The sequence below is a fragment of the Pseudorca crassidens genome, chromosome 1 (assembly GCF_039906515.1).
Source record: "Pseudorca crassidens isolate mPseCra1 chromosome 1, mPseCra1.hap1, whole genome shotgun sequence".
NCBI lineage: Eukaryota > Metazoa > Chordata > Mammalia > Artiodactyla > Delphinidae > Pseudorca > Pseudorca crassidens.
The window spans coordinates 121,310,508-121,450,003 of NC_090296.1; the positions used below are offsets into that span (position 1 = coordinate 121,310,508).

Here is a 139,496-nt window from a genome sequence, read left to right on the forward strand (position 1 = left end):
TCACTGAGTCTGTGCTGGCATGGGGTGAGTGCTGCGGCTCTGCCCCTCTCCATCTGGAGCCGGGTTGCAGGACTGAGAAGGGGTGGGGGCAGAAGCCTGTCATCCAGAGGTCCCCGTTCTGCTGCACCCTGTACCCATGTGTGCCTCAGAGGTGCTGTCCTGATTCCAGCCCCACCTCTCTCCTTTCTAGGTGCCCCCAGGAGGGAAGGGGAGGGCTGAGACAAGGTCCCCAAATTCCAGACTGTCTACCTAGGAGGTAGGGTCAAAAGTCCCCAGTTCCCAGGTCAGAAAGCTGAGGCCTAGAATGGGAGCCTATCCCACTGAGGCCACAGGCGTCAGCAGATGCTCAAGGGAGGCTCCTGGGGAGGCACAGGGCTCTTGGTTCGGGGAGGAGGTGCTCTGGCTCTGGAAGGGCTAGAGGGTGAGGATGAGCGAGACCACAGCAGGAGGAACAGAAGGGGAGGAGAAGCAGACCACCTTCGTGCCTGAACCAAAAAAGGGTTGTTCCTTGGAAGCCGTATTCCAAGAAAACAGTACGGGGCTTTCCTGGGCGGCGGGGGGCTGGGTGCCAAAGAGGCTCTCTCTTGGTCCACGGCAGTGCCTGTGCGCCCAGCCCCTCCCCTCTGCGCTGGAGGTCCCTCAGCCTGCTTCCACGGCCCCTGCAGCGGCCCCACACCTGATGCCCACCCCTTGGGCCAGCCTCCTGAGGAAGGTTCCTGCTTGCCCTGCTGAATCAGGCTGAGTGAGCTTAACAACATCCGCCCTTCCAGCTTGGGGCAGGGGGATCACTCCCCAGCTCCCACCGGGCATCTCCCCTCCATGGTCAAGATACCAAGGCCGTCCTCCAAAGCCTCTGCTGGTCATGCCCAGGGATGGGGCCTCCCCAGCTGCTCCGCACTGTGGCTGCATCAGGTACACACCCAACCACAGCATTTGTTGGGAAGCCCTGCGCGCCTCCCCACCAACCCCTGCCATCCCCCAGAGTTAGTCTTACAGGCAGTGTCTGCGGGCAGGGCTGGCACCAGCTGGCCAAGGAGAATGAGAGGCAGTGCCCACACCCTGGAAACCTCACTGAAGTCCGGGGATTTGGGTGAGGAGAGCAGCCAGAACCGGGGACCCAAGGGTGCACCTGACACACATCACCCTGGAAATAGCAGTAGAACTTTCTAAGAGTGAGAAAGTCCTGAAAAAGCTTTAACAAAGAAACTCAGGTATGGAAGGCAGGGGAAGCAGGCATGGATTTTGGTTCCCATACGCCCTGGCTATGTGAAATCACTTAGTTAAAAAAAATTTCTAAGTGAAATTTAATCCACTTTGAGCCACTGGCTACCAGGTGGGAAATTCAATGTGCTGAGTAATTTTACTCCCACCCTGGAGGCCTCAAAAGGCCCAGAACATCAGAGAGGTGCCCTGCGGTCTTCGGTCCCATCTAGTCACTGCATGCAGGCTTGTTGACTGAACCCCCGAGGGCGGGTGTCTCCACTTCCTGCAAAGCTTGGGCACAAGGACACCCAAGCAGCGTGTCCCTCAAGGTTCATACCTGCTCAGGGCACGACCAGGAGCAGGACACCCTCCTTGCTACTAGCAGAGCCATGGCCCCCATGTCCCAAGTCTGGGGGAAGCTGTCTCGACCTCCTTCCTCTGCCTGCTTCCACCACAACCTCCCTAACTCCTCACTCCTTTCCTCCTCCTAGTTGGGGCAACCTTCCATCACCCCACAGTGTGCCTTGGCTCACCAAAGCCACCTCAGATCTGGCCCTTGGCGTGGGGAAGCACAAGTACGTCCTGGGGGTGGAGGGAGAAAAAGAGCCAGCAGGAGATACCACTAATGATGATGATGAGGACGCTTAACTTCCTGAACAGTTAGCCATGTGCCAGGCTCTGCCCTAAATGCTATACAAAGGTTATCCTATTTAATCCTCACAGTGACCCTACGAGGAAGGCACTGTTATTATTCCCATTTTGCAGATGGGGAAGCTGAGGCATAGAGAGTCATGTAACTTGCCCCAGGTCCCTCAGCTAAGTTAAATAGGAGAGCCAGGGTTCAAACGCAGGCAAATTTCTGGAGACAGGGGCGTGGCTTCCACCAGATCCCCAAAGGCATCAGAAACCAAACAAAAAGCCACATGCCGGTGCCTTGAAGCACAGCCAGGTCACTGTTCAAACTTTCATCTCCTTCCTCCTCAGCTCTCTGGATTCATGACTCCTGGAAACAGCAGCTCAAAAAGTGGCTGGGCAAGGAGAAGCATAATTCCTCCTAGAAGTAGTGGAATTCATATTCAGAGTGTTCTTTATGGGAAGAAGCAAATTAAAATAGACAACCCATCAACTGGTCTAATCAAGAAAAATACTACAAAATGTAAGGTTAAAAAGGAAATATTAACACAGCTGTGGAGATGACTTTTGTTAATGCACTTTTTAAAAAATATTTATTTATTTGGCTGCGTCGGGTCTTAGTTGCAGCACGCGGGATCTTATTTGCCCCGCGGCATGTGGGATCTTAGTTCCCCGACCAGGGATCGAACCCGTGTTCCCTGCATTGGAAGATGGATTCTTAACCACTGGATCACCAGGGAAGTCCCTGACTTTTGAACTTTAAGAGAATAGTACATACATTCTCCATGCTTATTAATCAGTGTTTCAACATTAAATAAAAATATTCTAGGAATATATTTGTAAATTGCCAAAATTGACTCAGTGAGTGAAACACCTATAACTACAGAAGAAATTTTACAGGTCATCTCTAAAATAGATCCGAGATGCAGAGAGTATTCGCATGAATTCTTTCAAACTGGAAAAACAGGTCATTTCTACTTCTCTATTTAAATTTTTCCCAAGCATATGGAGGAAATGATAGATGGATTTTATGCTTCCGAATTGATTTTACGAAGCTCACGTAATCCTGACACTCAAATCTGACAAAGATAAGCATGCTACCCTACCCACCTTCGTGTTGATAACCACAGACCAGTTTTACTTTGGCAATGGATACAAAACCCTGGATAAAAGGCCAGCAAATGGAACCCTGTGTTATGGCGTTGCCTAATGCAGTCAGCGTTGCCCACAATTGTCCAGCACCCAGTGTTTGGCACGCTTCCCCGTGCCCCAGATCTGTGCTGGGGCAAAACTGGACCCGATATTTGGATCCAGGCAATTTGGACACAACATTCCCTTTTTATGGTCCTAGGTGCCCCTCTCAGGAAGCAGAGAAAATAAAATGGAGCAGGTGTGCAAAGCTTGCAAAAATACAAAAAGGCTACAGCTTGAATACTTGCCACTTGTTGGAAACTTGCGGTCAGCTAGAATACTCTGTTAGGTTGATCATTTGTCATTTCTTTTCCTTTTTGAGAAGTTCTTAAGTGTTTGTTTGTTTTTAAATGTTACATTCTCTGCTTTCTCCCTGCTGGGCTTGGCAACGTCTGATTAAATAGTTAAGTCCTGGCGGAATTCCCTCTTGGCTGTATCAATATGCATCCCCCCAAAAAACTTGGGGACATTGACTGTGGGGACCTGGGCAACAGAACCCTGGGCCCAAGGGGCTTGATCCAGCTGGCAGCGCACCCCTGGCAGACAAGAGAGGTGGGTCCTTGGCCTCTGTCTGGGGTCCCAGTAGCCTGGGAGTTTCTCAGCCAGCAAATAGGACTGCCACTGCCCCTGGAGGCCACCAGATAGCACAGGACTCTATTTCCAGAATATGTGACATCAAAGGCCATCTTATTTCTTTTTTTTTTAGAAATATTTCTTTAGGATAATTTTTTTCAATTACTTTATTTATTCATTTATTTTTGGCTGCGTTGGGTCTTTGTTGCTGCACGCGGGCTTTCTCTAGTTGCGACGAGCAGGGGCTACTCTTCGTTGCGCTGCGCGGGCTTCTCACTGCAGTGGCTTCTCTTGTCGTGGAGCACGGGCTCTAGGTGCACGGGCTTCAGCAGTTGTGGCTCGCGGGCTCTAGAGCACAGGCTCAGTAGTTGTGGCACAGGGGCTTAGTTGCTCCATGGTATGTGGGATCTTCTCGGACCAGGGATCGAACCCGCGTCCCCTGCTTTGGCAGGCAGATTCTTAACCACTGCGCCACCAGGGAAGCCCCAGGCCATCTTATTTCTGATTCACAGCTATTGTCTCTTTCACTTTTGCAATATAATTCAGGCATTTTAAGGAATAATCCGCATCCAGTAAAATTCACCCATTTTAGGCATACATTTTGACGGGTTTTGACAAGTATGTGCACTTGTAGAAAACACCCCACAATCAAGATGTAAAATATTCCATCACCTGTTTTCTTATGCCTCTTTGTAGTCAATTTTCTCCCCTCACCCACCATCCCCTGGCAACCATTAATCTGCTCTCTGTCCCTACAGTTTTGTCTTTTCCAGCATCTCATATAAATGGAATCATTCAGTATGTGGCCTTTTGCATCTGTCTTTTTTTCTTAACATAATGCTTTTGAAACTCCTCCATGTTGTTGTATGTACCAATAGTTTGTTCCTTTTTATTGCTAAGTAGTATTCCACTGTGTGGACCACAATTTGTTTTTCCATTTATCAGAAGATATGTCTTTGGGTTGTTTCCGGTTTGGGGCCATTATGAAAAAAAAAAACTGCTGTCAACATTCACCTACAGGTCTTTGAGTGGACATACATTTTCATTTTTCTTGGGTAACTATCTAGGAATTAGGTTCTTAGTCACATAAGTGTTATGTTTAACTGTACAAAAAACCGCCAAAAACTGTTTTCCAAAGTGGCTATTGCTCCACGAAGTGGCTGTTGCCAGCACTTCGCATCCTGTGTGTGTTTTCTAAACCATTCTACTAAGTATGTAGTGGTATTTCATTGTGGTTTTAATTTTCATTTCCCTAATGACTAATCATGTTAAGCATCTGTTCACATACATATTTTCCATCGTATCTCATGCTTGATTTAGTTTCTGTTCAAATCCTTTGCCCATTTTTAATTGACTTGTCTGTCATCATAGAGTTGGAAGAGTTATCTATTCCGGATACAAATCCTTTATCAGTTACATGTTTTGCAAATAGTTTTTCCCAATCTGTGGTTTGTATTTTCATTTTCTTACCAGTACCTTTGGAAGAGCAAAAGTTTTTGATTTTGGTGAAAGCCAATATAATCATGTTTTTTATTTCTTTTATGGACTGTACTGTTTACCTTATCTAAGAAATCTCTACCTGAACAGTCATATTCTCTTCTATTTTCTAATATAAAGCATGTAACGCTATAATTTCCCTCTAAGTGCTGCTTTAACTTTTGATATGTTGTGTTTTCACTTTAATTAAAATGTTTCTAATTACTCTCATGGTTTTTTCTTCTTTGAATCATGAGTTATTTAAAAATGTGTTGTTTAATTTGCAACTATTTGGGGTTTTTCCAGATATCTTTCGGTTATTGATTTATAGTTTAATTTTATTATGGTGAGAGAACAAACTTGCGTGATTTTAATTATTTTTAATTTGTTGAGACTTGTTTTATGGCTCAGCATATGGTCTGACTTGGTGCAGTTCCATATGCCTTGAAAAGAATGTGTATCCTCCTGTTGTTGGGTGGAGTCAATCCTATAAATGTCATTCGGATTAAGCTGGTTAATAGTGTTATTCAAGTTATCCATAGCCAGGCTGATTTTCTGTTTAGTCACTCATTCTAACAAATATTGAGAGACAAGTGGATTTGCCTATTTCTCCTTTGAGTTCTATCAGTCGTACTTGTATGTGTCCTGATGGTCTGTTCTCCAGTGCATATACTTTGACGTTGTTTTTCTTCTTGATGAACTTGACCTCTTTATCATTATGTACTGCCCCTCTTGATTCCTGGAAATATTCTCTGTTCCGTAGTCTACTTTGTCTCGTGTTAATATGGACACTTGAGCTTTGGATCAGTGCACGTCTTTTCTTCATTCTTTTACTTTTAACTAGTTCTTTATATTTAACATGGGTTTCTTGCAGACAGCCTTGGGGTCTGGAGGGTTTTTCCCCCGCTGTTTGCCTGCAGAGGTCCCTGCCTGCCTCCACCTCGGAGCGGGTCCCTCTAGATGCTCTTCCTCGCCCCTTGGTGGTAGACTGCTGTTGCTGTCTCTCGGTCCTCCTGGCCCAGCCTCACTGAGCCTGTGCACCTGGGGCTCAGAGGGTGGGCCTTGGCAGTGTCCTGACCGTCGTCTGTGGGTCTTGGACAGGAGAACCTTTCCTGCCCCTCCCACAGGGACAAGTGGGTGCGTTGACTTACCCTTCCCCCAGAAGTAGTGGATCTTAGTTTCTGCCTCTCTTTCAGCAGCCCTGGGACCAAGTCTGCTGCGGCCTGCCCTCGCCCCCCTCTCACACAGTGGCTTTGGGAGAACTTCCTTCAGGAAGAAAGTGAGGTTGTGAGCCTGCCCTCCAGCAGCAGCCAGTCACCTCTTGCACGTCTGTGCCACCAAGGGGGTCTCTTCCCTCTCCTACTACTGCTCTGCCTCCAATCCTCCTCCTGGGAAAGAGCTGGGAGGTGGGGAAAACTCCCCACCCCCATACGTGCTCTCCCCAAGGCAAAACCCTGGGGCTCTTTGGAATTCAGTTCTCTTGGTTGTCTGTGACAACCTCAGTTCTCTGATGGGTTTAAAAAATTTTGCAAATTACCTGTCTTCTTCTTCTTCTTCTTGTCAGAATGGGAGTAACATTTTCTTGTGGCTTTCGACATCCTAAGAGGAAGCGAAACTCCTCTCTTTCACTTCTACGTGCAAATAATCAAAGGGGTTTCTGTACACTAAGTGCCCTCTGAGTGATTCCTAACGCTTTCTCGGGCGACATTTGTGGCGTATATCTCATGAGTTTTTTTATTTCCCCACGGTTTGGGTTGTATTTGCTGTCACTTGTGTAGCTGACTGACATTTACTGAGCCCTTACTATGTTCCAGCACTAAGTGCATTAGCCCATTTCAAACCACCCCTCTCTTTTTCTCTCACGCCCACATCCAATCTATCAGGCGATCCTTTGGCTCTATCCTTAAAATATACCCAGTTCAAAACTAAAAACAGACTTAACAAGGGCCCAGCCATATGCCAGAGAAATGAAGACTTATTTTCATGGAGGAACTTGTACACAATTGTTCACAGCAGCTTTACCTGTAATAGTCCAAACCTGGAAATTACCCAGACGTCCTTCAGAGGGGCAAAGGTGAAACCAACTGTGGTGCATCCACACCACAGAATAGCACTCGGCAATAAAGGAGTGAACTGCTGACACAGGCAACACCTAGGATGCATCTCCAGGGAATTGTGCTGAGTGAAAAAGCCAACCTCAAAAGAATACATACCGCGTGATGCCATTTATGCAACAATCCTGAGTAACATAATCACAGAGATAGAGTGCAGATTAGTGGCTGCCAGGGTTAGGAACAGGAAGGAGGGGTGTGGCTATAAAGGGGTGACACCAGGGATCTCATGGTGATGGTACCATCGAGCATCTTGATTGCTGTGGTGGTTATTCCAGGCTACACACGTGACAAAATTGTGTAGAGCTACACACACACACACACACACAAATAAATGCACGTATAACCAGTGAAATCTGAGTAAACTCGATTGATTATGCCAATGTCAGTTCCTTGGTTTTGATGCGGTTCTGTGGTTATATGAGATGCTAGGATGGCTGGGAGTGGGGCACATGGGACTTCTCTGTGCATTTCTTTGCAACTGCTAGTGAATCTATAATTTCAAAAGAAAAATAATAAAATATGCATAACTATAATCCAACCCCTTCTAATCGCCTGCCCTACTGCCAGCCTGGTCCAAGCCACTATCATCTCTTGCCTGGATTATTACAACGGCCTCTTAATGGGTCTCTATTTTTTCAGAGCTTGCAAGGGAGTCAGCCACTATGGCTCTGTTTTGGCAGAGACTCAAAGACAGGCAGAGAAGTGGAAAGCTCTATAGTGGAAAACAGGGAAGGCTTCGGGTGTGCCCTGACCGGGGGGCTGCGAGCCCCAGGAGCTGGAGGCGGGCTGACCAGAAGGGGGCAGCCTATGTGATTGGTTAGGGATGCATATTTGGCTTTCTCTGGTTGGTCCCAAGTTGGAAGCAGGGACAAAAATTAGTGAAGCTGTGAGTTATTAATCGAGTCCTGACCACTGGGGGCTGATTGTTACGGAAGTTATTGTTTTGCTTCCTGGATCGTCACTCGAGATAGCAGGCTGGCTTCCTGCGAGTCTGACTTCCGGCAGGCTGGCTTTCGGGGCTGACTGTTGCATATGAGGGGTTGGTTTCCTGGCAGGTTGCTGCAGGTTGAGGATCAGAGTTGTTTTTATATGTGGTCTGGCCCTTGTCTGTTTGTACAGTCAGTTCCTCTCCTAGAACTCTCCAGCAGCATCCCACTGCACAGAGTCCTTACAATGGCTACAAGGCTCCACATGAACTGGCCCCATTTTCACCTGTAGCCTCATCTCCCACTCTCCCCCGCTCTCCACTCCAGGCACACTGGCCTCCGTGCTGTTCCAAAACATGCCAGGCCCTCTCTCAAGGCACCAGTGGCCTTCTAACATACTGTATGACTTTTTTTTTAAAATAATGTATATTTAGGCGAAGGGGCAGTGATCAGGGGAGCTGGTATCAACATAAGCTGCCCTGTGAAACCTTCATCCTCTGTGCCTGAGTCGCAGACTCGGTTTTTAAGGTGCCAAAGCTGAGTTTGGATAATCGAGGCTGTTTGCAGTTCTTCCCAGCCCAGTATCCCGATCAGCATGGGTGTAAAAATCCGTTCCGGATGAGCAGGCCCTCATGCGGTACCCATGTCCTTTCTTATTCTTAATGCTTGTTGTTCATGTCTGGCTCTCCAAACTAGAATGTAAATTCCACAAGGATAGGCATCTTAGTTTATTCATTCACTACCATTCCAACACCTATGACATTGCCTTGTCCAGCACAGAGTGAGTGCCCAATACAACTTTTTAGAATGAATGATTAAAAGAATAGGGGATTATGCGTGTGTGCAGATACATTGAATGACATCTGCTAATTCTTATTGGGTGCTTGGAGTTTACTGGGCATTGTGCTTAATGCTTTCATATATTATCCCATTGTTATTCTTTATAGCTCTCCTACAGGGTAGGTATTATCAGGGCCACTTAATTGTTCAGGTAAGGTAGTCCCAAGGGACACAGTGCCCAGAGTTCCAGAGCTTCTCAGGAACCTACATAAATGATTAAAACCTGAGAAAAGTCTGACTCCAAAATACAAAAACTACAGAATAACCCAAATGAATAAATGTTTAATCAAATGTCTACAAACTGTCATCAATTGTTAATTTATGTCATTAATTCTGTGCCAATTTCTTTAATCATTAAATGTAGTGTTCATAAGAATTTCATTCTATTTGAAACTAATTTGTAGATTAGATTTTTTAAAACTCTGCAAGGACTTCCAGAATGCAAACGAATGCCCACGGAGTGCTGAGAACTTGCAGATAATTATACTGTGAATGAATTACTCTTAGCCAAATAATTTCCAAGGCAAACTTACGAAAATCACTTCATATTATTTTACAGTAATATATTTAATGTAGCAATTCTGTGCATTTTAATAATTGATTTGGGGGAGGAACCTCCAAAACTAATAGCACCTTACCCTAGGAAGGTCTTAAAATGGCCTTTGATATAATTAGCCCCATTTTGCAGATTTAGCTCCATGATCTGCAGTTTCCTGGTTACTCTGGTCAACCTCCCCCAATTCTCCTGGCCAAATTCTCGCACTTGCCTGTCCCTCACCCCATCACCGCTCAGCCCGCTCTGGGCCTGGGTGCACACAGGGATGTGTGTATGTGTATGGGAACCAGCAGGCAAGGTGAGCATCTCCTAGGCCTGCACCTCAGGCTCTGGTTCTGCTCTGCACTTTTTCTCCACAGTGGCAACTCCTCTGTCCCCAAGATCCTTCCCAGCCCTTGAAAGCACATCTGGAAAGAGAAAACCAGCCATCTCCCAAACTGCCACAAGATGGTGCCACAAGCACATGACTGGGCTTCTGTGGGCTCCCTTCAAGGAGCGGAGACTCAGACCAGGAGGACGAGCGCCCGGGAGACCACTTGAGTGTCCTCCTCACAAGCATCTTCTGCTCCTCAGGGGTGACTCTCAGGGCCCTGTTCTGGGCCCTGTGCCAGGCACAGTGGTTTGGCTCCTACTTCCTCTTGCTGTCCCTGTCTCCCTGTTGTTTTGTCTCTCCTTGTTCATCTTCCAGCCTCCCTCTGTCTGTCTCTATCTTTCCCTCTCCCTCCGTCTCTCCCTCCATCTCTCCCTCCGTCTCTCCTCTCTCCCTATCCCCACCTGTCTCCCTCTGTCCTCTATCTGTCTCTCTCTACCTCCATCTTCCTCGGTAAATCTAATGCTGCTTCATCTTATTCAACAAGTCCATTTTAAAAACCAGCTGCTGGGACTTCCCTGGTCATCCAGTGGTTAAGAATCTGCCTTCCAATGCAGGAGACTCAGTTCAATCCCTGGTCGGGGAACTAAGATCTCACCTGCTGCGGGGCAACTAAGCCCAGGCGCGGCAACTACTGACTGAGCCCGCAGGCCGCAATCTACAGCGCCCTGGAGCCTGTGTGCCACAACTGGAGAGAGAAAACCCACGCGCCACAACTAAAGAGTAGCCCATGCGCCACAGCGAAGAGCCCGCGCCACAACGAAAGATCACACGTGCCTCAACTAAGACCCGATGCGCAAAAAAAATTAAAGGAAAAAAAGAGAAATAACTATTAAGAAATAAAAACCAGTTGCTGGTGCCCATTATATGGCAGACACTGTGCCAGGCTCTGGAAAGTCAATGACAGCACAGTCCAGGGGAAGAGGCTCCCAGCAGAGGACTGTGGTGGGCAGGTCCCTTTTATCCTCAGCCTCCTCCCTCTCCTTGCCCCTCCCTTTCCTCTCTGTTCTTTCCCGTCTTCTCTCCTTTCCTCTTTCTCTTTCCAGCCTCTCTCCTGGCTGAGTGGCAGAGAATCTGGGGCAGCAGATGGGGAACGTGCCCCTCTCTGTCTACCCCTACACAGTCCACACCCATCCCCATACAGTGGAGTAGGGCTTAGCAGAGCAACACAAAGCCCCAGGATCTTGACACCCCCTTTATTCTAAGCCATTCCCACTGCACCATGGGCCCCACTGACGTAGAGGAAGAGTCATGGGCTAGGAGGTATGAGACATAGGTTCTGGGCCCAGCCATGCCACAATCCCTCTGCGAAGGCTTTCTCTGGGCCTTGGTCTTCCCATCTGTGGACCAATCATCTCCTGCTCCCTTCCAGCTCTGCACCCTAGTTCTACAGGACTGTCCTTACCTGGCCACCTTCTAGGATCACCTCGCACTCCCAGTTTCTCTTTGTCAGTCTTGAAGACATTGGCCTGTGGCCATCACTAAACGACTTGCTGTTCTGGCTGGGGAGCTGGACTCCACTTGGCCTAGGATGGGAATCAAGAACCACTCACCACGATGAGCCAGAAAACTTCTCCTTCCAGCTACCCCTCCAACACGCAAATCTCCCCAAGTCCCCCTCAACACTCTCATTTCATGGTTTTTGGCTTGGAGGCCCCACCGAAAGGCTAACCCTGCGAGGCCTGTGTGAATTACCCAATGACTAAGATTTTACCACTAGCACTTCTTTCCCTTGAAATTGTTACAGTTAATAAACATCCCAGAGCCGCACCCCTACCCCACCCCGTCCCCATGTGCTAGGCTGTGCGTGGGGGGAGGGGTGGGGTTTGCCCCCATCCTTATTTCCTCCCTTCTTTCTCCAGGGTTGAGGGAGGTGTCAGTCTTCGTCCACAGCTAATCCCTCCATCAGGGCTCAGGATACCATTCCCGTCTCTTCCTCTAGAGTCTCCCTTTCTCTCTCCCTACTGGATCTTTCCCCTCAGCATAATACCCTCTCACTTCCACCTTAAAATTACCCACCTCTGTGCTAACCAATGCAATTACACAAGAGAAAGCATTTTAAAGCACTGAAATGAGGCGACGTTTGCAGGTGATTGTATACTGAAGATGAAGTACTATGAATAACAATACAGCTGGTAAGGTAAGAATTAAGTTAGTACCATACAGAATTCCTACAGAGCAGTAAATTGCATTCTGATCAGATAATATAATGAAAGGAAAGACCTTATTTATAGTAATAGTATCAGAAAAGGTAAAGTACCTGGGAATAAGCTTGATAAGAAATGTTCAAGACCAATATGAACACTGTAAAACTTCTGAAGAACATTTAAAAAAAGACATAAAAACATGCCAAGTTCACAGATAGGAAGAGTCAGTGTCATAAAGATTGCAATTTTCTGAGTTACTTCACACATTTAACATGATCTCAATAAAGATATAAACAATTTATTTTAACTAGACTGGGTAATTCTAAAGTTTATTTTTAAAAAAACAAAAGAAGAAGAAGAACAGGCAGGAAGAATTTTTTTTTTCTTTTTCTTCTCTTTTCTTCTTTAATTTGGCCGGGCTGCGCGGCTTGCAGGATCTTACTTCCCCTACCAAGGATTGAACCCACGCACTCTGCAGTGAAAGCACAGAGTCCTAAACACTGGACCACCAGGGAATTCCCAGGAAGAATTTCTTAAGAAGTATTAAAAAGAATTAATCTTACAGATATTAAACATTTTATGAAGCCTCAATCATTAAAACCATGTGGCCCCAGTGCATGAAAAAACATTAGTCCAGTGGAACACAACAGAAAACCCAGATAGGGACCCCAAGACAAACAGAAATACATGACATTGAAAAAAAAATGTGGTTCTATATTTTATGCTCATTTAAATCCCGAGTGGGTCAAACAGCTACATGTAAAAAATAAAATAATGGGAGTACATGGAATTCCTTTATGATCTCAGAATGGAAGTTCTTCTTATGACTTAAAACCTAAAAGCCATAAAATAAAATATATGTCATTTCAAATACATTTGTCAAATTTCATGGAAAAGTATAAGCAAAGTCAAAATACAAACAACAAATTGGGTTAAAAAATTTTTACAACTCATATAAAAAACAGCTAATCTCCCTAGCATTTAAAGAGCTCCCAGGTGTAAAAACAAAACTAGAAACAACCAACACTAAAAAAATGGACAAAGTAGATGAAATAACAGTTCACAGAAAAAGAAACACAATGGCTCTTAAACATATTACAAAATATTCAACTTCACACAAAATAAAAGAAATGAAAAAGTTTAAGTTTTGAGGTAATTCAATGGGGAAAATATATCTTTTCAACAAGAAGTGCTAGAATAATTGGATACCCATGGGGGGGAGGGCGGGGGGGGGGAACACCTCAGCCTTTTATCTCATACCATACACAAAAAGTAACTCAAAATGGATCACAAGCCTAAAAGTAATAGCTGAATCTATAAACTTTTAGACTTTAGAAGAAAACATAGGGGAAAATCTTCAAGACCGTGAGCAAAGATGAGCAAAGACATCCAGGAAATGACACAAAACGTCTAACCATTGAAAAGTTATAGGGCTTCCCTGGTGGCGCAGTGGTTAAGAATCCGCCTGCCAATGCAGGGGACACAGGTTCGAGCCCTGGTCTGGGAAGATCTCACATGCCGCAGAGCAACTAAGCCCGTGTGCCACAACTACTGAGCCTGCAATCTAGAGCCTGCGAGCCACAGCTACTGAAGCTTGCGCACCTAGAGCCCGTGCACTGCAACAAGAGAAGCCCCCACTCGCCGCAACGAGAGAGAGCCCACGCGCACCAATGAAGACCCAACGCAGCCAAAAATAAATAAAATAAATAAATTTAGGGAAAAAAACTGGATAAAAAAAAAGTTGTAGACTGGACTTTATCAAAATTAAAATCTACTGCTTTTCAAGATAAAGCACTAAGAAGTTAGAAAGGCAAGCTACAGACTGAGAGAAAATATTCCAAATATGTGCTAAAAAACATGTATCCAGGATTTACTAGGAAGTCTTAAAGCTAATACGAATCTATACTGATAAGATAAATAAGCCATTTTTTAAAGTGAGAAAAAATATTGGACAGACACTTCACAAAAGAAGACATATGCCTAATAAGCACAAAGGAGGCTCAAAGTCATCAGTCACACCCAGTGAAAAAGACTGACAGCACCAAGTGTTGGCACGACTATCTTGGAATTGGTTTGTTAGTTTCTTGACCCAGAAATTCTACTCCTGAGTATTTACCCAAATGAAAACATATATCCGTACGAAGACTTGTACACAGACAGATGTTCAGAGGAGGTCTGATAATCAAAACTGAAAACTACTCAAATGTCCATGAACAGATGAATATATAAATTGTACACATCTATCCATACAACAGAATATCACTAAAAATAAAAAAGAACAAACTACAAATACACATGATAACACAGATGATTCAAAAACACTAGAGGGAAAGAAGCTAGACAGAGAAGGGTACACACGGTATAGTTTCACTTGTATGAAACTCTAGAAAAATGAAATTTAATCAGAGTTACAGAAAGCAGACCAGTGGTGACCTGGACCTGGGGGGGGGGCGGGGGCGGGGACAGCGAGGCTTGAATGGGAAGGGACACAAGGGAGCTACGTGAGTTGATCGAAATGTTCTATATCTTGATTGCGGTGGCTGGTGGTTACACGGTGTTCACATTTGTCAAAACACATCAAGCACATTTAAAACGGGTGCATTTTTATCATATCATACTTTAAAAAGTAAACGCTGGAGAAAGCCAGCAAAAACCCTTTGCTTTTGCTGGGACTGAAAATCCAAGTCTTAAAAAGCAATAAGCAATTGAACAACTTTAAAAAATTATACTGAGATGCAATTTTTCACTTACTAGACTGTCAAAAAATCCAAAAGTTTAAAAACACGTTGTGTTGGCATGGCTATGAGGAAAAACAGACTCTCACTCACTGATAATGGGAGCGTAAATTAGAATAACCCCCAGAGAAGGCATTTGGGCAATATTAAATTAGAAATGCTTTGACCTAGCAATTTCCTTTCTAGGACTTTATCCCACAGATGAACTTCAACCACAGGTGAAATAGCGTATGTGAAAGATTATTACTGCAAGATTGTTTGAAATAGCAAAACACACACAAAAAATCTGAATGTCCATCAATGCAAACCAGGTTAAATAAACTATGATACGCCCGTTCAATGGAATCCTATGTAACTACAAAACTGAATAGGGAAAATCTAGGTGTGCTAATATGGAAAGCTCCTCAACTGTAAGGTTAAGGGAACAAATCAACATTGTATTTGCTATGCTGCCATTTCTGTAAAAAAAACAAAAAACAAGCAACCCCCGTCCAGAGAATAATATATTTGGATTTTCTTGTAAATGTATTTTTTTTAAACCTCAACTTCTGGAAGAATAACCAAGAAACTAATACCATGGGATACCTGTTTGAAAATATGTGGATGGAATCAGGAGTGTGAGGGACAATTTTCATAGCATGCCTTTTTAAAACTCTCTATTCAAAATTAAATACTTATTTTAAAATAACATCAGAATAATACATTATATATCAATATAGCATAATAATATAACTCTTTATCACTATTCATCAGGTTATCTTGAGGAAAACAAATATAGGAAGTGCCCGTGCAGTACAGGGGCATACCTGGCACAGCGTCAGTCCCCCCAAAATCCCTGCATACATCCCCCTTCAGACTTTAGGTTCCAGTTTCCCAAATCGGAGGTGCCCACTACCTCTTCCTGTGCTCTCACAGGGACTTTCCCCCTCTACCGAATGTCTTTCCCCCCATTTCCTTTCTTCTCTCATCTCCATGTAGCTGTGAGTCTCAGGCAACATCTCCTCAGGAAGCCTTCTTTGATGGACACCCTTCTCCCTCCCTCCCCACACCCTGGCCCCATTAGGTGCCCCTCGTCCACCCACTGGGGACTACAAAGTCTGCTGGGTCCTCCGAAACTCAGAGGCCTTGAACCTGTGGGCTCCCTTTCCTGGAGTGCTGGCCTCCCCAAGGAATGAGTTCCCCTGGACAGGAGGGTATTAACGGCTGGCAGCAGGCTTTGCTCTCCACCCACACAGACATCTAGAAAAGTTTGTTTCCCCTGTGATGCTGATCCTCCAACAGCCACAAAGAAGATCTGAGTTTTGGTTTCCCTTAAGCTTTCATGAGGAAGATGCGTGGGGTTTCCCCTCTTCCCCCTGGGGCACTGTGTGCAGTAACAATGGAGGGAACAGTGATGGATGGCTCGGGCATGTAGCTCATGGTCCAGCAGGGAGGGCAGGCACTTACACAAGAACAGTGACAGACACAGTGGGGAATAGGCACAACGACAGCGCCAAAGTAGAGGGGGAGCCCAGGCCAAGCAGAGAAGATCATGCCCCACCAGGGCTCACGGGCAGCGGGAGTGTGGCCGGTGGGGATTGGAGGGAAGGCTTTTGAACAGGCAGCCCTGGCTGGGCGGCCTCCAGGAGTGCAGAGAGGGACAGAGCAGGGGCAGCAACCTGGGGCTCTGGCCCTCCAGGAAGGGGCCCTGGGGCTGAAACCTGAACCCAATGGTGGTTTGGTCTACGCTGGTCTACCTCTACAAGAGGCCAAGGCGGGCACTGGCAGGAACAAAAGGGCAAACTGGATGGAGCCTGGTGCCAAGGCAGCTGGAGAGGGCCCTGAGGGGGAAGGCCTGGTGCCAGATCGCAGCCAGAGGCTGCGCCTCAAAGAGGAGCCTCAAATTTCTGTGTTTTTTTTGTTTTTTTTTAACAAGTCTCTCCAGGATGTGAGATTCATCATTTCTCAGAACCTGAGATGTCTAAGGCCCCCCTTCTCTGGGGTCCCTGAGGTTTGGGCCAGAACAGTAGGGAAACAGTGACCAGGGGTATAACAGGAGGGGCAGCTGATAGCAGCTCCTACCCCTCTCTTGAATGTGATACGAGCCCCCAGCCCTGCCTTCATTAGGTTGTTTGCCAGACCAGCTCTGTCACACCCACACCCCCTCTTTCCTGCCAAACCTCTACCCTGACTATAAAGGGAAACAGAGTGCCCTGCTGCTGCCTGCTTTGAGGCCCTTGGCAGGAAGTGGAACTGTGGGTGATTGAAGAGCACTGTCAGGGCTTGTGTCACCCTTCAGGGCCTGGGCCCCGGTCCGGCAGCAGGGGCATCACCTCAGAGACCCTCCGACCCACCTCCATTACCCCTATTTCTCTCCAAATACATTGTAAACATCACATTTATTTGAGGTTTTCAAACCTCCGGAAAGCAAAGCAACAGCAGGGCTCTCCTTCATGCTGCCCCGGGCTCCAGTCTGTCAGGCATGCAAGACAGAGCTGGGAGACGAGTCAAGACAGACGTCTTCAAGAGCAGAGCCGGGGAGCAGCCAGCCCCACTCTTTCCTGTCCCCATCCCCCCAGCCTGGGCCTGGACTGCAATCAGCAGGGCAGACCCAGCAGATCCCCAGACCCCTCCCACCGCAGGGGCCTCTTCTCGGGGGCCGCCGCCCCTCTCCCTCCTCCAGCCTCTCTGAGCCGCTTCTGGAGCTTGGAGCCCGAGCTACACGCATTGCTCCCTCACACTGGGACCAAGCCAGCTGCTATCAGGCTGTTTCTGTCAGCCCTGGCTCTCCAGTCAGGCAGGCAGCACAGCACAGCAGGCCTGGCTCTCCTGTCATCGCGCTGTGCACCCAGCTCAGACCGGGTACGCGGCAGGGGACCAGGATCAGCAAAGGCTTGTCCAGAGAACCACTGTGGATGAGAAGGGCAGGGCCGCCTGACTCGGCCTTTCCCAGTCTCCAGGGTCTCCCAGCCTCCACTCCTTGGCTCTTGCTGGGCCTGAAACTTCTCAGGGCCTCAACAATCCAAGGTGCAGTGTCAATGACTCCTCCTCCAAGATGCCCCCCTGGCTTGGTGCCAGGCTCGGGGCTGGGCTATGGACAGTCAGCCAAACCTGCTACTTCAGGGCCCTGAGGACAGCCTCCAGCTTCATGGCCACGGCCAGGTCGCCCTTCACCTTCAGCCGCCCGCTCATGTAGGCCCCCAGGGGCCGCAGCTCCCTGCACAACAGGGCCTGCAGGTCCTCCTCGGCCATCTCCACCACCACATCAGGGATGGCATCAGGCACCCCATGCCCCACCCTCCCTTGCCCTGTGGGGAGAAAGAAAACTGAGCATTAGTAGGGGGACGACTATGCTGCAGGGGGTAGAAGAGGTTAGCATGTCCCACTGGGAGGGGTGGAAAGAGTGGTTAAGCGTTCAAATTCTAATACCCTGGGTTCAAGTCCCATTGGCTGTGTGACCGCTCAGAGCCTCAGTTTCCAAACTGGTGAAATGGGGATGACGAGGATAATCCCTAAATCACACGCTGATGATGAGAAGTAGGTGGGATAACGCACAAAACATGCTCCGCGCTGAGCCTGCCGTGAACAGGACCACAACGTGTGTGGGGCGCCTGGCACAGGAAGCTCGGCCATCTGAGTTGTCCTGCTGACGAGGACAGGGCAGGGAGACCGAGGCCTGGGTAGTCACTGTCTGCAAATGGCATCGGAGCCCCTGACTGCTATGGGTTTGCCCTAAACTGGGGGCAGGAGCAGGGCCCAGTCTGAAAAAGGACCGTGGGTGGTCGGGGCTACGAGCAACCCAGGTGGAAGGAAGACAGCAGGGAGGGCAGCTGCACCTGTAGTGAGGTCCAAGAAGTAGATGCTCTGGGTGCCACTGGGCAGGGCGACATTGAACTGGTAGCAGGCCCCGACCTGGCTGACCAGGGCCTCAGACAGGAAGGGCTTCAGAGCCATCAGCAGCCCCTCGGCCACAGGCTGCTTGGGGCTGGACCCGGCACCACCATGAGGGGCAGACGGCTCAACCTCGTTCACCATATCCAAGGTATCTGCTGGGGGCGGCCGAAGGGATTGGGGAGGGAGGCAGAGAGAAGGAGGTCAACGTGCTGCCAAGGTCAACGTGTGGCCTCCGTACCTTCGCGGCAGTTCCGTCTTACACCCTCTTCAGGCCCACGTTCAGTTTCCTCCTCAGTTTCCTAAGAAGCTGCCCTTGAGATTTGAGCCATAACCCCAAATGCCATTTCTAAGCTACTCTGGCCTTGAATCCAAAACTCTTTGCTGGATGCTGTTGCTTCCTCCCATGGAGGCTCCCAAAGGCCTCCACACACTCAGACACCTGGACTCTTCTCACTGCCTTAGCTCTGGTCAGCTCTAGAATCGGGGTGGCCTGAACAGCTGGGCGGGGTGTGCACTGCACAAGCTGCTTGGTTAAGGGAACAAGTAGCAAAGTTCAGTCTGTGCTGGACACCAAGCTGAGCGCCCCGGGGACCACCCTCACTCTTTCCCCGAGGCTCCTTACCTGGCTCGGGGAGTGGGGCACCTCCTGCCACTGAAGACATGCCTCCTCCCAGGAAGTGGAGGGCCAGCTGCTGCAGGGTGCTGTCCAGGCTGGGCCCAGCTGGACTGTCCTGGGGCAGCTGGAGCACGGCCTCCACTGCCAGCTCCACGCGGTCCACCTCCAGCCCCCAGGCCCTGGTCACGTCGTTGATCTCCAGCTGCAGGATGGTGTGGGGAGAAATGGCACTCATTCAACAAACCTTTCCAGAGCACGTTCTTTAGGCAGGCTGGTATGGCCATGGTGGCACATGAGGCACCAGGCCTGCCCTTGAGAAGTTCCCAGCCTGGGACGGAGGCAGAGGGCAATTACAACCCAGCTGTGGGCAGCTGGTAGTGAGCAATCAGGAGAGGGTGTGGGGCAGGGAGGAGGGGGTGATGCCAGGAGGAGGAGGAATCATCCAGGTGAAGGGGCATCAAAGGAGGGCCCTTCCAGGCAATGGGAAGAGCAGGTGCAAAAATGCAGAAAGGAGCACCTCGAATGCTCGGGGAACCGTGAGGAACCACAGTTCCATTTAGCTGGACCCTCAGTTGTGGCCTGGGACACCAGAGACAGCCGAGGGCTCAGAGGAGGCTGCTCCCGCTCACTTGGATCTATTCTGAGGCACAAGGAGTCCCGGAGATGAGTTTAGCAGGCAAGGGACAGAGCAGTCTTGCTTGTTGCAAAGATTCTCTTGGCTGCCGTGTGGACACTGGATTGGAGGGGCTAAGAGTAGAGGCATGGAGACCAGCTAGGACATTGTTTCAAACCGCAGGCAAAAGTGATGCAGATGCGGTGTCAGGCAGAGAGGCGGCTGTGAGCCAAGACACACCAGGGGAGGGGCACAACTCTGTAAACTCTATTAAGCTACAGAAGGACACTAGAGAAATAGAACCGCTGGACTTATCGGCTGCCCGGATGTGCGAAAACAAGGAGGGCGGTGAGGAGCCACGTTTCTAGTATGGCTGCCTGCACGGATCAGGAACGCGGGCGTTTATCCAGAGAGCATACACAGAGGAAGACACAGATTTGGGGGTGGGTAGGGAAGGAATGGTGACTTTTTAAACACGTTAAGCTTGAGGTGTCTACGGGACGGCCAACCGCAATTGGATAAGTGGGGCCAGGAAGCAGGGCAGAGTGGGACTGGATCGGAGTGTTGAGAATAATTAGTGTCTAGAGTTAGCAGAAAGCCCCAGGTGGGTAAGCTCTCCTGGGAGGTCACAGGTGAGAAGAGACCACTGAGGGAAACCTGGAAAAAGAAGGGCAGAAGAACAGGGAGTAACCAGGAGTGTGGAATAATGGAAGCAGAGGATCCAAGAATAATGGAAGGATGGGTCCATGGAGTCAAAGGCTGCCTCCAGGTGAAGTAAGGGAAGGACTGAGAAGTGCCCCTGTGCTAGCAAGAGGGAGGTCACCATGAGGTCGGCAGTGACGTCAGTCTTAGGAGCGTGGGGGGAGCCTAGATGAAGGACAGGAGGGGAGGAAGGAAAGGGGAGAGAGGGGTTAAGAGCTAGAGGGGGTCTGGGACAAAGGGAAAATATGTGTCCTCACAAAAAGGCAAGAAGAGGCTGAATTGAGGGAGGGAGCCGAGTCCTGAGCCCAGAGCACTGCCCGGTGCAGAGGAAGCAGATGCTTCCAGTGAGACAGGGAAACAGCACAGATGTAGATGAGTTTGAAGGGGTGATGCTGGAGGAAGCTGAAAGAGTTCTCACCCTAGAGTGTTTTCTACTGAGGATTAAGAGGCGAGGCCTGTGGCAGAGGGACGGGTGGGGTGGCAATGGGGGAGGCTGGGCTGGGGCAGTGAGGGGTGAAGTGGCTGGCCTGGAGCAGCTAAGGAGGGCCCAGCAAGTGAGAGGTGGGGAGCGTGCAATCCCTCTAGAGGAAAAGTACGCAGAAGCAGGGGCGCGGTGAGAATGAGAAACGTATGCCTGAAACGGGCCTTAGGGAGGTGTGCTGGATTTCCGGAGATTTCATTTTAGCCAGGCAATGACCCCACTTTACCAGGAGCCAACTCAATCTGGGCAATGGCCCTACATGACTCTAATGTCCTGGTATGGGACTCACTCCCTCAGATGGCCTCTCTTGGCTTTGCTGCACCAAAGCCATGTGCAACAAGGCCGACAGCAATTTTCTCTTCCTAAAGGTAGATCAAAACGGAATGTGGTTTCATGAAAAAAAATTATCAAATTGTGATCTGAGTTGTATAGGACTGAGCACTGGATTGGGGGCTGGGGGGAGGTGACCTGGCTCTGGTCCAGCTCTGCCCTGACCACAGGTCTAAGGGGCAAGTCAAATAATTTCTGAGCCTTAGTTTCCTTCCTCCAAAATAAAACAATAATACCAGCCTTTGCAGCAAAATGTAAAGCAGAGATACACCGAGCCAGGCAAAATGCTATGCATGTGAGAGCTCCTCTTGGGAATTTCACCCAGTTGATTTATTTCCTGAAGGGACTGCGACCTCCAGGACTGGCATTACCCCACTCCCCTTCCTGTCCTCTAACCCTGGGGAAAGCAGATCTTAGGGGAACGAGGGGAAACTTCACCCACGGTCCCCTGCCAGGACATGGGAGAAAGCACAAGGTGAACGTGAGGAGCAGGGGACACGCCTTCACACATGTATTTCAACCCCATCTTGTCACAGGAGGGATCTGAGGTGAATTCCAGGGTAACTGCTCACACTCAGAGAAGAGGCAGGAAAAAGGCCCAAATGCCCTCATGTCCCTTTGTTCTCTTCAGAACAAAGAACACAAACCCACAAAAATGCACATGCTGCCTCGGGGAGCATCGAATTCCCCTGAAGGTGACTAGGCCAGGAAGGCCCCTGCTCCTTTCACCCACCTGCCTGCCCCATGAGGGGCTGAGTGCCCCTGAGGCCCAGTGTTGTCATGGCAATGCCTGCAGAGCAGTGAAGAGTGAAACCTCAGGCAGTCGGGGCAGGACCCAAGAATTTCTGTCAGGCCACTCCCCTGTCCCAGCCCCTTCACCTCTCAGGGATAGATTTGCCTAAGATCGCTACGGTGCCATCTTCTGTTCCTCGACTCACAGTCCCACCCAGACCACTGACTCTTCAAAAGTTGTTACACTCTTGGGACATAAGGCAAACTGAGGCCCAGAGCGATCTGGTGCTCTGCTAAAGTGCCCTGGCAGGCAGAGCTGGGCTGAGATGCCAGCCCCGAACCCTGCCCTGTGTGGAGCTGCCTACCAGGAGCTGGTCGCTGATCTTGGGCTTCTCCATCTGGATCTCCCGCAGAGGCCTCTTGAGCAGAGCCTTGGTCATGGCGTTCTGGGCCGTCATGCGTGTGGCTGTGTTCAGGTCCTTCACTGTCATCACCGACAGTACCGGGTCCCAGATGCGGAACTGGACGTCAGCCCCCACAGACAGCACAGCCCCATCCATAGAGGCCAACTGTTGGGGGAGGCCATGAAAGAGGGGCTGGGGGCGCAGGGAGGCCAGGCCCACTGAGACCACCCAACCTGACCCACTCGCCTGGTCACTAGCTCCTCAGGAGCAAAATGGTATCCCCAAGTGCGTGGGCTTAGGTATATGGATCAAGGCTGTCCTCCCAGCCCCCTCCCCCTTTTTCTGGTATCTTCCTCATTCCTCACCCCTAATGGCTACTGACAGGCCAATACACCCAGCATAAGCCCCCACTCCCTCTGTCCACAGGAGCCAAGAAGCCCCTCACCTTGCAAGGAGGGACACTGAAGGCTCGTGTCCTCAGATCCACCCTCTGAAAGGAGTCAATGAAGGGCAGGAGCAGAACCATACCGGGTCCTTGAGGGGTGCGGATCCGGCCCAGTCGAAACACGACCATGCGCTCATAGGTGGGCACGATCTGTCCACAGCAGCAAGGAAAAGGCTTGAAAGCACTGAGCTGCTGCTGGCAATGATGTCTCCCCAGGTCCCTCCCTCTCCTCTCTCCCTCTGGCCTTGTTCAGTGTCAGGTATCCTGAGCTCTGTCTTCCGATGAAAAAAACAAAGCTCTGAGAGGTTAACTGACGTGCTCAAAAATCACAAAGCCCCCAAGTGAAACACACGAGATCTGAACGCAGTTCTGAATGACTCCAAAAGCCACGCCCTCAACTGCCATACTGTATTGACTTGATCCTCAGTGAAACCTTTCACCTGTGTGATCTGAAGCTAGACATGACTCAAACCAGGAAACTGTCTGCCCTGTCTTAGTTAAGGGAAAAGCTGGGCTGCTCTAATAGCAGCCCTGAGCAAAGGGCTTTGCCAACTTCAGGTTCCTGGAATCCTCAAACAAGGAAATATGTCCAAATTGAGAAATGAAGTCTTAGAGAGGCAGTGACTTGCCCAAGGTCACATAATACTTGTTTCAGTGGCAGTTTGGGGACTAGGATTTAGGACCTTCTAAGGACTCCCTTCGAGATCACACCAAACCCCAAGCTTTCTAGAGACACTGGCTGTTGCCTGGGGCCACACGAGGGTAGGCTTCCACCTTCACTGCAGCTTTTAGGTGCAATCCTCAACTCTAGTTCATCCTTTCCCATCTGCACCATCCCTTGTTGAAAACGAGGCCTGAAATTCCTATTACTCATCACCTGCTGGGCCAGGTTGAGTGTTTTTCATTTCTAATTTAGCCTAACCCAAAGGGAGGAAGATATTTGTGTGCACCTTAAAGCCAGTGTTCAGACCCCCAAACTTGGGAGTTTGGGAAGACTTGTTTCTGCCACTTACTGGCTCCCAGTATGACTTTGGACAAGTCTGAGCTTCAGTTTCCTCATCTGAAAGGTGAGAATGAACAATTATTTTCCAGCCCATTTCACAGAGCTGTGATATTTGAGGGAAGGGGGCAGAGGATGGGGAATTCACCCACCAATGCCAAAGCTCTCCACATGGCCCAACCATTCTGGGGGCTGATCCAGCCAGCCTTACCTTCAGGGCAAACCAACCAGAAATGGGGAAGGTGATCAGCAGCAGCAAGAACCCCAGGAAACTGATGAGGCCATGGCAGAGGCAGGAAGGCCAGCTCTGAGGTGCATCTGGGGACAAGAGAGCAGAGGTAGTCAAGGAATGCCGACTGGGTCTGGCAGGACAGCTGCTGGCTGGGTGAACTCAGTCAAGTGTACCTTTTGCCCACCTCCCCTTTCAGTGGCTCCTTCCTTTTCAGGGCTAAGATGTTCTTTCCAAGCTCACAGTTCTTCACTCCACTTTAGTGCCGTGCCCTAAGAACCTAATACTACTCCCATATCTTTGGGCAGGTGCTAGTTAAGGACTGTTCCTTCCTCCCATACACCAAAACAAATCTGTCCCAAGTCCCACCCTCACAAGGCCTATTCTCTGCGAGACAGTAGTCATTGGAATTGAGAAGCCGATCACATGATGCTCTCCTCACTGGGCTGAGCAGGAGTCAATCCTTTTGTCTGATTTATATTGCCTCCCATAGCTGGCAAAGCCAGGAGTACCTGGGCATCTGTAAGCACATGCTGGGTTGAACTGAATGCTGCTGGCATAACACCTCCTCTACTATCAGCCCCAGCAGTGTGCTTTCAAGGAGTCCTTTTGGAGACAGCCTAAGGCTATCTGGTGAGGGTGGCATCACTGGACCTTAGCTTAAAGGGATAAAGCATCAATTGCTCTTCAACAGATGCCAGAGATGAGGGCAAAGATGTTCTTTCCTAGTTCACAATTCTTCACCCCCCTTTAATGCCCTCTGGGCCATGCCTCGCTTGAAGCAGCTTCAGGTGAGAGGTGGGGGACGGAGAGCTAGGAAAATGAGATTCATTTGAACCACAGGTCCCTTCCCCCGTGAACCAGAAGCCCAGAATGGGAGTGAAAGCTGAGAAAACCCCAGAATCTGGGAGAGGTTATTTTCTGCTCTCTTTCCTCTCCCAACCCTGAACAGAGAGCAGACAGGAGCCTCGGCTCCACACTTCCAGGAACCCTGTACTTCCGGGCTCTCTGGGCCCCAGAATGCTAAATCTCCTTTCCTGCCTCGTTCTGACCCATGTGGCCCCTGCAGGAAAGGAACCCTTGGATAGGGGCATCTGTCATTAGAGGAGGATCACATAGGGGCCACATCCTCTGGGGTTTTGGTTGTTAGGCTGTGGCATGTGGGATCTGGCCTATGGGCCAAGGGAATTACTCAAGGATTTGGAGCAAGACAGGGCCCGGAAGACATGACAGGCACCTGAGGGCCTGCACATCTCCACCAGGGAACAGGGACATGCTCAAGCTTAGGGAGTCTAGAGGTGCCCCCTGAGGTGAAGATTCTGCCATTTCTCTGCAGCCAAGTGCCCTTGGCATGCTGGTGACCTCCTATGCCTAGACCTTAGTTTCTTTCTAGGCAAAATGGAAACCTGAAATCTCTGGGCTGATAAAAGCCGAGGAGAAACGAGGTGGGGCGACGCTTCTTGGAAGATGAGAGACCTGTGGTGCTGCAGCCCCGTGGCCCTAGGAGGGCTGGATTAGCAGTAGCATCCCAGCGCCTGATGCAAGCCCTTCTCCACATTGTGGAGACCCCCTCTCGGTCCCTCCTGTAAGGATGTGAGCGCGCAAGACCGGCTGACTCCCGAGAGGCAGAGGGTTCGGGCCCAGGATTGCCAGCCGATCTCTCCCAGGTCCGCTGTGCTGGGCGGCCACTCACCGGCCCCAGGCCCCACGCCGCCCGGCTCCGGGGACAAGCAGCCCTTCTGCGAGCCCAGGAAGCCGAAGCTCGACTGCTGGAAACGGTCAAAGTCCCCCAAGGGCAGCGCTCGGTACCCAGACCTGCCGAGCATGACTCCTAACGGGGGTACGCCCCGCGCCCCAGCACTGTACGCAGCCTGACCAGCCGGCCGCTACACCGCCCCACCCCTGCTGGTCGCCGTTCCCGGTTTCGCCTGCGCGGCCATGGGCGGTGGCCCTGGCGCAGAAGGAGGAGGCAGGACGGGCTCGGCTCTCACCGTCGCACAGCGCCCCCTGCGCTGGGAGGACCGAAATGCGGCCGCGGGGCAGGGAGGGAGGGTAGTCTGTGTTCCTGGAAGCCCGCAGGAGTCTGTCCTCCTACACCCTGCTCCCACTAGGCCTTAGAAAAGGAGCAGGAAGAGAAGTTGAGCTTTCTAAGGGGCTCAACTTTGTAAGATTCAGGAGCTGAATCTTCTCCAGAAGCAAGGAAATGCTACCAGCCTTCTCAGCACGAACTCAAAAACTAGGGACGGATTTTGGGAAGGTTGCCCTTATATGGAATTAGGTTTTCTCCAAGGCATGATAAACAAATTATTCCTGTTTGTGTCCCCTCAGCCCAGCAAGCAGGGCCTGGCAAAGAGTGGATCTCAGTGCTTATCTGTTGAATGAAGGAGTAGCCAGATCATTGTGGGTCAAGGTGGGGCAGGAGGGCCTGAACTTGGGCACAAAAAGAAAGAAATTTCATGTGCAAACCTCAGGGAGCATGGCAGAGTAAGGAAGGAGGGGATTGCACAGTGCTAACCCAGGGCAGCCCTCCAGAGCATCACAGAGGTGAGATCCTCAGTCTTGCAGTTGCAGAAGCAGCATGCCCCTTGATCCAGGTACCCAGAGGTAACTTGTCTCTCCATGGCTTGAGAAAACCCAAATGCAAATGGTGAATTTACTCTGAGAAGCATTCATTTCCAACAAGGTGTTTGGCAGGCTGTCTTCCAAAGCGGGCAAAGAAATTAATAAAGCTTTCCTTGTCTCACACATGCCAGCCCTCAGGCGCCTCAGTCCACTTCCAGGTCCCTTCTGCAGATGGCTGCTTACCATCTTTGGCTTTTACTGGTTTGATGGCCTGATTCTAAACCTCTGGAGGCACTGATCAAGCTGCAGGGTAGGGTAGGCCCCTGAGGCTTTGCACTGTCCCTGGGAAGTTAGTTCTCCCCGCATCCCCCCACCCCCACCCCAGACTATAAACTTTACAAGAGATAGGCCCCATCACCATCCCTCTAGTCTGTCCCGGACTGGAACTGAGCACAAAATGGGTACACGGGAGTCAGCACAATGACTGGGATGCTTTGAAGTTTGAAGACAGGGGTATTGGCCCAGTGATGCCACCTGGAGTTGTGCTTTCTCCCCTCACCAGCTTGGAGCTGGGCTTCTCCTTTGGCCAAGAGCTAACTTGCTCTCTCATTTTTTTTCTTTTAATAAATATATTTATTTATTTATTTTTGGCTGCGTTGGGTCTTTGTTGCTGTGCACGGGCTTTCTCTAGTTGCGGTGAGTGGGGGCTACTCTTCGTTGCAGTGCGCCAGCTTCTCATTGCGGTGGCTTCTCTTGTTCCAGAGCACAGGCTCTAGGCGCGGGCTTTAGTAGTTGTGGCACATGGGCTTAGCTGCTCCGTGGCATGTGGGATCTTCCCAGACCAGGGCTCGAACCCCTGTCCCCTGCATTGGCAGGAGGATTCTTAACCTCTGCGTCTCTCCTCACTCTTCTCATACCTGCCCACCAGCTCTTCCCATTCCCTCCCCACTCCCTACTGCCTCAGATTCACCAGCCCTTCCAACTGTCACACAAGGCATCGTCTTGTTCCCCTCATCTCCACTCAGTGTCCTCCTAGTGTCTCTGACACTGGTCTCTCCCCACATCCCACGGCCACTATCCTAGACCAGGCCATCTGCCCCTAGGTTGTCAGAATGACTGTCCCAATATACACTACAGATCATGTTGTTCCTCGTTTCCAAACCCTTCACCGACTGTCGCCCACAGTACTTGTCCATCTGCTTAGCTATCACCTTGCCCCAGCGCACTCCTGGGTCAACATTACTCATGGGTCCCCTCTTAAATCTGAAAATAACCAAAACTGAAACTGAAAACTAGTTGTTTTTTCTCAAAACTAGTTTCTAAACAACCTCTCCTGTTTCAAACCTCCATGCCTTTGCATGTGCTGTTCCCTCTGCTTAAAGTGTCCCTCCAATTTCTGAATCCCTGGCGAATTCCCACCATTCCTTCATGTCCCAGCTGAGGGATCTCCTTTCCAGCCAGTCTCAATACTGTGTGAAAATCTCCTTTTGGCGGCCTGCTCCTCCATTAGATCTGGGGTTCTTCCAAAGTAGGAGCCACGTGTGGCTCACCTCTGCGTCTCCGGCTCCCAGCTGAGGGCTGGCACAAAGCTATGCCAGTGTGAGATGAATGAATGTTTCAAAACCGAGGGCGGGGGCTGCCTCCTTCCCGGTCAGCTCTGACACTGTCCAGCTGTGCGTCTACCCCTCTCCTCCCTCTCCCTCCTCCCTGCTCGAGGCGAGTCTTCAGAACCCACAGTCTACTTCTCCGCCCCTAGAACCGCCCACAGCTAGTGTCTCACTTCCTCTCGGGAGGCGGACGCTTGGGGGCCCCTCCCCTTTCGGACGCTTCGGGAGCTCAGACGTCAGCCGCAAGCCTCTGGTTCAGCTTCTCCCGCCCTTCAGCATCAAAACCGAGAATCGAAACTGCGCTGGATTCCATGCAGCAGGAGCCTAAACTCGCCGGATCTCCGGGGCCCCAGCAGGACCCCGCACTGCCCCACGCCCCCACCATGCCTCCCCCGGAGTCCCTCTCCGAAGGCCACGAGCACAGCCACAGCCCCACAGAGGTACTAGTACTGCGTTTGGGGAGATGGGGTTCAGGCTTTGTTGATTTTGGTTGGGGGAGATGTGGGGAGGGACAGGGGAACTTGGGCAAGCACCTTAAAGAGTGACACAAAGAAGGAAGACCAGGCATGAGGTCCTGACCTTCTCGGTTTGGGGTAGCGGTCACGGAAAGTAGAAAATGGGATGAGGATAAGTAAGTGGGGGGGCCTCTCTGGGCTGCGATTCTCCACGAGCAGGGGGGTAAGATGCTGAGGGTCAGTGGCACCCCGGACCGGACTCTTCCGCCCCCACGCTGGGACCTGCCTCTTATCCCCTGCCTCAGACGTCCCCTGCCTCAGACGAAGGACCACCTGTTAGGGAGAGTAGTAGCCATATTGCACCGGCCTGGGAACCCCCAACATGTCCCAGGTGTGGAAAAACAAGAACCCTAGTTCCCAGATCAGAAAGTGGGAGAGAGGTGTCTTGCCTTGGCTAAGGCCTCAGAGTTCCTGTGGCCTCTCCTTTAGGAAACTTCTTGGATCCTTTTCTTGGAGCACCCTGCTCCCCTAACCCCCATCCCCAAGGGGTTTATTAGTCTTCTCCTGCACAAACTCCCTAGCCACCCCCGACCCCCAAAGGAACTACTTAGATCAGTTGCTCTATGTTCTTCCAGGCCCTTTTTACTGTCCTTCATGAAAGTACAAATAACACCATATTGCAGTAACTTTCATTATTTGCATTTACACCTCAGAATAATATTAACAATACTAGTTAAGATTTGTGAATATTTCTCATGGGCCAGGTACTGTATTAAGCACTTTTCTTGTGGTAAAATGTTATCAAATATATATATTATGTATGTTTTCTCCATTTCTAAGTGTACACAATTCCGTGGCATTAAATACATTCACAATGTTGTATAGCCCTCACCACTGTCTATTTACAGAATTTTTTTATCCAAACAAAGTCTGTACCCTTTAAGCAATAGCTCGTCATTCCCCTCTTCCCCCAGTGGCTGGTAACCTCTAATCTACTTTCTCTGTGAATTTGCCTAGTCTAGATATTTCCTATAAGTGGATTCCTACAATATTTGCCCCTTTGTCTCTGCATGATCTTACTTAGCATAATGTCTTCAAGGTTCATTCATGTTGTAGCATGTGTCAGAATTTCCTTTTTAAGGCTGAATAATATTCCATTGTGTGTATATACCACATTTTGTTTATCCATTCATCTGTTGATGGACACTTGGGTCGTTTCCACCTTTTGGCTATTGTGAATAATGCTGTGTACAGAATAATGAGTGTAGAAGGATCTGGGTACTTGTTTTCAGTTCTTTTGGGTATATATCTAGGTGTGGAATTGTTGGATCATATGGTAGTTCTATGTTTAACTTTCTGAGGAAATATCAAAGTGTATTAAGCACTTTATGTGCGGTTATGTGATATACACTTAATGAATCTCATTTTTAAACTTAAGTTCCTTGAAGGCAGGGATTTGTCCTATACATCCTTTTATCTCAGGGCCTAGTACTGTGTCTTAGGAGAAGTAGATGCTCAGTAAATTGTGGAGTGAGAGTGGGAAGGCCTGAGTAAGTGGAGGATTGGGGTACTGATAAGCCTGGGTTTTGCATCATCCAATGACAGCCTGGTATGGCATTGGAAGTCCCACTCTCAGCCTCCAGCCATAGGGGTGGGTGTCCATTGGGTGGGGACTCCTGGGACTTCAGATCTCACCTCCCTCTCTGATCCCCCAGCAAGCCACGGAGGAAGAGTTCCAGTTCTTGCACTGCCAGGGCTGCCGGGCAGAAGCCAAGTGCCCCAAGCTGCTGCCTTGTCTGCACACGCTGTGTTCAGGATGCCTGGAGGAGCCTGGCGGGCAGTGCCCCATCTGCCAGGCGCCCTGGCCCCCAGGCCATGATGTGCAGGCCTTGGACAACGTCTTCTTCCGAAGCTTGCAGCGGCGCCTGCATGTGTACCGGCAAATCGTGGACGCGCAGGCCCTTTGCACCCGCTGCAAAGAGCTGGCCGACTACTGGTGCTTCGAGTGCGAGCAGCTCCTCTGTGCCAAGTGCATCGAGGCGCACCAGTGGTTCCTCAAGCACGAGGCCCGGCCACTGGCGGAACTCCGCAGCCAGTCGGCGCGGGAGTTTCTGGATGACACGCGCAAATCCAACAACATCTTCTGTTCCAACCCTAACCACCGCGACCCTACGCTGACCAGGTAAGCAGGCCTGCCCAGGGTGGGGTGAAGCTTCTAAGAGCGAGGTAGAGGCTGCGGGGAGCAGAGATCCAAAGTCTCACAGCCGGGAACGTGGGTCAAGGAGCTTCTAACGTCTTGCAACTCAAAATAAGGTCCACAGACCAGCAGCATCGATAGCGATGACCGCAATTTATGCTGTCCCGTGCGAATGGATGGATAGCAGTAGTTTCCAATTTCCCCTTATAAGAAATAATGCTGCAGAAACATCTTTTCACCCATATCCAGTCATTTCTTCAGGATAAATTTTTAGAAATGCCATTTCTAGGTGAAGGGTTATGAAAGTTTTACATTTCGATACATGTTGCCAAACTGCCCTTTAGAAAGTCTTATCGTGGAATTTTCCAGAAGCATTGCCATGGAGTCTCAGTATAGCTGGATTCTAGAATGAGATGTGGGTAGTTAGTTTCTGTCTGAAAAGTCAAAACCGGAACAATGCACTTCCTGGGAGTGTCTGTATGAGAAAAAAAAAAGTCATGTCCAATATTAATGATTTTTACTAAACAGTACAGGATTTTAATTCAGGATTTTTTGGATAGATAATACATTTATATGGTGCAAAAAATCACAAACAAAATTTATAGAGAGGACAAAGTCTCCATTCCACTCTGTCCCCCATCTGCCTAATACCCACCACTTCTCCCTCCCCCATCCGCGTTTAACCACGGTTACCAGTTTTGAATGTTTCCAGAGTTTGTGAATATACACACAGGTAGGAGTATATAGTCTTATAGGTCTTATTTTTCCCCCTTTAAGCAAAAGGTAGCATACCTATGTGAACTTTTAATCCTCCCTCCCCCGCATAGATAGCTTGTATAAGATTCTTGGGGCTCTGCTTGCAAAGTGAAAGTATTCTTTGCCCGTTGGGGGCACACTCAGACAGAGCTCCATTCCTGCTAAACTTACTTCCTGCTTGGAGATTTACCACCTGTACTACCAGATTCCTCCACAGCTGATACTATTGTTTGAATTTGGATTTCTTTGTTTATTGTTAAGGTTGAGGTCCAGTGGCTTTTCATATGTTTTTTATTCATTGAGCTTCTTCATTTGTAAATTGCATCCTGAGGGCCTTTGCTTGTTTGTTTCTTTACTCTTAGGAATTAGTCTTTAATTGTAAGAGCTTGTTATAGTGCAGATATTTTTCCTGTGTTGACCTTTGTCATTCATTCAATATGGGGTGTTGTGTTCTAAGTTTTTAGTTCTATGTAGTCCAATCCCTCAATCTCTTCCTTTGTGGTATCTGGCTTTGATCATCCTAGGAAAGATTTTTCCTATGCCAATGTTGAAAATATTTACTGATACTCTATTTTAATAATTTGTTTTTATAGTTAAAATTTTCATTCCCATGGAATTTATTTTTGTGTGTGGTATAAGGTAAGAACCCTTGCTTTGCATTTCTCTCCAAATGGAAAGCCAGTTCTCTCAACAACTTTTATTGAATAATTCACTTTTTGTTTTTTCCCATTTTTTAAAATCGAAGTATAGTTAATGTACAGTATTTTGTTACAGGTGTATAATATAGTGATTCACAATTTTTAAAGGTTATACTTCATTTATAGTTACTATAAAATATTGGCTATATTCCCCATGTTGTACAATATATCCTTGTAGCTTATGAATACTCCACTCTTGCTTTGATCTGAAATGCCCTTTTAATCTTGTACTAAATGTCCATGTAGTCATGAATATGTAAATCTCTGTTCTGCACCAAACTATTCTTATGCTAATCCTTACTACTGTAAGGAGTTCTGTAGCTTTGATAGGGTGAATTCCCATTCTTTTTCAAAAATAATTTTACTTTCATAATTTGTACAGTTGCTTTTGCTGTTACAATTCATGCAGTTTCAGAAGTTACATATTCATTGAGATTTTGACAGGTGACATTAAATCTTGGAAGAATTGTCCTCATCTCTGGTTATATCTTTGGGTTTTATAGTTTTATTCACAAACATCTTGAACTTTTAAATTATAGTTAACTTTATAATATGTAATAATATTATGAATGGAATCTTTTTCCATTATAATTTCTAACTGGTTATCATTAACATTCACTAATGCTATTAATTTATGTATATTTATATTACATCTAGCCATCTTATTGGGCTCTTTTATTCTTGTAAGATTTTCAGTTGATTTTTTGGATTTTCTAGGTAAACAGTCATATCACCTACAAATAGTAAAACCTTTTTTCTTTCCAGTGTTTATACATATTACCTCTTTGTAGCTTTGTTTCATTGGATTGGCCAGCACTGCCAGGACAGTATTGAATAATGTGAAGCAGTGGTTAGAAAAGGCAATTTTGTCTTGTACCTATCTTTCATAAGAAAGTTTCTTATGTTTTCTTGTTTAGTATGATGCTTATTATTGATTTCCGTAGGTGACTTTTAAAAATCACATTAAGAAAGTTGCCTCCCACTTCTAGTTTTCTTAGAGTTTTGTTGTTGCTGTTATTTTGTTTTATTTTTAACTCAGGAATAGGTGTTCTTTTGGACTCTGAAGATGTCCTTTCACCTTTCAGTATGATGAATTATATCAATAGGTTTCTTTATGTTGAACCATTCTTTAAGTCCTGGGAGGAAAAAGTCTATTTGGTCATGATATACTATTATTTTAATTTTAATTTAAAATTAAAATTTAATTTTAATTTTATGAATATGTATGATTTCCTTGTCAAGTTTTCTTATTCATTTGATAAGACAGCTCTTTCAATGAGTTTGCAAGCTTTTTTGAACGTGATGATATGTATAAATTGCTTAGCATAGTGCCTGGCACCTATTAAATACTCAATAAATGTTAAAATGCTACTCTGAGAATTTCTCTGCTGTACACTAGTTTAAAGAACATAGCAATTAAAGCTTATAGAGGTTTCTTGAAAAACTATCTTGATACAGGTACCTTTTTTGAAGAGTAGGGTCTTTTCCCCTTTTTTTTTGGATCTTGAATCAGATTGTTTGGAATGTTTTCTAGTTCATCCTGAGTTATCTTTTATAATTTAAAAATCTCCTCTATACCTGTAATTGTGTCCCCTTTCTTATTTCTAATGTTGTATATTTGTGGTTATTTTAGTGATCTTTTCAAAGCACTAGCTTTTTGGTCTTTCCTTTTATTGCTTACTGATATTAATGTTTTCCTTTTTTCTAACTAATCATTTTGGTTTTATCATTTTCTCTCTTCTACTTGTCTCTCATTATTCATCATCTAACGGAACATTTAATTCATTTATTTGTTATCCTTATTTAATACATTCTCCTGTGAGTATGACATTGGCTACATCCCATAACTTTGATGTAGTGTAATCATAGTCATTTTTCTCAAATATCTATAATTTCAGTCTTTTCTCTTTTTAAACATTTTTTCTTTGATAGAAGAGTTTGGGCGAGGGAGTTTTCTAAAATTTTCAAGTGGCTTGTGATGTTTGATTTAAATATTTGATGTTAATTTCCACAGTATGGTCACCTAGTATTTGAGTTATATCTGGGACTGATGTTTTCTTTGGGGCCTTGGACCATATTCTGTGGACTAGCATATTCCTAGGATTTTTTTAAAATGTGTATTTTTTGTAGAGATATATCATATATCTCTCTCCTCTTTCTATTCTGGTTTAAATTTTTAACAAACATATTAGAACGCATGCGTGCACACGTGTGTGTGTGTGTGTGTGTGTGTCTGTATCTCTCACCATCAAGAGTATATTACAACTGTTCTTCCAGATAAGATAAAACTTTTAGCATACTTTTTGTTCTCCCCTCTTTCTCTTCCCACATTCAGATATAGTTGAAATAACATGAAATTTTAGTTCTAGATATTACCAAATTTTATGTCTTTTCTATTCTAAGCATCCTTTTTTGACAGTTATTAAGTGTCATCATCACATTATAACCCACTTGTTATCTATAATCTTAGATTTTAATTAGTTTCATTGCTCACAATAATTTTTTCTATAACATATCTTCCTCTTTCTTCAATTATTTAATGTTATTAATTTCCCATTTGGCTGGAATACTTCAAGTAATTTTTTTTTGGTTGCTTTTCAGAGGTTGCTTTCTGGAATCTTGATTGTCTTAACTTGCATGTCCTTCATTTGCTGTCACATTTATTTTTTAATTCATTTTTTATTTTTATTTTCGGCCATGCCACACAGCTTGTGGGATTTTAGTTCCCTGACTAGGGATCAAACCTGGACCCTCAGCAGTGAGAGCATGGAGTCCTAACCACTGGACTGCCAGGGAGTTCTCTGCTGTCACATTTACAGGAAAGTTTAGCTAGGTGTAAAAATTCTGAGGTCACAATCACAAATCTTTCATCTTGGAGTATATACACATTGCTTCATAAATTTGTGGCCTCCAGTGCTGCAGATGAGAAATTTAATTATTATCTAATTATTTTGCCCCTGTGGGTAATCTGTTTTTGTTTGCTAAGGATGTTTATATAATTTTTCTTTATTCTTGAAAATGATTGATCAAGCTATAGGTCTTTTCTTTTTTCAGTAATCCTTTCTGACATTGTTGAACTGAAAATTCAAGTCTTTCTTCAGCTCAAAGAAATTATCTTCTACTTTTTTATATATTGATTTCTGTTCATTTGCTTATTTTTTCTTTTTATAACTATTGTTTTTGTGTGTGTGTGGCTTTTTTTAAATTAACTTTTTATTGGAGTATAGTTGATTTACAATGTTGTGTTAGTTTCTGCTGTACAGCAAAGTGAATCAGTTATACATATGCATATATCCATTCTTTTTTAGATTCTTTTCCCATACAGGTCATTACAGAGTATTGAGTAGTGTTCCCTGTGCTATACAGGAGGTCCTTATTAGTTATCTGTTTTACATATTGTACTGTGTATATGTCAATCCCAATCTCCCTATTTATCCCTCCTCCGCCACTTTCCCCTGTAACCCTTCCCCCACTTTCCCCCATAACCCTTAAGTTTGCGTTTTACATCTGTGACTCTGTTTCTACTTTGTAAATACGTTCATTTGTATCATTTTTTTAGATTCCACATATAAGTGAGATCATATGATACTTATCTTTCTCTGCCTGACTTATTTCACTCAGTATGACAGTCTCTAGGTCCATCCATGGTGCTGCAACAGTTGCAGTCATGTTTTTTAATTGCCAAACAAGGTCAGTGTTCTCAGGATGCTTTTTCTTGTCAGCCTGTTCTTGTTTTCTCAGTGTATGTTCTTAAATCCCCCTGAAAAGCAAACTTAGAATTTTTAGAAGGTTTATGTTTTCTATATTACCCTTTTTTTCAGTGTGAGCCAGGAATCAGTTTGGTCCCCATTTTGCCTGCTGATTCTCTTCATAGGTCCTGTAGTTCTGTGTTGTCTGCTCACATGTAAATGTGGACATCTAGACTGCACAGTCTTAGTAGCTGATAGGGGCTGGCCCAACTGTATAAACCACAGTTTACATCTCCTACCCTGCAGTGAGGATGGGGCCTCTCCCAGAGCCCCAGATGGTGGTAGCTTACAGAGTGCTTCACCTCTAGTGGGGGGGGTGGATTTCTCCACAGTCGGCAAGGTACAAGGGGCAAGGAGGTCCAGCCAGCAAGAGGACAGGATTCTTTTCCCTTGAGCATGGTAGATGGCTTCAAAAACCTGACGGTATTGCTTAAAAATCGTACACACACAGTCACAATTCACAGTTGTTTCACAATCTACCGGTGGTTCCTGGAAAAACTCAACTTGTTTCTTCTGCACAAAACCTCAGTGTCATAAATAACCGACAACTTCCTGCAAGTTGCAAGTCAGTAATAAACCGTTCCATCCTTTGACATTGAGCTGACTTAGGGCTCACAGTGGGGAGCAGCATCGGAAGTGGCTTTAAACTTTCAAACTCAGCCTGGGAGTGTCCTCCCTGGGGCCATTGGCATTTGATCAACCACACCTGTGGAGTCCATTCTTTCAGCCCACATTCCTACTATGTAGCAAGCCCTCTGCTAGGTGCTAGGGTATAAATACAAACATGCAGCCCTGGCCCTCTGAGGTCACAGTCTGGTGGAGGAACCAGATCTGCAGTTAACAATCAAGGCTGCAGAGTGCTTCAAGGAAGCCTGCTTACCATTGTCACTCTGTGCTGCTAGTAGCCCTTAGGACAGTGTGATAAGACACCATCCTCTCCCTCATATTTTCCCTTGCCAGACGGCTGACATCCCGTGTGTGCTCAGTTATTTAAGGGCAGAAGGAAGAAGGAAGGCTGGCACCAGGCATGTGATCTCAGAAAAGGCCACCTGCCCAGCCTTGATTTTCTGGGGATGGCAGCTTCCAAGGGGGTGTCACACTTAGCCTGGTCTGTAAGGAAGCAGAAAGGGGAGGGAGCATGTGCAAAGGCAGAGGCACCAGCAAGTCTGCTGCATTTCAGGAACTGCAAGTAAAGGCTGTGCAGGAGGGCAGGGGCTGGAAGGGTGAGCTAGGGTCAAACATGGGAGAGTTGGAGTTTGGACTCTGTCCTACAATTTCCGGGACAAAGAATGTTCTCAGTTTGCTCCGTTTTCCTGCAGTTTACTCTGGTACCAGTGAGTATCCTGTAGAACACAGTGTGAGTGGACCTTTGGGGACTCTGTTGGAAACCCACTGGTGGTACTGAGGCAGAGAGTGGGATAATGTTCAGATCCTCTTTCTGCACTCTGGTACTTTGATTGAACTGGGCAAGTTGAGGAGCAAGGAGACCAGGATTTTTTTTCTTTGGCTGCGTGCTTATTTACATTTTACCCTATTCCGTAAAGAATTTGAGATTTACCACCTTACTGTTGGATATATGACCCAAGCGGAACTGAAGCAAAGAATCTGGACCTGGGGAAAGGGAGCCACATTAGGAGGCTGAGCCATGGTGCAGGTGGGGGTGAGGCCTGCAAGAATGCAGAGGTGGCAGCATGGGGAGAAGGCCAGAGTGTCACACGGCCATGGCCTGCCTGACCTGGAGGTCAAGGTGGCTGCCAGCCTTTTCATCACATGTGCTGGGGAGTGCCTTGCAGCCAAGGGTAATGGGGGTTTAGGACTGTTGATGGAGCTGAGACCCACGTTGGGGTGTCAGATCCCAAAGCTTGGCTGGATGGGGTAGGGGAATTAATCCAGGACCATCAAAACTTGTAGCGGGAAGAGCTTTAGTTACAGTTGAGTGGGGAAAATGAAAGACCTATTATTCAAGTTTGAGACGTATGATGAGATCATAAACTGGGAAAAGACAGCCCAAGACCAGAAGTTGGAATGATTGGCAACAAGTGGGGAGAGGCATCCTGGGCAGCCCAGGGGAGGGTTCAGGGCAGAGGTGGACATCACGCAGTGGTGGCAGGAACCAGAGTGCAGGGGACAGGCTTGAAACCAGCCTTGAGTGACGCTTCCCGATCCCTTGGTACCTGGGCAGCGCCTTTCAATAGGAAACTGAAACCTTTTCCAATATGGTCAGAGAATGGGCTCTTCTGGTTGGATTTGACCTCTTCTTAACACAATAAATCACTTTCCTGTCTTTTGAGATGTTTTTTCCTGTGCTATTACCTTACTTCCCTGACCTTCCTATAAGATTATTGAGGAAGAGAGAATTGTTGCAAGAGGCTTGAACATTAATGGGAGCTCATCCCCAAATAGGAGATCTTGTCTGAGCCAGGGCCAGGACAGGACGCAGGATTTCCTGACTGCACTCTGCAGAGTCTGTCCTGGTGCTGCTGGCCTCCACATACAGGTAGTTTTCAACTAACAACCTGGCCGAGTTGCAAAAAAAGAGGATTCTACAAGTTACTTGTTTCGAGCTCAAGAGTGTATCTTCCCTTACAATTAGCTTATTCAAAGGAAGCATGCTATTTAAGCAATGTTAAATTTAATTTTCCTTGACTTTGATGAAAGAAAAAGATACTAAAGTAAAATTAGACTTGCTAAACTTAAAAGAAATATTTCTTCATCCTAAAACATTTCCTAAAAGACCTCTCTAAGATTAAGCAAAAAAATGACTAAGGCATCAAGAGGCTGGAGTCATTATAGTTTTTAATGAAATGAATGCATTTTAGACAGTAACAAAGTCTTTGCCGTGAAAGATCAGGATGGTCCACTCCCGTGTCTGTAGTCTTGGTTCCACATCACAATGGCTCTAATGCACAGCACTGGTCCTTTCACTTTAACACCACTTTTCATGGATTCTTTGTTTTGATTCAGCTCTTGGTTGGACGGATGCTGTCAATTAGCAGTTTTTCTCAAGAAGGACTTCTGTGTTCTGAATTCCTAGCCTGGTGTTGAGAATGTCTGTCAGTTATGCTTGCATGACATCTTGGCTGGGTGTAATATACCTGGTCACGGTCTTTCCTTTAGAGCTTTGTAGACTTTGCTGTCTTATCTTCCAGCATCAAACGTCTACCAGGAGAGGCCTGAGGCCAAATTTATTTACTTTTTCTGTCTCGATGCCTAAAGATATTTTTCATTCCTTAAGTGTATCAATTTAACCAAGCTGTCTTGGTGTGGAGCGTATTGTATCAAATTACTCTGAAACCCGGCTTGCTCCTTTAGTTTAAAAATTCTGTTTATTTCAATGAAATTTTCTTATATAACCCCTCCTCCTCTTTCTTCCTCTTCCTTTCCTTCTAATTTTCCTCTTGCTCTATTACCATGAGTATTACAGTTTTTAATTTATGATTTTTTTTTTTTCTTATTAGTAATTTTAAGAGTATTACCACAGTTTGGGGGAAACTTAAATATTTAGTGAGTATTGAATGAGTAACAAAGATCAGAACCACAGTATACTCTCAGAGCTACATAAAATCATTTTATACTTATTTTAATAAAAGTACTTCTGGAGAATATCAAAATTGTTTGTGTCACATAAGGACACAAACTTGTTTCCTATGTCACCAGATTCTATTAACATTTAATGATTAACTTTATAGTCATTGAATTTTGTAACAAATGCCTGCTTTGGCTTTTTATTTTAAAATAAATTTATTTATTTAATTTTTTTATTTTTGGCTGTGTTGGGTCTTCGTTGCTGTGCGCGGGCTTTCTCTAGTTGGCGGCGAGCCAGGGCTACTCTTCCTTTAAGTGCGGAGCTTCTCATTGCGGTGGCTTCTCTTGTTGTGGAGCACGGGCTCTAGGCGCACGGGCTTGAGTAGTTGTGGCACGCGGGGTCACTAATTGTGGCTCACGGGCTCTAGAGCACAGGCTCAGTAGTTGTGGCACGTGGGCTTAGTTGCTCCACGACGTGTGGGATCTTCCTGGACCAAGGATCGAACCCGTGTCCCCTGAATTGGCAGGCAGATTCTCAGCCACTGCGCCACCAGGGAAGCCCGCTTTGGCATGTATTACAGTTTGGATTTGTTCTGCCAAAGCTGTTAGAGTTGGGGAGGTATTTTGAGATAGATACAACTAAATAGAAGAGCTGTCTGTTTATACCATATGTTATTTAATACAGTATTATGTTAATGTTACCTTAATATCCAATAGCATTTTTCTTATTCACGGCTTTAGTTAATTGATTGTTTCAGCTATTTCCATCTCTTTTGCCGTTTTATTTATTGAAATTAGGTTGGATTTAAATGAAATAGCCTAATCAGATTAATAAGTAATCACTGTATGTAAACTTTGCCTTGTCCTCTTGCAACATTTACTGGCATGTAAATCCCAATTGTGTTCATGTTCACTAATATCCAATACTATATAATTATAGTGCATTATTATAAAACTCAGTGAATTTGCCCAAGTGATCTAACTTCGTTCAAAAATTGAATCTCCTTCATTAACATATTACTTATGTGTTATTTAAGATATTTCTTGCACTTGATGCTATTCTGACTGTACTTTCAAGGGGCATCATTGCAGTCACCTCAGTGTATGATGATGATAACTTTTTTTTTTTTTTTTTGGCTGCTCCACGTGTCTTGTAGGATCTCAGTTCCCCGACCAGCGATCAGACCAGGGCCCTTGGCAGTGAAAGCACGGAGTCCTAACCACTGGACCGCCAGGGAATTCCCAGATGATCACATTTTAGAAATACTATGTGGTGGCACTGGGAAAGGTTGATTGGAGAGACCAGAGGCAAGGAGGCCTATTAGGGGACAGTGCTAAAGGAGATAAGCCATAATTGGGGCAAGAACAAAGGCAGTATCAATGGGAACTGATGTGACAGATTTAGGAACCAGAATTCTACCTTAAATCATCTCTGCATTCTAGCCCCATACCTGTACCTAGCTGGTACTCAGTAATTTTTTTTAAGTAAATGAAGGTAGACCTTAACAAGACTTAATAATGAGTCATTGTTGAAGCAGTCGAAGAGGGGAGGAATCTGGAATTCCCCTTGATCTTTGGCTTGAGTGACCTTTGAACAGTAGTGCCATTCACTGCCATAGAGAGGGCAGGAGAGGCAGGGCACCCATGCAGCAGTGCACCTGCTACCTACTGAATGAGTGACATGGTCCAGCAGAACACTGTCCACCATGGATGTGCCAGTCTTGAAAGCAGAGACCTACATAGAAAAGAGTGGGGAAGGAAAACTACAAACTTTCTCTTCTTTCTTGGGTGTGGGACCAGCATAAGACCATAGTGTGAAATAGACAAGGCTTCCTCCTCTCCTCTTTCTTTGCTGCTTCTCTTTTTTTTTTCTAATTTATTTTATTTATTTACTTTTGTTTGTGTTGGGTCTTCGTTGCTGCTCATGGGCTTTAGCTGTGGCGAGCGGGTGCTACTCTTCGTTGTGGTGTGCGGGCTTCTCACTGTGGTGGCTTTTCTTGTTGAGCACAGGCTCTAGGTGTGCAGGCTTCAGTAGCTGTGGCGCATGGGCTCAGTAGTTATGGCTCGTGGTCTCTAGAGTGCAGGCTCAGTAGTTGTGGCGCACGGACTTAGTTGCTCCACGACACGTGGAATCTTCCTGGACCAGGGCTCGAACCCGTGTCCCCTGCATTGGCAGGCGGATTCTTAACCACTGCGCCACCAGGGAAGCCCCTCTTTGCTGCTTCTCTTAACTTCTGTTATCTTCCTCTCTGAGACGGCAGGTTTTCCTATCTCTGTCACCACCTTCTCAATTAATGAATAGTTGGAGGAGGGGAGATCAACAGGAATAATGCTTTCACTCTCTTTGAGCATCCCAGTCTCTACAATTACTCATCTCCTCTCCTGGTTTCAGAAATCTTATTTCCTCAACTGTGTCACCCTGGAGATGGCAGGAAACCAGCCTCATTAAATGCATCCATACTACTGTGTAAATGACCCACGGATCCCTTTAATTACTCTCTAGCTAATTATTTGAATTTCCAAAGGAGGCTACTCCTTTCCATACTCCACCAAAGTGAGAGCTCCCATCAACCCTTGTTGAGATGGGGGCAGTGAAGTGGAGACTTTTTCTGTCACCATTCAGGCAAGCCAGGCCCTGCCCTGGAGTTTTGCTCTGGGGCCATCTCTCCTCCACTAGTCCTGTTTTCATAGGATTTTTGCTTCCTGCATTCTGAGTTACCCTGTTTCCTAGTACAGCAGAAGTACCATGCTGCTCTGGTCCTACTGGGAAGTGTGGCTGGTCTAGGGCGGCATGTCCCTACTGGGAAGGGAACAGCCCAGAGACCACACTCAGTGGTGATGTTTCCTTACTGCCTGAGGTTGAGAGGCTCACCCACCAGCAGCAGGGCTCTCCCCTGCCACGTGTACATATGTGGTTAATGCCCCCTCTTCTTTCACAGCTCCAGAATGTCTGATGTGTATCTGGCACTGTGCTGGTCACTTCACATACACCAGCCCCTTGTCTTTGTAACAGTCTATGAGAGAGCATCCTTAGGCCCATTGTACAGATGGGGAAATTAAGACTCAGAGAGAGAAAGTAATTTACTCAAGGCCTCATAGCTAGGAATTGTGGAAGAGCTCAGATTCAGGCCTAGGTCGGGCTGCCTCCAGAACCCATATCCTGTCTGCTGTCACGTGGCCTCTGGGATGGTGGTTTAGACACAGGCAGCTTTTGGATGGGAAGACTGAGAACCGAGGAAACACGTTGGGGTTTCTATTAAAATATTAATCATGCAGTCAATTCGCTGAACAGTCATAAAGGGATAAACGAAACAATATATCACAAGGCAGAAGAGAAAGAGCTTGTTGTAATTCCTAGAGGGGATGTTCTTTTACCATTCCCCATTGCCTCCTGTTTAAAGTCCAAACTCATTTGTTTAGAATTGATTACGGAAACTTTTGGAAAATCTCAATAAGTAAAAAGGGGGAGGGAGGAAGAGAAAGAGGTAACTACTATCAGTCTAGACTTTTTCCTTTCCTTCCTGCTGTCTCTGTAATCATCTAAAACAGAATGAACAACACTTAGTGTTACAAAGTGTGCTTTTCTTATAATAGGAGGTCATGAACGTCTTTCCAAAAAATAGTTTTGAATTTTCAGGCAGCTGCGTCTGTTAATAGTACGATTTCATCCACGTCTTCAGTGGTTATAAGGTCTTTACCGTCATGAGAGTAAACAGTCAACTATTATATCTCCATGGTGTTATTTTTCATATTTATCTCTGATTCATCAAAAATGCGTCTTGGTGGGGCTTCCCTGGTGGCGCAGTGGCTGAGAGTCCGCCTGCCGATGCGGGGGACACGGGTTCGTGCCCCGATCCGGGAAGATCCCACATGCCGCGGAGCGGCTGGGCCCGTGAGCCATGGCCGCTGAGCCTGCGCGTCCAGAGCCTGTGCTCCGCAACGGGAGAGGCCGCAACAGTGAGAGGCCCGCGTACCGCAAATAAAACCAAAAAACAAAAAATATATCTTGGTGTAGTGTATGAAGCAAAGCTCTAACTTCATTTATTTCCCCCCCTGTAGCCAGTTTTCATGATATAATTGTTGAAAATCCTTTAATGTCCATTAGTTTGGACATTTCTTTATTAAATAAAATATTACATTCTGATAGGTGCCAGGGCCTCTTTCAGGACTATCTGGTCTGTTGTGCTGATTGTTCTCTTGACTATTAGACTAGTATATACCGTTTTAATAATGGTAGTTCTATAATGTTGTCAGTGGCAGAGAAAATCCCCTTCCTTACACTGATTTTTCAAACAATTTCTTAGCTATTTGATCCGTTTACTCCTTCATGTGAAATTTATTCTGTTTTCTTTTTTTCTTTTTTTTCATCATGTGAAATTTAGAATCAGTTGGTTAAGTTTTAAAATCTCATTCTTAATTTGGCTCAAATTGCTTTAAACCTTTATATTAACTTGAGGAAAATTAATATTATACTATTTAGTCTCTCCAGTCGGGACCTTGATACGATTTTCTGTTTTTAGACTTTCTCTCTTAGTGGGTTTTTGTCATTTACTCCATATAAGTTCTATGTATTTCTTGCTAGGATTATGTCTAGGTATTTTTTTTTTTAGCATTTTTAAAATTGCTGTTGTGAATGAGAACATGGAAAATTTTTCCATATGTCTTTTCATTTGCTTTGCTGGAATAGAATTAAGCTGTTTTCTTCTCTTAATTCTGGTATAATCCAGCCACTTTGCTGAGCAACTTCTTGTTGATTCTGTGGTGTTTTAGTTCATTCTTTCGAGTGTTCCAGAAGCAAATAAGTGCCCTTTTGCTTTCCAGAGCTACACCTCTCTGTCTGTGTTAAGTCTGGGTCCTGGTCATGGAGCTCCTTGTGGGTAGGTGCCCACCTCACCTCTGTCTCCCCCAAAAGTGCCAAGCACACAGTGGGTGCTCAGTAAGTGTCCTTTGAATGAGGGTGAAGGAACCATAGGCCAAGGAGGTCATCCTTGGTCTTGGGTGGCAGGCCCACAATGGGTCATTCTGATTCAGGGTTTGCATCTCAGCCTTATCAGAAAGTTGGGGGCTTTGGACCCCAGGGCGTCTGATGCAGGCCCCTCAATAGAGACCTGAAGCCAATTGTCTCCTTCCATCCAGAGGGGCAGGGGTGGCTGGTTTCCCTGGGGAGACCCCATTTGGGGCAGAAGGGGCTTAAGAAGAGGACCCAGCAGAGACTGTGGTCTCCTCAGCAAGTCTTGCTCTCCCTCCAGGCCACCCTAGGGGTCCCCTTCCCAGGCCTGGAACACTCTTTCTAAGGAAAGGTCACTCACCTCGGTCTCAGCCCCTCTCCCATGGATCCAAAGCTAGGAAAATGACAACTGGTTCTAGTTCTCCCTTTATTTCTATAGCCTATCTAATTGCCCACATCTATTAGAATTCTGTTCTTTAATTAAAAACATAGGTAATATTAATACATTCACAAGGTTCAAACATGAGAGCAACCTAAAAGGCATACAATGAAATGCCTCACTCCACCTCTTCCCTGCCCCATCCTGTAAATACTTTTATTAATTTGTATCCTTTCAAGGTTTCTTTATTCAGATGCAATCAAATATGAATATATTCTTATTTTTTTCCATTCTTACACAAAAAGCAGCATCCTATAATGCACTTTTGTGTTATTTTTGGCTGCACTGGGTCTTCGTTGCTGCACGCGGGCTTTCTCTAGTTGCAGCGAGCGGGGGCTACTCTTCATTGTGGTGCACTTGCATCTCATTGCGGTGGCTTCTCTTGTTGCGGGGAATGGGCTCTAGGCACACAGGCTTCAGTAGTTGTGGTGTGCGGGCTCTAGGGCGCACGGGCTTTAGTAGTTGTGGCACGCAGGCTCAGTAGTTGTGGCGCCCAGGCTTAGTTGCTCCACGGCATGTGGGATCTTCCCGACCCAGGGATTGAACCCGTGTCCCCTGCTTTGGCAGGCAGATTCTTAACCACTGCGCCACCAGGAGAGGTCCCCTATAATACACTTCTACACCTTGATTTTTTTACTTAAAATATACATTGTCATAATTGAACACATTCTATGGTAGTCACTGTTCTAACCTTTTATATATATTAACTCATCGAATCCTCCTAATACTCCTATTATCATCCTTATTTTGCCAGAGAGATTTTTCCATATAATGAACTTTCTCAGTTTTTTTCAGCTGCATAGTACTCCATTGTACAGGTGCATTGTAATTTATGTAAGTCATTGCCTAGTGATGGGCACTTAGGTTGTTTCTATTCTTTGCTATTATGGACTGTGTTACGTTGTACAAATGTTATTTTTTATGTATGGAGATAGAGCTGCAGAAAAGATATCTAGAAGGGAGGGTGCTGGGTCAAAGGATAAATACATTTGTAATTTTGATGAATACTGCCAAATTGCCCTCTGTAGAGTTATTCATTCCTTTCATAATTGCTTAACATTTCTCATTAGTAGTGTCTAATTAGGGAGCACTAATATTTCAGGCAATTATAATCATAGTCTTTTAAAAAAACATTCATGTAGGGCTTACCTCATTTGATCCTCTCCAGCACTCCCATATGAGGTAGGAATTATCCCTATTTTACAGGTAAGAAAACTGAGGTGCAGAGAGGTTAAATGACCTGCCAAGGAAGGGCACAGAGCTGAGGTCAGATCCACATCTGCCCAGCTTTTTTCTCTGCTCCACCTGCCACTTACCACAGCCACTGGTCCTGCCTCTGAGTGATGTGGGTCTCTGTTACTTAGATCTGATTTCCTGAGGCTGGAGGAGCTCCAGGCTCATGACCCAGTGGCAACCCCCATCCCACTTTCCACACACTTTTCTGTCTCCAGAAAAGCTTTGCTAGCGTGGCATAAGTCTCCTGTGTTTGAGCAGGAGGGTCGAGCCCTGGGACCTTACCACCTTGGGTGACTTGGGAAGGTTGAGAGCTGGCAAAGCTGAGGGACTAGTACCTGGTTTCAAGATTTTAGAATTGGGTCGGCCAGCAGGCTCTCTGGGACAAGTTGATCTCAGTAATTCAAGCCAAAGTGGCCCCAGCTAAAATCCTTTCTCCTGGCCTCAGGTGGGCTAACTTATTATTTTCATTCCTGGTGAGAGTAAATTACAGCAGTATTTCTAGGGAAGTAACTAATATTTTTCCTGGTAATATTTGAAGAAGCAGCACTGCAGTGTTTCAGAGCATGGACTCTGAGCCAGGCTGCTTGGGTTTTTATATTAGTTTCCTGTTGCTGCTGTAACATTTACCACCAATTTAGGGACCTAAACCATTAGAGATATATCGTTTTGTACCTCTGGAGGTCAGAAGTCTGAAATGGGTCTCATTGAGCTAAAATCAAGACGTCAGTAGGGCTGTGTTCCTTCTAGAGGCTCTTGAGGAGAATCCATTGTCTTGCCTTTTCCAGCTTCTAGAGGCTGCCTGCGTTCTGTATTTCATGATCCCCTTCCGTCTTCAAAACCAGCAGGGTAGTGTCACTGTGACCTCTACTTCCATCATCACCTCTCCCTTCTCTCACTCTCCTGCCTCCTGCCTCTTTCCTTTATGAGGACTCTTGTGCTTACATTGGGTCCACCCAGATAATCCAGGATAATCTCCCCATCTCAAGATCCTTAATGTAATCACACCTGTCAAGTCTCTTTTGCCATGTAAGGTACCATATTCAGGTTCCAGGAATTAGTACTTGGATGGGGGCCATTATTCTGCCTACTACAATTTGCACCTAGACTCTACCGCTTACTAATTGTGTGACCTTGGACAAGTTATTGTACCTCTTGCTCAGTTTCCCCATCCTTAAAATAGGGATAATAATAATCCCCACTCCATAGGATTGTTAGAAGGATTAAATGAGTTGATATTTGTCAAATGCTCATAATAGGGTCTGACACATAGTAAATGCTATGGAAGTGTCTGCTGGCTAAAATATATTAAATAGATAAAAATATACATACTCTTTGAGCTGGCAATCCTGTTATTTTGTAATGTATTTCATAGAAACAAAAGGATGCATGCCTTAGGCTACAGAAAGCATTGTGCATATTGGGGAAAAATGCACAAACAGGAAATCACTGGAATGTCCATTAACAGGAGGAATGAATCAGCGTGGTCCATCTGGAATGTAAAGAAGCTGTTAACGAGAATACATCAGATCCATACTCGTAGACCTAGAGGAGTGTCCTGAACAAAAGTTCAATTAAAGGAGGAAGTTGCAAAGGTTTAGCATGTTCTTATTTTTTTTTAAGAACATCAACCTGCCCAAAAGTGTTGTAGATATTTGAGCCAATTATTTAAACTCTGAATGTCTTGGTTTCTTTATCTGTGAAATGAGGATAATAGTAATTCTCCCTTAAGAAACTCAACGGAGGATTCAGTGGAATGAAATGTATCAAGTCCTTAGAATTCTGCTAGCAGCAGCATAATCTGCATATCTATGTAAAGCTGTTTGAATAGAGAGAGGTGTGAAGGATGCACCCAGGGTGCTCACCTGGTTGCCTCCGAGGTGGGGAAAGGAAATTCGGAAAGGCTGGGAAGAGATGATTAACTTTCTTGTTGTACGTCTTTGCATTGTTTCATGGATGGAGGCTAGCTATTATTACTTTAGTAACTTTTGATGTTCTAATACGTTTTATTGGTAGTTTGGATACTATCACCATAACTACAAACACTGAATTGAGAAAAGCACGAACGTAGGAACATACCATGATTCAAAGTTTTGTAATTTTTGAAGGGGAATTTAATAACAAATATAAAGAGAAAAAAAGCAGGCGAGCCCTAAATCAGGCCAGCCCTATGTGTCCGCAGCATCTACTGCCGAGGCTGCTCCAAGCCGCTGTGCTGCTCGTGCGCGCTCCTGGATAGGGGCCACAGCGAGCTCAAGTGCGACATCAGGACGGAGATCCAGCAGCGGCAGGAGGAGCTGGACGTCATGACCCAGGACCTGCAGGAGCAGGACCGCGCCTTTGGCGCGGCGCAGGCGCAAATGACCTCGGCCATCAGCCAGCTGGGCCGCATGCGCGCGGACACCGAGGAGCAGATCCGCGCGGGCGTGCGTCAGGTGGTGGAGCACGTGCTAGATCAGGAGCGTCAACTGCTGGAGGAGGTGAATGCAGGGTACCAGCGCAATTACGAAGAGATAGCAGGCCAACTGGGCCGCCTGGATGCTGTGCTGCAGCGCATCCGTACGGGCAGCATGCTTGTGCAGAGGATGAAGCTCTATGCTTCCGACCAGGAGGTGCTGGACATGCACGGCTTCCTGCGTGAGGCACTCCACCAGCTGCGCCAGGAGGAGCCCCAGAGCCTGCGAGCTGCTGTGCGCACGGACAGCTTCGACGAATTCAAGGTGCGCCTGCAGGATCTCGTCTCTTGTATCACCCAGGGCACAGGTAAGCCACCCTCATGGCTGGCCTGTTTATCGTTTAAGGGCTTGGGCCTTGCCACTGTCCCTTGGGAAAGGCGGGGTAGAGAAGATAAGTTCCGTATGACAGAAAAGGAAACTGGGGTTTTTATTGTCTCTTGGGTTTGATCACATCATAGGTTACAGGGTGCAGGATAAATCTGGGGGAGAGGAGGCACTGACAGGAGGCTGAAGCCACCCAGGGGGGTCACGTTTGACTGATTAACAAGGTCCTGTGGATTAGCTGCGATCTTGTGACCCTAGAGGAAGTTAAGAAACGACAAAGCTGAGAACCAGACCCTGTATCATTTTAGCCCCAGAGGGACCAACCACTTTAGGAGGTTCTCTTAAGCCACCTGTGTCCAGCAACAGAGAAGTTAACTTGAACATGAGGTATGGGCAGAGGAGCTGAAAACCACTCCCCCTGTCCCCTGTGGTTGGGTGCTTACCCAGAACCATGCTAGGGCTCCGTGGAGGAGACCTTTTTCCCTGGGATGGCCCGCCATCTGGACCAGCTGCCAACCTTTATGGGCCCTGCCTTGTACTGGGCACTTGGGAAGTATGGAGACAGCACACCAGTTCCTGACCTGGAGTTGTCCAGTCCAACTGGGAGACAAGGTTGGGTGGGGCCCATGACATAGCTGAGGAATGAGACAGTGCTTGGCTCTGCAATACAAATCCAGGAGTTGCAGCACCTTTATAGGAGCTGGAGATATCAGGGGGGTTCCAAGAGACACAGGGGGTACACTAGAGGGTCTCCAGAGTGGGGAGGCTTTAATGGCTCTTTGGCAAAATCTCTAGGCTGGACTCTGAGGTCTGGTCAGCTGGTGTGAGGATGCCCTTACTGGGTAAGGGGAGGGAGGCTACAGAATCTGAGAGTTCTCAGGTAGGTGCCAGTGATGGAGACCTTGCTCACTCCTGCCCTTGGAGATAGTGGACGTGGGCTTATAACAGTGCAATACTAGAGTGAGCATGGACTTAGCCTTCTCCACCTAGGTGGTGACTGTTACCCACGTACAGGAAATGACCTGCATAGAGTTTAAACAGCTTGCCTTGGGTGTTGTAACCAGGAAGTGGCAGAGAAAGGAGTTATTTTATTCTGAAGCACGAGAGATTTAGATTTAATAAAAACAGGGTGCAGGTCAGAAGAGTATCACGGAGCTCTCACTATGCAGAGAAATCAGCGAGCAGTAAACGGTGTTAGGATTGTCCATGCTTTGCCTTGGTGGTAGCCCCAAGATGGAGAGAGCTGTGCTTGGGGTTTGGAGCCAAAGGCAAGCACTCTCTAGTGCTACCTTTCTCTTCCTTCTGGCTGAGTTCATGCCCATTATAGTCAGGGAGCTTTCTTTCCAATTACAGCCCCTCCATGGAGCTTCCCCAGTGCTGCCAGAGGCCCTGGAGAATGGGTCTCCAGGAAAAGCAACGGGAATGTTTCCTTTGTCACTGTCCTGAGACAGGATGCTTCTCACCAGGGATGTCTCTGACTTGCCTGTGACCTTCTCTGTGTTCTCCAGATGCAGCTATTAACAGGAGAGCCAGCCCAGAAGCTGCCCGCACTCCCAGAGACACTTTTGACGTTGACCCGGTGAGATGGGCTTGAGGTCTGAAGGGGATGTGGTATGTCCTGCCGGTCAGGTGGGTTGGGAGTTCCCCTGTGTAAGGAAGGAAACTGAGTCTTGCTCTCCCTGTGTCTGCAGGCAGTAGAGGAGAGAGAGCACCTGAGAGAGGGACAGCAAGGACCTGGACTGGAGCCTTCAGTGGGAGGGAACAAAGGGCGGGCTGGCTGGCTGGCTCTGGGCTCCTAAATGCCAAAGTAGCTCTTGATGGGTTCAGGAGGGGTTAGGCCCAGGGATGGACAGGAGATAAAGGCGGTGGTCGCTGGTAGGCAGGCCCTTGATAGATGCGGCAGATGACCCTCCCCTCCGTGTGCCCCACCCCAGGTATGTGGACCTTCCCCTCGTCTCCGCCCACACATGGGTCTTGGAGACAAATGGAGAATGGGGCCAGGAGTCCGACAGTGATCACAGCAGCCTGGGTTCTATCGGTGTGATTTCAGGGCCAGCATAGTTCCAAGGACCATAGTTTTCAGGGTTTGGAAGTGCCCACACTCCCTCTAATGTTGGCATTACCTCTGCAGCACCCCTGACCTGTGGCTGTCCAGCTATCATGCACACCCTCCAGGGACAGGAAGCTCACTCATTCTTGAGGCAGCCACCCCCATCGCTGGACTGCTCTTAGAGTGCGTCCCTGGGTGGAAATGCAGCGGCATCCCTTTAGCCTGTCCTCTTGGGTGCTTGCATGCATGGCTCCTCTCTGCCAGGATAAGCTTCTTCAGTTTCTTCTTGGACTGGGCATCTGGTCTGCTCCCCATCCTGGTCATGCAGGTGTACGTGCCTGTTGAGGATCTGGGCCCAGGACTGACTGGTCCTCCATGGAGAGCAAGTCTTAGGGTGAGGGTGTTCAGCCTTTCTAGCTTTGCCATGGCATGGCCTATAGGAGAGAGAGGTTGCTGTACGCTGAGGCAATCAGGAGAGGCTTCCTGTTAGGAGGCAGAACTTAGGATCTGAGAGTTTCAAAGCTAGGAGATATCTTGGATTCTGACCTTCTCTTGTACAGAGGATGAAGCTAAGGCTCCCAGAGAGGGTGTGACTTAACCTGAGGCCACACAGCAAGCTAGGGGCAGGACTTGAAGCCACTTCCTAACTGCCTTGGGTACTGCATTCCCATATACCCATATACAAAAGTAAAAAACACCAGGGGGGAACCTCCCTGGTGGTCCAGTGGTAAAGACTCCACACTTCCACTACAGGGGGGGTGCAAGTTCGATCCCTGGTTGGGGGACTAAGATTGCATGTGCCTCACAGCACACCCTAAAAAAATAAATAAAAATAAAATAAGATGGTGCATTAAAAAAATAATAAAACAACGATAAAAATAAATAAATAAAATAAAACAAAAACCATTAAAAAAATAAATAAAACAAAAAAACACCAGGGGAGTTCTCTGGTGATCTAGTGGTTAGGATTCCAGGCTTTCACTGCCGTGACCTGGGTTCAACATCCCGCGAGCCACATGGTACAGCCAAAAAAAAAAAGTTAAAAAAGGACATTTGAGCCCATTTTTTTTAACATGAAAAAACACATTTTATTGCGCTTAAGTTATAAGAAAATAAAATTTCTAAGTGAATCAAACCATAGACACAATCCCTTTAAAGGTTGTTTTCCTCCATCATGTCAGGTTGTTACATAACTAAAATTAACCAACTTGAATCTGATTGTTTTAAATCAGACTATAAATAAAACAAACCAAAAAATAAACCAGAAGAGGGAAAAAAAGATCACCTAGGATAGTGGTAAACCACTTTCACGGTTCAGCGTGAGTTGTGGCTCTTGGAGAATGAGGCAAACCATTTGACTTTTTCATTCATTTTGCTTGTTTGCGTGCGACGCCTTTGCTACAAAAACTGGATAGTTTCTGCTTTATCAGTTACTCAGAGCAATAAAACTGTAACAGTTGTTTTCCCAAATACTGTAAAACACTAAGACTGACCAGCAACTTCATTTTGTTTTATATATTTTTAAAATATTTTGCGAGTTTTATTACGTATGTTCATCCATTCACCACAGCCCTCAAAAAGAAAAGTTTCTCTGCAGAACAGGCGGCAACAGCTCTGTTCCAAGGAATGTGTTTTAATTTTTGCCCAGATAAAAGAAAATAAGCTTTGTACACACACTCAATTCTTTACTTGCAGGCATACTTCACTCCTTATTTTCTGAAACTCTCCCATTCTCAGCCTCATAGAGGCACAGATGGTTCAAGTTTCAGTTCGCCCATTTTTTGGATAAGCAATACGATCACATGGTCAGAAACAAAAACCTAAAAGTAATAACGTCTCTCTCCCACCTTGTCCCCTGTCTGTCCAGTTCTTATACCCATATTCCTATCTTTATTAATTTTTACATATCCTTCCAAAATTTCTTTATGTAATTACAAGCAAATATGACTATATATATTTGCTTTCCTTTTTTTTTTTTTGTACAAAAGTGGCATACTACCACATATACATAGTATTGTGCCCTAGGCATAATAGTATTTGGGAATTCTTTTTTTTTAATTTATTTTATTTTATTTTATTTTTTTTGGCTGCATTGGGTCTTCATTGCTGCGTGTGGGCTTTTCTCTGGTTGCGGCGAGCGGGGGCTACTCTTCATGGCAGTGCACGGGCTTCTCATTGCAGTGGCTTCTCTTGTTGCGGAGCACGGGCTCTAGGGCGCGGGCTTCAGTAGTTGTGGCGCACGGGCTTAGTTGCTCCACGGCATGTGGGATCTTCCCGAACCAGGGCTCAAACCCGTGTCCCCTGCATTGGCAAGCGGATTCTTAACTACTGTGTCACCAGGGAAGCCCCAGTATTTGGGAATTCTTACCTTATCAGTAGACAGGGAGCTTCCTGATGCCTTTTTGCATCTGCACAGGGGTCCACTGGTGGATGTAGCATGTTTATTTTTAGCTGACTCCTTGGCTATTTAGGTTGTTTTGGCATTACAAACAGTGCTAGAATGAAAAATGTCCCCAAAGAAATCATATGAATGATAGTTGGAAGTGCCCTGGGTCCACAGAGTGCACTGTCTTCCAGGTGCCAGTCGCTGGTTAATGAACAGCAAGAGAGCCCGTACTCTTGTGTGAATAAGGTCTAGGCGTTTTGCCAGGTCTTGTCTTGTGACCTCTCACTACCAGCTACTAAGCAGTTTGAACTTGGAGCCTCAGAAGAATCCTCTTCCTGAAAAGTCTCTTGCTTTCACTTTGGTAATAGGCTTGGGGGTGAGGGTGGATAGAGCTGGGGAATGGAAGTGGGTCACATACCACGCGTGCAAAGGACAGGTGTGGCCGCTTGAGGGTGGCAGGCATGGTCTGGTTGTGCCAGAAGAAAGGCAACACTTGGACCCACATTCCTGCCTTAGGAGGCAGGAACTGGGCTCCTTGGGCCAACACTCATCCCTCTTGAAACTGCTGGTGTACTTTCATCGCCACCCTGTGCCTGTAGGCAGAAAGGACGAAAAACACCAACAGGCTTAACTAGGAGCACGTGGGTGGGACAGTGGCTCGGACATTTTCCCTCCTCTATTTCTCACAGGCTCTTTTTGCAATGACGTCACAATACAATGGAGAAAAAAATAAATTGTTTTAAAACTGTAAAACAACTATAAATCAGGCATCATGATTTTTTTTCTTAACTGAGCCCTCATGTGTGTCCCCTGCTTCATTAACATTGCAGGGGGTGTCAGGGAGGATGGGACAGAGGTGGAGAGGAGCGCAGCCCTGTCTTGGGGGAGTTCACAGCCCAGGTGGAAAGAGGTTCTCTTACATGCCAGCAGTTTGCAGAGACACACATGAAGGACAGACCAGGACCTTTTCAACTCTTTCATTTTTAATGGTGATCAAATACATACAACATAAAATTTGCCTAGAAGTGGAATTGCTGGATCATGTACTAATTCTGTTTTTAATTTTTGAGGAACCACCATACGGTTTTCCGTAGTGGCTGCGTCATCACCGACAGTGCACAGCGGTTCCAACTTCTCTACATTTCTCATTCACACTTTGTTTTTAATAGTGGCCGTCTTAATGAATGTGAAGAGTGGTTTAAACTTTTTTGACCACCACCCACTGTAAAAAATATAGTTTACATCTAACCTACAGGGTATACACATGCACATACCTGTAGCTAAAACAGAAGTTTTGCAAAACAAATTACGCTTATAAACATGGGAGGTACTCTAATTTTCTGTTCTGTACTATTCTATGTAATACAAAAAAATGCTAGTCGTGACATTGCTTTCATGATCCCCTCGTGGGTCACAACTGTAGCTTGCAGAACACTGGCACAGGGAGTGCTGTGGAGATTGTGTACTTTCCCTAGAGGCCTGGGAGAATATGACCTGGGAGATCATCCCCTCGCCCCTTCCCACACACAGGTGCGCTCTCTGATCCGGCTCTCCTCCCCTTCTGTAAAGATGTTGAGAAAAAGAAACCCGGGAAACAAGGAGGAGGGAAGGAAATCAGTCCATTATAGCCAATGATTTGGGAGCCCACATTTCACATGAAAGCACTCGATATCAAGAAGAGCCCCACCTCAGGGTCCCGGTCCCCAGCACATGGCCTGTCGTGCGGGGCTTTCCCTGCCTTCCCCAGCCTGGGCTCGGCCAGGTAATCCCTGCTGTTCACCCCGTGAGGGTGGGCCTGACCATGTCGCCCACCACATGGGAGGGACAGAGCTTGTCCTGAGGAAGGCACATCCCTGGCCTCATCCTCGTACAGCCCAGTGCCTGGCTTTTCTCTGCTCAACCCAGAGCCCCCTCCAGCTGTGTGGGAATCCCCTTCCTTCACTGGGTGGGCCGACCGCAGGCTCCTGATGGGTGGTCATCCGCTGAGCGCACAGGGCCTGTGAGGTGCCAAGGGGTCAGGATTGCAGGCAGGAGTGGCAGGCCAGGGCCCCTGGATTGAGCCCCGGAGGCTGGGCCTCCCCTTTCGGAGGGACACTCCCCACGTCACCCACTTGGTTTCAGCAAAAGGTCCGGCTTATTCTTCAGTGTCACACGGTAGAGAAAGATGGTGCAGAGGGATGTTAAAGGATACAGTGGGTGCAGGAAGGGAACTTGCATTTCAAAAACACGATTCAAGCTCTGGTCCAGGCCCTTATTAGGTATGTGACCTTAGGAAATCACTTCACCTCTTTGTGCCTTGGTTTCCTTCTCTGTAGATAGGCAATAATCGTAATATAGTACCATCCTCTTTTTTTTAACGATAATTTTATTGTAAAATTCACATAAGAAAATTCACCATTTTAACTATTTTAAAGTGTACCATCCAGTGGCATTTCGTACACTCACGGTCTGGCACAACCATCCCACCTCTAGTTCCAGAGTACTTTCATTACCACAAAAGGAAACCCAGTACCCATGAAGCAGTCACTCCTCACTTCCTCTCCCCCAGCCCCTGGCAACCACCAATCTGCTGTCTCCGTGCATTGGCACCTCTGAATATTTCACATAAATGGAATCATACAGTATGTATTCTTCTGTGGCTGGCTTTTCACTTAGCCTGATGTGTTCAAGGTTCATCCACGTTGTGTGTGTCGGAACTTTATTCCTTTTTATGGCTGGATAATATTCCCCTGAATGGCTGTCCCACATTTTGTTTATCCATTCATCAGCTGATGGACGTTTGGGTTGTTTCCACCTTTTGGCTATTGTGAACAGGTGACAGGGAGGCCAGTGTCAGCTCAGTGGAAGGATTTCCTCCCTGTTATGATTTTGCAGCTGGAGACGAACTGCTTCCATTAGTAGTGAGCACTTTGTCCCTGGAGTTGTCTAGGCTGGGCCTGTTGTCACACGAGCCTTGAATTGTTGGGCAGTGTGATCCCTGAGGTCATCTTTCAGCCCCGTTAGGATGCACAGGCATTGAAGTGGTCCCTGGATGCCAGCACCTCAGGGTCACAAGAGAGTGAAGTCATGGAGGCTGTGGGGAGGATTTCTGGTCCCCAGTAGGCTCTGGGCTTTGGACTGGGCAGCCTGCACCTGTTTCTGGGTGAGGCCTTGGGGACTGGGCTGACCCCAGGCCTGGGGACCTGGCCCTTGTCCTGCTGCCTGGTCGTTTCTGACTACCCTCATTTCCTGACTTTGCAGCCAGAGGAGGCGCAGAGGGCCCAGGTGCAGGCCCCAGGATTGACTGTGGTACAGCCGGTGCCAGGGGCACACCCTGTGCCAGTGTACGCCTACTCCATCAAAGACCCCTCCTGCAGAGAGGTAAGGTTCTCCCCCGCCCTCCCCTCCCCTCCCGAGGGCCCAGATCCTCCTAGGCGGTAAGAGGTGGAGCTGAAGTGAGAATCCAGACCTCAATAGGCACCTACTCTACGCTCTCCTGCTCTTGGTTGCCCTGTCAGGAAGCTCCTCTCCAAGCACGAGCCCCTCCCAGGGCAGTCAGAGGCCAGCAGAGGTCAGTGGTCAGTGGTCACTAGCAGGGCCAGTGTGCATGCTGACCTGGGAGGCCATCCTTTATAGAGAGGCGTGATCTGAGTGGCAGATAGCAGAGAGAAGAGCAGGAGCAAAGGGCACGGGTGGCACATGTTCCTGCCACCAGGTCTGGTCTCTGCCCGCTGCCCCAGTGGGAGGCTCCTGACCCTACCCTGTGACTCCCCGCTGCACAGGAGGTCTCCAACACAGCCACACCACAGAAGAGGAAGTCCTGCCAGACCGAGTGCCCCAGGAAGGTCATCAAGATGGAGTCTGAGGAGGAGAAGGAGTCAAGGTTGGCTCGGAGCTCCCCTGAGCAGCCCCGGCCCAGCACCTCCAAGGCAGTCTCGCCACCCCACCTGGACAGGTCCCCCAGCCCCAAGACCCCCGTCATAGGAAATGAGACCTTCCTGCCCGACAGCAACCATGCGACCAGCGACCCTGGGGAGGCAGGTAGGGAGGTGCGTGGGCAGCAGAGGCTGAGGCCTGCACGCTGTCCTCCAGGGGCTGGGTGGGACCCCTCTTCTGCATCCTGACCCTCCCCACGGAGCCCAAAGCCAACAGCATTCCCTGTGTGTCCCGCCCTCAGCTGCCACCAGACGGGGAAGGGAGAGCCCAGGGTTTGTCTGGGGGATGAGAGTGGATAGTTCAGCTAGCCTGTGTTTTGCTGGGATGCCAGTGAGACGAGCGTGACGGGCCAAAGACCACATCTCCTTAGTTCCTTTCCCTAACACAGTCTTCGCACTCTTACAGAACCCAGCACTATGCCTCTGCATGGGGTGGGTCTCCCCAAGAAATGTTTGTTGGTGGGTGCCTGGTATGTGCCCAGAGAGGACTTGGGTAAAGTCCACACCCATCGGTTCCCCAATTTTTCTGCCACCTGCCTAAGGTACCTCGTTTGTCCTAGATACCTTTTACGGCCCCTGCCAGAGAGGGAGTCCTTTCATGTGAGTTGAGGTCAGCCCATAGAATTCTGGAATGTTCAAGACAGTTCTTCCTGGATCTGTTTTACCCAGAGTCCAGCTTTATTTTCATTCTAGGTCCCACACTGACCCCTGTTCCTGGTCACACTGAACCCCGACCCTGGTCACACACTCAGCCCTGACTGTTAATCCTTGCTCACAAATACTATTGGTAATCAGAAGGTTTTGATTAACCTAGATAAAGTATCTTTTTTTAAAACTAATTAAGTTGTTTATTTATTGGCTGCGTTGGGTCTTTGTCGCTGCACACAGGCTTTCTCTAGTTGTGGCAAGCGGGGGCTACTCTTCATTCTGGTGCGCGGGCTTCTCATTGTGGTGGCTTCTCTTATTGCGGAGCACGGGCTCTAGGCGCGCAGGCTTCAGTAGTTGTGGCACGCGGGCTCAGTAGCTGTGGCTCGTGGGCTCTAGAGCGCAGGCTCAGTAGTTGTGGTGCACGGGCTTAGTTGCTCCGGGGCATGTGGGATCTTCCGGGACCAGGGCTCAAACCTGTGTCCCCTGCATTGGCAGGCGGATTCTTAACCACTGCGCCACCAGGGAAGCCCGATAAAGTATCCTTTAACTCAAACGTCTTGTGGCTTACGGAGCTGAGAAGTGGAACAAACCAGTGTGCCGCTTTAGGACGGCCAAAGGTTCCAAACCAGGTGGTGCTTGTCACGCCCCCTCCACAGGTAGTAAATTCTGAATCACTCCAGGGCCAACAGCTGAATTAAGCGTTCACAGGCAAGGCACAGTACGCAGTGATGGAAGTCCACCTTGAATAACCCCTCTGCACAAGCAGATGCACGCTGGCACACACGCTGAACGTTCACATCCCCCGTTGCAGGGCACACGTCACCCACCCCGTTCACTGGCCTGCAAGGATTCCCACGGGAGAACACCCTGGGCCCCGTCCACGGGCATCCCTGGCAGGCCCTAACGTTGTCTCCCCTACCCCGTTTCAGAGGAGCGTGTCGTGGTGATCAGCAGCTCGGAAGACTCAGATGCCGAAAACTCGGTGAGTGGCTCAGAAGTTCGGCCTAGAACTCCTGCCTCCCCCCATTCCAGGTCCCAGGGGCCGCAGCCACAGCAGGTGACTCTCAGACTCGCGTTGCGCCTGGGGAATTTACCAGCAAGGCAGTGAGTCCTGAGCTGTCCAGAGGATAGTCTCCAAATGCCAGCTGTGGTCTGGACCGCTCTGACCCTCCCTCCATACCAGGGCGGCAGCCTTCAGTAATCACATGTACTCTTCTGAAAAGCTGGGAGCGGGCTTCCTTCCAGGGCTCTGTCTCATTTCTGGACTAGCCAATGCCTGTGTCTGGAGCTTCCTTATGCGTTTCCTGCCCTCTTAAGTCCTCGGTGAGGAGGGCGGACAAGCGTTCATTCCCTGGTTAATGGCAGCTGTTGAGGGCTCTCTGGGGGTGTGAGGGCGCAGGGCAGCCCCATGCAGGGCCCAAACAAGCACGTGGTGACTCCATGTAAGAAGAACTTCTTTAAAGCCATCCCACAATGGAACAAGCGACCTTACGGGTTGTGACCCTTCTGTCCCTGGAGGTTTGTTAATGGAGGCTGGGCTGTCACCTGTCCAGGGGCAGAAGGGATCAGAATAGAATGGAAGGTTGGACTGGGTGGCCCCTGAGGTCCCTTCCAGCCCTCAGTCTGAGGTTCTGTGTTGGAAAGCGTATGGAGCCCACGGAGACCGTCGCACCTCCCTCCTCGCCAGCCCAGCCTACGCCGAGAGCTCGCCGAGCGTCCCACCCCTGCTGGGCCTCTCTTCTGCCCCGTGGCACATGCCGACCCCCCGCTTGGCCTCCCCACCATCCTGCAGAGCAAGCTGCCGTCCCTGATGCTGTGTGTCCCGGACAGCCTGCCGCTCACCAGGAGCAAGCTGCCGTCCACCGTGGGATCAACTTCCTATCACGCAGAGCACAAAGAAACCCGCGCCTTCGCCATATCTTACGCCTGCCCCTCAGAGTGTATTGTGCCCCCATGTGGACTTGTTCTCCCTCCCAAGGGCCAGTCCAGGCCCCCACCCCGGCCACCACCGGGACTCCCAGCCAACCTGCCGGTCCCCAGGAGTGTCCCGCCCGCCTCACAACGGCCAACAGCCAACCCCGCCGGGCGGGACGGGCAGCACGATCCCGCGGCCGCTCCCTCCGGGGCTCCTCGCGCGTGGCCCAGTGGCTCAACAACTTCTTTGCCCTTCCGCTCTCCTCTGTGGCTCCCCAACTTGATGCCTCTCTCAGGGGGGGGGTCGGGGGAGGCAGAGCACCCCAGGCTCTTGGAGCAGGAGTCTCTCCTGGGGACTCTGGCAGAGCCCCCATGGAGAATCCCCAAGTCCAGGTCCCACTGGAAGTCCCTCCAAATGCATTCCCACCACCCCACCCTCCAAATAGGCCTCCCACGAGCACGGGCCCCCCGCAGACAAGCCTCTGAGAGCCCAAGTGCCTCCCTCCTCTGCAGCCCTGACCCTGGTCACCTTCCTCTTGTAACCTTGTGGCCAACACACCCCCTCTGCTCCCCAAGCCCCTCCACCCTGCTACCCAGCCCAGCCCACGCACCTGAAGGCCCTACACACAGTAGGCATCTAGTACATCATCAGAGAGTGAACAAGGGCATGAATGGCTCCATGGACCTCTGGGTAAAGAGACAAGTCCTCCCCAGCCATGGGGGTGTGACTGAGATTCAGGCCCTTGTTCCTCACATCCTCAGGCCTCTTTGCCCAAGATAAGGAAGCTTCTCTCACCCTTTGCACCTCCCACTGCCCCATCCCCCCACCCCAAGCCTTCCCACTGGGCCTCTGCCAGGATGTAAGCCGAGGAGGGCAGGGACTGTGTCGCTCCCAGGCCCTGGCAGGTGCGGCTGCTCAATAAATACTTGTTGAACGATCACCCTTGCAAACCCTTCTTGCATGACCATCAGATTCCCTGCTGGGCTTAGCCCTTCCCTGCAGGTGTTTTTTGTCTCCTCCCTGCACTGACGCTTGGTTCACCTGGGGGGCTGCTATGTCCCTCTTTCCCCCACATCCTGGGAGCATCAGAGGTGGGAGGTAGGGTCCAGGCCCTCTGTGTCTCCTGTTTGGGTCCCACCGTCTGGCAAGATCCCCTGTGCCTTTGAGGTTTGGGCTCTCCAGATGAACCCCACTTGCCCCAGCTCATCTCAGACATTCTCCTGCCTTCCCCCACGTAGGAAGACTGCCTCCTAGGTTTCCTCTCCCCACGCAGGTCCAGCCTTCCTGGGTGACTTCAACATCCACCACCCTGGTCTCTCCTCACCTTGAGCTTTCAGGGATCTTTGCCCCATTCCCCTGCAGCTGCCAATCCCATCCCCCATGCCCCCTCCCCCCAGACCTCGCCATCACTGAGAACTTTCCATCTCTAAACTGTCCCACGTAGACTCTGACCACAGCCTCCTGCTTGAGCTCTCAACCCGTTCCTTCCAGGATCTCTGCCCTCTCCCTCCCAGCTCCTGCCTCTGCCTCCTGCCCACCAGCCAGCAAGGTCCCCCATTTCAGCCAGCCTTTCACCAGGATCTCAGTGCCCTGCCTCCCTCACCCGCCGGCCTCCTGGTAGCCTGTCCTCCAAAGACAACCCTGGAAGGATTTGGTAGCGTTCCCCTGCTCCACGCCGCCACCAGGAGGCCGACTTGTGTTGGAGAAAAGTCAAGGCGAGGAAAGCTACAAATGATTGTCTCCTGGGCTCCCTGGCTTCCTGCCTCAGCACGCCCCTCGGCTCTCCACGGCCCCTCGCTGCACCTCCACTTCCCTAGCTCTGGTCCCTCATCCTCGCCCCGCTCGCTCTTGCCAGGTGGCTGCACCTTCTGCCCTCAGAGGTTGACAGGTGGCATGGGAGCAGCCCCCGTCTCGCTCTCTGATGACAGATTGACCCGACCTGGTTACATCCTTCCCCCGTTCCTTCTGTTAGGGTGGTGGGGATGGCCACTTCCCTGTAGGACCCACTCCCCCTCTTCCTGGCCCCACCCTCCTGTCTCCTTGGGAGCCTACTGCATCTCCCCATGCTCATCTGTGTCTTCAAACACTTTCTATGGGCTACAGCTAGGCACCCTGAAGAAAGTCTGTCCTATCTCGGCAACCCCCACCCCGGACCTTCACCCCCTTGGTGCTCCTTCCTCACCCCACTCCCCTGCCCTTCCCCACCATGCCAGTGAGCCCTGCCACCAGCGCCAAGGTAACCTCCACACCTCCGAGTCCAGTGGTCGCCTTCAGTCCTAACTCCCCGAAAGACTCTGCTTCCCTTGGGTTCAGGACACTTCCTCCTGCAGCTCTGGCTGCTCCTCCCTACTCCCCCTTCAGGTCTCTGTGTTCTTTTAACTGTTGTTCTCTGGCTTAGGTCTGGGCCTTCTTCTCTTTCTAGTCTGTGTACTCCCCCCCCACCCCACTCCCCGTGATCTCAGCCACACCCACGTCTTCACTATGGGCTCATGCCCGCAGGACCAACAGGGCCAATGGCGTCCTGACAGCTCCACTCAGATGCCCCATAGAAGCCTCGAACTCACCTCTCCTCCTCTCCTCTCAGTAAATTGCACCATCTGCCTAGTTACAGAATCCAAGACCCCAGAGCTGCCCAGGACCCCCCCTGTGCTTTTTATTATTCCTCACAGGCAATCACTTTTTGAGTCTTTCCATGTTCTAAATTCCTCTGAAATCTGGACACTTCTTTCTATTCCATAATCTTGATAAAATTAAAACAAGACTGACCTTGGGTAGAGACAGAAACCTGGGAAGGAAAGAGCGAGAAAAGGATCGGAACGCCCTTAGTCCTGCCAGACGTCATGAGTGCCAGGTGGAGGCACTGAAACCAGCAATATTTTGGGGGTGGGGTGGGACGGGGGTGGTTCATCTAGTGCTCGGCTGTCAGCAAGGAGCCACTGGATGATATCTGAGGTTGATCAACTCAGGAAGGAGAAGCACATTTCGGGTTAGGAAGAATTAGACGATTAGAAGCAGCTGCTCACCTTTGGCGAGCCAGTCTGGAGGCAAGAGAGCCAGAGGATCACTGCCTTTGTGTAGGGCTTCTTCAGACAAGTTTTTCAAATCAACCATTACACGAGTCCAAAACTTGTCAGGGGAAAAAAAAAATTAAAAAGAACACAAATTAGATCCCCCTAAGTAGGTGCATCTCTCACCCACCTTCCATACCCCCTTCCAGATCCCTGGTGCTCCCAGAGTTCTTTGGAGGAAGGGAGCAGGGCCACATTTGCAGGGTGCTCCAGACTCCCCTGTCCTCCCGTCCCTGCAGCCTTTATCTAACTTGCCAGTGTGTGAGAGCTGTAGAAAACTGGTCTGCTAAGATACTGTGTTTCCAAGTGTACCAGGGTGTGTAGGCCCCCTGCTCGGGCTGCAGCTGTGTCAGTGACTGGAATCGAGACGTGGGGGGCAGGTCGGTTCTGGCACAGACCTGGCGTGGTGGGCAGGGCTGGGGAGAGGCTGCCTGGGCAGCAGGGGTGCTCTGTAGGAGACCTCGCCCCTGCCGGGAGAGGCAGTGGGGCTGTAGTCTTGGGGTGGAGGGGCAAGACACAGGTCTGATGCTGGAGACCTGGAGTGAGGACTGTGCTTAAAAATGAGGTGGGTCAGACACATGTCTGCTGCGGGCCCTGTGTTAACGGATCCGAAGCAGAAAAAGATAGATGCTCTCATCCACTCTTCGGACGGAAGACTCACCCCAGTGCCCGATAGCAGCAGGACCAAGTGGAATCAGCAGGCGGCCTAGCCGAGGGGGCAGCTCCTGGCAGGAGTGGCAGTGGTGACTGGCAGTGGAAGGGAGGCCTGTGGGGAGCACCTGATCCAGGGGAGGGACCGTGATGCTGGTGAATGAGTGTATCAGAAAAGTAAACAGGTGCTCAGCTGTGAAGATGGGAGCCGTGTCCTCCAATGGGCAGCAGCAGCCTGCAGAGCAGTGGGCAGAGGGCAGTAGGGGCCACAGGCTGGCTAATGGGATCGTTTAGGTTAACAGATAACATGTGAAGTATCTCTGGGGCCTTCAGGCTTTGCAAGAGCTGTGGTTTTGTGTCTGCAAAATACACCAGTGTGTGTCTTGCCCCACTGATCCCAGCTGTTGCTTCAGCTCGGGTGCTAAGAAGGTTCCTCAGGAGCTGCGGACTCTCGATTAGTATTAATGTCAGATACTAGACAGGTATCTTCAGGTGAGGATGTTAAATATCAAAGAGTTTGGCTCCTGTCTGATTTGCTGATGCCCGAACGTGGAATACATCAGTCATTAGGACAGTGGTTGCCAATCCTGGCTGCACACTGGTGTCACTTGGGGGGTTTTAACCAAGGACAGATTCCTGTGTCCCACCCCCCAGAGATTCTAACTGACTTGGTCTGGGGTGCAGCCTGGACGTCAAGATTTTTTTAAGCTGCTATGCACAACCAAGGTAGAGACTCACTAAATTGGGGGAGTCAATTGCACATCTGTGTCAGAGGAATGCCGCCCCTTTCTATACGTATCAGCCTTGAGCAGAGGTGAGGTGTACATTGCTGGGCTATGATCCAGGTGTGGAGGGGAAATACTGGCTCTTCCCAGATAAACCTCCTAGACTTCTGGAAGGTGATGTCAACCCAGCTGCTTCCTCTGAGCACCTTGGAATGGCCGTTACACCTGCTGTGTTGAGTTGGGATGTGACTGATCTGCTAAGTTGACTGTGATGAAGATAAGTGAAATAGAACTCATGAACCCGATTGCCTGTGTGTCCTAGTTGCCTGTGTAGCCCGAAAAGAATCCCAGATCCCACGTGGCTCAGTCTGAACACAGTTTTGCAGTCAAAGAAACACAGTCCATTAACCAAGTGTCCAGTATTTACTCACATCTTTCAGAGACTATTACAGGGGATCCAACTCCTAGCTCACAGCAGCACTCCTTAAACCCTCCACCACTTCACTCCAGCCCTCACCATCTGCCACTCCCTGGTCCCTCAAAGCCTCATCCCACTTTTCACTTAGAGTCCTCACACATGGGCTCTGGTCCCTTCCCCACTCCGGTTCCTTCTGCTGCCATCCCTTTCCCTTCCAAGCAAATCTCAGCTTTTTCCGATGAAAGGCCCTCTCCTAGATTCTTGGGTTCTGGTCTCTGCCACTCTCCCTCTCTATCCCCCCCTCCCCATTATCCTGATTGTGGAATAAGGTCGGGAAGTGGCAGTGTCGGGGTGTGGAACAGGGGCAGAAAATGAGCAGGGCCAGAAAGACATCCTGCCCTGGAGCCTCTATGTGCTGATTCTGTTAAGTCTGGGTCTTTAAAAAAAAGTCTTTTTTAATTGTGTCAGTACTTCCCAGCTGTACTGCTGGGATTTAAGGCAGGGAGGGGGAATTGCCTTTACACCTGGCTGGAGTTCAGTGGGAGGCATTCCAGTGAGACCAGTCCCATGGGGTAGCCGTACTTTATGGAAGTTTTCAAGGACAAGAGGAATCTGGGAGGAAAAGGAGTCACGGCTGGAAGATTCAACCCTCCTTCCCTCGACAACTCAGTGGAAAGGAGTGTCCTTTTATGAAGGGAGCAAGCAGGTCTTCAGTAAGTTCAGGACGAAGGATATTTCCATGACTATAAAAGAGAAAATGACCCCAGGACCTCGGGAGGCTCTTAAAAAATGAGGTTCTCATGGCTATCATAGATGACCCTGGTATAAAGATGGGGGAGTTAGCTCAAGGATGCAGGTGTGCTGCTTGCCAGGGAGCTCAACCCTTGGAGGAGAATATCTGAAGAGAAGACTCTGGCCCTGCAGCCTGAAGAGACAGTACCAGAAGACAGATGGAAGCACCCTGGGCCACTGCAAGGGCTTCTGCAGTTTAGAGCAAAGAGAAGAAGGAAGGGAAAGCCCAGCGTACTGTGTCGGTGGGTGGCAGAGAGGACTTGGCCAAGGGGACAGCTCTTCAGCCGAAGCCCAGGGGAGGCCATAGCAAGGGGAGTCCAGCTCTTTCCACCAGCCCAAGTGTGAGAGCACCCCAGCCTTGTGATCAGAACAGGCACTGGAAGATTGGAGATAGAAAACAACTTGATTCTCCCATGGGGGAAGAAGGCGGCGTCTCCTGTCTACAGGCTAGCAACTTTAAGGAAGACTCCTGGAGAAGGCTCCTCATAGGGAGGCAAGGGAGCCGTGACAGCGCGACAGAGACTCAGAGCAAGACAGGCCAAACGGATGTATGGTCAAATGAAGAATACAGATATGCAAGGCATATCTTTTGTCAAATTAGGGCCTCAGGTATAAAGTCCCAGAACTCACAGGCTGCTGTAAGCAACACCAGCTCTAGATGGACTCATAGTGAATGTCTGTTTCTATCAGTGACTAGGAGGAAGTTGGTGAGCCTGGGGTAGGGCTGTGAAAGGCAAATACAGATCAGCCCCTCTCAGGAAGCACGTTTTAATTGTGATTAGTAAAGACTTTGCTCTTGGCTGAAGTTTTGGTAAAACAAATGTTTCACCTGGAGGGTGGAAGGGCCTAAGAAAGTATGCTAATTCTGCCCCAGACCAGGGACGTTAGCCAGAGGCCAGAGTTCAGGGACGCCTCAGATGGCCCCACGTGAGGCTGACTCTATCAGCCACCAGGGACAGTCCCTAAGGGGGAACGATCGAGGTCTTCTCTGGACTCTGTCCCAGCAGTGCCCCCAGCTGGCCCTGTGACATTGGCCATGTCCCTCCCAGTGTCTGGTTAGTGTCCACAGGTGGCATTCACAGGAGGTTCAGAGCAGGCCACCGAAGACTGAACGTCTGGCTTTGGCAGGTGTGCAATCTACATTATGAAAGACTCCACCCTTCTCTTTAGTCCCAGCCCCGGGGTTTAAACTCTTATAGCCAGAACTCTTCCCCAGCCCCAAGGCCTTTAAACAGTGTTCTTGCCTTGGTGAGGGAGAGAACAGACCCTCAGGTGCCAGCCTGGAGGAGGCCTGGCCTCCGGCTTCCCTAAGCACCATCTCCTGGACGCCAAACCTGGGGAGTCTTCTCTCTACTGTTCTCACAGCCAGGCTCTGTGTGTACCCCTAGAGGTGGCTGGTGTCCCAGAGGCCCAGCAGCCCTCCCCTCTCCTTTGTGCAGGACACTGGGACCTCAGCTCGCTTGGGGGACAGGAAAAGCCAGGTACCTCGCCCCTTCCAGAGAAACACCTGAGGTTCGAGATGAGCCTCCTTCCCCCCCCCGTCCCAGGTTTATGATATTTGTTCTGAGTCTGCTCAGAGAGACGACATCAGGAGCAGACACGTCGGGCCCTGCCAGCCTCGGCCCTGGCACCTTCCCTAATCCTCCACACCCAGCCCTGCTCGCACATGCGCACACTCACCCACAAAGTATCACACTTTCACACACACTTGTGTCGACACAGGTCCACAGCCCCACACCCCTCGTGCATACCCCTTTCACACACACTTGTGTCAACACAGGCCCACAATCCCACACCCCTTGTGCACACCCAGATGCACACACACACGATATTTGCATTCATTCCCACACATTTTTCACGCACACTCACACTTGCTCACGTGATCTCATCCTACTCATGCACTAATGCACATGTCCTGGTTCACAGGCACAGCCCTCACACGTGCACGTTCACATCCATTCATGCGCTCACTTGGAGACCCATCTTCCCTTTCCCAGTAACATGCCCTCCCTCAAGTGCACACAGATGCCCCCACCATACCCATGTGCTTGAGTCCCCCCCGCCACACTCATGCACGCACAAGCATGCACGCCTGCTCACGGGCGCAGGCTCACATCGCCACTGCGCTCCCTCTCGCCCCCCGCAGACCCCTGACCTGTTGGCTTTTCTGTGTTGCAGCCCTCGCGAGAGCTGGCCGACAGCAGCAGCGAGTCCAGTGACCTCCAGCTGGAGGGCCCCATGTCCCTCGGGGTCCTGGACAACAGCCTTGAGGACTCCCGAGCAGAAGACAGGCCCCTGGTTTTCTTTGACCTCAAGATTGACCATGAAAGTGGGTTCTCCAATGACCACCCCCACCCCTTTCTAGCTTAGTCCCTGAGTCCCCAGGATAAGTGCAGACAGAGCCATCTGCGAGTCCGGGAGAGCCCTGAGCTCTGGCCGATGGCTGCAGCCAGAGAGTGGGCAGAGCACTGGGCCTCCCAGGTATTTGAACTTGGTTCTTTGAATAAGGACATCTGCTTTGACCAGTGCCTAAAGGCTTAAGGCAAGAGCCTCCAGGGGTTCCCGCCCACCCCACCCCCATCTTAGGGAGCCTTGGGAACACGCTTCTAAACAGAAGCACGATGTGAAAGTCGCTGCTGTGAGACCAGCAGTCCAAGCACAGCCTTAGGCCATGACTGCACATTTCTGAATACAGGGCCCATTCGTTCCACGGTAGCTGCACGGGGAGGCCAGCAGAGCCAAGGTCCCAGGGAAATATGACCCCTTCTCCCTCAACTCCACAGTGTTTGCCCTGGCCCTGCAGAAGGCCAGGCCGTGTCCTGCGGCCTGGACTCAATGTGGTGCTCAGCCCAGGCAGACGGAAGCAGCAGGTGTTTCTACAGGACAGAGAAGCAGTTTGCAGACCTCACTGGAAGATTCTGGGCCATGCTTTGCATGGAGTGGACTGGGCAGGTGTGCTGTCTGACCCAGTGCTCTGACAGCTGAGGGCCTTAGCTATGTGACTGATGGGATTGGAGGCCAGGGGAAAGGGAGTGGAGGGCTAGGCAGAGGCAGCGAGGGGTCTCGAGTGCAGGTGGGTGGAGGCTGGCAGAAGACAGACAGGAGGGGCCTGGAGTGAAAGCGTTTGGTGAGCTCGGGAAGGTGGCGGGGCAGGAGGGAGCTGGACTCCCAGCAGGGGAGCAAGGGGGCGTGGAGGGCAGCCCCGCCTCCCCTTGGGAGCCAGGGTCAGAGCTGCACGTGAGGCTGATGTTTGTTTCCTGCCAGCAGGCCCCAAGGTGGGGTCTCTGGATGGGGGGATCGGCAGCCCTAGAGGACCCCCTTCTCCCGGTGGTACCTCGCGGTGCCCTTGGGGCCTCACGCTGCCCTTCTCTCCTGCCCAGCCCAGAAGATTAGCCAGCTGGCAGCCGTGAACCAGGAAAGCCAGTTCCGCGTGATCATCCAGCCCAAGGCCTTCAACATCTACTCCAAGGCCGTCTCCCTGGAGGTGGGGCTGCAGCACTTCCTGTGCTTCCTGGGCAGCATGCGTCGGCCCATCCTGGCCTGCTATAAGCTGTGGGGGCCCGGCCTCCCCAACTTCTTCCAGGCCCTGGAGAACATGAACAAGCTGGGGGAATTCCAGAACGCCATCTCAGGCTTCCTGGCCGCCCTGCCCCTCATCCGGGAGTGCGTGCCCGGGGCCAGCAGCTTCAAACTCAAGAGTCTGGCCAAGACCTACCTGGCGAGAAACGTGAGTGGACGCAGCGCCATGGCAGCCGTCCTGACCATGCGCGACCTGTGCCGCCTCCTCGAGGTGTCCCCGGGCCCCCAGCTGGCCCCGCACGTCCACTCCTTCAGCAGCCTGCAGTGCTTTGCGTCCCTGCAGCCCCTGGTGCGGGCGGCTGTCCTGCCCCGCGCTGAGGCCCGCCTGCTGGCCCTCCACCTGGTCAGCTTCAAGGAGCTGCTGACCGCACACCGCCATGACCCGCAGGGGGGCCTGAAGAAGTACAACCGCTTCCTGAGCCTACAGACCCCCTCGTTGCCCACAAGCCAGCCTGCACTCAACCTGCAGGCTCTGGGCACCTACTTCGAAGGCCTGCTGGAAGGGCCGGCCTCCGCAGGGGCAGGAGGCATTGCAACCCCCTCTGGCTGGCCATAGCTTGGCAGAAAGGGCTTCCCAGCAGAGCTGAGAGGAAGGGATGACTGGCTCAGACCCTTCTGGGGACAGAGAAGGATGGGGTCCCTGAGCCAGGCCCTGCCCAGCAATCCCAGGTCCTGGTCCCCAGTTCTCCTTTGTCATTTGGTCCAGAATCAGTTTCCTTCTCTGGGACCAAATTCCTCTCCTCTAAAAATCCCACAGAGAAGGTTCCAAGGCCAAGCAGCCACCTGCCAAGCAGCCACCGCACAGATCCCTGTGCGGCCCTGGGAGCGCAGGAAAGTTAGCTCACCAGACCCCTGGCCCCTCTCCTCCAGGTGCCAGAACCAGGGAGGTTCCTGGTGAAGAAGGCCTGGCCGCTGGGCTCTCGAAGTGGCCCCCGTATTGCCCCAGCCACCCGATTCCCACTCCCAAGGGTGTCCTTGCCGCTCCTCCCTGACCCCTGGCCGTGGCCCCGGGGGGGACCTTCTGACAGCACCCACAGACACTGCCTGCAACACCAGTGGTCCCACGGGTACATAAGTGCCTTTCAAACCAAACCACCCCTTAGGGATTTGGGTTCTCCTAGCTTTTGCCTGCCCGGAGGCCAGCTCTGTTCACCTCCCCTCTGGAGTATTTTCACCCACAAAGGGCCTCCTCTCAGCAGAGACAGGGGCTGCTGCACCATGCCTGTCCGTGCTTCCAGACTGCAACCCTTCCAAGCCTGCTTCCCTCCTCCTGCCTACACAGATGCCTCCCCTTAGTCGAGGCTTTGCCCTTCACGTTCTCTGCACTGTCCCCGGCCCCCAGCCCTCCTGAGGTGCGTCCTCCAACCCAGCGCCGCTTTCAGTGGACTCCAGGGACCCACAGCATTGGAATCTCCCAGCAAGCTGCTTTAGTGCATTCTCCAGACAATTCTGTTGCCTGCCAAGTTTCAGAAGCATTGCTCTGATAGACTCTCCTCCAGGGAGAAGCAGAGAAGGTCCCGGCCCTGGCCCTGACTGTGTGCATTGAGTGGAACCCAGGGGAGGGCCTGAGCCCCCACATCCCCACCTGTGAAATGGGCTGGTTAGCCAGCACGGTCCTAGAGCTCACATCCAGCTCTGCCATTCTGGGGTTTTAGGAATGGACAGCAGGCCTCTGAGGCAGTGGTCAAGGAGGTTTTCATTCTTGAACCTTTGGTCCCAGCCCTAAGCTAAGGTCCCCAACCTTGTGGTCACGCTAGAGGTCAGCAGCAGAACACAGGCAGGTCAGGCCAGTCTCGTGTGACTAGCAGAACCACGGTCCCTTCCCCTCTGCCCCTCTCCCATCCCTCTTCCTTGGCCCCCTGATACTGGGGTGCCTCCATGGCTTCAGCTTTCACGTGGGTGAAGGCTTTGCACGCACACCCCTGCCCCCATCCAGCGGGGGGCCCCTGAAGACCCACTGAGGGATCACGCAGGAACGTGCCATCACGTTGAGAGTGCTGTGGCCCTAACAGTGAACTCGGATGCATTTCAAATAAGATTCCGATTTAAAGTAGGCGCTGGCTCTGAAGCTCAGTAAAACAGGCTGGTGGGTGAGGGGAGGAGGGGGCTGGAGCCTCAGTCTGGCTGTGATGACCATCTTGGCAACAGCAAGGCAGCGCTTGGACCACTCCTCACAGCATCTTCCCCTCAGCCCCACCTCAGGACTGAGCCTGCCAAGCCCAGCCTCACAATGCTTTCTACCTTCAGATGGAGCTGATCACAGGTTTTACAGCAAAGGGCTGTTCTGCCCTCTCTCCACTGTCACAGCCTCTAATAAAGATGTGAATCGTCAAAGCCTGATGCCCCAATCACAAACTCTGCTCAGCCCACCCCAGGAGCCACTGGGCAGCCTCTTGCCTGGCAAAGGGGGCACTTGCTGGCATATCTGTTCTTTGTGGGATGTCTTTCAGGACTTAGCAGAGCTGAGAGGCCCTTGTTGCTCAGGTATGGGCCTCAAGGATAAGAAACCCCATTCCAAGTGGGCAGACCAGGGTGGGCCTGTCTGGGATCATGTCCAAAGCGGGGAGCCACCTGGAGGGAAAGAAGCACCCACTTCAAGAACTACCCCCTAGAGGGAGTCAGAGACCAGGGTCTGTAGGAACTTTACCTCTGCTGGAAAATCCTGTACGCTGGTTGTCACAGATGGAGTTCTCATTAGTGCCTGCAGGGATTCCCCTGGCACAGGCAGTGTAGGAATTAGCAACCCCCCTGGCCTGGGTGACGAGCCAGGTAATGTGATTTGAGCAGTGCCACTGCCCTTAGCCCCACCTACCTGTCCCAGGTGCCCAAATTCCAGTCCTGGAGTTTTAGTGTCTAATTGCAAATCCAAATATGTCTCTTGTGCTTCATCTTTGAATCCTATCTCAGGTTTATCCATGTCAACTAACCACAAGTTTGCTGGACTAGAAGTCAGGGCGCCGAGTTTCAATCCTCACTTAGTTGCCTCTGACTCTAGTCTGGTACATCAAACTCGTCGATGCTTAGGCTCTGACTCTGTAAAATGGCATAATATGGGTTGTTTTTGCCTCATAGGATCTCGTGTGAACCAATGAGAAAATGTTTCTGAAAGTAGCCTTTTAATGTATGAAGAACCACACAAATGTAAGATCTTATTTTACTGACAACAAAGATGACAGTGTTATTGCTTTATAAGTTACAGAAAAATAAACAGATATTGGATCTTAGCAAACAGAGGACTTCGGCTTGTCTTCAGGGGAATAAAGAACAAGATCTGGCATGGAGCAGACAACTTAGTGGGGCTGGAGGGTCCTGGGTCCCAGGGAGCCAGGAAGGAGAGCAGGGGAGTCTGCCTTGGAGTGGTTGAGCAGTAGGTGGCTTTGTGTCCCAAAAATACCCAGATGGGAGGTTTCAGCCACACAGCCCTGGAGCAGACAACAACTTTCCTGTGGCAGCCCAGCTCAGCCCTTCCCAGCCCTCCCCTACTCTCAGGCCCCTTTTTGAGGCCCAAGAGCTCAGGGACACCCCCAGGAAGGTCGCTTGAAAATCTGCTTTAACCTCAACCGTGCTCTTCCTTTCAACTGCACAAAACTCAGCTGCTGCTCCAGTGCTTGGCCCTGCTGTTCCCCCACCCTGCACCCTCCCCTCATCCAGCCCTGGCCGGCCCCACCTCCACCCTTATTCCTACCCTAGACTCACTCTGACCCCTAGTCCCTATCTTGACAATTCTCCATAATTCAGAGTTGACCCTTCACCCTACACCTCCCGCAGGCCCCGCCCCCCCTCGCTCCCCCCCTCCACCTCCTCTGACCTTAGGCTTGTCTCCACCTCACACCCCAGCTGCCCTATACCTAGAGGAAGAGGTCCTTTCTCACCTCTCTTCAGTCCTCACAATTAAGGGAACTACACAGCTAGTGACATGAAATGTCAAGTCAGAGAGAGTCCTACCTTGTGGATCCTGCCCAGACGGAAGGGGAGCTGAGCCAGAGCAGCTCCCAGACTCACCAGCAGAGGGCGCTGCCGCCCCACAGGGTCTGGTGTCGAGGCTGCTGCTCCCCGCGGATGGCGAGGGGTGTGGTGTCAGATAAAGGCTCTGGGTAGCAGCAGTCTTTTTCAAAGTGCCACGCATACTTCCGGTGGTGTGGGAGATATCTTTAGGTAGATGGTGCATGGAGAAACATTTTTAACGTGTATTTGTATTTATCTTATTTATATTTATAATATAAATATATTTGTATTTTTTTTAACATCTATTAGATGTATTTATTATTTGTATTTATTTTAACATCTATTAGAAAAAATAGAGCCAACCCATCAACACCGTGATTTCTGGAACACGGTTGCTCAGAATGACGCTAAAATGGGATTCTCTACAGGTCTAATTTAAAGACAAATATGAAGTAACTACAAGCTCCGAAGGAACACAGGTATAACAAAACTTGTGACTGTGGAAGTGGGGGACTTAATTTTGGGAAATACTGGGCTACCAGGGGCATTCGAGTGAGGATTAGAGCTAAGGTTAGGGCCCACGTTAGAACTGGAATAAGATGGGGTGGGGTTAGGAGTTGGGGTGAAGCCTAAGGTTAAGATTTGGGGTTATATCAAATTTAGGGTCATATTTGGTCATTAAGGTTAGGAACTGAGTTAGGAATTTAATTAGGAATGGAGTTAGATAGGGAGTTCCCTGGTGGCCTAATGGTTAGGATTCAGTGCCATCACTGCTGTGGCCTGGGTTCAATCCCTGGTCGGGGAACTAACTGAGATCCTGCAAGCTTCGTGGCATGGCCAAAATATATATTTAAAAAAAAAAAAAAAGGAATGGAGTTAGAGTCACTCTTCAAGATACAGGCGTCACTTTAGCAACAGAAAAGTCCATGAAACTGTGGGCAGGAGCTTCTGAGGAGGACCCCCTAATACAGAGCCTCAAGCGTAGTCAGACTCCCTCCCCATCCTCTTCTAGCAGCATCCAGCAGGGGTTCCACCCGAGCTCACTGAACCCTGGAGAGAGCACAATGACCCATCCCATCCAGGTGTGAAAGCCTCCTGGACAACCAGGTGAATAAAGCTCCCAGCTAACACGACTGAAAGACAACTACGTGCTGGACACTCTTTTCTCATTCAGCACAGCTAACCTCATTTAGTCTCCCCAGACACCCTGTGCGGTTACATCGTCATCCTCGTTCTGTCCAGGACGTGGGATGGGGGTTAGGGCAGGAAGGTGGGGTACCTTGCTCCAGGTCATTCAACTTGAATGTGGCAGAGTTGGGATTTGCCCCACAGGGAGACTGTGCCTACATTGGAGCCCTCTGTGGGCCACACTGCCCGATGCGTTGCCATGCATTTGGGGGGGTGGTTTTCCACCCTCTCCTTCCCGTGCCCTCCTGGTCTGTTGATCTCACATGATGCAGGGCCCAGCAAACTCACACCCCAACCTTCTGGTCCCAGTGTCCCAGAATTTGAACTTATCCTAATTCTATTTTTTTCTTTAAGGACTGTGCTTCTCCAACTTTTTTGCCCATTACTGCCCCCCTGAGGAGCCTTTTTAGACACATTTTTTCCTAGTCATGACCCCCTCAATGAAATTTTAGTACTGTGATTCCTTAGGATTTTCTATATACAAGATTAGGTCATCTGCAAATAGAGATCATTTTGCTTCTTCCTTACACAGATGTACTGTATATCTGTTTATGTTCTGTGGTCCTTTGGAGGGTCAGAAACCACTGGAATATCTAAGGTTATTAGTGCCCTCTCCACCCTGGACCAATTTTCATCCTCTCTGGGGCAATGTCCCTGTTGAGAATGCATGATTTAGGGTAAGAGCCTATCCCCAGTTATAATGCAAGTAAGAAGCGTCATGGTGGGTGTTAGTCCCTCCATGGGGCTCAGTTCACAGGTCGGGGTGAGGTGAGAATAGGCTACAGGGAGCTGGGAGGGAACGTGGGCAGAGGTCTCTGAGGACATACTTCCCCGGGGTGGCCTTGGTCCTGGACTCAGTCCCAGGCCCAGGTCCAGGATGAGCCTGGGGACAGGGAGGGACGCGGTCCGCACCAGCACTTATTTTTGTCTCGGAAACCAGGTGTCAGCTCCAAACCTTTTGGACCTGAATAAAGCAAATGCCTGTGGGGACTCTACTGAGAGAAGGATCAAGAATTTCAACTGACTCCCCCTCTCGAAAAACAAAACAAAAAGTTTGAAAATCTCTACCCACTCCTACAAAATGCATTTGCTGCCCACACAGGGAGAAATTCCTTCATTCTTGGCTCAAGGAACTTCCTTAAACTCAGCCCAGAAGAATTCTTTAAAGACCAGCTGCCTGGACTTTGCTAAAGTCAGTTTATAAATATTATAAATATCCCAAAGTTGATAGCCAAGCAGATTACAAAAGCTAGCTAGCAAACCACAGAAATTTTCCAGAAAGTTATCCAGCCAAACCAGTGTGATGGGAAATATTGTGAAATCCGGTGTCGCTTGTCTGATCGTCTAAAACTGAGTTCTTTGTGCAGACCAAGTTCAGAGGGCCCGGGGGTAGAATTTACCCGAGGGCTGACACTCTCCTGGAGTCTACAGCCATAAAGCCCTGGCTGGACACCACAGTGGACTGATTCTAGAGTAAATCAGACCAACCAAAGAGGAGGCAGTGGGTGGGTGAGGCTGGGCCCACGGTGGTGGTGCCCTCGTTGAGTCTGCTTGGGGTGGGCAAGGATGCTGAGCAGTAGTTAGGACGTGGGCTTTGGAGGGACCTGGTTCAAATCCCAGCTCTGCTGTGTGACCTTGAACAAACTACTTAGCCTCTGTGGTCTCATAGGCAAACTGGGGGTGACAATACCTACTTAGAAAATTGTGAAGATTAAATGAGATACATAAAGCACTAAAGTTTGTGAATTGGCAATCCTCAATAAAAAAAAATAACTCTCTACATCCAACGCCACAGAGGAGAAGGCATTTGCTGACTCCCCGAAAGCACTGCAGCCTTCTCCCCTCCTCTCCTCCCTCCCCTCCCTCCCTTCTGGTTCCAGTCCATTTAGGATTTGGGCAACTCTGTCCCTAAATCCTTCTCCTGGTGCCTCTGTCCCCATCTCTCCAAACCTCCTCCACTGTCTCCTCTACCCCGACGGAGTCACCCTACAGGCTGGAGGGATTTACGGTCCCCTCCCTCCTCAGCCCCAACCTGGGTACCAGACACAGCCATCTACAGGCAGGTCACTTTCTGGCAGCACCAACAAAGATGTGGGTTGAACAGAGGAGGTCCTGGGAGAAGCAAATAAACACATCAAGTTTCCAGCTGGGTCTGGAGATAAGGGCTGGGGGTGGGGGGTTGATGGGGAGGCAGGCTGAGGTATCTCAGGCGCTGCACCGGTTCACCCTTCCCAGCCTGTCCATGCTGGTTTTGCAGGCGGCAGGAAAGCCTATTGGGGGAACTTCAAAGAGGACATTGCAGAGAACTGCGGGGGCGTCGGGGGAGGCTGTCCCTCCTGGGGATGAATTTGGGTAGGGTTAGGCCTGATGAGGGAGAATGTGAGCTACTGTCCCAGCTGAGGCAGTGGGGAGGGATTCTTAGCGCCAAGGCACAGAAGAGGAAACTGGAACCAAGAAGGGAGACAAGCTTTTCCAAAAGCCTCACAGGAAGTCAGTGGAAAAGCCCCCAACCCCTGGTCTCCTGCTCTGGATCCCCTTACACTGAACTCTGCCTGGTTGTTACCAAGATGTGGCCATTAGAACTGGATTTGCCCGGGTGCAGATTGAAGGCACGTCTGCATCGGGCCAAGACCCACCCTAGGCGGGGCTCTCCTTCCTCCAAACCTCTGCCCCAGCTGGCAGCCTGGCTGGGGAGCAGCGTGTTGTGATTAGGGCTGCTCCAATCCGGGGCACAACCTCGTCCCTCCCAGACATGTGCATGGCTCTGCTTCTGGTGCCCACGAGCCCTGGAGGAGGACTGCAGCGGGCTAATACAAGAGACCTGAAGTAGGGGCACCTGTCCCACTCCAGAAACAGCTGCCCTCTGCCATTGGAGAGGCCACAACTCCAGAGAGTCTCAAGGGCTTCCTAACCAGCAAGGTTAGCGATGGCCACTGAGCTCAGCTTGCCTTTGACCAGACTGCCCTGGGGAGGGCAACTCAGAGAAGCTGAATGCTGGGGGCATTTCCCGGCCCTACCTGCTCTGTGACCTCCCTCTTGGCCTGTCTTCTCTCCAATAAAGCAGAGGGGTAGGGAGAGAAGACCTCCAGGCCCTGAGCTCTGATGTTCTGCAACTCTGGACAACTCCCTGTCTGTCCTTTGTCTAAGACAAGTGTAGGTTTCAGAGAGTCCTTCCGGCTTTGGCCCCAGGTGACCTGATGGAGGAGATGGAGGCTGTCCAAGGGACGCTAGCCTTTCAGAAGCCCCAAGGTTCACGCACACAGCATGTCTGAACATGTTGGGAGATGCGGGAGTCTGTAAGCTCTCTTAGGGCAGAGACATTCTCTGCCTGGTTCACAGCGGCACCCAGGCCGATCAGGGCACCTGGTAACATGGGTTGGGGGGGGTTGGGGGGGTGGTACTGAATTACTATTTGTGGAATGAATGGCGTAGCAGACCTGTTTCTGCACGCTCATCCCTCTGCTTCTGTGTGCTTTACTTCTGACAGCTCATACCTGTGACTTTCTTCCGAGGCCTGTCCTTCAGCTACTGGAACTGATTGCCTACAGGCACAGAGAGAGGGAAATGCCTGGAAGTTTCCATCCCCGAGGGCAGCCCCTAGCGAATGTCCGGTTGCTGTGCGTCTGTGGAAGCCAAGCTTCCCTACCCAAATCAGGGCAAACTGAGGTGTGATTATGCCTAGAGCTTCCTGGGGTCAGGCCGAGACTGCCTGAAATCACACCCTGGCTTGGCTTCCTCCCCTTCCGTGGCTTCCCCTTTCCCTTGCTGGTTTCTGCTAAAGCATTTCCTTAATAGATCACTGGTGGGTGAATCCTCGTCTCAGCTCTGCTTCTGGGAAACCACATCCAAAAACAAATGAAAAGCCTGGTGACAGCAAGAGACTGAAGATATCCAGGAGGAAATTCAATTTAGTCCATGCCGCCATGTGCCCCCATGGGCTTTGATGGGGACAGTGGATGCAGAGGCCTTGGGTGACCCTCCAAGAGCTCTGAGTCTGAGGGATGGAGGAGGAGATTCCCGGGGCCCTGCCCTTGTGGGCTCTGCTGGGGACCACGCTGGGCTGCGGGGAGGGAGTCTCTGACTACATATTTATTATGGCCTCTGTCCATGTCCTCTGATGATACCAGGCAATGGACAGTCGAGGGCCCCAGAACAGAGAGGAGTGGCCTCAACCGCTGGAAGAGTTGTGTCTCCCTTCTGTATCACGCCCCCCCCCCATACCCCACCCCAGCAGCCAGGGAGCTCCTGGCAGCTTTGGCCTTTCTTCCTGGGCCTACACACCAGGCTCCTGAAACATTCATTGGTCAGATTTAATCTCTAATCACATCACCTGCTCTGCCCCCCGCCCCCCTACTATGTGAAGGAAGTGTTTTGTAGCAGGACTCCCCCTACCCACAGAGTTGTGCGTAACAGTTTGGGGAAGGGGGTGGTTAGCTCCTGGGCCCAGGTGTGCTGACGGTCTCAAGAGATGAGGCAGGCTGCAGTGTGGTGGGGAAAACAAAGAAACTGCCCAGGGGCATGAGGAGGAGGGTAAGCGGTGATCCCCAGACTTTCTGAAGACCTCCTCCTGCAGGAAGCCCTGGCAGACGCTCCCTAGAGGCCCCAATTCAACCTGCAAACCTGCTTCTCAAGCCACAGCGCCCCAGGACAGCAGCCCTGGAAGGGCCCCAGAGCACATCTAGCCCATTCTTCTACCTTCACAATGGTAGAGACTTAGAATGAGAGAGGCCAAGGGGTTGCTTAAGATCACACCGCAAATCTGTGAAGCTGGCACCTTTGTGCTGTCTCTGCATTCTTCATAAGACCAGTAGAATTCTTCCTCCTGTTTTCCACCTCGACAGTAACGTGCCTCTCTCCTCTGCTATGGGACCCGGTGACATGTTCAGGATGCGAAGTCATGTAGGAACATCTTTGAATTCAGAAAAGTCTCCTGTTCATAAATATCCAACTAACGACTGAAACTTCCACTGCTCCCAAAATAGCTTTGGATCCCGGCACAGGCATTTCCAAGAACAGATTTTTATCCTTTCAAGAATTCTATGAAAGCAGAGAATCGCTTGTATGTCTACCCAAAAGAGCTCCCTGATCCTGGTCACACACTGAGCCCTGACCCTCGCCACGGACTGTGGCCATAGACTGGTCTAACTTCCAGGTAAGGGGGTATCTACCACAGTTCATTATAATTATGTCACTCTCAATTCATTTTGATAGAATGTTAGATTCCTCTGATCCTGAAATTCCCCAACCTCTATTTCAAGGGGATTTCTTTCTTGTAGTGAATCTTGGGATTGACTCTTCAACATGCATTTCAGGGCTAGATGATTACTCTAAGCCAATCAATTCCATCCCCTTTGCCAGTGATTGGCTCAAAGATGGGGAGTCCTAAGCCAATATGTATCAAGAAGACCTCAGGAGAGGTGATGGCTTCTGGAAAGGGAATCGAGTCTCTCTCTTCCACTAATCTGCTACTGATAAGCATGTTACTCCAACTGCTGCTGAAGCCCTCCAATGACACTGAGGGACATGAGTCTCAAGTTGAAGCCCTGTTAAAGGAGAGGAGAGAGACAGAAAGAACCCGAGCCTGCCGATGTCATTGAGCTACTCAATCAACCAGCCCTGAAGCCGCCAGCCTGGCTTCCTGCTTGTGAGATGATACACTTAATAGTTTAAAACACTGAGATAGGAATTTTGTTATCTGCAGATGGAAGCATCATAAATAATTCCCTGACCTCCCTTCCCCTGCTTCCCCCTGCCATGGAGGGGCTGGCTGCCCAGGACTCCCACTCTGGGGGAACCAGTCCTGCCTGGGCTGGGTAGAATAGCTAAGCACGTTGCCCAGGCAGGAGTGTTGCCTCTTCCAGGCAGGAGTTCCCCATCTTTGGTGAGACAAGCACAGAGCCAGATAATTACATGAGATGCCACTGGAAGAGCTGTCGTTAATTTTGATGGCAATAAAGAGCCTTGCCAGAAAGTTAAGCTCATTTCATGAAAGCACTGGGAGGAAGGTCATGAACTGGATCCCAGCTTATTAATAATGTCGAGCTTCATTTGAACCATTCAAGAAATTCCTCCCAGTTGCCTCCAGCAAACTGCCACAGGTTGCTACTCTCCTTAGAAATCAACAGTCTTCCCATATGCAGATGTGGATTTTTCTGTATTTCCCTAGAAAATAATTAAAGTTACAGAACCCAATAAATACTTCAACAGATTGCGGTTTTAATTAAAAACCTTTCTCCAAGCCTGCACCTGCAGGTCTCTCTTCCCAAAGAGGCACACTGGTGACAGCTGCAAACGTCAGAATCTGGGTTTAAGTATCTGAGACTAGAGATCTTTACAAATAATAATAGTAATTCTGATTTTTTACCTATGCCATGGTGTGTGGGAGGTGTAGGGGGGCGTGAAGAGAGATATTTGGGGGAAGGGCCAAGGTCTTTCCCCCTACTGGGGAAGAAGGACACAAGCGTGTAGGAGCAGGTTCTGCAGAACATCTCATCATACCTGTAGCCAATGCTGCAAGGTAATAATGATGGCTAATTCTAGCTATTGTTGAAAAAAATAAAAGCTCATTTCTGAGCACTACCTAAGCACCAGGTACTAGGTGCTTTGCATGCATTGACTCATTTAATCCTCAAGCAACCCAATAAAATGGGTATTCTTATTTATACCCCTTCCCCACTCCCAGGCACAGAGAGGTTAAGTAACTTGGCCAAGGTCACACAGTGAGTACATGGTGGAGCCTCATGCTAGAACCTTCCCTCTTAACCACTATGTAGCATGTGTATGAGGGAAAGGAGAGATGGAAGTTGGCAGGGGTTGGGGGGGTGTTTATAAACGGGGACTCCAGAAGCTGAAAGGTGGGAAGCTGTGTGTTTAGGAGATTCTGGTTGGAGGGCAGGTGGGAAGGGTCTGCTGAGTAGGCTGCTATGCTGGGGATCTGTGATGCCCTTCTGGGTCCTGGCTTTCTTACTCTCAGGGGCTCTCTCTCATTCATTAAATCACCCACCTGGCACGTTAAATACAAGGGCATGTACAGCTCTGAGTGCAGGTGCAACTGAATCGTCTGCACAGTGTTACATGTCCTAAACCTTTAATCAAACATCTATTACTTCCAACTTTGCAGTTTTCTATTCCCCTCTTAGAGACTGAGAAAGATTTTCTTTTTCAGATCTCGGGCATTTTATGAATCCCCGGCAAAGTCAGAAGACGTAAGGACTGGCTTCTAGGCCTGGGCACTGGACTCAAAGAGGAAGCGCTCACGCCACACAGGGAAGGGTGGGGAGGAGTACAGGACGGTTTCGCCCCAGGAGAACTAAACTTACTGGCTTGCTCAACGAGCATCCAGAAGGTGCCTACTGTGCCCTGGGCGCTGAAAACACAATGGGGTGTGAAGCCGGGGCTGTGCCTGTGTTGGGCAGGGGTGAGGAGGCTGCAGATTCCTGGGACACACGCTGGGTGGGCATGGAAAGGAAAGCTTCGGTGCCTGGGTTTAGCGTCTCCCACTTCGGAGCTTTGCGCCACAGGATGCAGAGCCGGGAGCAGTGCACGCCTGGGTCCCGGGCTCAAGCCGCCCATCGTTGGGGCCCAGGGTACCCCAGCCATTGCCCCGCGCCTCTCCGCGCCTCTGAGCCCGGCAGGCGGTTTCCAGCAGGGGGAGCGCGCGAACCAGGCCTGGGCCCGAGACTTTGAATAGACAGAACCCGGGTAGCTGGTGCCGGGATCCGGGGGGTTTAACCCGCCCTACTCTCGGGACCGTGCGGGTCGGCAAGGTCGAAGTTAGAGGTCCAGAAAAAGCTGCCCAGAGCTCCAGCTCTCCGCCCGGGGTGTATCTAGGGTCGGCACCCCAGCCTGGTCAAAAAGCCTTAGCCCGGATTCTGTAGATTCCAAATATGGGCCCTCCACGCTGGTGTCTTGGAACCTCATATCCCTCCTCTTCCCTACTTCCACACACCTAATTAGGTGTCTGTTTCTTTAACCATCAAAGGCTTGGGCGGCGGTGGGGGTGCTATCTTCGTTCCCGGTTCCCCAGCCCTTCAGTAACTGTACCATTATCAACATTACAGACATTAGAGGCCCCTGCGCGCCCGGCGGCGCCAGTCGAGATGCTCTCAGTCTTCTAGCTGAGCTCGGAGGCTGATCCTGGAGTCGTACCTCCCATCCCAGACCTCGGCGGATTCTGCCCGGGGCGACTCGGGGTCTAGCCCTGCTAGGGCGGGCACTGACCTCTTCAGGGTCCAAGGCGGGGGTAAGGGTTGTCTTTCCCGCAGGGCAGGCTTGGGGAACAAAAGCGCTTGCTGGAGAGTGGGCGGGAGCTGCGGGGGTCCGCGGGAGTCGGCGCACTCGCCTGGGTGACCACTGCGCCCTTAGTCGCCCTCCAGGCGCCTGACGCCGTGTCTCCCTGCAGAATTCCCCTGGCTTCTGCATCCCCGGCAAAAGAGCAAGGAAAGTGGGGCTTTCTTGGCTCTCGGGCCCCAAAGGTTCCCAGGACTCGGGCGGATGGGGTCCCCGTGGTCCGGGAAGTTCTCCACTGAGAGTGAGCGAGCTCATTTTTCCTTCCATTCCCCAGCCTCTGTCTTCCAGTCCTTCAACCCTTCCAAGTTATCCCCTGCTTGCCTCCCTGTACGCCTCCTAGCCGAAAGCAAAGAGAACCCCCCAACACACAAAATAAAGAGAGGTGAAAAATGGGTGGAGGGTCCACAAGTCGCGCGCCTCCGTGCCTGAACCTCGGTCACTGCCTTTACGCCAGGCTCCCCTCCCCCCGCCAGGGAAAGTCTCCAGGACCCTATACAGGACCCTATTCTCTAACCTCGCTGCTGGGTCCCCGGCTCCCCAGATCCCTCTTCCTCGGCCAAGGCTCCTCGAATTGCCCTTCAGGATTACCAAGACGCGTGGCCAACACACCCAGGACGCCCCCCCTTGCTCCGCAGACAAAGAGTCTGTGCCGGGCCAGCCGGCCGCGCCATTCCCCCGCCCAGTCAGGCCCAAACCGCCCGGGACCAGCTCTCGTTGCCCCCACCGCACGGTCAAGATCCTCTTACTCCTCCTCCCTCCTCGAAGACACCTTCTCCCTCAGGGCGCCCCCGCGCCCCTCCCCCGGGGCGTCTGTGGGAACTACAGGCACAGGCAGGTGGAATGAAGTTCTGGGTTCTGAATTCTGGGTTGAGCGAGATGCGCTGGTCCCAGATGGCTGGGCTGCCTGTAGCGACCGCAGGAACAGAAGAGAGGGAAGGATGCGAAGTGTGTGTGCGCCAGTCTGTTCATATTTAATTTATAAAGGCTCCTCAGAACCCCGATCGGGTGGTCTCTTTAGAGGCAGAGCTCCTCACCCGTCTCTCTCCCCCACCTCCCCAGCTCATTAAAATGCTCAACACTGAAATCGGAAGATTGATCTCAGAGGCCCCAAACCGACCCACCTCCAGAGACCGCCACGGCCCGAGTGAGGGCTGGGGGGACACGTGCGCCCGGAGCGCCCAGTGTCTATGGAAAAAACGGGGAAGGCAGGCGCTCTGCGTGTTTCCCGAAGCCTGCACCCCTTTTCCGATTCTGGTCAGCAACTCTGTCTCCAGGGCTGCCATGGGCACTGAGGGGGAACAGAAATCGTGTTTTATACAAATGCCTCGACATCCCTGGGCTTCCACTTCTTTGTCGCCAAAAGAAATATCGGGGTTTCGCCAGAGACAGGAAGCGAGAGTCCGGAACAGCAAATATTCGAGTCTGCTGAGGCCCGTTGTTGTGTGAGGGTGTGAAACATTGGGGCGGTATCGGGCCGCAGAGGCTTTGCGGGATAGTGTGTGGGGTTGATGGTGTGTTTGCTCGTTAGACCGTGAAGATGATGGCGGGGGCGGAGGAGGGAGAGAGATGCTCAAGCCTGAAGTCTCCAACCCACAGTGCTCAAAAGGAGCAGACGTTTTGTAACCATCCCTTTCCATACCGCCGCCTGCTGCAGCCCCGGAGCCCCATTCGCCCCTAGATGGCAAGTCCTGAGGGCGAGGCGCTTGGCTGCGTCCGGGCCGGCTTCCTGGGAGCGGAGGCTGGTACCAACGCGCCCTGCCCCACCCAGCGGTGCGCACGGGCCCTCGAGCTGGGCGGTGGGCTTCCAGCGCTGGTTTAGCCACAAAAGGCAAGACGTACAGATTCGACCTGAGGAGGCTGGGCAGGGGAGCGCCCAGTAGGGCGGTGCGTTCTAGTCTTCAGGTTGGACTGGCAAGAGGTGAGGTGGGAGCTGGGGAAACCAGGGCTCGTAGCTGCCCAGAGCCAGGCAAAAATAGCAGGGAGGGTGAGGCGCTCTGCTAACACTATCAATTATGCATCGTGTTGAACGTGGCTTCGGGGAGGAGGCGGCTAGCAGCGGGGGTGCGGGAAGGAAGAGTCCGCGCGACCCCTGCGGCGCGCAGCTCACCCGGTCCCGCGCGAGGACTCTCTGCGCCACCGCCTGCCTTTGCAAAAAGAGTTTTAAGGCAAAGACACGCTTTCCCCCTTCAGGCGTGAGCTCTTCCTTCCCCCAAATTCCTTAAAGATGGTTTGTCTCACGTGTTGCGGGGCGTAAAAGAGGCTCGCATTCAATTAAGCAGCAAAGCTAACGGGCTCTGGCGGGACCCGCGCGTGAGGGTGAGTGCGCATGAATGTGTGTGCGTGCAGGAGGGGGGAATGCTGAGCGTCCCGGGTGAAGGTGTGCCTTTGAAAATGTGTGTGAACGTAGCGAGATCTCAACACATTGATGCGATTATTACATGATGATGGGTAATTCTAACATATGAAGAGCGACTGTGTGGAGGGTGCGAGGGTCTGTGTCTGTGCCAACGCGTTTGAATGGGGAGGGAGTCGTGTGATTAGGGATAGTGACAATGTCTGCAGATGTGTAAATGGGGGGGGGGGACGAGGGTTATGGGAGTGTGGTGAACTGGAAAGAGCCAAGCCGGGGTGCTGGGCGTGGGGGCGCCCCTTTGTGACCAACGTCTCTTGGCCAGGGGAAGTCTCTATGGCTTTAACAAATGTAGATGATGCGGGAGGTGGGAGAGGCTGTGCGCGTCCCTGCTGAGCCCGGGAGCGCGCAAGGACTCTTCAATCTGCAGCCAGTGAGAGGTGGGGGGAACAGAGGCGAAAGGAAAAACTGAAGTGGGACCTCAGGGCCAGAGGAGTCCACAACTTACCTGTCCCTTTCTCTGCCTCTCCCCCATCTTCCCCACAGTCGCAGCAACAGATGTGGGAAGCGCCCTTAAGCTGTCGTCCTGGCTCCGCGACCTCAAGTCTGGAGAAGGGGTTGCAGCCCGAGGGCAGCGCGCGGAGAGTCGGCGAGCAGCGGGTAAGCAGCGGAGACCACCCCGTAACGCTGACCCAGATGGGGGTAAATCCCGTCCAGGGCGCCAGACCCTGCCGGCTCTCTCTAGGCTAGACCGGGGAGAAGAGGGGAGGGGCCTTCCCTCCGGAGCGAGAGGGAGTGGGGAACGCGGGTTCCAAAGACCAGAGGGTGGGAGGGGCTCTGCCGAACCTGCCAGGAGCCCTAAGTGGGAGCGGAGAATCTGTTTTTAAGTGCGTTTGTATGACTGCGGATACGAATCTTTTATTGGGGGGGGGGGGATTTGTCCTCAGGCATTGTGGGCTGCAGAAAAGAGGCAGAATCTTGAACCTTCTACTTGATTAGCTAGTGGCAGCCCCCTTGACCCATCGGCTAGGGACTCCCCTGCCCCCATGGGACCCGTCTGGGAAGATGCAGAGGGGGGAGCGAGAATCTTTAGTGACCTCCCTCCATTGCTCTTGGTCCCAGCTCGGAGGACCTCCTTCCTCAGAAGGAAGGTTGATCGAGGGGCCCTGATGGTTTTCCCCTCCTAGGAGTTGCAGCCCAGGGCAGGCGGCTTCAGTTGCGGCCGAAAAGGGACCTGACTAGTCCCCCGGTCACAAGCCTCTTGCCACCTGCAGCAAGTTCTCAGCATTTGCTGATCCGCTGGGATTTCAGTCTGAGAGGGCTGTGTACAGGCGCAAGTGCTCGCCTGTGTCCCTCTGTGTGGGTTGGTCTGTGTGAGGACTTGTGCCCTGGTGTCTGTCAATTCTCACAATGAACAGGAAAGCACTTTGCCCCGTGGTGGAGAACGCTGGACAAATGCTCTGTTCAGTTGAGAGAACAATGAGGTCTCCAGATATATTGTGTCTGTGTCTGGGTGCCTTTGTGTTTGTATGTCTAGGAAATGTGTTGTGAACCCCCAAGCCCCTGCAGAAGTTGTTGGTTTGATGGCAGGTGCCTGGGCGTGTGTTTGTATTGTTGTGCGCTTGTATGGGCGTGTATGGGCGTGTGTGGGCGAGTGCCGTGCCATGGGACAAAGAGTTCAAGGGAAGACAGGCGGTCACGGACAAAAATACCCTTTCTATGTATCCCTTTCACTGAGTTAAACGAAGGCTTAGAAACATAGTCAGGGCTCGATGCAAAGCCCAGGGCAGACCTGCTAGCGGCCCACTCTGTGGAGGGCTCAGCCCCAGGCTGATGGGATAGGTAGAGAAAAAAGAGCAAGATACGAGGCGGCTAGAAAAGGAAGTCAGGGCCCTGAGAGGGAGCAAGCATTGAATCCCAATACTTTTACTGAGCTCCAACTCGTGGCTAAGAGAGGCTCCTGGGCACAGAGGAGAAAGTTACCGCAGCCCTGGAACCTGCCCTAGACGGGTTTACGGAGGAGGCAGATGGATAGGGAAGGGAACCTGGGGCTCAGTGAGTCACCTTCTCCTCTCTTCCCCCGGCTTCCACCTGCAGGATCCGCGATGGTGCCCTTGAGGGCCCTGTGGCTGGCTTGGGCGCTGCTAGGAGTGGCCGGAGCGTGCCCAGAGCCGTGCGCCTGTGTGGACAAGTACGCGCACCAATTCGCCGACTGCGCCTACAAGGAGCTGCACGAGGTGCCGGAAGGACTACCGGCCAACGTGACCACGCTTAGTCTGTCGGCGAACAAAATCACCGTGCTGCGGCGTGGGGCCTTCGCCGACGTCACGCAGGTCACGTCGCTGTGGCTGGCGCACAATGAGGTGCGCACCGTGGAGCTGGGCTCGCTGGCGGTGCTGAGCCAGCTCAAGAACCTCGACCTGAGCCACAACCTCATATCCAGCTTCCCATGGAGCGACCTGCGTAACCTGAGCGCTCTACAACTACTCAAGATGAACCACAACCGCTTGGGCTCATTGCCCCGGGACGCACTCGTTGCACTGCCCGACCTGCGCTCCCTACGCATCAACAACAACCGGCTTCGTACACTGGCTCCTGGCACCTTCGATGCGCTAAGCGCGCTGTCACATCTGCAACTCTATCACAACCCCTTCCACTGCGGTTGCAGCCTTGTGTGGCTACAGGCCTGGGCGGCGAGCACCCGGGTCTCGTTACCAGAGCCCGACTCCATCGCGTGCGCCTCTCCTCCTGCTCTGCAGGGGGTGCCGGTGCACCGCCTGCCCGCCCTGTCCTGTGCACCTCCCAGTGTGCATCTGAGTGTTGAGCCGCCGCCTGAGGCGCCGGGCAGCCCTCTGCGCTCCGGCCTAACGCTCATGCTACACTGCGTCGCCGAAGGACACCCCACGCCCCGCCTGCAATGGCAGCTTCAGATTCCGGGGGGCACCGTAGTGTTAGTGCCGCCGATCCTGAGCGGGGAGGACGACGGGGACGGAGGGGAAGACGGTGAGGAGGAAGGAGATGGGGACGGGCCAACGCAGACAGAGGCTCCAACCCCGACTCCAGCACCCGCTTGGCCCGCGCCCCCAGCTACCCCGCGCTTCCTGGCCCTTACAAACGGCTCCCTGTTGGTGCCCCTCCTGAGTGCCAAGGAGGCAGGCATCTACACATGCCGTGCGCACAACGAGCTGGGTGCCAACTCCACGTCAGTTCGCGTGGCAGTGGCAGCTGCAGGGCCCCCAAAGCACGCTCCTGGCTCAGGGGGAGACCCTGATGGGCAGGCTCCAACCTCTGAGCGTAAGTCCACAGCCAAAACCCGGGGCAACAGTGTCCTACCTTCCAAGCCCGAGGGCAAAATCAAAAGCCAAGGCCTGGGCCGGGTTAGCGTCCTCGGGGAGACACAGGCGGGGCCGGAGGGGGACGAGGAGGCAGGTGAGGGTGAAGAGGCGGAAGACCAGGTCTCTGCTGACCCGGTGGAGGAGCAGCGCTGTGGCCACGGGGACCCCTCGCGGTACGTGTCCAACCACGCGTTCAACCAGAGCGCCGAGCTCAAGCCGCATGTCTTTGAGCTGGGCGTCATTGCGCTGGACGTGGCGGAGCGCGAGGCGCGGGTGCAACTGACGCCACTGGCGGCAAGATGGGGCCCTGGGCCCGGCGGGGCTGCGGGAGCAGGGCGGCCCGGACGGCGGCCATTGCGCCTGCTCTATCTGTGCCCGGCGGGGGGCGGCGCAGCCGTGCAGTGGTCGCGTGTAGAGGAGGGCGTCAACGCCTACTGGTTCCGTGGCCTGCGGCCCGGCACCAACTACTCCGTGTGCCTGGCGTTGGCAGGCGAGGCCTGCCACGTGCAAGTGGTGTTCGCCACCAAGAAAGAGTTGCCCTCACTGCTGGTTATCGTGGCGGTGAGCGTGTTCCTCCTGGTGCTGGCCACCGTGCCCCTGCTGGGCGCCGCCTGCTGCCATCTGCTGGCCAAACACCCGGGCAAGCCCTACCGTCTTATCCTGAGGCCGCAGGCCCCGGATCCCATGGAGAAGCGCATCGCCGCCGATTTCGACCCGCGTGCCTCCTACCTCGAATCCGAGAAAAGCTACCCTGCAGGCGGCGAGGCGGGCGGCGAGGAGCCAGAGGAGACCCCCGGGGAGGGCCTTGACGAAGAAGCAGAGCAGGGCGACCCAGGTGGGGACCTGCAGAGGGAGGAGAGCCTGGCGGCCTGCTCGCTGGCGGAATGCCAGTCCAAGGCCAACCAAGAGGAGTTCGAGGCGGGCTCCGAGTACAGTGATCGGCTGCCCCTGGGTGCCGAAGCGGTCAACATCGCCCAGGAGATTAACGGCAACTACAGGCAGACAGCGGGCTGAACCCCCAGCCCGTCTGGCAGCCCATTCCCATCCCCCACCTTGGGTGCCTGGGAGCAGAAGCCTTGGGCTGGCAGGATTTATGACCCCCAACTTTCACTTACTCCACCCCCTTACCACCCCCTAACCTTGACTACTGGGGACTTCTAGTGGGGAGTGGGACGATTTTACCAGTCCCATCCACGACGGTCATTGTCCTCGAGGGCTGAATTCCCCTCCATGGCGAGCACAGTTCCCCGCTCCTCCCTCCCTGTGTAAGACACCACCCGCTGACCGTGAGGCGAAATCCAAGCCTCTCCGTTCCCACTGCAATTATCTGCGAAATCCGCCCCGAGCCCGCTCCACAGTGGGCTCGGAAGCCAGAGGAAATGGGAGAAGACTTTGGAAACATCCGATGGGCATGCTGTGGCTCGGGGGTCAGCCCGGGTCCCCCAGATGTCCTTAGCGTGGAGCGCTACGGGGTCCCGCCTCAACCCCTACTCCGCCCTTTCCGGGGTGCACATCCCAGAAGCCAGGATTCTGTGGCAACTCCCCAGTTTTTAGTTTCAAAGCCCCCTTATGACTGGGAACCAAACGCTTCTGTCCCCCGTCCCCCACTCCGCTTCTGACCAGCTGGAGCCGAGCCGGGTGCCTGCGGCGCCTTTCAGCTCCGCGCTCCGATGTTCATATTTTCGTTGTTTTCAAAGACAGTGACACTCCGGATCTGGTGCTAACACTCCCTTGCTAGCCTCTGGGAAAACTGGGTGTGTGTGTGTCTGGGGATGGGGGGAATCCGTCTTCTCTCGCCCTCTCTCCTAACTTAAAGCGCCGCAAAACCACGCGCCCTGTTTCCGCGGAGGGTGCGGCCTTGGTCCCGGGCCAATTTCGTTGTAGGTGAGTCGGCAATTTCTGGAGACTCGACAGCTCCGCTTCCGCTGCTGCATGCGGCCCAGACCTCAGCTCGAGAAGCACCAGGGGCGCCGGAAGCCAACCCCGGCCTCCTGGACCGGGTCTCTGGTGAGGGGCGAGTGTCTCGGTTCGTACAAAGCCTGCGCGTGACCGTGCGGCGGGATCCGGATGGAGAAAAGGCCCTCGGTCCTCGCGCCCCCCCCCCGCCCCGCCCCTCCTTCCGCGAGAATAGTAACATTTGCGCGGCTGTAGTCCTAGACGAGCGTGCTCTGTAGGAGAAAAGTCTGTGTCCTGTAAAAGTGTGTCAAGGGTAGTGTAGGGAGGCGGGCGGGAGGGAGGGCGGGGAGAGGGGACGCGGCGCGACGACTCGGGCGCTGGTCTTTTTTCTTTCTTGCAGAAAAGCCTAAGGGTTGGGGTGGGGGGTTTGGGGCATCGGGACCAGCCCTGTCCGTGAAGCGCAGCACAAGTGCGGCCCGGGGCAGAATAGCCCCCTGGAGTCCGCACCCTTTTCTAAAGGCGTCTGTATGTAAACAGTCAATAAAACAATCGATTTGAACTGGCCTTGGTGACTCTTTGTCGGGGGACAGGGGGAGGAAGCCTGGAGGATGCAGGAGGAAACAGCAGAAGGAAGGAGCCCATAGGATCCTCCCGTTGGGATCCTTTGTGTGATTTTTTGTTTGACTGGCTTGTGATTTTTACCAGGTGTTTGCACCTGGTGCCTGCTCTTGGTGCCTCCAGCTCCGGAATGGAGGGGGGAAACCAGGTGGGATGGGGGAGGCTGGAAGTGAGTGGGGGAGGGCTTGCAGAGAGAGAGGGGTGGCTCTCTGCAGACTGAACGCGGGGAGCTCCAGAGTGTGTGTGTGTGAGTGCGTGCGAGTGCACAGTCCTCCTTGGGTTGACACTGTCACTATGATGGGGTGTGGCTGTGCGTGTGAGGACTGCCTACTTTCTGTGTCTGAACACCATCTTTGGTTCTCTGAAGATGCATAGGGGCAAGACTTGTGCACAAAAGATGTCACAAGTAACACAGATTACAGAGCAGGCAAATGAGGGAGAGCAGCAAAGGGGGAAATCGGCAAGGTTGATTCCACAGAACAAGCTGACGCTTTTAACCCAGGAGCCATGCGTGTGTGTGCGTGTGTGTGCGTGTGGTTGTGTGTGTGTGTGCGTGTGGTTGTGTGTGTGTTGGGGGATTATGGTCAGTGAGTGATGCATGGACACCTGGCAGGGCGTGTGCCTGTTGGTGTGGGCTGAGGTGGGTGCGCAGGTACCATCAGGGTTGGAAGCACACTGATTTAATAGTCCTAGAAATGGGGCTTCTTGGGTGGGGAACAGGAGAGACAGAGAGATCCAAAGTGAATACTCCAGCCTACAGTGCTGGGGTTGGACCGGTTGTATTTCAGCTGAATCCCCCCAGGGGATGGGGAGCAGCCAGGAAGAGTGGTGGAAGAGGAAAGGAATAGAAATGAGGGGGTCAGGTGAAGAGTCCATCTCTGCTCTCTTTTCTTCCTGCTTCTAATCTCTTGTCATCCCTCACCCTCTCTGTGGGTAGCAGATCTTCCTAACTGGACCAGGCCAGTCTGGGGACCAGGCCCAGGTCCAGACACCCAGCATCCTGTCCTAGCTTGTCTCCTGGCAGAGGCAGTAGCTGGGACATTTCCCAGGGCCAGAGCCCAGGTTCCCTTCCCAGACCAGCAAAGCTGTCTCTGAGAAAAATTCCCCTCTGAGGACCACAGCCCAAGCCCCACCACTGCAGCCCAAACCACTGTCAGGGACATAGCTCAGAAATATCTTTTAGGAAGAGGGCTGCTTTGTTCTATCTGCAAATGCTGCCTTTGAGCAGGGGGCAGGGACTGGCCCAATTCCTGTGGTTCAGGAAGCCACCCACACAGTTGCATTTGGGCACAGGCCTGGCTGGGCTGGTGAGTGCTTACCAATGTCCGTCCCACCCAATCGTCTCCTCATGGGAGGAGGGGGTAGAGGGAAGGCCTCCTTCTTGTTCCCCCCGTCCTAAGGATTGAGAACCCTCCTGGAGACCCCCTAGGATCCTGAGTGCCCCCAAGGGATTGTGCAGAGTTGTGGAGAGTTCTGCCCCTTCTTTGTCCCAGGCCAAGCTTTCTAATGAACACATCACTGCTCTGCTCGGCCTCATGCTCCCTGGACGAAGCCAGGCCCAAAGACTTGGCCCATAGGACAGGAATGGGTGGGTGCTGGAGGCTGAGGACCATGGTGCTGTGACACTCTGCCGACTGCCCATTGAGATACCAGCCCTCTCAGGAACTCTGTATCTTCTGTCCGAATGTTTGGCTCATGAATGGAGCGGTCCCCAGCCTCTGGCCTTCCTTCTTATCTCCTTTTAAATTTTATTCTTTCATTTTCTCCCCTTCTCGCCTCTCTGTTCTCTTTTTTTCTGCCTCTCCTTTTTTTTCTTCCTCAAGGAATCTTATAAAATCCCAGGGTTGGAAGGGACACTGAATACTTACTAATTCAACTACCCACTTGAGGTTTAATTCTTTTCTACACAGTCCCCATCAGGTGGTTGTGCAATTTCAGTTTATATTTATCCAGACATGGGGACTCACTATTCACTCCCTCCCACCAAGGAATCAGTTGTTGAGCAGTTTAAAATGTGTTTCCTCACTTCCACCCCCCAGGCCTGATGTTGCAATTGGCACATGCTCTGTGAGAACCTGCAGAGGTGTGGAGACGTGATCCCCACCTCCATCCCTCACTTCAGGGCTCCAAAGCTTTTCTTTCAATGCATATATTTGAGCCTCTGCTATATGCTTCAGGTGCTGCGCTAGCTAACTCTCTCCAGTGTATTTTGTCATAAAACTTATGTGGATGGGAATGGAGTCTAATGGGTTGAAGACAGAGAGGGAGACAGAGAGAGAGAATCTGAGTGTGTATGAGGGGACCTGGAAAATGGTCAGAGAATGCAATATGACAGCAGTAGCCTTGGAACTCAGAGCAATTTGTCAGGAGCAGTAATTCTTTGAGCTACAGAAACCAGATGCCCAGGATGTGGCCTTGAATCAGATTGGAAAACTGTCTGCAGAAAGGTGATTTGAAAGGAGTCCTCCCCAGCAAGTGTCTCCTAAAAATCAGCTGGAATGAGAATCATCTTGAAGATCATTTGAGAAAGTCCATTAATAAAAGGACAAAGGGAGACAGGGCTTCTTCGAGGAAGAAGCAGCTGGTGTAGGGTCCTCTGCTTCCTGATCTTGTGTCCGGAATGCAGCCCTGCCCACGACACCTTAATAACAACCACAACTAAAGCTAACATCTCTGAAGCTTACTTGGGTCAGTAAATGTTCGGACTGCTATTCCCTGGTTGTGATGCTAATCTTGGTTTTCCTTCCGGGATATCAGAATGATGCATTTTGATACACAGAGGAAAGGGAGGTAGCATCTTGCTACCACTGCCTTGCTCCAGGTTTGTCAATATCAGAGCCCCAGTTATGAGACACTCCACAGGGAAAGAGGAACCTTCTGTCTGCACAACAGGAGGCATCATCTGCAGAGAAAGAACCATGACTGCAAGAGCACTGAGCAAAAGAAACTGGGAGACCTTGTTCTTTTAGGGATTAGATGCATTTTCTCCTGAAAAAGCCAAGCCCCAAGAAAGGCCCCAAGTAGAGACCATCAATCGCCAAGTCTGACCTGACAAATACCTTTACCTTGTAAATCTCCAACATAAAGATATTGAGGAGAGAAATTCTGGAGAATTGAGGATGGAGCAAGCAGAGCCACTTCAGTTGTAATGTGTCAATTAATTGATTGCATTTACGACACTCCCACCCATGCGTATGTGTTCAGTGACAAGATTTTGCCTTATGACTCAATAGAGAATAACGTTATATTGAAAATGAAAGATCTACTGTGACTGGCATATAAAAGAGATTGAATTATAAAATGTCTTACAATATTAGTGTTTGTTTCAAAATATGACCAGTATTCCTCATGAGACTTGATATGGATTTAAAAAAAAGAAAGAAAAGAGCCATCCAAGGGCCCCATGACGGGAAGACTTGTTGGGTTAAATTAGTTGGAAAGATTTTGTATCACCCGTTGGTTGAATAAGTAATTTAGGTAATTTGAAGATGGTATGATTTTTTAAATTGTGGTAATTGCACATGCTTCGTCTGGACATGTGAATGTAAGTTCAATAATTAAGTTTAAGCCCGCATGGAATAAGGAGAATAAAAGTGTTTATATTTTTTATCAACTGTTTACTACTTAAACATTTCCCCTCGTGTATTAGGAGTTAATTTGGTTTTGGCAAATTAGATGCATTCTCTCTTAGCAACACTCGAGCAAACTGGTCCTTAAATTGAGTCTAAAAGCCATTCAAGGCATCCAACCATTTGAGAGAAAAACTGCCACAATCATAGAGCTCAGATAGGAACTTCATAAGAATTGGTCAGTGGTGAAATGGGGAAAGAGTGGGAATGGAGAATTAATTAACAACACTTTGTAATAAAAGTGGCCTATCATGTATTAAGACGGGCTAAAAATGCTACTGGTCACCAAATGTTAATAAAAATATTAACCAGGGCTTCCCTGGTGGCGCAGTGGTTGAGAGTCTGCCTGCCGATGCAGGGGACACGGGTTCGTGCCCCAGTCCGGGAGGATCCCACATCCCGCGGAGCGGCTGGGCCCGTGAGCCATGGCCGCTGAGCCTGCGCGTCCGGAGCCTGTGCTCCGCAACGGGAGAGGCCACAACAGTGAGAGGCCCGCGTACCACAAAAAAAAAAAAAAAAAAAAATTAACCAAATAATACCAATGGTAGCTAACATTTATTGAACTGTTACCATATTTAAGACACATACTATGGAACTTATAAGCATTATTTTATTAATCCTTAAAATAATCCTGTGAGGTGATATTATTATTTCCACTTTCAGGCAAAGAGACCAAAGAGCAAAGAGGGTTAGTCATTTGCTGAAGGTCACACAGCTGTGATTTGCAGGGTTGAGGTTTGTACTTTGGTTATCTGACTCCAACATCAGAGCTCTTAGACACCAAGCCAAACTCCCTCCCAATACTTACATAAATCAGTTTCAGCGAGGGATGATGTATTTTACATAGTATTGCTAAATTTGCTGCTAATTATGGAGTTTGTCTAGAAAAAGGGTTTCTCTTGCTGTCTCTCTCATTTCTCAAAATAGCTTCCCCCCAATTATAAAAGTTATGCATGACTAAATGTAAATGGTTATAGCCACTTGGGGAAAATTTTGACAGTATGCTAAAGGTAAAGATACATATAGCTTGTGATTCAGCAATTTCTCTCTTGGGCATATACCCAATAGAAATGAACGCTTAGGTCCACCAAAGACAAACGAGTCTTTTGGTGGACACAAGTAGAAGAATGTTCACAGTGGCTTTATTTGTAATAGCCCCAGATTAGAAATAACCCACTATTTACCAAGAGTAGATTTGGGGGTGGGGAGTGGAAACTGTGGTATATTCATTCATACAATGGAATACCACACAACCACGAAAAGAAACCACGAAAAAGAACAAAGCTACAACTACATACAATGGCATGGATGTCATAATGTTGAGTGAAAGAAGAATATGCAATGCATGATTTCATTTACATGAAGTTCAAATACGGGTCAAACTAATTTTTGGTGAAAGAAGTCAGAATAGTATTGGAAGGCACTGACTAGGAGTGAGAGCCACCAAAGGAGTGTTCTGAGGTGCAAGGAATGTTTCATATCTGGATCTAGGTGGTGGTTTGTCAAAATTCATCAAGCTACAAACTTAAAATTTGTGCACTTTATTGTATGTTATACCTCAATTTCTTTTTCTTTTTTTTTTTTTTTTTTTGTGGTACGCGGGCCTCTCACTGTTGTGGCCTCTCCCATTGCAGAGCACAGGCTCTGGACGCGCAGGCTCAGTGGCCATGGCTCACGGGCCCAGCCGCTCCACAGCATATGGGATCTTCCCGGACCGGGGCACGAACCCGTGTCCCCTGCATCGGCAGGCGGACTGTCAACCACTGCACCACCAGGGAAGCCCTATACCTCGATTTTTAAAAGTGGAAAAATAACCCTTGGAAATAAAGCAACAAAGTCATATGTCATTATAGAACCACAGTGTCCAATACAGCAGCCACTAGCCACATGTGGTTATTTAGATTTAAATTTTACTTAGTTCAAATGAAATGAAATGAAAATGTTGGTTCCTCAGTCACACTAGCCACATTTCAAGTACTCAGTAGCCACACATGGCTAGCGGCTACTGTATATTGGACAGCAGAGAGATAGAACATTTCCATCATCACAGAGAGTTCTATTGGTAGTGTTTCAATAGAAAATTGAAAAATACAGAAGTATATAGAAAAATAGCATTATTTATAGTACCCCATCGAACGAAAACCATCCAGTCTCATTCTGAAAGAATTTTTATGAAATTAAAGTGACAAATTAAGTGACATATGAATGCATTCTTGCCCTAAATTAAATGCTGATTAACTGAAACCCCTTGACCACTACCCAGAATCTCAGAGCTCGCCCCAGTGATAGCCACTCTTACTGGGGGAGCATGTATCTTTCCGGACCTTTTTTGCATGTATTTGTAAACATGTATGTATCTGTATGGAGATACAAGCAGTGTCATTAACACAACCCCAGCTCAGGGAGCTTCCATCTCATTCAGTTCAGTTTCCCCCAGTGCTTGTGAAGGGTGTTACCTCCACTGTCCACACCCCACCAGGGGTCTAGGGCTCTACTCCCCTCCATCTTGAGCTACTGTGGTCCAGGGTTTTGTAAGAACAAATGTCACCTGGGGCAGGTCAGACAGGGGACCAAGCACAGTCTCAGCGCAGAGGTGCTCCCAGGAGAGGGAGCTAGCCTGTGGCCCGGGGCCAGCCTGACTGATGGTGGTGCTTGCTAGGGTGAAATCTGGGAGGTCTGCAGGCAGGACTCAGCTTCCACTGGGGCCTCGCACAAAGGTCTTTTGCTGCTTTCACACCACAGTGGAGCACGGAACTCTTTTTTGAGGCTGCCCAGGATCCTGTTGGTACCAACGACATACTTTTCTCTCTGAGCAGCACAGCAGGGACTCATGGCACAGGCTTCCTCGGAATCAGACCAATACAACTCGCGGTGTTTACATTTTGAGTTCCATTCTTAATTCATTAATTTTAAAACTTTCTCCATTTTAATATATTTTAATTGTTCATTTCAATGTATGCATTTATAGCTATTAATGACCCCCTAAGTGCCACTTTAACAACATCTCCCAATTTTTGATAGAGAGCGTTTGCGTTGTCATTTAGTTTTAAATATTTTCTTTCCATGAGATTTGTTCCTTGACTCATGAATTATTTAGACATGCGCTTTTAAATTTCCAAATGTATGTATTTTTCCCCACCACTTTTGTTTTTGATGCTAATAGTTGTATTATATTCAGAGAATAAGGACTGTATGATGTTGGTTATTTGATTATTAAAACTTGCTCTGGGGCTTCCCTGGTGGCGCAGTGGTTGAGAGTCCACCTGCCGATGCAGGGGACATGGGTTCGTGCCCCGGTCCGGGAAGATCCCACATGCCGCGGAGCTAGGCCCGTGAGCCATGGCTGCTGAGCCTGCGCGTCCGGAGCCTGTGCTCCACAACGGGAGAGGCCACAACAGTGAGAGAGGCCCACGTACCGAAAAAAAAAAACAAAAAAACTTGCTCTGAGGAATAGTATGTAGTTAATTTTTGTAAATGTTTATATATATTTGAAAAGAATGTTTACTATTGAATTGTTGGGTTCATGATTATATGTTCATTAGATTAAGTTTTTTAATTTTATTGTTTCCATCTTCTATTTCCTCACCAGTTTTTTGGTTTGCTTGTCCTATTAATTTCTGAGAAAGATGTATTAAAATGTCCTTCTATGATTGTGGCTTTATGTATTTTTCCTTGTATTTTGCTCATTTCACATTGTGTATTTTTGAGGCATGTCAGAAGATGTATTCTTTTTCAGTTTTTTATTGAAGTATAACATGCATACAGAAATGTATTTTCACAAAGAGAAAGCATGTATACCAGCACTCACATCAACAAACGGAAAATTATTAGCACCTAGCAGCCTCCCCATGTTCTATTCCAGTCACTCCCCTTCCCCCTCTATCCTAACTTCTAACAACATAGATTAGTTTTGCCTGTATTTATAGTGTCTGTGAGATTGATTCCTCCACATCACTGCATATATTCATTCTCACTGTTGTATAGTATTCCATCATGTGAATATACCACAATTCATTTATTCGTACTACCGTTGATGGACATTTATGCAACAGCTTGGGGCTATTAGAAATAATGCTGTTATATATACACACTACTATATATAAAATAGATAATCAACAAAGACCTACTGTATAGCACAGGGAACTCTGCTTAATATTCTATAATAACCTATATGGGAAAAGAATCTAAAAAAGAATGGATATATGTACATATATAACTGAATCTCTTTGCTGTACACCTGAAACTGACAGAATGTTGTAAATCAACTGTACTCCAATAAATTAAAAGAAATTAATATGAATAAACTTTTTGAGAGTTGGTTTAGTTTTCTAAAAAAAAAAAAAAGAAAAAGAAAGAAAGAAAACAAAAGAAATAGTGCTGTTATAAACATTCCTGTATATATCTTTGGAGAATTTATACATTTTTATAGGAGCAGAATTACAAGGCAAAGAAAGAGAAAAAGAAATATCGTATATTAGTGCATATATATGGAATCTAGAAAAACGGGACAGATGAACCTGTTTGCAGGGCAGGAATAGAGACATAGAGAACAGACATGTGGACACGGGGAAGGGGGGAAGGGGAGGGTGGGACGAATGGGAGATTAGGATTGACATCTATACACTACCATGTGTGAAATAGATAGCTAGTGGGAACCTGCTATATAGCGCAGGGAGCTCAGTTTGGTGCTCTGTGACGACGTAGATGGGTGGGATGGGGAGGGAGGGAAGTCCAAGAGGGAGGGGATATGTTTATACATATAGCTGATTCACTTCGTTGTACAGCAGAAACTAACACAACATTGTAAACAATTACACTCCAATTAAAAAAAAATGAAAACGAGAAAGCAGAGGGAATACTTCCTTTAAAAAAAAAAACAAAAAACGGCTTCCCTGGTGGCGCAGTGGTTGAGAGTCCGCCTGCCGATGCAGGGCACGCGGGTTTGTGCCCCGGTCCGGGAAGATCCCACATGCCGCGGAGCGGCTGCGCCCATGAGCTATGGCCGCTGAGCCTGCGCGTCTGGAGCCTGTGCTTCGCAGCGGGAGAGGCCACAACAGTGAGAGGCCCGCGTACCGCAAAATAAATAAATAAATAAAAGAATTGCAAGTCAATACAGTGTGCATATACTTGGCTTTGGTGGATACTGCCAAACAGTTTTGCAATATATACCAACTGACACTTGGACCAGCAGTGAGTCCTCATCAACACTCAGCGCTGTCTGCTTTGGGTTTTCGATATTCTGTTAGATGTGCAGCAGCATTGCACTGTGGTTATAATTGGCATTTCGCTGATGATTAATAAGTTGAACACTTATTTATTGTCCATTTGGATATCCTCTTACGTAAAGTGTCTTTTACTCATTCTTCTGTTGGGTTGTCTATCCTTTTCTTATTGATTCCTGAGTTCTTTATATATTCTGGATAGGAAGCCTTTGTATTTAAAATGTCTTCTCCCTCTTTATGGCTTCTCTTTTCACTCTTTTCATGTGTTTTTTTTTTTTAAATGAAAAGCTGTTCTTAATTTTAATGTATTCCAATTTATTGATTTTTTTTCTATAGGGTTAGAACTTTTTTGGACCATGTTTAAGAAATCTTTGCACATCCCAAGATCATGAAAGTATTCTCCCATGTTTTCTTCTAAAAGCATTATTTTTTGCCTTTTACATTTAGATCTACAAGTCATCTGGAAGTTATTTTTGTGTGTGGAGTAAGGTGAGGTCCAGATTCATATTTTTCTATGTGGATAGCCAGTTGACTCTACATCTTTTATTGAAAAGATGATCTTCCCCTCAGTATAAGGCCTTGGCACCTTTGTCGTTGGTTAGGTGACCACATATATATGTGTGTGTGTTTTTCTAGACTCTCTGATCCTACTTCTGTCATCATATCTCTGTGTCTCTTTTCTGTGCCCTTCTACTTTTAAGGATCCTTGCGATCACATTGAGTCCACCCAGATAATCCAGGATAATCTCCACATTTTAAAGTCAGCTGATTAACTATTTTAATTCCATCTGCAACCTTAGTTCCCCTTTGCCATGTAACCTAACGTATGCGCAGGTTCTAGGGATTAGGGCATATATGTCTTTGGAGGGCCCTTATTCTTCCTACTGCAATGAGTGATCCAGTTTTTCTGCCTCCTCGCAAGGATTTGGTGCCGTCACTATTTTTTATTTTAGTCATTCTGATATATGTGTGGTGATATCTCATTGTATGGTTTTAATTTGCAGTTCCCTGGGTGGTGAATGATGCTGAACATCTTTTTATGTGTTTATGTGCTATCTACATATCCTTCTTAGCTAACTGTCTGTTCATGTCTTCTGCCCATTTTCTAATTAGATTTTTTGGGTGTTTTTACTGTGGAATTTTGAAAGTTCTTTGTATATTCCATATACTAGTCCTCTGTTGGATATATGGCTTGTAAATATTTTCTCCCACACTGTAGTTTTTCTTTTTATCCTCTTAACAGAGTTTTTCATACAGCAAATATTTTTAATTTTGATGAGGTCAAATTTAGCAATTTTTCCTCTTATGAATCGTGTTTTTGCTGTCAAGTTGAAGAACTCTTTGCCAAGCCTTAGATCCTGAAGATTTTCTCCCAAAGTTTTCTAGTTATAGGTTTTACATTTACATCTATGAGTCATTTTAAGTTAATTATTGTATAAAGTGGGAGGTTTACGCGGAGAGCCCATTGCCTGTGAATATCCAATTGCTCCAACACCATTTGTTGAGAAGGCTATCCTTCCTCCAATGAACTGCTTTTGCACCTTTGTTAAAAATCAGTTGGGGGGCTTCCCTGGCGGCGCAGTGGTTGAGAGTCCACCTGCCGATGCAGGGGACATGGGTTCGTGCCTCGGTCCGGGAAGATCCCACATGCTGCGGAGGGGCTGGGCCCGTGAGCCATGGCCGCTGGGCCTGCGCGTCCGGAGCCTGTGCTCCGCAACAGGAGAGGCCGCAACAGTGAGAGGCCCGCGTACCGGAAAAAAAAAAAAAAAAAAAAATCAGTTGGGCATATTGGAATAGGTCTATTTCTGGGTTCTCTATTCTCTTCCATTGATCTATGTATCTATCCCTCCACTGACTGATACCGTACTCTATGATATTGTAGCTAGACAGTAGTACTGTCAAGTAGAGTGATTTTTTTCCATTTTACTTTTCCTTGTAATGATTCTAGGGGCTGTTCCTTTCCCTAACATTTTTAGAATAGGCTTGTCTATGTTTAAAAAAAAAAAAACTTGCTGGGATTTTTATAGGAATGGTATTAAACTTACGGACATCTTTACTATGTCAAGTCTTTTAATCCATGAACATGATATGTCTCTCCATTTGTTTCGGTTGTCTTTGATTTCTTTGATGAGCATTTTGTAATTGTCAGCATGCGGATTCTGTACATATCTTACTAAGTGTATACATAAGTATTTCATTTTCTTTGGGGTGATCATTAAAGGTACTGTGTTTTTAATTTCGGTTTGCACATGTTCGTTATTAGTATCTAAAAATGTGATGATTTGTGTGTGTCAGTCTTACATTCTGCAACCTTGTTGAACTCAGTTATTATTCTAAGAATGTTTTGCAGATTCCTTGGGATTTCCTCTGTGATATGTTAATGTTGTTTTTATAGCCAATTCTTGTATTTATTTATCCACATGATCAAGTCCTCAGTATTGCTCCTAATGCTGTTTATTTATGTCTCCTTTTTTTTTTTTTTTTTTTTTTTTTGCGGTACGCAGCAGCCGCGTGAGTGATCCCAGGCGAGACCAGCAGAACTGCCCAGATCGCCAACCCACGAGACTGTGAGAAACATTTTTGTCTTTAACCAGTAAGTTTTGGAGTGGTTTGTCATGGAGCAATAGATAACTGAACGCTTGTAAATCACACAATTCCATGTAACTGGATTTTCAAAATTCAGATTGAACACCTTTCTTTTATTTGATAACAAATTGTTCATAATTTATTGTACTTAATATGTTCATATCTCTTCCTAATACCTTATTTTGAGTTTTTTCTCTACCATGTTTTTTTTTTTTCCTTGCCTTTTTCCCCTCCTTATTTCTTGCTTTTTGTTAGATTGGTCAAGTTTTATTTATTTTATTTTTCGTCTCATGATTTGAAAGTTACAAATTCTATTCTCATGCTTCTGACTTTTCTATCCAGGAGACAGAAGAATATATCTGAACCTGTTTCCTCATTTTCTTTGGCTATAGGGTGTGCTTTGGGGATAACTAGGTTGAATTTTACCCATTGGAAGCAAAGCTACTGCTTGTGGCCTAGAAAAATATAAAATATAGAGTAAAGCAATCAAAATCACCACAGGAGAGGAGCCCTATGGGTCTGTCCGTGTGTGTGTGTGTGAGTGGATGCTGATTGGAAAATGGCAGGAGGGCAGCTCATCAGCACTGGTCTTGGACTTCGGCCACCCACCCGACACTTATCAAAAGTGTCTGCAGAGGGCTTCCCTGGTGGCACAGTGGTTGAGAATCTGCCTGCCAATGCAGGGGACACGGGTTCGAGCCCTGGTCTGGGAGGATCCCACATCCCATGGAACAACTAGGCCCGTGAGGCACAAGAACTGAGGCTGCGTGTCTGGAGCCTGTGCTCCGCAGCAAGAGAGGCTGCGATAGTGAGAGGCCCGCACACCGCGATGAAGAGTGACCCCCACTTGCCACAACTAGAGAAAGCCCTCGCGCAGAAATGAAGACCCAACACAGCAAAAATTAATTAATTAATTAATAAACTCCTATCCCCAACATTTAAAAAAAAAAAAAAGTGTCTGCAGATGGACCAAGGGTCCACAATTGCCTCTTGGTTAACCTCTGCTTTACCTTGACCACACTTTAGGCAGGCTTCTGTCTTCACTCCAGGCCCCTGAACCCTGCTTTCCCCCAAGCTTGAGCAAGCACAAAAACACTGGGATATGCCCCCCACCATCAGCCTCTCCTGAGAATTGCCCGACCACAACGGAACACTTTTCCTGCCAAACCTCACTGGTATTTCCCCTTGCATGTTCAGCCTTCCCTCCAAAGATTATGCTTATCTATACTTGCCTCTCCTCTACCCTATAAAAGAAAACCCTTTTTCTGTTTGATTTTAATACGTTTGCAGATTTCTGAGATGTGAGTGTTCTCCCTATTGCAATAGTCTTTCTAATTAAAGTCTCTATCTAAGTCTCTTACCTAAGTCTGGATTTGTGTGTGTGTGTTTTTTAAACTGCATATTTAATTAATTTATTTATTTATTGTTTAATAAATTTATTCATTTTATTTTTGGCTGCGTTGGGTCTTCGTTGCTGTGCATGGGCTTCCTCTAGTTGCAGTGAGTGGGGGGCTACTCTTCATTGTGGTGCGTGGGCTTCTCATTGTGGTGGCTTCTCTTGTTGCGGAGCATAGGCTCTAGGCGCACGGGCTTCAGTAGTTGTGGCACGCGGGCTCAGTAGTTGTGGCATGCGGGTTCAGTATTTGTGGAGCATGGGCTTAGTTGCTCCGCGGTATGTGGGATCTTCCTTGACCAGGGCTCGAACCTGTGTTGCCTGCATTGGCAGGCGGATTCTTAACCACTGCGCCACTGGAGAAGCCCATGGATTTGCATTTATTTGACAAGATATAGTCATCATTTGCTGAGACCAAAATCCTGGATAACATCAGAAACCTGGAAGGTATACTCCTTAAGGGCAGAAGGAATAGTCCCCTTACTTTTCTTTCCAAGAACTTAGACTGCTCTTGAAACATGATGTACTAAATATGTGTTTCCTGAATGGATGAATGAATGAATGAACGAATGAACAGTTGCTCAACTCAGGAGACAGAGAAGGAGGCTGGGAGACCTGGTGCCTGGTCCCTCGTCCTTCTTTTCCCTAGAAGTTAGATTCTGCCCGTTCACAGCTGTAACTACCAGAGATCTGGAAACACATCCTCTACCTTGGAAATATGCGTAGTCACAGAGTGGGAAATTTTGTTACTTAAAAGAGCTACATCGTTTGGAAGAAGATCTCTAAAGTCCTTGCTCCTGCAGGAGACAGTGACTGGGTGACAACAATGGAGTCACACGGTTAATGATGACAGTCTCAAAGCCAAAACAATAGCTAGAGATGCAAACATTTTTGCCACTTACTTGAGTTCCCTGTCACCTTTGCCTTGCTTTCTCCATGTTTACCGTCTCCAACTTCTTGCAACTAGATTGCATACGTGTGTTTCAGGAGCAGCCTGGCCCAACCTAGTGACTGAGGCAGGAAGCTGGTCTTTTAGTCTCAGCTGCTCTTGACATAGCCCCGTGGGCTAAAATCTGTTCACCCTTCCCCCAGAGCTGCTGCTAAGGCAAGTCCCCATTCCCTTGGTGGCTTTGTCAGGCCTTGTTTATCTTTTCATCTCTCTTGACTGGCTCTGGACTATTTCTGGATCCCATATCTGTCCTCTGACAAATCCCACATCTCCGCCAGCTCCTTGGTGTCTGTAACTCTGAGAGGCATGGAAAAATGACATTGTCCAACTGAACCAGCATTCCGCTGTGGCAAAAAAGTATATTTGTCCAAAGCAATTTGAGCACACATGAATGTCCCTAGTCACTAAACATCCCCAATCGCTGGTTCTCCCCACGGAGAGGTTTTGCAAACACCCATCTCCATGCATTTTTATGCTCTGATGTTAATTTTGATGGATTTTTCTCTCCCCTTTACTTGATTTAAATGAGACGATTTAAATGAAAAAAAAAATCATTTAAATCCATTTTAGCTGATTATTCCTTCTCTGAGCTGTTCCTAGAACAGCTAGAGACAATGTGATTATTAACAGCAAGAGATATTTCCCCGTCATCTGGTGTGGGCTCTCTGTGATCAGCCCGCAGGCTGGGGTTTACTTTTCTCCTCCCACTGACCTCACTTGTAGCTAACCTGTAGTCTGGTGGCTTAGCCTGTTTCCAAACAGCTGACCTCTGCCTGGTCCAACTCATTCTGACAGAGCATCTTCTTGTTCCTCAGTGGGATGGTAGGGGAGGAGCAGCTGAATGGAGCAGAGAGAGGCCTGCCCACGGGTAACTGATGACAAAGGTGCAACTGATCTGTGCACCCAACGTGCTCCCTCTTCCATGAATGTGGGCTGCATTCCAGTAGCTGCATCTGTTCACTCTCCCTGCCCACCTCCCCCGTGCAGAGAATTGAGTGTGGGACGCTGCCAGGAAGGAGCTGGATTCTTGGTCCAGAGGAAGGCAAAATTACATTGTTGCATCTTGCTTGCACTACCCGGGAGTGCCGCGTAAGGCGCCACGCGTGCATCCCGTGGATTGTAGGCGTAGCAATATATTGTCACATGTACTGACACACACCAATCCAGGGCTGTTGTGTGGACCTTCTGGCCAGTATAAAGCCTGCCATATTCTGCTGCGTAGTGTCTTCCTTCCATCTTTCTTCAACCAAGCTGTGCTCCAATAAAGTGTGATACGAGAAGAATCTTGCGTGTGGCGGCTCGTTATTCTGCTGGTCGGAAACGGCTCGCTGCAATTGAGGATACTATGTTAGTGAAATCCTCTTCTCTCCGTCATGTGTAAGGCCCAGAAGCAGCTACACTGATTACAGCATCACCTCCTACCTTTCCAGCTACACAGTTGACCAGCTGTGCATCAGTCTAGGAAAGTCACCCTGAAACCCAGCTCTAGTCTGGGGAGATGACACACTCTTGTTTTGTTCCAAGAGATGATCTTCTGTGGTCCTTGCAATGGGGAGTGCCTTACAGGCTGAGTGCAGCAGCCTGGCTGGGGAGGGAGGGAGCTGTTTACAAGTCTGGGATGAGACAGGTACTTCTAAGTCAATCAAAACTTTTCATATCCCAAAAGACACTAATGCTCAAGTGAACACAGCAGCCACTGAATTAGACTGGGCACATCACACAAATGAACTCTGATTATTGTATTGTTTTCTCGATTGCCTTGTGAAACTAAGTTACATTTCCTGATTCAGAGGTTGTGACGAAAATGTCCTTTGGGGAAACAAATGGGGAAATTTTTTTTTTTTTTTTTTTTTTTTTTTTGCGGTATGCGGGCCTCTCACTGTTGTGGCCTCTCCCATTGCGGAGCACAGGCTCCGGAGGCGCAGGCTCAGCGGCCCTGGCTCACGGGCCCAGCCGCTCCGCGGCATGTGAGATCTTCCCGGACCGGGGCACGAACTCGTGTCCCTTGCATCAGCAGGCGGACTCTCAACCACTGCGCCACCAGGGAAGCCCGGGAAATTTTGCTTAACAGATGTGTCGGCCCTTTGCAGGGCAGAACTGATTCTGTAAGCTGTCCCAACAAGCACACATTCTGTAGCGGCGCGCTGAACATGGCAACCAAAACAGGTTCTCCCAAGCTCCAAGGTATTTTGAGTTGAAAGATAGAGTTTTAAAGTGTTTTCTGGGTTTCTCTGAAGATCTTAGAGAAATCACAGATTATATGAAACAAAAGATTGTTATCTTACCCAAATGCTAACTTTATTCATCTGTCTGCATATTGGCAAGCGGTGCAAATGTAAATGTTGGAAAATTCCATTCAGTCTATGAACCAAAGAAAAATTTCTCACCAAAGGAAAATTTTAAAATCTTACCAGCTAAATGTCCTGCACACCTTTTACATAACACTGCTAAAAAGAGATCTGATTTGCTTACCTACGATATTGAGATTTTCATAATGAAATTTTAGGTCACTTTTCCATCTCCTGAAAGCATGAAGAAGCACTTGATGACATTTTTAATTTATAGAAGCAGAATGAGATAGCCTCCTTAGACATATGCTTACAAGATGTCTTATAGAACAGTTGTTAAAACATTGGCTTGCAGGCTTCCCTGGTGGCGCAGTGGTTGAGAGTCCGCCTGCCGATGCAGGGGACACGGGTTCGTGCCCCAGTCTGGGAAGATCCCACATGCCGCGGAGCGGCTGGGCCCGTGAGCCATGGCCGCTGAGTCTGCGCATCCGGAGCCTGTGCTCTGCAACGGGAGAGGCCACAACAGTAACAGGCCCGTGTACCGCAAAGAAAAAACAAAACAAAACAAAACATTGGCTTGCTCTAAAATAATATTTTCCAAGTGTGGGACCAGAAGGATGTCCTTCTCTAACTTAGAAGTACATTGAGAGGGAGTTCCCTGGTTGCCTAGTGGTTAGAATTCTGGGCTTTCACTGCCACGGCCCAGGTTCAATCTCTGGTCGGGGAACTGAGATCCCATAAGCCACTTGGCTTGGCCAAAAAAAAAAAAAAAATTACATTGAGCACGAGAGTGGAGAAAGGGGTTACTGTGGAATGGAAGTCTACATGCCATTTCTCCAAAATTGTTTGATGATCTTTGAAGAGGCTGCAGAAAAGGATGAACTGAGGGCACCTGACTAGTTCCATTCAGGTGTAGGTTGGACAAAAACTCATCCAGTGAAAAACATGACTCATTTCTTGGAAGTAAGACTGCTTCAGAACTCAAAAACTTATCATCAGTAAAGGACAGCCAAGTTGAAGAGGACTTTCTCGATTCCTTTGCTGTCACTTATTTGAAATCCAAGTTCAATTTCACAAGTTCAAATTGCCTCTGTGCTTTGAAGCCATTTTTCCTGAGAAATGGGGTCTAACTTGCAATGACATTTGATGTGCTTCAAGATGTTTTAAAATGATGGACATTTTAGACATGGAGAGCTTACAGGAGGAATTTATGGACACAAAGGATCTGACTGACAAACAGCTAGTCTCCCAAAACGAGCCTATACCTACAAAGAGCATGGGCATTTTTGGAGTGGTGGAGATTAATTCCTACAAGTCTAAAAATCTGCTGATGCTAATAAGTTAAATCCTAAGTATTCCAGTCTCAAACACTTTTCTTGAGAGGCTGTCTAGCACGATGTCATCACATTGAGCTGACACTAGGAACCAGTGTAGTGCGGGCTTGATAAAAGCAGAGCTGCAGGTCAAAGTGTACATTTGTCTCTATTCCATTTTACCACTACATAAAGGAAAAGAACGATGTCATAAAGGCTGCAGGCAATTCAGAGAGGTGTTACTGGAAAAGAAAGCTGAAAGAGTAAAAATATGCCACCATAGCATGGGATAGAAGGAAATATGTCGTTACTTTTTATTAAATATAGGTAATATCTGTTTAACTGATACTATTACATTTATATATTCCTTTTTTAGAAGTGTTACATGTATGTATCTTAAGAATATACAATAATTAGTCTATAAAATTTTTAAAAATAAATTTATTTATTTTTGCTGCGTTGGGTCTTCGTGGCTGCGTGCGGGGTACTCTCTAGTTGCGGAGCACGGGCTTCTCATTATGATGGCTTCTCTTGTTGTGGAGCATGGGCTCTAGGCACGCGGGCTTCAGCAGTTGTGGCTCATGGGCTCTAGAGCACAGGCTCAGTAGTTGTGGCGCACATGCTTAGTTGCTCCGCGGCATGTGAGATCTTCCCGGACCGGGGCTCGAACCCGTATCCCCTGCATTGGCAGACGGATTCTTAACCACTGCACCACCAGGGAAGTCCCTAGTCTATAAAATTTAAATATATAATAGAGTTTAAAAGTTAAAATAAATTGCTGTATCAGAGGATAGAAAGAGTATGAATATATTATTTTTTCTCATACATATGTCAATTAATTCTACTATTAATTACCACTAATTGCTATTATTAATTGTTTTGTTTAAATAATAGCATTTATATAGCAGAAAGTAAACAATACAGCATGATACATAATTTCAAATAAGCACCTATTTTTATATTTGTATAGTAAAATTTAAAAAGTAATAGCTCGTCTGTGTCTATTTATTACATATTACATTATTAATTTTTTTCTTTTTTTGTCTGGCATGGCATAGCTGTCTTGGATTGTCTTTCTAAAAAGTTGGTCGTCCTGTTTGTCATTCAGCATAATCCTTCTGAGATGCACCCATGTTGTGCGTATCAGTTGTTCAATCCTTTTTATTGCTTGGAAGTACTCCGTATTACGGATATACCCCTGATATTTCTTTTAATTCATTCACTAGCTGATGGACATTCGTGTTGTTTCAGTTTGGGGTGATTACGAATGATGCTATTTTAAACATATGTACGCAGGTTTTTGTATGAACATGTATTTTTATTTTTCTTGAGTAACCCTAAGAGTAGAATTGATAGGTTGTACAGTAAATATGAACTCCCATGTTGTTTTCCGAAGTGGCTGTACCATTTTGCATTCCCCCAGAAATGTATGAGTTGCTCTGCATCCCAGCTAGAACCTGATCATTTTAGAGTTTTAAACAATGTTCCTTTTTCAGCCATTTTAATAGATGAATAGTGCTCCTTCATTACTTTAACATTTTACAGCAGTCATTTTGATGGACATTCACAACTGCCTCGAATGGAACTGAGACAAAAAGAAAACATAAAGAAAATTCCCCCAGTGAAACTGGAGAATGGGACAGGTGTGGAAAGGGCCCTGGGGAATGTACGTGACTTGGAGCGGATTTTGGGTAAAGAGTCAGCTTGTGTTTGGGGAAGAGCAGGAAGGGGAATCAGCCAGACTCTCCCTTCCCCCAGAAGCTCACACCCCCAGCCCTGAAAATTCTCAAAGAGTAAATGAAGGGATGGGGGAGGGGAGCGGAGAACCCTTGTTCAGAAAGTTCTCTCTCAGAGGCATCCCTAAGCTCCATGAAGGCAGCCTGCTGTCAACCTCATCGCCTGCTCTCTGTCCCCAGAAGCTGCCTCACTACTGTCTTATCACAGGAGCCCAAGAGATAGAGTGGAATGAATGAATGAGGGTCTCTGGACTGCTTAAGTTTCTCCCTCTCACCATCTCTTTGTGAACCTCACCCAGAAGCAGTGACTGCCCTCTCTGCCAGCCCAGGGAAAGCCCCTTTGCTCACCCCAGGTCCAACTTGTGGCCCATTTGGTCTTTTCCTCGCCACCTCTCACCCCTGCCCACTCCACTGCTCCCACCTTCCTACTGCTTCTTCTCTGGGCGATTGACACAGCCTTCTAACAACTCTCCCTGTACCCGCCTTCCCCTTCTCTCCCCCTTTCTAGTCTATCTCATCTGCACCAGATGCTGAATTCATAAATCCCAGCTCTCATCCTGCAGCGCTCACATCCAAGCTTCTGCACCGGCTCCTAGGTATCCACAAGAGAAAAGCCAACAGGCAGGCTGGGTCTGGCTCCCTTCCTCCCACTGGCCCTCTGGGGGCTTGACATTGTGGTCAAATTCCACCTTCATGTCTTTTATCCTCCCCTTTCCTGCTGAAGCCACAACCAATCCAGCCTGTTGGGCTCCTTGAGAACCAGACAGAGATGGGTTTGAACTCTGGTCCCCTTATTTCCTAAGCAAGGGGACATTGACAAATTCCTTAACCTCAGCCTCAGTGGTCCCTTCTCTAGAATGGGCAATAAAATGACCTACCTTTTGGGGCTTCCCTGGTGGCGCAGTGGTTGAGAGTCCACCTGCGGATGCAGGGGACGTGGGTTTGTGCCCCGGTCCGGGAAGATCCCACATGCCGTGGAGCGGCTGGGCCCATGAGCCATGGCCGCTGAGCCTGCGCGTCCGGAGCCTGTGCTCCGCAACGGGAGAGACCGCAGTGGTGAGAGGCCCGCGTACCGCAAAAAAAAAGAAAAAAAAAAGAATACCTACCATTTGTGTGGTTGCAAGGAGATGGTTTGTATAAAGGGTCTGGCACATAGTAGATACAGAATGGTAGATATGAGTTTTGGTAATAATCAAAAATCATTGGTAATTCCTGCCTCAAGTAGGAAAAAAAAGGTTAAAAACAGGGGTATAATTAATTAATTTTTTTCAAACCCCTTTCCAGCCCTAAACTGGAGGATTCTTCTCTAGAATCATCAGAGGAACAGCCTGGAAAAGATAGGGTTTCAAGTGTAGGTGTTGCTGCCTCTGAGTACAATGTCCCCACCCTGGCATTTGGGGTAACCCTCAGCCGAATGGCTCACACACCTTAAAGAGGAGCTGGTGAATCGAGGTGCCCTCCATCTCCCCTCTGCCCCCCTCCCACCCCCAACCAGCCTTCCTGCTTGGGAGGGAGGTCTCATGGGCTAAAAGACCAAAGTGCCCAATGGGACGTGGTAGGGAGAAGAGCCAGTGAAGAGCTCTCATTTTCCCGGGTGGACAGTTAGGTTTCTCTCATGTGAGACCCTCATGAAGGGGGAAGACAAAGATAAACCAAGAGACCGAGCATTTCCTGAGGGCAGTCACTGAGCTGGGACTGGGCAAAGGGCTCCAGAAAACACTGATGATGGTTGGAGTTCTTCCAAGAAGGGGACCCTCAAAATTCTCCAAAGCGATGGGCCTCCTGGGAATAGAAAGTTCCCTAGCGTTGATGGTGTTCCAGAGGGAACTTTATGTTGGAGCATCAGGGTGGAGCATGAAGTTTCAAATGGGCTCTTTGATGACACGCCCTCTCAAGCCCCGCCTCATTCTGGGATCTATAACCGACAAGGCTTCAGCGTTTCAAAGGGCTTCCAGCTGCTTGAAAAGCAAAAATAAACAGAAGAAGCTCGTGTGTCAATAAAGCGAGGCGTTAGGAAAGTAGGGGCTTTTAATAGGAGGCAATGTCAGCACAAGGAGACGTATGCCAAGCTGGGTCATTCTTAGGATTTGGTGAAGGCACATTATTCTTTTGACAATAAGAATAAAGAAAGCAATTAGAAACTCCAGGAAAATCAAAAGCTGTGCAAAACAGCCATCACCCAAATATAAAGCAAATGAAAAGATGGCAAGCCTTCGCGTAGCTGATGGAGCCTAAGGAAATTGAATACATGCGACCTTGGTGTATTCTTAGTCACCCTTTGAGTGGCCTGGGCATCACGACACTGGATCGGAAGGGAAGGAAATATAATCCTTGGGTACATATTCCTTCACTCAGCAGTGGACTATACTCATAGTAATATTGGTTCATTGATTTTTTTAACTTTTAAAACCGATCTAAGGACAAAATGCAACTGTCATAATTATGATTTCAAAACAGCATTTAAATATTATCATCTTTTAAAATGTAAGACTATTACAGACAGGTTGAGAGGCAGATGAATGGGGGGAGGGGAAGAGGAGAGAGAGGAGTGGTAAATTTCTCATTTTATATAGTGGGAAGGCATTAGATGGTGTCTCCACTCTATGGAGTAGGAAGGAAGATGCAGTGTTTAGAGCGCAAATGTAACCGATAGAAGAACCCAAACTATTTTAACTAGCAAAACTCAGGAGGAATGGGGGAGAGAAGAATGGGAGCATATAAGTGAGCTAAAATGTGATTTTCCGTAGAAGAATGTATTCGTTTCCTAAGGCTGTCACAACAAAGCACCAAGACCCAGGTGGCTTCAACAACAGAAGTTTACTGTCTCACAGTGCTGGAGGCTGGAAGTCTGAGACCAAGGTGTCGGCAGGGCTGGTTCCTCCGAGACTGTGAGGGAACACCCGCTCTATGGCTCCTAGCTTCTGGGGTTTGCTGGTAACCTTTGGGGTTTCTTGGCTTGTAGATATCACTCTAATACTTGCCTTCACCTTCACAAGGCATCCTCCTTTGTGTCTTTACACGGTGTTCCCTCTGTGTCCCTTTTTTTAATAAGGACGCCAATTTTATTGGATTAGGGCCCCCCTTAATGCCTTCATTTTAAATGGATTATCTCTTTAAAGACCCTATTTCCAAACGTCACACTCTGAGGTATTGGGGGACTTCAACATAGCTTTCTGGGGGGAATACAATTCAACGCATAGCAAAGAGTCATAGATATTGTCTAAAAGTTTCTGTATCAAGACAAGGTATTCTATGCATATAATTTAGATTTATGCAGGTCAATATCACTTCATTCCAGGCAGTGGGGCCCCAGCCCTGAGCCCCATGCTTTAGAGAGCTTGGCCCTGACTCTAGCCTACAGTGCCAGGTTTTTTTCAGTATAAGTATGTCCCAGGTAATATTGGGGCCACACTTATACTAAAAAATTATTGTTGTCTAACTGGGTGTCCTGTATTTTATCTGGCATTCCTACCTGAGACATGCTTTTCAAGGGGACTTTTCCACCTAGATCCTACACCCCAACTTCTGGAGTTGGGGCCATGGAACTCTCTGCCCAAATAAAACGGCCTGAGCCTGCTTCCAGGGCCTCTGTAAACTTTTCACCCTGACCACTCCTCCCCAGGCAGAACTACACCAGGGTGTGTGTACCCTTAGGCCTGAGTCAGTTCGAGGGAGGTAGGGAATGTGGACAGAGCTTGGGTGTGAGAGCTGCGGTGTTCACTTCCCTATGCCTAGGGCCCCTCGTGATACAGGATGGAGCCTGGGGTGGGAAGAGAAATAGGACAGCTGTAGGTGGGGGGTCCTCTGCCTGCCTGTCTAGTTCTAGGCTGGGACTCCAAGGAGTACAAGAATTCTAAAGTTGAACTTGGCCTTCAAGTGGTAATGAAGGAACATTTGTAAAGGTAGGAGAATAGAACATATTATGTAGCTTGCAGGATTTACAACTTTTAAATATTTAGACATATGTTATGTGCATCCCCAAATGTACCCTTGCCCCAGGTCCTGCAAATGTTCTGGGCAGGCCCGATATGTGTAACCACAGCAGAACTAAAAACAGACAACATCCCAAGTTGTTGCCTCTGGGGAATGGATGGGGGAGGGAAGGGTGGGAGGCAGAGGACTGTAGTATTTTGTATTAAGCCTCTCTGTCCATTTGATTTTCGCGGGCCTCTCACTGTTGTGGCCTCTCCTGTTGCGGAGCACAGGCTCCGGACGCGCAGGCTCAGCGGCCATGGCTCACGGGCCCAGCCGCTCCGCGGCACGTGGGATCTTCCCGGACCGGGGCACGAACCCGCGTCCCCTGCATCGGGCAGGCGGACTCTCAACCACTGCGCCACTAGGGAAGCCCGCATTCTTTACTTTGTTATGAAAAGTATTCAAGTTCCCAGTTCCTCCCTTAAGTCTTCCTGATCCCCAGCTCACACACCCTTCTCTCAACCCCTACACCCCATGCTGTGAGCATTCTGTTCTGCCTGGCCTTCTCCCAGAGGTCTTTGCAGCCAATGCCACCTCCCCAGGCCGACTGGCCTCCTGTCTCCTTGTCTTCACCTGAGAGGTAGCCTTGGGCCGAGGTCAGCATGGCCCTGTGACCCTGCCTCCCCGTGGTCAGCAGCCTTGGCCAGAGCTCCTCTCCTCCCTCCATCTCCAGCTGGTGCTCCCCACTTGTACACCCTAGGAAGCCCCTCAGGGTTGGGAGAAGCCTGAAGCCCTGACTGCAACCTCTTTCTACAGGTTGGTGTGGAGCAGCATAGCATGGAAACCTCACTGCAGCCTGGCCTGTTGATGAGAAGCGGGTGTCCTGAGGGCTTTCTGCTGTCGGTGAGCTGCTCCACACTCCTCCTGGCTGGCCCCTCCTTTCCTACCCCTGTTCTCTCATGTCTCCTCCCTACCTGCTCCCCTCTCTCTTCTTTTTCTCTCTCTGCCCTTGTCTCCCTATTTCTCCTTTTGTCTCTTTGCATTACTCTGTAGTCCTCTGCCAACTGCCTCTACTGCACTTTCCAACAAGGCATGGGGACCATTGCTACTATTTCAGACCCCAAACCCTGCTTCGTACATGGTGTTAACCTACCTCCGCCCCACCCTCTAAATCTACACCTGCACTTAATCCTGGCCTTTCAATCTGACCCCTAACAAGTGGCCTTGGCCTGTTCCAGTGCACCATAGCTACCTAGGGACTGGGATCCTGACCTTATATCTCTGGTCCCAGTCTAGAACCTTAATTCAAAGACTCACTCATTCACAGCACTCCCCAGTCCCACCCCTAGCCTTTGAGAAGGCGTGGGGCTGAAAACTAGAAATCTGCTATGTGCCCTGGGTGTGTGGCCGAGGTCTGAATTTCTGGAAATTGTGGGATTGGCGGGCAGAAGAACAAAAATAATTGCAATGAAATATGCCACAGTTAGTGCCGCTGCTGAAAACGGCCCCTGCGAACTAAGGGAAAGGTCAGGAGAGGGCAGTGAGGATGGTACTAGGAGGCAGGGACCAGAAATGCCAGCTAGAGAGTGTCCAGTGACAGAGAGGGCAGTGCCACACAGAAGGGAGGGGCTGGGGAGGCCTTGGGCAGGTGGAGGAGGGCCGGGGGGCAGAGGCTTCCTGCTAGGAGACTGGAGGTCTTTTCCTTCATTCATTCATTCAACACTATTTACCGAGCACCCGCTAAGTGGCTGACCCTTTGGCAGGCACTGGGGGTATCGCAGTGAACAGAAAAGTGCCCACCCACATGGAGCTCATATTCAGACTGGGGAGATGGACAAGAATTACACTCACAGATATGTCAGAGGTAAGTGTTAGGAAGAGGGACGGGGAATTCCCCGCTGGTCCGGTGGTTAGGACTCGGCGATTTCACTGCCATGGCCCGGGTTCAATCCCTGGTCGGGGAGCTAAGATCCTGCCAGCCGAGCGGCATGGCAAAAAAAATGTAAAAAGGAAGAGGGACAAATAAAGCAGGGTGAGGGGACAGAGTGACAAAGGCTGATTATGTAAGGTGGTTGGGGAAGGCCTCTCTGGGGAGCTGGCATTTGAAAATCTCCATAGACTAGAGGGAGTGAGCCCTACAGAGTCCAGTCTGAGAAAAGAACGAGAGCAGTGCCCCCAACGTGGGAGCAGGTGATGCGTGAGGCTGGACACCGTTAGCGGGGTGGAGATGGGGCCAGACAAGTAGCCAGGGGCAGATCAGAGAGGCACCTCCTGGTTTCCAAGCTCTGAAGAACTGAGACTGGAGAAGAGCCGAGAGGCCCTCACACCTGAGCGAAGGGGAGGGGTGTGTGGAGAGGAAGGTGGAGGGTGGGAAAGGAAACGGGAGTGAGGGCATCGTGGTAGGGTCAGCCAGGGGCCAGGCCGGCTCTGCCTGGGCTGGGGCCTCTGCGCTGAGGCTGATGCAGGGGAGGAGATGGGGCCTGGCCTGCCGGCCCTACTCACAGCCTCGGGAGCCCACACAACGCGCTGACGCTCGAGCCATCCCCACATACCCGCAGTGTGCGTGCACCAACAAGCACATATGGCAAATCAGCACAGGCTCACGTGCGTGCAAACAGAAATGATTGTGCGTGAACGCACGAGTGCACGCAGACTCCTCATGTGAAGGTAGGCATTAGAAATTCTAGAACATCAGGGCTGAAGGACATCAGACCATCTCATCTGACTCCCACGTAGGACAGAGAAACTGTATTCTCAATGGCACAGGCAAGACTCTTCCTCCTGGGAGACCCACAGGCTTCACCAAGTCCCGCCAGGAGCCATTGAGCTTCCTCCCAATTATTCCAGCAAGCTGTGTGGAGGGAAAGTGGGGTTGGAATCAAGACCAACCTGCCCTCTCCGCATGATGGCAACAGCCCCCAACCGCGGCTGGCCACACATCTGAGCACCAACGGTCTCCTTCTTCTCAGAGCCAATTTCAGGGCCCAGCGGACCCTCTTTCTCCATCTCCTTTTCTGTGTCGTCCTTTCTCTACCTTCAGGTCTAACCCTGGCTGTCGGTGATTGCTCTCTTTTTCTCTTCCCCCATCTCTGTCTCCCTTTTCTCAGTCTCTCGGTTTCTCTCCAGTTCCCTCTGTGCTGGGCTCTGTCCCTCTCACTCTATTTTCTCTCTCTCTCCAGGATCTTTTTTTGCCTTCCAGGAAAAGCTGACGTGGCCCCCTGGTCAGCTGGAGTGAGGCCTCTTTGGGGTGGTGGAGTCAGGCTGGCTGAGCCTCTGCAGCAGGAAAGGGATTGGCCGCCCTGGTGGGAGGGGAAGGCAGGAGGAATGGGAGGAGAAAGGGCTGGGCTCCTGCGGAGGGCTGGGGAAGGGGGAGCAGAAAGAAAAACTCTGTGGGAAGAAGTGAGCACCACCTCACCTGCTACGGTGATCAACTGTCCCAGTTGGCCTGGGACTGTCTGGATTTTAACACTGAAAGCCCCGCATCCTAGGACTGTTGGTCACTCTACCCTGAGGCCCACAGGAGCCAGGATGGGGCTGGCAGGATGGGCTCCCAGACCTGACTCCATTCCTCCACCTCCTAATTCTCCCTTCCACCGTTGCAGGGCTGCTGAGGATCCAGGGATGGTGGAGGGGTTTTAGGGTCTGAGAGAAGCTCTCTAGCCCTAGGCCTTTGGGCCTCCATCTGTGATCTGGGGACTGTCAAGGTATCCACATACTCACCGAGGACCCCCATAGCCAGGTCCACAGGGAGCTCCTGGCTGGGAAGAGGAAGGGGAGCCGACCTCCAGTTTGTGTCCTTGCCTGCTTGCATTATCTCCTGTGGGATGGGCTTTCCAGGAAGAACTTTCAGTCGATGAGGGGATGATGGTGCAGGGAGAGCGAGGGGTGGGGGTGGGGGGTGGCTGCCTAGGAGTTGATAAGCCCAGTCCTTGGAGTTGTACCACCGCTTCTCAGGCTCAGCAGGGAGTGGCTCTGCGTGGCCCACTGTGAAGCGCCTTGGAGGACACCATGCTTCTCGGTAGAGGCCCACTGGACCCTGACGGCCCTTGTCCCATTGTCCTTCTTGGTAGAGGTGGGGCACACTGCACCCTCAGGAGGTGATGGGATCTGGGCAGATGGGGAAGAGCTGTCAGTGACCAATGTGTGCAGACTCAGTTCTGCCTGGGTGGGCAGGTCCCTCTTGCTTCTCCAGCCATAGCGCCACCCCATTCCCCCCTGCCTCCACCCCCGGCTGTTCTGCATGGGATTCCAAGGGCAGCCTAGTGTTGGGCTGCCATCAAGGTCTTTGATGATGGGGAATGGGGGTGAAAGGACCCCCAGGAAGTCTGGTAATGTGCTCACTCACCCGACAGAGGGTGGGTCTCCCACATGGTATGAAATATTTTAAAATGTCCTGTTCTGAGGAAGCCGGTCTGGGCCCAGGGTCCTGATCTGTAAAATGAGGGGGTGGAGAAGGTGACCTCCAAAGTGCTTTCACTCCTGGCAGCTGAGGCCCACGCAACTCACCCATTCATTGAGTCAAGGGGTATTTACTGAGCATCCTCCCTGTGCCAGGGGTTAACAACAACAGGGAAGACAAAATGTCTGCCTTGAGCAGGCTTCCTCTCTAGCAGAGGGGTCTCCCATTAAACACATGAGAATAAAGTTATGTCAAGTGAATTAACTGAGAAAATCTCTAATAGGAAAGACAGTTCCAAATAAGTAAGCTAACAGAAAAAAAAATGCAACTTGAAGAAACCAGCAATGCAGATAGAATGAAGCTTTCAAAAAAAAGCTATTATTAACGTCAGAGAAATACAAAATATACACATGAAACAAGAACTGGATGCACATCAGAAAATCTACAAACAATAAATGCTGGAGAGGGTGTGAAGAAAAGGGAACCCTCTCGCACTGTTGGTGGGAATGTAAATTGATACAGCCACTATGGAGAACAGTATGGAGGTTCCTTAAAAAACTAAAAATAGAACTACCATATGACCCAGCAATCCCACTACTGGGCATATACCCTGAGAAAACCATAATTCAAAGAGAGTCATGTACCAAAATGTTCATTGCAGCTCTATTTACAATAGCCAGGACATGGAAAGAACCTAAGTGCCCATCAACAGAGGAATGGATAAAGAAGATGTGGTACAATGGAATAAAAAGGAACGAAGTTGGGTCATTTGTAGAGACGTGGATGGAGTTAAAGACCGTCATACAGAGTGAAATAAGTCAAAAAGAGAAAAATAAATATCGTACATTAATGCATATATGTGGAATCTAGAAAAATGGTACAGATGAACCGGTTTGCAGGGCAGAAATAGATGTACGGATGTAGAGAGCAAACGTATGGACACCAAGGGGGGAAAGCGGGGTGGTGGTGGTGGTGTGATGAATTGGGAGATTGGGATTGACATATATACATTAATATGTGTAAAACGGGTAACTAATAAGAACCTGCTGTATAAAATATAAAATTTAAAAAAACAAAGAACTGGACGCAAGCATCCTCTCCCTGGAGGATGCTAGTGTTGGGACAGCAGAGCCCAGGGAGCGACGCTGCATCCCCAGACAGGCGGCACCTAAGGTGGGGTTTCAGGCACTTGGGAGGCCACAAAGAGACTATTCCAAATGGAGCGATGTCCTTCAACCTCACCTGGCTGCCAGGTGGGTAGTCCTGGGTGATGGAACCATCTCTGTGAGCCTGAGTGTCTCAGAATCCCAGTCTGGAAACTGAAGCCCAGCTGGTTCCTGTCCGGAGCTTTCTTTTACCCGCATGGAGCCCAGTCACACCGCTGCCTCCCGCCCGCCCACCACTTCCAGCCCAGTGGGGAGCCAGGGCTGGAGCCCTGGAGCCTGGGGACCTCCGGGATTACATGTGTTTAGGGCAGCCCAGCCTCAGAGCCAGCAGGCAGGCCTGACACAGGCGGGCCAGGAGGATGTGTTTTCTTACAAAAACATCTCTAACGTTTTGGCTTCTTACTGAGGCTTCGGAGCATCGTGGGTGTTTTATACACTTTGGCCTCAGCTTTTCACTGGAACACACCCACCACCCACACAGACACACAGTCACAGATATGCACACTCACTTCTACACATAAACATGCACACACACACACACACGCCCAAATATACAGACTCACATACACCCACACAAACACAGAGACACACACAGAGACACACAAAGACTCAGCCTCACACTACACAAATACACACCCCCAAACATTTCCAAACACACAAATTCACCCATACATGGTCTCACACCCACATCCACACAAACACACATACGAACTCATCTGCACATACAGATGTCACACCCACACTCAGACATGCGCACACAAGTGTACACACAGTCCCTCACACCGTCTCAGCTTGGAGAATGCCCCCCACCCCCGCGCATTTTTTTCTTGTTCAAAGTGAGGTTAGACGTCTCCCACCTTCCACGGGATTCAGTTTCTCACCTTTCGCCCCATAAAAATCCTTCTGGCCACATCTTTTCTTGGGTCTTGTCCAGCTAGTGCTGTGTCTTTAAGGAAGTTGAAGCTGCTAAAAGTGAGCGAGAGAGAAAAAAAAAATCCAAAAATTTGGCATCTTTTCCCCCTCAAGTTTCTGGTGTCACTTATGAAACACGGGTCCTTGTTGCTGCAGAGAAGCAGTTGTTTTGCTGGAAGGAGGAAGTATACGGGCTGCCTGGGCTTCCTTCCTGCAGCCTCCTCTCAGCAGACGGTCTCAGGCACCCTGGTCGGATAAGGAAAGGGCAGGCCCAGGTGTGCAGACTGAAGGTGGGGCAGGGACCAGGCTGCCCCTTCCTCCAGCATCTTCATCTTCCCTTGGCCCTGCAGACCGTCCAGGGCTAACCCTTCCTTTGTTGCTTTTTTGGTCCCATCTTAGAAGAGGCTCTGCTTGACTAAGAAAGAGTAGTTTGAAGGTAAGCCAGCTGGAAGAGGGCTCCAAGGGCCAGTGGGAGGAGAGGGCAGCCTGCCGGGCACAGGGCCTGGGCTCCCCTGGGCACTTTCCTGTTGGTTTGGGGTGCTTGGGACAATCCCTTGCTTGGGTCTGTCCAGGGGGCCTCAGTCCCTCTAACAACCGCAGCCCTGGAAATCTCAGCAGTACTTGGGTTGGGCCACTGGCCTCACCCAAGCCAGCTGACAGGTCCTGGCAGGGGTTTATTTAGGCAGCTGCCTGGCGTAGTTTGAACCGAATAGGCCAAGGGTGTGATTCTGTAGAAAGGGTCTGGTGTCTGCTGTGGTCACGGGCCAGTAGGAACGGGAGAGCGGTGGGTGGGGCGGATGGGGGTGGTGTGCACTGCAAAAGGGGCCTTGTCTAGGCCGGGGCAAAGCATACCTATGGGGGGCTCTAGTGGGAGGGACTGCGGCCAGGATGTGGGAGGGCAGGAGGGAGGTTCTGCCGAGTGCTGGGGGGAGGAGGTGGCTGGAAAACAGATCTCAAGCCATAAAGTCAGCTCGGAGCTGGCCGATGCAGGGAGAGCTCTCTGCTCAGAGAAGGAGCTGGGGTCCTCTTCCGTCCGGTCTTCACCTGCTCCTGACTGCATGACCTCGGGCAAGTCCTGGACCTTCTTTGGGCCTCAGTTTCCCCTCCTATAGAATGGGGGTGGTGGGCTAGGTGGTATTGGGTCTTAGCTGGATGATGCTGGCAGGTCCTTCTGATGGGGAAGAGCTCTGGGTCAGGGTGCTGAGAGGGACGAGTGCCTTCTGCGTGTCCTCGGGGTCACCTTGGTGGCATGTCCTTCTCTGCAGGAGGTAGGATGCAGGAGCTGCGTCTGCTGTGCTGGGTGGTCCTTGTGGGCCTGGTGCAGGCCTGTCCCGAGCCCTGCGACTGTGGGGAAAAGTACGGCTTCCAGATCGCCGACTGTGCCTACCGTGACCTGGAGGCCGTGCCACCCGGCTTCCCGGCCAACGTGACCACGTTAAGCCTGTCGGCCAACCGGCTGCCGAGCTTACCAGAGGGCGCCTTCAGGGAGGTGCCCCTGCTGCAGTCGCTGTGGCTGGCGCACAATGAGATCCGCAGGGTGGCCGCTGGCGCCCTGGCCCCTCTGGGCCAACTCAAGAGCCTGGACCTCAGCCACAACCTCATCTCTGACTTTGCCTGGAGCGATCTGAACAACCTCAGCGCCCTCCAGCTGCTCAAGATGGATAGCAACGAGCTGACCTTCATCCCCCGCGACGCCTTCCGCAGCCTTCGCGCCCTGCGCTCACTGCAGCTCAATCACAACCGCTTGCACACGCTGGCAGAGGGCACCTTCGCGCCGCTCACCGCGCTGTCCCACCTGCAGATCAACGATAACCCCTTCGACTGTACCTGTGGCATCGTGTGGTTCAAGACGTGGGCCCTGACCACTGCTGTGTCCATCCCAGAGCAGGATAACATCACCTGCACTTCACCCCACGTGCTCAAGGGCACACGGCTGAACCGCCTGCTGCCGCTGCCTTGCTCGGCACCCTCGGTGCAGCTCACTTACCAGCCCAGCCAGGACGGCGCCGAGCTGCGTCCCGGCTTCGTGCTGGCGCTCCACTGTGGCGTGGACGGGCAGCCAGCCCCCCAGGTTCACTGGCACATCCAGACGCCCGGCGGCACCGTGGAGATTGCCAGCCCCAACGTGGGTGCCGATGGGCGTGCCCTACCCGGTGTCCTGGCAGCCAGCAGCCGGCCGCGCTTTCAGGCCTTTGCCAACGGCAGCCTGCTCATCCCCGACTTCGGCAAGCTGGAGGAGGGCACCTATAGCTGCCTGGCCACCAACGAGCTGGGCAGTGCGGAGAGCTCGGTGAACGTGGCACTGGCCACACCAGGCGAGGGTGGCGAGGATGCACTGGGGCGCAGGTTCCACGGCAAAGCGGCCGAGGGTAAGGGTTGCTACACAGTTGACAATGAGGTGCAGCCGTCAGGTCCTGAGGACAACGTCGTCATCATCTACCTCAGCCGTACTGGGGGCCCCGAGGCTGCAGCAGCAGGAGGAGGGGTCTCTGGGAAGCAGCCCCCAGGGCTGCTCCTGCTGGGCCAGAGCCTCCTCCTCCTCTTCCTCACTGCCTTCTAGCCCCACCCCCACCCAGGCTGGGCTGGAGGAGGCCCAAGGCCTCGCTGACTCCTGCCCCTGACTCTGCAGCCGTCCCTTACAAGTGCTGCAGGGGTCTGGGCTCGGCAACTCTCGAAGGCTGCATCGGGGACTTCCCATCTTCCTACCTCCCTTTCTCATCTCTTCTGGAACACTCACTGCCCCAACTTCTAGACTTGCTCAAAGCTAGTGACTAGGACAGAATTTGACCCCGTAACTCACCGTCTACGGTGCTAATTGCTGCTAACCACAATGCCCAGGCTCCCTTCTGGGGGCAGCGTGCTGACAGGGCGGCGCCCTAACCAAGCTGGGTGGGGGACTCACCGATGGAATTCTGGGCACTGGGACTGACAAGCTGCCGGAGGCTATGGGTGGGGCTTGGGGCTTGGGGCTTGGCAGGGAGGTAGGCTGAAGCAGACAGGACACAGGAGACTAGGATGTAGCGGAAGTGGCTGGCGTGGCTTTGAGGCTCTCTGACCTGCTTGAGCTCCTGCTGACCTTTGGCGTTCTCTGACGACCTGGGGGCTTGGGAGGCTCTGCCCTCGTCTCAGACAGGACTGGAGTGTCCAGAATGTCCTTCATCTCCTCACCCTTCCTCCTTCAGTGTGCCCCTCCACCCTGGACACCTGGCCTGTCTTCCTTTCCAGGTATGCATCTGTAGCCTGCCCCTCCAGAGAGACCAGGCAGCCTGGGGGCGGCAGAGAAATAAACAGCATTTCTGGTGCTCCCCTGCATCTGCCTGGTGTTTTGTCTGGATCTAGGGGACCCCTGGTGGAGGATAGGACTGGAAGGACAGCCAGCCTGCCTGTCCACATGTTCTGGGGCCTGTGAGGCAGGGAGGGGTGGCCCGGTGGTGGGTTCAGGGCTGGGTTGAGCTGCAGATGTTCTCCTCCACCCCCCACCTAGCCCACGGCACAAATGGGGGCATGAGCCTGACAACCACTGCAAAGGCTTCCCTGGGGTCCCTGAGCAATGGCCTGAAGGAGGTGTTTTGGAGGGGGCATGGGGGAAATCAAGTGCCTGCGTTGTGGCCTCTCTTCCCATTCCTGCTCCGGGAAGAGATATTAGGGAACAGTGAGGAAAGCGGGGACGGGCAAGGCAAGATGGAGGGGACAGAGAAGGGAAGAGAGAGGGGATGTAGGATGGGGTGAGAAGGAAAGAGAAAGACCCAGAGAGACTGAGGACAAGAGAACATATTTGAAGGAGAAGCCAGAGGAAATGAATGGTACTTCCTCCCACATTTCCAGAAAGAGGAAATAGTATTCCTGGAGGAAAGTCTTTTCCTCACAGAGCAGGGGGATCAGGAACTGACTTGAGGGGTGGAGGGCCTGGCAGCAACCTGTGGGTCTCTTAGGATGGGGTCAGAACCTGGAGACCCTAGAACCTGTGCTGGGTCAGAGACATGTCTCCCTACTGCCTTTATCCCTGCCCCTTTCCTGATCAAATGGTGCTATGCATAGGGACAAGACCCCATGAGAGAGGCTCTGAAGCCTCTGACTAGAGCCCCCAGAACTGCTGAGCCCAGCAAAGTGGAGGCAGGGAGGCCAAGGAACGTGGGGTAGCAGTTGTGAGCCTTGGAGGCTGGCCAGCCCCGCTTCCTCCTCCTTCCACATACAGCACCTCCCCACCCCCCTGGTCAGCTTGCAGCTCCTGCTGAGCTGCTGTCACCAGAGCACATGTCAAGGATGACTGCACCTCCGATGACGGAAAGCAGCAGGATGGTGCCGAGTCCCCTGTGCTGTGCCACTTTGGGTAAGTCACTGCCCATCTCTGGACTTCAGTTTCCTCAGAAAACAAAGGATGGGCTAGGATATGGTAACTCATTGACTCTGACCCACTGACTCTGATTATCTAAGGCTTGATAATCCTAACCCAGCTTGGACCCCTTGACATCTCTGGCTCCATTCACAGTTGAGCAGGCTTGGCTTCTTGGAGTAGGATGTGGGCCTAAGACCTGAGTCGGGGGCAGCTGGGGAACATTTGTGCTCTGAATGAACTAGCTACTCGCTTGTTTTAAAGTCATCCATGGCCCCCCATGCCCTCATGGTGAAGCCCAAGTTCCCCAGCCAGATGTTCGTGGCCCCTCTGACTGGCTCTCCAAAGTCACCCCTCCCCACCTCTCTTGGAATGGCTAATTAATTGTTCCTTTAACAGTCTGCGATGTGTCATCCTCTGTACGTTTACTTATACTGTTCCATCAGTCTGGACACCCTTCTCCTGTTCCTCATTTGGCTAAGTCAGCTTTTGAGAGTCGGCTGAGGTACCACCTCCTCCAGAAAGCCTTCCTGGATGCTTTTCCCTCACCACCACCCCCTCCTCTGGCTCACACAGTCCTGAGTGTCCAGTGTCCCAGCCTGATTACACTTTATTATGACTCTGTTTCCATATTAAGGGCAAAGACCCAGTCTGCCTTCTCATTCCTGAGACCCCGTCAATCACTAACACAGGGCTGGGAAGACATTTTTCAGTGGGCTGCAGTGGGATCAGACCCTGCCCCCTTTGCCCTCTTCCTGAGCATCCTCGAAGGTGGGTTGACGCTCCCTGGCCCTGCCTGGCTTCCTGCAAGTTTGAGGCTGTCGTTTGGGTGCAGGAATGTGATGTAATTGTGCAGATTATTTCTGGAGGCCCCACTGATCCAGGTGTGTGGGGTGGCCACATCTGCCCCACCCTCGGTAGCCCCAGCCCCACAGTGGCCCCCAAACCCTCACTCATACATGCCCGCACCTCAGTCCCCAGCAAGGGGAGGGACCCCCTCAGTTGCCCTCCCTTCTGCATACTAGTCTCCTCCTACCTCCATACCTTTATTAATATTGTCTCCCCATCTCTTGAAATCTCTCCTCCTCCCCAAATCCTGCTCATTCTCGAAGACCCAGAATCAGTCTTACTTCCAAAGCCAGTGCTCACACGGCTCAGGGGTGGCACCATAGGCCCCCAATCTCTCCACCACCCCAAGGGATGTGGCCACGGTTCCCATTCTGCCCCCCATCCAGTGCCCAGTCCAGCATTGACCAGAGTACCCCAACCCCACCCAAGCCCCATAAACACAGTGTTGATTGACTGAGATGCCGGGTGGTTTTCCCCACGTACCCCTCCCCTTCAGGAAGACTGTTTCTTAGGGACAAGTTTATTCCAGGGAACACACTAACCTCTTTCATAATATCTAAAGGCATACCAGCTACAAAAATATCAGGCTCTCAAGTGTGGCCAGCTCAGTGTGGGGCCTGGTTTGAGCCGTGACTGCTGCCAGGTAGGAGCCCATGGCTTCCTCCTGGGCTGCCTTGCAGGCCACAGGGACCCCAGGAGGAGCGGAGAAAGCTGTGGGAGAGAGGAAGCGCTGTGTCTGGTCACAGTGGTGTGTTCCAAGGCTGAGTGGGCCCAGCTGGAATCCTAGGTTGTCCCGGCCTGCATCACCAGCCCCAATCAGGAGAAGGCTTCCGTGAAGCCTGAAGGCTGGCGGCAGAGCCAGCGTCGGGAGGCTCCTGGACCGAGGGCCTAAACTACCGATTGCTTTCTCCAGAGCCCTAGCTGGCTTCCCAGGGTCAAAGGGGCAGACCAGAGCCTTCCCAAGGCTTGAGGTTCACAGTGCTGACAGACTTCCACCCAAGCAAAGCAACCCCCGGCTGGCCCTGAACCCCCGGGACCTGCTGACAGAGCTGGTGTCAAGCAGAGAGGCTGCCATGGCTGGAGTGACAGATGCTGGGAGAGCTGGGGAGGGAGTGGGCGGGGAGGATGGGAAGTGCTCCAGCACAGGCAAGGACACGGCGGGGTGGCCTTCCCCACCTTCAGGGCTGGGCACCGTTGGCCCGGGCGTCCGATAGGGCTGTCTTCCGGAAGGCCTGCAGGGCTGGGTTGTGCAGCAGCGTGTATGCCAGACCCCAGCGGGCCCTGCCTCGGCCTACCCGGGGCCCCGCTCCCTTGGCCGCCCGGTCCTTGGTCTGCAGCAGCTGCATCCCTGAAAAGAGACCTTCCGTGAGTCACTCAACACACACCCAGCCAAGCCCCACCCCCAGCACCGAGACCTGAGCAGAGTCTGTAAACCCTTTGTGTATGTAGGGTGAGGGAGGCCGAGACTGGGGCTCCAGGTGCCCGTTCACAGGGTGGGAAGCCAGGAGAGTGTGCGGTGCAGAAGCGTGTTTGTTAAGGCTCAGGGTGTCATCCTCTGGGTGGCCAGCAGAAGAGGGAAAGGATGAGCTCTGTGGAGGGGACTGGAGGCAGGGCTGGGACAAGGGTCCCCCTCCCTACTACACACTTCCCAGGCAGCAGGGCGGGGGAGGACGTACTGCTTGGGAGAGGCAGGGGGTGGCCTGGGGTGGTAGGGGTGACGGAGCCCCTTAGCTCTGAGACAGCTGTCTCATTCTCCACGTGAGGAGTGAGTGTGTGTGCACACACGTGACAGAAAGTGTGTGTATGTTAGTATTATGGGAAAAATTACCCTGAGACGGACCAGGAGAATTCTCACTTCTTCTCTCCCACAGGCAGCCCAGAGAGGATGTGGGCATTTTCCTAGCCCTGTCTCCCTTGCGTTGCTGGAGAGCGGGCCTGCCTCCTTCCTGGGAGAAGCCGGGTGGGCTCAATTCCCCCCATTCCCACTGGAAAGGCTCACCTTCCTCTTCCTCCCCCAGTCTGAGGCCATCCCGGGGCGCCGTGCGGGGCTGGGGCCTCCGAGTTCGCAGGAGCAGGACGCAGAAGGCCGTCGAGGCTGGATGTGACTGGCTGGCCTCCATCTTCAAGAAGTTGCAGTATGTGTGGTAGCCTGGGTGGGTGGGGAATGGCCGTGCTAGTGCGGGGGGGCCCCAGCCGGCACCTAACACAGACACAGGGAGTGCTCTGCACACCCTGCATGCGAGCTCGTGGGCACCTGAGCGTGTCGCACGTGCACTGCACATGGCCCCCTACACATACCCACAGCCTGGGGTTACAGACATCCTCTGCAGAGACCAGGTCAGGGCAGACCCTCCCGCACTGCTTGGGCAGCCTGAGCATCCCCTGCCCCCAGCTCCTGCCCAGTAACCTTACCGGGGTCGAAAGTGGCGGCTCTAGGTGGCAGCAGGCTGAGGTCCATCTGGCCAAGGTGGACAGCATTGTAGAGGGCAGACAGCAGCACTCGCCAGGCGGCCATCATGGTACCCACCAGCACATTGATGGGGAAGAGAAGGAAGGTGGTTGCATAGAGTGCTCGCCTGGGGTCAGGGAGAAGAGAGCTGAGGCAGGTCCTCACACAGAGTCCCTTCCTCAGGGTCAGTGGCAGACCTAGCTGACCACAACTGCCGTGTATTGGTTGGTTACACCTCTGTGTACCCATCTTCTGGGCTGGGTCTGCTCTCTCAACCCAGCTCACTCATCCCACCCATCTGGGAGACAGAGGCCCAGAGAGTCTGTGAGACTTTGCTAAGGCTGTCTGGCTAGTCAGTGGGGTTTAAGTCCAGGTCCACCTGGATCTTTCTATGACCCTGGTGCCCCCACCTCCCTCTTCTGGGTCCCTTGTCCACTGACTCTAAGTCTCTCCTGGGGCTAGCACGGAAATAATATTTCTGTTAACCTCCTTCCTGCAAAGGGGAAAGCAGTATTGATCCCCAAAACAGGAAAGGCTCATGGGGGTATTTCTGGCCGTGTGACAGGTAAACAGAGAGGTATTTTGGACTAAGCTGGGTCACTGACCCCTTTTAAGGCAAGCTCTTTTTACTGCTCACTGGGCTCCCCATTAGAGAAAGGGGAAAGATGGCAGACGAGGGAGAAGGGCACAAGGACAAAGACACCGAAGAAGCAGCTGAGGGCCTAAGGGAGGCGCAAGCCCAGGAGCAACCTCACCGGTTGGTCAGCTCTGGGCGCCCATGCTGAGTGTCTAGGAAGATCCAGTGGGCTGCCATGTTCTGCAGGGTCACAGCCAGGGCCAAGGTCAGCCAGAAGGGCCTGTGGGGGGTGAGGGGATGGGGCGGATGTCACTATTAGTGGTCCTCGGGAAAGCGGTCCCAGAGCCCTCGGTCCCTTGCCTCACTCACCATGAGGATTTCAGGGATCGGAGGAGCAGAAGGTTCCTGCCATGCAGCACGGGCATGAACACCAGGAAGGTAAGGGCCAAGGTCCCCAGGAAGAAGAGGATCTGCTGCACCAGGAGCCCTGCCAGCATGGGGAGGAGAACAGGGAAAGGCATCAGCCCACCCTCCCAGGAGCCCCAGGCTTTGGAACTGGGCAGACCTGGTTTCAGATACCTGCTCTGCTGCTGCTTAGCTGTGCCACCTTGAGCAAGTTATTTTACCTCTCTGAGCCTTGGTTTCTTCCTTTGTAAAAAGGGGATAAGCAGCCCCTACCCAGGAGGGCTGTTGTGAGGATCCAATGAGACAGTATCTGTGGCGGCTCTTTGAAAACCACAGAGTGCTTTGCAAATGTCATTTTCCCCCAGTTGCTCCCGAGTCCTTGAGGACAAGACAGTATTTGAAATTAATGTTTGCATTCCTACTGGCCAAAGCCTGGCACATGGTAAGTACCTGAAAGTTGCCTGTTGAAACAGTCGGCTAATTGTTTACATGGGATATGTACAAAAGGGTTTCAGAGGCATAAAGTTTACCTATACGAGGAATTATGACTTTTAGTGCTAGTGATTCGTCCACCCCTTTATCATCTTTTTCCACCTCCGCCAGCAAGGTGAGAACTGAAGGAACCAGCAGCAGAGGGAGAAATCAGGCCCTTGCTTCGGCAACAGTGGCCCCAGCCCCCTCACATCTGCAAGGACTTTATTCACCGCAGTGCCCAAGGGGAGAATCAGAAACTCGGAGCTTGGAGGGGTCCTTGAAGTTAATCTAGTCCAGTTCTCTCAGAGTAGGGCCCTCCTTGCGGCCCCCAACCATGGCCGCATAACCATGCTTGAATACTCCCAGTGACAGGGATGACCTCCTGAGACAGCCCATCATGATATTGCCCTCCCTTACAAAAGCAGGAACATGTCTCCTCGAACTTTCCAGCCCTGGGTCACCTTCTGTGTAAACCCCTGGTGGCACCCAGGAGCCATCCTCATGTGACCTTTTACCAAGGGCCCCTGCACCTGCCCCCCCACCCCACCTGTGTGGACTCGCTGAGGGCAGGGAAGGCAAGGTGGGTCCCTCCTCTTGCTTTTAGCCCCAGAGCCAGCTCCAGCACAGGCAGACCCCAAGAGGCAGCCAAGACCTGCTGGGAACCCTCCCCTCCCCCACTCGGGCCCGTGGGGCCTGCCGAGGTCAGGTGGAGTGGGCAAGGGGGCGCTCACCAAGGCAGGTAAACGCAGTCTGGTAGGCGGTGAAGCTCATCCAACAAAATATGGCCTGGCGGGAGGGGCGAGGGCTCGGGGGCCGGGGGCCCAGGTCCAGGGCGCCCCCTCGGTGCAGAGCTCGCAGGTTGGCCCTGGGGTGGGAGTGAGGAAGCCAGCGATCTCAGGGAGCACACACGCTCCCTAATTTCCTGCTCTGGGCCAGCCTCTGGCTGAACTCCCAGTCTAAGTACAACCCACGGCCACAGGCAGGGAAGCCCAGAGCTGTGGGAGCCCAGAGGAGCTACTAACCCAGCCTGGGAGATCAGGGAGGGCTTCCCGGAGGAGGTGATGTCTGAGTTGCGTCTTAAAGGATGAATCAGACTAAGCTGGTGGGGGGCGGGGCAGGGATCAAGGGAGACAAATTAAGGCAGAAGGCTCAACCTGAGCCAAGTCAGGAACGTGGGACACAACAGTAGGGATGGAAAGGGATTGGCAGCTCGGCCGTCAGGGCAGGAGGCAAGGTTCCAGGCAGGCAGAAGCTTGAGGGCCTTGATATGCCAGCCTAAGTAGAGCCAACCCTGTGAGAAAAGATCCTGGGGCAGGAACCCTGAGGCCTGATAAACGTACAGCATACGGACCAGCTCCCTGCCAAGTCCCTGGCCCTCCCCTCCCCACCCACTCTACTCCCAGCTACAAGCTTCTCTCCCTCTCTGCCCACGTTTCCTCAGTGCTCCTTACCATTCACCATGAAAGGGCAAGGTAGGCGGCTTGGCATTCCATGTCCCACAGTAATCTCTCTGGTGCCCCAGCGCCAGCCAGTCCACTCCTCACCCACACTTCACACTTGTTCTTGCCCACACAGTTCCTCCCGCCTGTGGCACCCTTCCTCCCTCATCTCCATTCCCAGGTAGCATGCCAGCTTTCCCAGGTGGCCCCACGCCAGCCCTTCGTCAGCCGTACATCAGTCGCAGATGTTTCTCCAACCGGACAGGGATGCCCCACCATCTCCACCCACCACAGGGCAGCTGGGCAGCTGGGCTCAGTAACAGCCTGGTCCTGCAGGGACTCTCCCTCCCTCCAGCTCCTAGCTTCTCCCCACAGGCCTCCTGGGTCAGGGGTCCTGCAGGCCCACAGGGCTCTGACCCCTTCCCCACGTCTGCACCGGGGGGAATCAGAGCCTGTCACTCACCTGTGTGTCACCAGCGAGCGGGTCAGCATGAGGAAGGTGAACAAGCAAGACAGAACCAAGGCCGAGATGTAGCAAACTGGAAGGTGGAAAAGGAGCAAAGTGGGAGGTCAGGGCCTGGGGGGTCTCCTGGGGGACCCCGAACTGCTGCCAGGATGGTACCTGGGTGGGAGTTATCCCTGCCCCACACCCCACTCTGAGGGGTGTCACATCCCCTGTTCTCAGATCCTCTTGTCACATCCCCTGTTCTCAGATCCAGTATAAGTCGATGACCTTGGTTGACCAATACCAGGTGACATCTGGTGGCCAAGACAGACAGAGGCTGGCTCTGAGGCTGCAGACCTGGCCCTCACCCTGGTCTTGCTGCTTCCATTGCTGTGTGACCCCCAGTGAGAGACTCCATCCAATGTGGCATCTGCCTTCAGCTCCATGGCTTCCTGGCTGTGTGGGCTTCAGGGGGTCATTTCATCTCCCAGCCTCAGCTTGCCCATGCTGGGCACACTGCTGGGCTGCCTGTCTCCCAGCATGCTGTGAGCCATAAAACCCCATCAGGGCCTGCGTCAGTGGCCTTTGTTAAGATGTGAGCACCCGTCAGTGTGGCCTGAGTCCATCAGAACATCAGAATGAGGGAAGTGACCACTGCTACCCATCTCCTCCCCGGGTCGCCACCCACCCTGTCCATTTGCACAGATCATGAGTTCCCTGTATCACCAGGCTGGAGGAGAGCATGGTGTTGTGAACAAGCCTGGCATTTAGCATAGCGGGGATGCAGGGCTACAACCCTTCCACCCTATATCCACATCTAGTCTTACTCAACACCCTCATAGTAACCCCACAGGAGAGGCACAGGGAGACATGGGACCCACAAAGAAGCTGAGACTCAGAGAGAGGGCCTGACCCGCCAGCCACACTGCTAGGAAGTGACAGAGCAGGGGGAGCAATCATTTCCAAGCAGACCCAGAATGAGCCCAGGGTGTCTGCACTCTGATCTCACTGGTCAGCCAAGGGAAGTGTTCCTGGCTCCCATCAGAGACTCAGGAGGGGAGCAAACACACACGGGAAAGGCAAGCACTAGGTCCTTGCAGCCACAGGTTCTGGAGATGTGGGTCTCAGCACTGACAGCATATTAGGATCACTTGGAGTTGTTCAAATTCCCATGGCCCAGGCTGTACCCCAGACCAATTAAATCAGAATTTCTGGGCATAGGACCCAGGCCATAGCTTTTGGGAAAGCAACCCCAGTAATTCCGATGTGCGGTCAGGGTTAAGAACCACTGAACTGGGTTGTTGTGTTTTTTTTTCAAAGACGAAGTCCTAATGATCTATTTCAAACAGCAACTGATTGAAATCAATCAGCCAACCGACATGTGTAGAGCTCCTGCTACAGTGGTTCTCACACTCAGGCTGGCATCAGAACCGTGGGGAGGGCTTGTCCAATCACAGAGGCTGGACCCCACCCTCAAGGTTTCTGAAGTCTGGCTCGAGCCTTGGGATTCCTTACAAGTTCAGGTGATTCTCAGGCACAGCCAGTATTGAGGATGACCGCTACAGAAACCCGGGGCCGATCTGCCTGTCCCTGGCTCACTCCTCTGGGGGCAGAAGGGGGCACTTTTCTGAAAGGCAAGGCTAGGAGAAAGCCCTGGACACGCGCAGCTCTGCCCTCCTAGAGCCAACACGGTACCAGCGAAGGTACATTCTGGACTGTTTCTGCCAGGAGGTGAGGAGCCTGCCTGCTGAGGCTGCCCAGGTGAGTGAACAGGTTAATTGGGGTGAAGGGTTAGCCAGCCCCCTTGGCCCCAGCCTGGCCTTTGGTCTCCATTTGCCTACCTCTTGTTCCTCTCTACCTCAAATGTGTCCAAACTTGGGTCCCTCCTAACCTGGTACCCATAAAATCTTCCTGCACTTTGCCTCCTCTGGGACTCTGCACCTGCCCCCTCCTGGGCACTGATTCCATGGATCCGTCTGTCTCCCCTACTCAATCAAGCGCCTCTAGGACAAGGTTGCCCTTAGAGCTTCAGCGCCCATTTTGCAGGTAGGAAGATGGAGGTCCAAAGGAGAAAAGTGGCTTGCCGGGGTCACACAGCTGTTAAGTGATGGAGCAGGAATTCTAATCTAGTCTGCCTGACTCAGAGTGTGAGATTTCTCTGAATGATGCCAGCCTTATAGTCCAGGTGCTAGGTGGGCAGCCCTAAAACAGGCTCTCGGAGCTCAGAAGACATTCGCTTCTTAGGCTAAGAACAGACCAAAAGGTCCCCAAGCTCAGACCTATCTCAGTTCCATCCCTGGCTTGCTGAGTGCTTGGGGGCATATCTCTAATCCTCCTGGGCCTCAGTTTGCCTTGTTAAACACTGATCTGTTTGACCCCTGCATCCAAGGAGATCCAAAGTGGGAGTCTTTGGGCTTGGAAACTGCAACATGTGATTAGAAGTGTCAGGTGTGTTGAGTAGAAACCAAATCCATTGTCCTGGACATGTCACTTCCTCCCTCTGCCTTTTGATTTCCTGCTCTGTGGGATGAGATCAATGATGCTGACCTAACAGGGCTGCAGTGAGCAAGGTGTGAGCTTGGATGTGGACTGATGTGGGCCATGTCTGCTCCTGCCTGTGGCCCAGATTGCAGCCAACTTGGAAAATCTCCCTGGAGATGTCATTTTCAGCCCATCCAGAACTTGTCACCTGTCTATCTTGTGGGCTTTGGCCACAGTTCCAGGGAGCAGACGCACTCAGGAAAGTGGTGGGAGTGGTAGTTGGGGAAGGAAGCAGTCACTGCATATACCCCTGCGCACTCCTACTCCCTCCCTGATGGTAATGGTAAGAAAGAGCTGCAGAGCAATCACACCTCCACCTGCCATACTGGCAGCCTAGACTCTGACGATCACATGCTACTCCTCCAGAGCCAGGGTGCCTTTGCCTGTGCCTTTGCCAGGGACGCCCAAGCCAGCAGAGGGTGCAGGCCCCATGACACCTGACCACTAGGCTTTGTCTCAAGGTGATGGAGAGCCCCAGCCTGGGCATCAGGAGATTGTGTTCTCCTCTTGGCTCCCGTCTGCCTGGCTGTACGACCTCAGGTGATTCCCTCCCCGTGTGTCAAGTGAGGATACTTCTCAGTCTCGTCCACAGGGCTGTGGAGGTGGCGTAGGTGGGAAACAGGGCTAAGGGATAAGGAGGCATCAGACCACAGAAGGGGAGACTAGTACAGTTCCCGGGCCCAGGAGCTCATTGTCAAGGGAAGGAAGGAGAAAACAGGTGCCTGGAGGACAGGGATTGGGGAAAAGAAAGCGTCCGCCCTGCCTGACCCCACCCACCTGCCATGAGGATTAGCTCAGAATCCTGGCGCACTGTCCCACTTCACTGCCTCCTTTTCCCTTTCCCCACCCGCAGCAAAGGCCCCGGGCTGTCCCCTCAGCTCACACATACCACACCCTCCCCCATCTCCACGCCTGCAGAACTGGGCAAAGTCACTAGGGGTGGGGGTGGGAGACACCACACAAGCTAACAGCGGCCTGCTGAGGTGACCTTCAGGTCTCAGAGACTTGGAACTGGAAGCTCCAACCACGCCAATTTGGAGATGAAGCAGCCAAGATGCAGAAAGGGGAAGGGACGTGCCCAAGGACACCCCGCATGTCTGCAGCACCTGGGACAGAGCTCAGGTATCCCAGCTGAGGTCCCCACTGCCGGCCCTCAGGGGCTCCCGAGAGGCCTCACCTTCCAGAGCCCACAGGTAGTGCTTCACCAGCTCCACCACCTCCTGCTTGTCCTCTGAGAGCACGATCCCAAAGCCAGCCAGCAGGTAGGAGATGTCCGTGGTGATCCCTGCCCTCACCTTCTGGATGGTGGGTACCACGCCCACCAGTAGCAGCAGGGCCACCTGGAAAAACCCCCGAATCAGGGCGGCAGGGCCTGGCTGTGCTCACACCAGACACTCCCATCCCAGGAATAGTGTGCTCTGAGACTTCAGGGAAGAAACTCTGGCAGCACACGGGCTGCCTCCACGTGCCCATCACCCTTCACAGTGTTCTTATCTGTCCTTTAGAGCAGCATCCTCGTGCCAAAAATCAGCACATTACAAACAGATACGACTTTAGCTCCATAGGCCTCAGATATGCTTTCAAGCAGCACAAGTATACGTGTGTATCTCTGACCGCCTATCAATCGTCTATCTATCTAAAACTTCAGAATATAAAATTTCCAATTTTTCCATGTTGGACAAAGCAAAGTGTCCTAAAAATGAGCACAGGCACTGAAGCTGGACAGACCTGGATTCAACTTTTGGCTACCCTGAGATATTAACTGTAGGAACTTGGCCAAGTTCCTACAGTTCATCTCTCAGCCTCAATTTCCTCCATCTGTAAAATGGAGAAAAATCATACCTACCTTCCAGGGTTTTTGATTTTTTGTTTGTTTTTTTTTCTGAGGGGGGCATAGTGGTGGTGGGGATTTATCAAACATATATTATCTCACTAAATCTTCCCAACTAAAAGGAATTAATCTATTTCCTCCATTTCACAGCTAAGCTAATTGTTTCAGGGATGTTGGGTAACTTGCCCAAGGTCACTCAGGAGGTAAATAAAGGAGCTAGGATTTAAATCCACATTTATGTGACTCCAAAACTCGTGCTCTGACCCTGCGTGAGCCCAACAAGAGTTACCATCCCCTCTCCTCTGGGTAGGCCAGCATTCCCAAGATGGCCAGAAGCAGCTGGACAGGATTTGGGTCGGGGTTTTTGGAGAGCTGAGCTGAGGGCCTGAGCCATCTCAGCCTTGGGGGTTGGGAGCAGGGGTCCAGAGGCAAGTGGCACTACAGAGGCAGGACATACCTGGTAGATGGCCGTCCCTGTCAGGGTGACTGAAAGCACCAGCTTCAGGGGGAGTCGGAATCCTGCAGTCCCCAAAAGGAGGGGTGTGGTGAACCCCAGCGCCATCCAGCCCCGGGAGCCCCATCCCTCCCAAGAGGCCTAGGACAAGGGCCAGAGCTCACAGGACCCTGGACCACCAAGGCCAGGCCAGGGGCTTCCCCCTGTCCCAAGCTGGGGTTGTTCTTCCCGAAGACAAGAGTTTTGGGGAAAGGAGCGGACCTTCTACTGCAGCTGTTCTGTGCAAAAGAGGGGTGAGGTCACCTGTCACTCTTGACCTCAGCTCCCCACGCCATACCTCGCTGTGGAGTGTAGACGTAGTGTCTGAAGTAGATCCAGGCCCGGGACAGGAAGCCCTGCTTGGACATGTGGGAGCTGCAGAAAGACCCAGGCAGGAGGGAGCTCTCAGGGGAAGCCCCTGCCCTGAGCCTGGGCCCCAGGGTTTGGTTCATTCCTCATCTCTGCCCCACCATGCTGCCCAGTGCCAGCCTCCCAAACAAGCCTGCCTGCCCAGACCTGTCCCCCGGCCCTAGGACCTCACCTGCTTTTCAGCTTCTTCTGGCAAAGGAGGGTCCTCAGATATTCTTCAGAGTAGCTGTTCTGCAGCCCCTGTGGCGACAGACAAATGGATAAGCAGATGGGACCTGTCTCAAGCCATCCCTGGGGCCCTGGCCCAGGGTAGGTGCGCGTACAAACCTCTTGGCAGTGGTGGAGTACAGAGAAGGGCCATCCCGTGGGGACGAGGTCCATGCCCCCCAAAGCTGCCCTTCCCTCCTCCGTAAATAAAAGACTAATCAGTCTCCTATCTAAGAACTCTCAATGCAGGGAAGTTCTTCCTAAGGTCTATCTCCAACTCTCTCCAGCTTTACTCAGTCACATCACATCACTGCTTTCCTCCTGGCCCTCTGGCCTCTAGTAGCTAAGACTGAAGCAAAAAGGGAACTTATGTCCCACGAGCACATCCCTGACCAGGACACAGGATAGGGCCATTTCAGGTCAGATCCCCCCAGCCCTCGCCTACTCCAGGGAGATCACAAGGGTGACCTGATTTGTCTAAGCCACATTCCAGGCCTTAAACTCCCTGCCAAGTGGCAGAGGCCCACAGTAAGATGCAGTGAGCCCCTGGCCCCTGACGATTAGGAAAATATAGGCCATGGTCACCTGTTGCCATGGCAACCCTGGGATCCAGGGCAGGTGTGGGTCAGCTCAAAGCTTGACTGTGTCCTTTGAGGCTTAAAACTCTTTGACCAAGGGCCAAAGAGGATTCTAGTTCTCCTCAGACTCCCCAAGAGGAAAGGCATGCAATGGAGGGAGAGGCCGAGAAGATCCCTGGAAGGGGAGGGAAGGGCCTGGACGAGGTACTGTGTGTCCTGGGGAGCTGCTCCCCTCTTCTGAGCATCTGGAGGGCAGTAGTGACAAGTACTGAGGACCCTACTGCTACCCTGTGAGAGCGAAACCCGGAGTCAGGTGGGCCTGTGGGGGACCCAGGGTCGCCCCAGAGATGCTGAGCCCACCCACCTCTTCTCCCCTCACTCTTCATCCCTCCATGGGGACCTCACTCCTTCTCTGCCTTCAGTCCTAGCCCCTCTCCTGAGCTCCAGGCCCACAGTCCAGCTGCCCGCCAGACCCCTCAGCGCCACACACCTACAGCTACACATCGTCCCCCGCACACCTGCTCTCATCCAGCCTTGTGTATGTCAGCAACTAGCGCCACCACCCACCTGCTGTCTGTCCTAGATGCCATCCTTCAAGGCTTTCCTTCACCCTCCACATCCGCAGAGCAATCAGCCTTTTGCATCTGTGTCTTTAACCTTTCTCAAGGGCCTCTGCGGAGCAGTCTCCCTCTTCCTCCCCTCTCGCCAGGAAGAGCACTGGGCCCCGCCTCCACCCATGCTCCCAGGTCAGCTGGATGAGCCCTGGTTGCACTTCTCACAGCGCACTGTAAATATATGTTGCTGCATCCATCTCCCCCAGCACACTGGGAGTCCTGGAGGTCCGACACAAGTCACTCGGCTAAGTTCACAAACCCAGCCTAGGGCCTGGCACAGGGCAGGTGCTTAGGAGGTCTACCTAATCTCAAATAAGATTGCCATATCTTGTAAGAATTCTCTCTTGCCATGGGTGCCAGCCGAGGGCCTGGCCTGGCCTTTGCCTGGGGAGGGAGGACCAACCAGTCCCTCTGCGACTCAGCAAACATTTTCTGAGCACGTGTTATGTTCTAGGCTCCACACCAGGCATGACCACGTGTAGGGGAACAATAGATATGGGCAAGTCCACGGTGTCTTGGGTGCTGAGTACGAGCCCACCCCAGCCCTGCCCCTTTACCTTGGAACCCGCTGCTGCCCCATGACTGAAGCTTTTCACCAGCTGCACTGGGTACCAAAGGCTCAGGAATCCGAGGCCCAGAAGGAGAGGCAGAGAGGCCAACAGAGAGTAGTACCTGTAGATCTGGATGGACAGAACAACGCCTAGACACACCTACCTTCTGCCTCCTTCCCCCAACCGAAGACCAGGGTTCATTTCCCTTCCCAGCTCACAGGGGTCCCTGAGGGTGGTCTAGGATGCATGGGAAGGCTTCTGGTTCTTTCACTACCCCCCAGCCAGGGCCACTTGGCACCAACTTCTACTTCCCCTTCTCAGGCCCTGCAGAGGTGCCTGCCCCTCTCCCAGGCCCCTGGACTCCCAGGTCCCTTACAGGAGCCAAAGGGAGTATGTTTTGTAATCCTCTCCTACCCACCCCAGGGGGCTGGGATGGGGCCTGAAACGGGGGACATCCACCTTCTATGTCCCTACGTTCCTGGTGCTTTGACACGGGCCTGATTTTTTCTATTACAGTTTGCAACCTGGGCATCTGGGAAGTACATGCTCTGCCTCCCGGGGTTGAGGCCCTCCTAGGGTTGCATATGTATTCATCTATTTGTTAATTCAATATGTTTTTATTGAGAGCTTAGTATGTGCCAGGTCCTGGCTGGTGAAAAAGACCAACGAAGTCCCTGCTCTCACGGAAACCACCTAATCTTCAACTCTACCCTGAGGGATTCGTGTTACAACTTCATTTATGGGGGCAGGGCAGGGTGGGGGGGAACCTGAGTCTCAGAAATGTGGTAAGGGGTCCTCAAAACACCTAGCACCACCTGGCACCATTTCGTATATTTGTTTGTTTGACTGTGTGTCCCCTTCTGGAATGGCAGCTCTTGGGATGTCAGGGACGTCACCTGTCTTGTTCACAGCTGTATTCCAGTGCCTG

General features: G+C 50.5%; 5 protein-coding genes across 24 annotated transcripts in view; 3 read left to right on the forward strand and 2 right to left on the reverse strand.

Annotated features, from left to right (window-relative positions):
* Window positions 1-17,123: 17,123 nt before the first annotated feature.
* STOML1 (stomatin like 1) lies at window positions 17,124-26,137 on the reverse strand. 5 transcript variants are annotated; one of them, XM_067753128.1, is made up of 7 exons: window positions 25,883-26,137; window positions 24,172-24,278; window positions 22,961-23,110; window positions 22,477-22,680; window positions 19,260-19,455; window positions 18,580-18,789; window positions 17,124-18,051 (listed from the first exon to the last, which is right to left on the reverse strand). In XM_067753128.1, the coding sequence occupies exons 1-7, from the start codon at window positions 26,013-26,015 to the stop codon at window positions 17,858-17,860; spliced, it is 1,194 nt and encodes a 397-aa protein (XP_067609229.1). In that variant the 5' UTR covers window positions 26,016-26,137; the 3' UTR covers window positions 17,124-17,857. The 5 variants fall into 5 exon arrangements, with proteins under 5 accessions (XP_067609229.1, XP_067609219.1, XP_067609255.1 ...); XM_067753118.1 differs by having other exon boundaries at window positions 18,580-18,792; XM_067753154.1 differs by lacking the exon at window positions 25,883-26,137 and adding an exon at window positions 23,974-24,020 and having other exon boundaries at window positions 18,580-18,792; window positions 24,172-24,254.
* A 2,415-nt stretch (window positions 26,138-28,552) lies between these two features.
* PML (PML nuclear body scaffold) lies at window positions 28,553-73,532 on the forward strand. Of its 11 annotated transcripts, XM_067753192.1 has the most exons (10): window positions 28,553-28,798; window positions 30,529-30,995; window positions 48,541-49,121; window positions 50,647-50,717; window positions 56,815-56,934; window positions 57,336-57,594; window positions 59,066-59,118; window positions 67,884-68,034; window positions 68,489-68,657; window positions 69,086-69,234. In XM_067753192.1, exons 1-10 carry the CDS (start codon window positions 28,670-28,672, stop codon window positions 69,096-69,098), a joined length of 2,013 nt encoding a protein of 670 aa, XP_067609293.1. In that variant the 5' UTR covers window positions 28,553-28,669; the 3' UTR covers window positions 69,099-69,234. The 11 variants fall into 11 exon arrangements, with proteins under 11 accessions (XP_067609293.1, XP_067609268.1, XP_067609300.1 ...); XM_067753167.1 differs by lacking the exon at window positions 68,489-68,657 and having other exon boundaries at window positions 69,086-73,532; XM_067753199.1 differs by lacking the exon at window positions 68,489-68,657 and having other exon boundaries at window positions 69,091-69,234.
* A 10,762-nt stretch (window positions 73,533-84,294) lies between these two features.
* ISLR2 (immunoglobulin superfamily containing leucine rich repeat 2) lies at window positions 84,295-90,851 on the forward strand. 5 transcript variants are annotated; one of them, XM_067753284.1, is made up of 3 exons: window positions 84,295-84,624; window positions 85,603-85,716; window positions 87,154-90,851. In XM_067753284.1, the coding sequence occupies exon 3, from the start codon at window positions 87,162-87,164 to the stop codon at window positions 89,403-89,405; it is 2,244 nt and encodes a 747-aa protein (XP_067609385.1). In that variant the 5' UTR covers window positions 84,295-84,624; window positions 85,603-85,716; window positions 87,154-87,161; the 3' UTR covers window positions 89,406-90,851. The 5 variants fall into 5 exon arrangements, with proteins under 5 accessions (XP_067609385.1, XP_067609395.1, XP_067609377.1 ...); XM_067753294.1 differs by lacking the exon at window positions 84,295-84,624 and adding an exon at window positions 84,780-85,022; XM_067753276.1 differs by lacking the exon at window positions 84,295-84,624 and adding an exon at window positions 85,023-85,154.
* A 29,681-nt stretch (window positions 90,852-120,532) lies between these two features.
* Window positions 120,533-123,725, forward strand: ISLR (immunoglobulin superfamily containing leucine rich repeat). Of its 2 annotated transcripts, none has more exons than XM_067753328.1 (2): window positions 120,533-120,849; window positions 121,679-123,725. In XM_067753328.1, exon 2 carries the CDS (start codon window positions 121,687-121,689, stop codon window positions 122,971-122,973), a length of 1,287 nt encoding a protein of 428 aa, XP_067609429.1. In that variant the 5' UTR covers window positions 120,533-120,849; window positions 121,679-121,686; the 3' UTR covers window positions 122,974-123,725. The 2 variants fall into 2 exon arrangements, with proteins under 2 accessions (XP_067609429.1, XP_067609419.1); XM_067753318.1 differs by lacking the exon at window positions 120,533-120,849 and adding an exon at window positions 121,053-121,481.
* Window positions 123,726-126,112: 2,387 nt separating this feature from the next.
* STRA6 (signaling receptor and transporter of retinol STRA6) overlaps window positions 126,113-139,496 on the reverse strand; it is a 22,875-nt gene continuing 9,491 nt past the window's right edge. Inside the window, exons 8-19 of the mRNA XM_067753343.1 lie at window positions 138,575-138,697; window positions 136,791-136,858; window positions 136,548-136,624; window positions 136,214-136,275; window positions 135,103-135,265; window positions 131,403-131,478; window positions 130,232-130,365; window positions 128,991-129,108; window positions 128,800-128,901; window positions 128,008-128,171; window positions 127,595-127,744; window positions 126,113-126,943 (exon numbers count right to left, since the gene is read on the reverse strand). Coding sequence (XP_067609444.1) covers window positions 126,774-126,943; window positions 127,595-127,744; window positions 128,008-128,171; window positions 128,800-128,901; window positions 128,991-129,108; window positions 130,232-130,365; window positions 131,403-131,478; window positions 135,103-135,265; window positions 136,214-136,275; window positions 136,548-136,624; window positions 136,791-136,858; window positions 138,575-138,697 — 1,407 coding nt within the window. The 3' untranslated portion in view covers window positions 126,113-126,773. The remainder of the gene's footprint in view (window positions 126,944-127,594; window positions 127,745-128,007; window positions 128,172-128,799; window positions 128,902-128,990; window positions 129,109-130,231; window positions 130,366-131,402; window positions 131,479-135,102; window positions 135,266-136,213; window positions 136,276-136,547; window positions 136,625-136,790; window positions 136,859-138,574; window positions 138,698-139,496) is intronic.

What these genes read in the sequence shown, in the direction of transcription:
- ISLR (XM_067753318.1), top strand. Translation starts at nt 121,211, where the DNA reads ATGGGGGTGGTGTGCACTGCAAAAGGGGCCTTGTCTAGGCCGGGGCAA. An exon ending in TCCTGACTGCATGACCTCGG is followed by an intron (nt 121,482 to 121,678) that starts GCAAGTCCTGGA and finishes CCTTCTCTGCAG; the next exon opens with GAGGTAGGATGCAGGAGCTG.
- ISLR2 (XM_067753267.1), top strand. Translation starts at nt 85,415, where the DNA reads ATGCGGGAGGTGGGAGAGGCTGTGCGCGTCCCTGCTGAGCCCGGGAGC. An exon ending in CAATCTGCAGCCAGTGAGAG is followed by an intron (nt 85,497 to 85,602) that starts GTGGGGGGAACA and finishes TCTTCCCCACAG; the next exon opens with TCGCAGCAACAGATGTGGGA. An exon ending in GGAGAGTCGGCGAGCAGCGG is followed by an intron (nt 85,717 to 87,153) that starts GTAAGCAGCGGA and finishes TTCCACCTGCAG; the next exon opens with GATCCGCGATGGTGCCCTTG.
- PML (XM_067753167.1), top strand. Translation starts at nt 28,670, where the DNA reads ATGCAGCAGGAGCCTAAACTCGCCGGATCTCCGGGGCCCCAGCAGGAC. An exon ending in AAGACCCCTCCTGCAGAGAG is followed by an intron (nt 56,935 to 57,335) that starts GTAAGGTTCTCC and finishes CCCGCTGCACAG; the next exon opens with GAGGTCTCCAACACAGCCAC. An exon ending in CCTCAAGATTGACCATGAAA is followed by an intron (nt 68,035 to 69,085) that starts GTGGGTTCTCCA and finishes TCTCCTGCCCAG; the next exon opens with CCCAGAAGATTAGCCAGCTG.
- STOML1 (XM_067753118.1), bottom strand. Translation starts at nt 26,015, where the DNA reads ATGCTCGGCAGGTCTGGGTACCGAGCGCTGCCCTTGGGGGACTTTGAC. An exon ending in CGGCGTGGGGCCTGGGGCCG is followed by an intron (nt 24,279 to 25,882) that starts GTGAGTGGCCGC and finishes TCTTGTCCCCAG; the next exon opens with ATGCACCTCAGAGCTGGCCT. An exon ending in CTGGTTGGTTTGCCCTGAAG is followed by an intron (nt 23,111 to 24,171) that starts GTAAGGCTGGCT and finishes TGCTGTGGACAG; the next exon opens with ATCGTGCCCACCTATGAGCG.